Source organism: Orussus abietinus, unplaced genomic scaffold (genome assembly GCF_000612105.2).
Source record: "Orussus abietinus isolate OABI.00-Male unplaced genomic scaffold, Oabi_2.0 scaffold206, whole genome shotgun sequence".
In the NCBI taxonomy this organism is placed as follows: Eukaryota; Metazoa; Arthropoda; class Insecta; order Hymenoptera; family Orussidae; genus Orussus; species Orussus abietinus.
The window spans coordinates 1-144,179 of record NW_019394356.1 but is presented as its reverse complement, the minus strand read 5'-3'; the positions used below and the strand labels follow the sequence as shown (position 1 = coordinate 144,179).

At 45.6% G+C, this 144,179-nt stretch overlaps 6 protein-coding genes and 2 long non-coding RNA genes across 14 annotated transcripts in view; 3 read left to right on the top strand and 5 right to left on the bottom strand.

The window, feature by feature from the left end:
- The window catches only part of LOC105697665, a 70,530-nt gene extending 18,617 nt beyond the window's left edge, over positions 1-51,913 (bottom strand). For 3 of the 4 annotated variants that reach the window (XR_001103866.2, XM_012421194.2, XM_012421196.2), the window contains exon 1: positions 51,331-51,913. Coding sequence is in view for 3 of the 4 variants with exons in the window: in XM_012421194.2 (XP_012276617.1) it covers positions 51,331-51,375 (45 nt within the window). In the remaining variant the exon portion in view is untranslated. Of the gene's footprint in view, positions 1-24,232; positions 24,318-51,330 lie in introns of all 4 variants that reach the window. The other variant, XM_012421195.2, reaches the window with a different exon arrangement.
- Positions 51,914-52,393: 480 nt separating this feature from the next.
- On the bottom strand, positions 52,394-53,050 carry LOC105697487. The gene has a single exon (XM_012420844.1). The coding sequence runs from the start codon at positions 53,048-53,050 to the stop codon at positions 52,394-52,396; it is 657 nt and encodes a 218-aa protein (XP_012276267.1).
- Positions 53,051-54,408: 1,358 nt separating this feature from the next.
- LOC105697713 (ubiquitin-conjugating enzyme E2-17 kDa) lies at positions 54,409-60,534 on the top strand. The gene is made up of 6 exons (XM_012421306.2): positions 54,409-54,588; positions 56,012-56,075; positions 56,501-56,532; positions 56,800-56,877; positions 56,948-57,053; positions 57,564-60,534. The coding sequence occupies exons 1-6, from the start codon at positions 54,565-54,567 to the stop codon at positions 57,701-57,703; spliced, it is 444 nt and encodes a 147-aa protein (XP_012276729.1). The 5' UTR covers positions 54,409-54,564; the 3' UTR covers positions 57,704-60,534.
- A 1,552-nt stretch (positions 60,535-62,086) lies between these two features.
- On the top strand, positions 62,087-69,369 carry LOC105697757 (progestin and adipoQ receptor family member 3). The gene is made up of 8 exons (XM_012421380.2): positions 62,087-62,268; positions 64,685-64,856; positions 66,949-67,130; positions 67,237-67,393; positions 67,475-67,627; positions 67,863-68,142; positions 68,216-68,381; positions 68,458-69,369. The coding sequence occupies exons 2-7, from the start codon at positions 64,713-64,715 to the stop codon at positions 68,353-68,355; spliced, it is 1,056 nt and encodes a 351-aa protein (XP_012276803.1). The 5' UTR covers positions 62,087-62,268; positions 64,685-64,712; the 3' UTR covers positions 68,356-68,381; positions 68,458-69,369.
- A 4,623-nt stretch (positions 69,370-73,992) lies between these two features.
- LOC105697535 lies at positions 73,993-74,926 on the bottom strand. The gene is made up of 2 exons (XR_001103839.1): positions 74,705-74,926; positions 73,993-74,499 (listed from the first exon to the last, which is right to left on the bottom strand). It is a non-coding gene; the product is annotated as an uncharacterized LOC105697535 (long non-coding RNA).
- Positions 74,927-85,853: 10,927 nt separating this feature from the next.
- Positions 85,854-116,252, bottom strand: LOC105697729 (pituitary homeobox x). 3 transcript variants are annotated; one of them, XM_012421337.2, is made up of 4 exons: positions 115,476-116,252; positions 103,656-103,850; positions 99,935-100,194; positions 85,854-86,823 (listed from the first exon to the last, which is right to left on the bottom strand). In XM_012421337.2, the coding sequence occupies exons 1-4, from the start codon at positions 115,747-115,749 to the stop codon at positions 86,026-86,028; spliced, it is 1,527 nt and encodes a 508-aa protein (XP_012276760.1). In that variant the 5' UTR covers positions 115,750-116,252; the 3' UTR covers positions 85,854-86,025. The 3 variants fall into 3 exon arrangements, with proteins under 3 accessions (XP_012276760.1, XP_012276762.1, XP_012276761.1); XM_012421339.2 differs by having other exon boundaries at positions 99,935-100,176; XM_012421338.2 differs by having other exon boundaries at positions 115,479-116,252.
- A 7,099-nt stretch (positions 116,253-123,351) lies between these two features.
- Positions 123,352-130,525, top strand: LOC111673905. Its single transcript, XR_002762150.1, has 2 exons — positions 123,352-123,559; positions 129,988-130,525. It is a non-coding gene; the product is annotated as an uncharacterized LOC111673905 (long non-coding RNA).
- Positions 130,526-131,407: 882 nt separating this feature from the next.
- On the bottom strand, positions 131,408-143,032 carry LOC105697764 (uncharacterized protein C1orf194 homolog). 2 transcript variants are annotated; one of them, XM_012421401.1, is made up of 5 exons: positions 142,823-143,032; positions 142,451-142,498; positions 132,440-132,664; positions 132,205-132,345; positions 131,408-132,079 (listed from the first exon to the last, which is right to left on the bottom strand). In XM_012421401.1, exons 1-5 carry the CDS (start codon positions 142,904-142,906, stop codon positions 131,840-131,842), a joined length of 738 nt encoding a protein of 245 aa, XP_012276824.1. In that variant the 5' UTR covers positions 142,907-143,032; the 3' UTR covers positions 131,408-131,839. The 2 variants fall into 2 exon arrangements, with proteins under 2 accessions (XP_012276824.1, XP_012276825.1); XM_012421402.1 differs by lacking the exon at positions 142,451-142,498.
- Between the last annotated feature and the right edge of the window lie 1,147 nt (positions 143,033-144,179).

Below are 144,179 nucleotides of genomic sequence, written 5' to 3'. Positions count from 1 at the left end.
GTCTTTTCAAAAAACGGGGAGCCAGCGATTAGCAGCAATGGAGCTTCTTTTTACGGCATTACGTAATCGACGCCAACACCAGTCATTACGAGTCATTGTGGCGTTGACTCGTCGAGATTGTTTCCGCCAGGAATGCACGTAAAGTGGCAACGGTCCTTTTCCTGAATTGTTATCTCCATGCAATTGATAATTATTCTCTAAAATTGATATCAAGCGTTGGCGAGGTCTCACTCTTGGTGACCGATCGTGAAATTCGTCCGCTCATCGAAGACCCGTAGGATGTAATTCGGACAAAGTGGGCTAAGTGTTGACAACAATGGGGATTAATTCCGTGACATCGTGTCATTGACTGTCGACAATTAGCTGCAATGGAGAACAGTGAAATCTGCGTCATCCAGACCGGCCACAGACATCGAGCCTCGAGTCACGGCGAGTCATCGAGGCGTCGACTTGTCGAGGTTGTTTCCGCCTAGAATGCCACCTAAGTCCTTCGTCGTAACTCGGTTACATGACGAGGTTATGTATTTTTTTTTTTTTTCCCCACGCGCTTTTTACGTCCCAATTTCTAAAGAGCGCTTGCCAGGCCGCGGGAAATCTAAGAAAACCGGAAAATCCGAGCATCATGAAGTTACCAATGGTCGAAAGAGTTGTAACACTCGGATTCACGATTGATCATCGGCGACCAATTGCTCCACAATGGGAAGATGGTTCTCATTAAGATCTTTTAACGGAAAATAAATGTCATTCAATACGGCCCGAACATAAAAAAAAATAAAACACGACATTAGCACGGGCAGGGGCGGACACAGTACTCAGAGATCTCTGATTACCTCGAGATTTCAACTAATGACTATCAACTACCAGGTGTAAGACTGCGAAGGAACTGGTCTTCTCAAGATCGTTAGCCAAGAAATAACTGCTATCAAACGTGCAATGAGCAAGCTTCTAAAAAAAGATGAAAAAGTCATATTAGAACGGATTTTGTTCGAAAAGCGAGGTAGACAAAACACTAAGAGATCCCCGATCACCTCAAGATCCCGACGAATAAGTAGCTATCAGCAAACAGGTGTGATGCTCCGCAATGGAACAGCTGGTTCTCTTCAAGATGCCGAGGAATAAATATTATCAAACGTACAATGAGCAAACTTCCGAAAAAGGATAAAAAACGAAATTAGAACGAATCTTTCTCGAAAGACAGCACTCGGAGATACCCGATTACGTCGAAATGCCGACGAATGGGTATCAGCGACCGGTCATCCTGCTCCGCAATGGGGCGATCGGTCCAGGGCCGGCTCGTGCTTTGACGGAAGACAAATAGCTTTGAATAGTGCTTCACGAATTGATCATAACCCTTGTCAGACCCTCCTCAGACGAGCATACGGGCAACTCGGGACGGAGGAACCTTCGCTTCCAGAGTGGCCCACGAATGACGGGCCCGATGATGCCACTCCTACGCACGGTCGTACACGTGTGCCCATGTAAGTGCCCATGTACTTCCGATATAGCCCCGATCGGAGGAAGAAACTTTTCAATGGGACTTTGTGCTCAAACCTGGAGCTGCTCTTCAGGGAATCAAAGGTCCCAGGTTATAGTGGACCACAGCCCGAAGGAACGTCGCCGATAAAGGACCCGACTACGATGAAAGAACAAAGGCTGATTTGACGAGGCGGAGACTGAATCTCGTTTGAAGGAGCCGAGGAGCTTCACGGGGTTTACATAACACCCGCCCGACTCGTCCTCTTATGGAATTTATCGATGGTCGCATCGATATAAGGAGATCGGCGACGACCAGCTGTCGTCCTGTGCGCTGGTCCTCGGCGCGACACTGTCCCCGTGTCGGCCATGGACCCGTTACTCAACCGTGATCCCGATTCGCAACCCCCTTACATTTGATTAAATCCGGAGACGAAATGGACCCGACGATCGTTCTCGATTCGTCCGCCCGAATACATAATCGGTTCCCCGAATAAATCATCGATTGCTGCCTCGGTTGCGCGATCCTTCGAATTTAGGAACACCCACAAAGGCGAGTTTCCTGCCGGTTAATTGAGGTGCGTGTAGCTGGCACCCCCACCTTCACAAAATTCTAATTTCTTTATCTTACCATTTTGTGCTCTTCATGGATGTATTTGGCGCAAGTTTTTTTCACACCGATGGTGTTTTTATGGTCATTCAGTTTTACTTCGATCTCTTTATTAACATTCAAATGAAATAGCATATGAAGTATTCAAGATTAAACTTCGTACGAGAACTTCTTCCCTATTCTGTAAGTGTTGCCATTTTTGGTGAGCAGGGTATGTTCAATTAATTGACACGAAATTCGGCCGCGTTAATCGATATCAGCAGTAGCCTAATGACAGGATATCGCCTACAATGGCAACATTGACAAGTCGACGCCATTACCGACAACAATGGCGCGAGTGAATTACTTAACTCGGCGATCCCGCGAGCCGCGCTATCGGCTAACATCGGATCGAGTAATTAATGGTTCACTGCTGAATGGCCCTAATTACGGATACTTACCGGTATGCGATCTGCGACGCGATCGGGAGTTGCAAATGGAATTGTTGCAAGTAATGCGGTAGATAGGTCTCGTAATGGCGACTCTTACTCGTCGAACTCGACTCGGTAATCGCCCTTCGATTAATATCTTACATTAAGGGGACGAATACGAGTACTCGCCGTTCACGTTGCCGTTTTTCAGGGTCCTGAATTAAGTAGCTGCTTTCCGTGAGAAATTCGGAAAGTAAATTGAGTACTTGTAGTTGTGACCAAAATTGCGAGCAAAAGTTGCAGGAAAAGATCTCAAGGAGCGAAGTCATCGATCGCAACGGTCGCAAGCAGCTACCACGAGGGCCAATTTCATGAATCGTTTGCGCCACTTGCGAAAGTTGCGAAAATCGAGTCTCGAGTAGCCATTTTCGATGCAATTCTGCGATGCCTGGATCGCCATCCGTCACCGCGTTATTACTTTCCAACATTGCCGTCAGGTTTATCGAACGCGGAAATGGGAATACGAATAACGGATTGAACCTTGGGCGGCTTTCCGATGAAATCGCAAGGTAACTCCCTGGAATTGCGGTTAATTATGGAAGTGCACGGAGGTGTTCGCAGGGGATGTCGGATCGGAGGGTGGAGTCGCGAAGCCCATATCTGCCGCACCCCTGACCCGCAATCCGTCATCCACAGTAAATATATCCACTTGTCTCACTGAATCACCCCCAGGCAGCATGGAAAACATCTAAAAACGGTCTTACTAGGCTTTTCGTCCCACTTAGAGGGCGACTAAAAGGTACGGCCTCAAAATGGCGATGCTCCAAACAGGAGCGGTTCATATCGACCAAACATCCGCCAGCGAATTATGATAATCGATGGCTGTACCCATCGTGGTACCACCGACGAATGTTCCATCGTGTGTTCAAATAACACGGTGACCGCAAATTTTTAGAGATTCTAATAATCTTGCAAAACTGGGACGCATGCCCGTTTCATTTCTTCGCACATGTGGAGATGAGGCATCAATGGAAATGAGGTTTCTTTATGACAAAGGAATGAGGGCGCATTTTTAAATGTCCCTTTCCATTTCTAGGTTCTAATACCGCAGGTTGATGTCCCATTCTCTGTGAAAGATATGGCGAAAGCGTTCTTATACAATCGCGGAGTACCACCGTGGAGATGGGAGACTTTAACGCCCGCACGAGTGACAATGAGTCGCACGCTCCACGTACGCCTGGACCCTCCAATGCAGTGGATTGCTCAAAAATACGTATTTTATATTTAAGGAGTTGAAAAAACAAATTATCATTAGTCATTAACTTAACCACATAATTTGTCCTTTTTATCAAATTCTTAAAATTCGCATTTTCAGCCATCTACTTCATTGAAGGATTTCAGGGCATTCCGACACCACAGTTGCCGGTGTCCCGCTGTAATAGGTAACAAATTCATACAGTTTTTGCGCAGATCAATTTATTTAATTATCTCCGGTGTATGATTCATACGCGCTCACCTGCGCCTGCAGCTAAAGCGGTCAAAGTCATATAAACCATCACGTATCCCCTTTCACGTCGAACAGCGCAACTATTTTTAGCTATACCGGGGAATACCATAATTTTGCAGCTTCCTGGCTTAAATAATAAATATCGGCAGTTGTCCCGTTTGTCATGAAGGGGAAAAAGGGTAATGGCGGTAAGTGGGCATGCATGCCGCAGCTTCGCCTAGGGAGATCTATATTAACCGCGCATGATATATCCTCGAAAATTCAAAGGGAAGCCATTAGCCTAGAGCCTGCCGATGAGTCCGCGAGGATAATCGATACGTTTCACCGGAGCTTATCGAAGATAGTTCTGAAGCGAGCCTGGAGAAAATCGGTCCAGAGGATGTCGCGTTGATTGCGAACCGGCTTTATGGCCCGTTGCGTCGTCCGCGGGCATAAATCCAAGAGACTTTATGCATAACGATTTCATTTCGAAAACAGGGGCAAAAGATTACCCGGGGACCACTCGCGTGCCATATTACACGTAATACTTCTAATAAAAAAAAATTAACGAATGGGACACTTTCAGGTGAAAAAACTGGCAGGCCGCACCGTTGGCAAAGTCGCTGAAAGATGCTGGCTCGGTTTTCAGGCGAAGCGATTAAGGCGTTATTATTCCATTAGGGTAATTAAAAATGTAATTAACATTAATATTTATATCCAACGGTCTTGTCAGGACCTACGTGTAGCTCATACTCATTAACGCATTCTCGCGTTAAGGAAGTGCATGACAGGCGAGAATGCAAAAAATGTACGAGATGCAATTTCCGGCGCAAAGCAATATAAGATTCCGATGAAATCTCGATTCTGGTCTGGCCGAGTGATCGACCTAATTTCGCAACAACCCACCTCCGCTGGAAGGAAAGTGGAAGAAATGAAGGTGGATATCGGAGCCCGCGAGAAAATAAAAAGAATGACCAAAAAGGACTCCCGGCGATGCATTGGATGATCGAACGTCACGCCTAAACAGGACCGGGGAGAAAACGAGGCCGCAGGATGTCGCTGATTGCTGATTCCTGCGGTGTACAAGCTACGGTTTAAGTATCACGTACAAGCACGGGTGCGCACGTAGGTATGGGTGCACAGATAACGACAATAAAGGCGGTGCACTCGTGCGCATTTAAAAGGAGAAATTGGCGAAACTGGAAAGAGCGCTCGTAAAGCTCGCGACAAATCCTGCGATTTCCATCGGAACGTAAAGTGCATCCTGATATCGGAAACTTTACGATTAAACGCTGGAAATGGGCGAAAGGACGAATTTTGAATGAGACAGGAGTCCCGGCTTATCAGCGACGAACATACGAGAAGAGTCATGGGCTCACGAGGTGAATAAAATCTAGTTGAGGACAATCTAATAAGGTTATCTCGTAATTGTAGGTACAGGTGTCGATATCGATGCCATCGAATGTCGGATTTCATTAAATTTGAGGACGTTCCGCGTCCCGTAACGCGAAAACCTTATCTCGCGAATTGACGTAACGCGGCACAGGGTTAACGCGAAGCGAAATAACGGGAGCATCGATTTCTCGTTACGACATCGAAACCGGATACGGTCACCGTGCCGCGATTGTTCCTTCTGCTTAGATTGGCGGCCCATCGATCGAATCGATCGAATCGAAACGAAACCACGAATGCGAGGTGAAGCCTCTACGAGTGGCACCTTTCATTTAGGCCAAGAGAGGCAAAAAGTAAAGATCGAGCTCGAAGCGCATTAAACCGAAGATTCGACACGGTTTTAATGATTCCAGTTGACTACCTGTGTTTGGTTAATTGGAGATGACTTAATAAATTATTTCGAAAGCCTTTTCTACTCAAACCATAAGAGAATATCATCGAATCTCGAAATTTGACAGCAAACGAATGATAAAGATTGTATCAGATGAATTTTCCTGTTGAGGAATTAGATCGTGTTGGTTAGCAAAAAATAATTCCAAGCTAACTTATGGAACGTTAAATCGAGGTATTGGCATAATTCTAACCGATTATAATCAACTGGGTTGGACAATCGATGTTTCCCACTAAAAATTGCAAATATATCCTCGGATTTCGAGATTTGCCAGCGGACGAATTAAATAAATTGCATTATACCAGCTTCCTTATTAAGAGACTCGATCGAGTTGCGCAATGTATTTGGCGCGAGCTATACTGAACGAGGAAACTTTATTTTTCCTTTCGTTTTACTACGATGAGCATTTAATAAAGTGGTCGTTTTTTTTTTTAGTAATATCGACTGATAACATAGTGTTCCAACTAAAAGATGTAACAAAGATTAGATTGGAAGTGATTTGCGCGGCCATTAATGCGAAGTTACCTCGTAAGCTGAATCGAGTCTATGAAACGCACAAAACAGCTTCTACTGCAGGGTGTAGAATACCCCACGGCCCAACGCCATATTAATACGGCTGTAATCTTGGAATATCTTTGCAGCTCGTGTCGTAAATAATAACTAATAGGCCATAATCCGTAAGGTTATGGCTGGGCTGTCACGTGCGTCCAGCAACACCTTCGATTATCCTGCTTATGATGGTTGCGTGGCCACCTATGGACCGAAACCTCGTGAACACGGCGCAAGGAACATTTCGTCGAATACATTAGAATCTTGGCCTTCGAGCACTGATCTATATACTAACTGGATAGCTGATGTCCTCCAAAATGGCGTGCCATTTTGAAGCCACCTAGTTATGTGCATATTAACTAATATTCTAGTATTTACGCATGAGTCGAAACTTTTGCACATGCGCACACGTTACTTCCTTAGTATCGCTGCCCATCTGTACTTGGCGCTGGTGTGCCTCGAATTCGATGAAGTCTTTTCCGTATAGAAGAAATAGGTATCAGCTAACCAGTTAATATATAGATCAGTGCCTTCGAGTAATGTCTAACGCCAAATGTCGCTCATCCTCTGCCAGCAACAATGCGCATAGACTTCTATTGGTTTTATATATTCTTGAGAGGGCTCGAATTTTTAATAAAATAATCCGCCCATGAAACTTGCACATGACTTTATAAAAACATTATTGTCTTTCATTCTTATTTAGTACTTACAAAAATAATGATAGGATATGTCACGGGAAGCACGTTTTAATTATCGAATTTCGAATTTGTGACATTTTCATTTCATATCTTTACTTGAGAGTACCTCTCAAGCTATCGTATTCCTCTTGCATGATCGATCGACGTAAATATGCTTCGGAAGTTACGCGAAACTATGCAAAGTATGCTCCGGAATAACAAAACGTTCGAATGTCCGCATTGACACGAGACGAGTGACCGTGAACTTGATATTGAGGAGGAAAACAAGATCTTCCGTGACGATGAGCTCGACGTAAGCATAACTCGAGCCATTTAAGAGATTCCGCGTAAATCTGTTTGTATTCCCCGGCGCACTGAGTAAGAGCATCATTGCACCCACAGACGGCTCGTTGCGACATGCCGCATTTCATCCGGAATTCCGTGAACGATATTTATCCCCGACGTGTTCAATGATAAGTACAATGGGAAGCAACGGGAAGCGACTGGAAGCCTCTTCTTATCCACTTCGCGGTGGTACTCGTTTCTCGAACGTCAATGACCTGCAAAACTTAACTCGGAAACGTGACCTTCCAAAATTCAGGATTTTTTAAAATAAATTCGGAAGTTCTCCCAGAAATGACTGATATCGAAACGAAGTCTATTCGCGAATTTCCTGTGAAAATTTAAAATCTGGCGAAAATCGTACAGCTTCATTTTTCCGCATGCCTCCACATTTACTAATCTTCTAAGGGCTTTGTAAATATGTCTTAACGTTTCGTAGCGTCATGCGGTAAAACTAATGAAAGACATTTTAGGAATACTTGAAACGGTAATCGTATGATGGACGAGAGAAGAGAAAAAAATGAAATTCCCAGATCGGAAGTGCGCGCTTCCGTGATTCATTTTCTCGTTACCTCCAAGGTCGGCTCGCTAGCGAACCGTGCTACCTGTGTACCGAGTGCAATTGTTTCTCTCACGAGCGTTTCAGATGCAACTCCTGGAACGTACTTAGAAAATAGTGGCTTATACGTAATTCCGCATTGAAAGGCGCGGCTGAAAAGGAGGCGCAATCTTCGTGAGCTCTTCAGCAATCTAATTGAATAGCCGCCGCCGATGCGACGTGTCGGGGAATAACTCGTGCATACTTTAGAGTACATGTTTACTCGGCCCGAAGACGTAACTCACGAATGATAGTTGCGAACGGCTATTCAATTCGCGCACTCCTACAGGTACGAAATGTACCGTATTCCTGACATTGCGCCGTAAAATGTCGCGCCAGGCTTTCCTTGAAGCATCAATTGTTCCACTGAATTCCTCTGAAGCCGGCTCCCGATTGGAAAGAATTTCAACCTTAATGAAACCATTATAAAGAAAGGGACTACAATGACAAAAATCGGCTATTATAACTCAAGAAATTTATTGACATTCCCGCCCCGATTTATCGTAATAATATTATTATGCTAGTTATAATGGTACATCGATTATTATTGCGATACAAGAATGATTAAAAAGTAAAGGAGAGATTACAATAAAAAATGGAATTATTATAGAATACGTGAGATTAATTGAAACAAAAGCTGACGCACGGTGTTCGGGAAAATGAATTTCTGTTTCATTTCAACCGTTTTAACTAGACAAATCGGCCAATTGGCGAATTTAATTTAATTCGCGTATTCCGGGATTAATGTAGCAGGACATTAACGATATACCGACAGGAGGTATCACGGCTTAGCTTCGCACCAGTGCGATTTCCGATGCGATGAAAATTGCAGAGGCCCGAGCAACAATGAGGATAACTGCACGATTGTATACCGATGGAATGCGTACGTAACATCGATAGAAACGATGCCTGTTAAATAGTCGATCGTTACTGTCATTGGCGATTCAATTGGCGGGCATTCGGAAATTAAATTCCGTCGATGCATCGTGATTTTTATGTAATTTCGCGAAATTAAAACAAAGAAAAGTATCGATGCAATAATGCACGATTGCCCGACAATATTAATATAACGCAATATTGTTATTTCAGACATACAGATAATATACTAAAAAAAATCAATTTCTTCATTGAACTAGACATCTTCGTTAGTGAGGATTTATGGGAAGCGGGGGGCAATTAGTGAAACATTTACTGAGAAAACCCAGTCCGCTTGCATGTTAATAAATCAACGTGCCCGTTTCGGAAAACGGCTAAGTTTTTCCAGAGTCATGCGTTACGGGACTCCGGATGTCGTAAGACGAGCATGCACCATAGATCCAACACTTGGCTCATTCTTCGAGTAGTCACGTATGTGCCATAAAAAGCGGTGATACCCCGTTATGATAAAAGGGGAAGCACCGTTTCCTCGTTTCCCAAGGATGGAAATGGACACCTGGTAAACCGAGACACGTTAATTACTCCAACTTTGTACATAAGAAACATCCCTTTTTTCCTGCTTCCACGCAGTGCACATCGGCAAAAGAAATAAAATATTTATATAAGAATGTTTTTCTTTTTAATTAATCCCTGCTGGGGAAAATAATTATTCATCTTCTCCCGTCGACGGTGACGAAATAGCAGGGTCGATGCAGTTCTGTACCATTCTATGACGCATAGTAAGACCTCGCAGGTAATACTCGAGTACTCGTCATGTACGCAGGGATTCTCCGTTACGTCGCGTGTTGAAAATGCTTTTTTCAGTATATTAATAATTCGTCACGCACGCGGAGCAGAGGTTCTCCGTGCACTTGTAGTGGCCCGTGGTCGACGGCGCACTTGGGTACGTAAACGGGAACGTAATTCCCGGGAAATTAAACGCAACTGCGTAACGCACCGCAACCTGCGCCGTAACAGCACGTCGGATGCACCGGGACATTAGGTACCCCCTACCATTTATTTCTCCCCCCTTCGAGTGCGAACTGCAATTCTGAATGATGATTGCCTCCACAAGCATTGCGTTCCGTGGTCATCCGAACGCAGCATGAGTCAATATTTCCGCACCTGTGTTGACCGAGCACTTTCGAAGTTTCATTTTCCAGATTTACCGTCATTTTTCTGCAGTGCATTTATAGATAATCGCTGATTTTCAGCATATGTAAGAAAATCTTTGGATTTCAACGCTATGAGGAAAAGCAATCTCACAAGTAACGGTGAGAAAATTTCGATGTAAGAAATCAATACTCCGTACGTCGTCAAATATTTTCTTGGATAACTCAGTTTTCAAAGATATATAAGGTATGGAAAGTAGGAAACTTAAAAGACTAGATAATTTAAAAATGCCGAGCTCTAAGAAGTGTCGCGTCTGAATTTCTGCGCAGTGATCGAAACGTCATCGTTCAATGTCCACCGATGCATTTTCTATTGATTTATTCTGCATTTTCAGACACGCTCGAGGACGACCTGCAGGAGCAGGAAGCGACCAGGAGCAGACCTCCCACCTGGGGAAGACTCTCGGCGAACAGGTGTTCGCTCCAGGTGACAGATGGCAGGTGATGGGAAGGTTCTCTGCATCGGCAGTGAAATCACGCGCATGCAAATCCAGTACGGGCTCTCCGATTTCGCAGGGGTGCATCCTGGCTGCCCTCACTTTAGCACTCGAACGAGTACGAGTAAAAACGGTACGAGGTGCGCCAATTTCTAATTACCTGCTGGTTGCGCCTAATAAACGCGCCGGTACACGCGTGTCCGCGATTGCGCGTTACGCCGTGCCGTTACGTACCCCAATTACTATACCGCGAAGGAATCGCACCGCTATGCGAGATCCGCAATTCGCGGACCGTAAAAAATCGCCAGACCTCCGTATTCAGGGTAAATAATTCATAAGCTCGAGTTAAAACAATGCAGGATGGAGGAAAAATTGTATAAAATGTAACCTCCCTCTTGAACAGTTTTAATTAGCCCTTCATTAAAAAGGACATGCATTAGCAATAACTTCGTGGACAACGCTTTCCTTTTACAAAAATTCTAACTTCGTGCGTTAATATTAAATTAAATTAGATGCATATCATTTCTATGCAACGAAACAAGCGATCTCGTTATACAAAATATAGCCTCTCTTAAACAATTTAATTTAAAATAGGAAAATCTGGGCAAAGACTTTTGAAGTCCGAAATAATAGATTTTTTAAAAATTTTTTGGTAAAAAAATGATGATGACAGTCATGTCGGATTTTAAGGGTTAAGAGGCTATGGAACAGGGGAGGGAACTGACCCATAATTTAACAATTTTTATAGGAATTGCGCAAGCTCCGTTGTTAGTTAAATGACTCTTTATTAATCGGCCATTAAGCGCTTCCACGCAGCCGTCGATTCGCGATTTCTCCTCTCTTAGCGATCAACTACGCCGGGGGCGAGAGATGCAATTGAAATCGCTCCCCGTCGAGGAGATAAAAATCGAGAAGGGATGGCCGGAGGATCGAGAATCCTTGTTCTCAGACCTTCGGGCGATGCGTCGATCCCTGATAGCCCCCATTGATTATCGATCTCGGGTCCGAATAAAGATCGCAGAATCCCCGACATACGATGCAGCTCCGATCGCTCTCCCACGTGTCTTAAACGCATAAATTACACCTTACAGATGATTTTACATAATTTCAATTACCCTTTTTTAAAAGATAATTCACTTCTTTCGCATAATTCATGAAATCAACTCTTTACGGGTTGGTATATTCACCATATGAACTACTGCTCGATAAGACGAATTTTATATTAACTTTAGTATAATAGTAGGTCTCTGCGCCTAAGAAAATCTTGGAAAACACTGCACAAAGAAAAGAATTCACAATCATAATAAGAAATATTACTTGCTGCAACAATCGTGAACACTTAAAAATGGGCCTCCAAAAATCTTGTTGTGATTATTCCTATAATAAGAATAAAACCTTATCAGCAATGCTGTCCTTTATTAATAGTGCAAATCTCTTTCTTACCGAGTGATTTTAGACAAAAGTTTCTGCCGTATTAAGGGTTAACAGCCGTTTCAAATAAAAATGTCATTTATTCGATGAGCCACCCCAAGCTGAATCCCAAACCTAAGCTAACTCGTAAAGCTAACCCAACCCTTCCCAGAAATGCCCTGATTCGAGCGCCTGATTCCGGCGCACGTACCGTAATATCAGAAATTTCGGTGAATCAATTATTTCACATTTACGAGAGAATAAATCTGAGGATTTAAATTTACCGTAAGCCTACTCTTGACCATAGGCCATTCCCGTTTCCTAGGTGCCCCTGCGCCAGTAAACGGCATAGTCGTCTGCGCTCTGCCGTGAGGTATGCGCGGAGGATTTTCTCCGAGGCTTTGTAGAGCGTGTCGAAGTGCGTTGTTTTGTGCAACAGTTAACCGGGCGAGTGGAGCAACTTGGGCCCATTTGTCCGGTAATAGCGAAGCCTAGCACCTGAGGTTTATTTAACCAATAACAGGAGCACGGACAGCAGTCGCCTCGGCATCGGCGCGCCCTCGGCTAATCAGTGGCCCCAGAGGGAGGAAAGAGAGGCGCCGCCGTAAAACCCCCCATTAGGGCCGCCATTATGCTTCTTTATTCTTTATTAACCGATCGGACGTGACTTTCGAGACCGTCGACTCTCGGTAAATTATGTTGTACGTCTCGTACATGACGTACGTCTCGCGCATGTAGGTCGAACGCCACTCTGGATTTTTGTGCCGCGTCGAACGCCTCGACGAAAAACCAATCAGCTGACGTTAATGAGCAACGAACACTTTCCAGGTGCCGCGGTTCATGCCGAACTTTCTAAACGGAGCTGCCCCTCTGGAAAGGCGTGGTCAAAAGGTCCCACATAAAATGAGGAAAAAGAAATCGGCAGGGTCGAATCATCGACCGAACCGCACACTCTGTGTAAAGTACGTCGCTGGAACGCTTTCATATGTTTAAGTACTTTTTAGAGCAATTGCGGAGCATATAGAGAGCATTTTTCTAATTTCCTTTTAAAAAAGAGATACTTTTCTTAATGGTTACATGATAACTTTTAACGATATAAATCACTTTTGAAATGACGACCTGGAAAATCGTGCTAAATATCAAAGTGGCGCCCCTTTGTTGGTTTTTAGAATTTCAAGCAATAATTAGCGAAAATGTAGGTGACATGTTTTCGATGTGCCAGTGATTGCAGACTGAGATTCATTTGATTTTTCTAGTGTAATTAGGTGAGCGATAGTCAGTGAGTATGTAGGTGAAAGATTTTCGTCGTGTACTTTCGACCCCCCCTATGTACCTTCGTGAAAAAAGAGTTTCGTGTAAAAAAGAAATAAACAGAACTGGAAGAGACTTTTGAATGTAGCCCGTGCGGCTCGAGTGGGCAAAGCATGGCTTTCGATGGCGCAGAAAGAATAAAAGTGCCTAGAGTAATGAAAAGTGCTTTCCACGCATATAATAAAAATTTCGAAACATCCTTTACGGAAGATTAATCTCGCCTCAGGAACTAAAAGGAGGAGTTACGATGTGGAATCTGGGTTACGAGTAAAAGTGGAAAACCACCTTCGAGCTCAAGTGCGCGTGAAATTTGGGATAAAAAATTAATAAAATAGTGTAAATATATGTATGGCGAGATTAGTCGGGAGGCTCGTCGGCGATGGCTCGTTTCGTATCTGGCACAGCTGATATATCAACTGGGGAGATGATTGGCCCCGAGGAGTGTGGATAATTGCGCGAGACAAACCTCTGGTTAACGGGAGGCAAATTGACGGGGTACGGAGACTCTACATACAGAATCGCCAGATCTTGTTTGATAAAGTCCCTAGACTTTCTACAGTTTGTATTTAATTTGTACCCAGACCCGGCTGAAGCCTGTACAGGTGCGAGTAGCGCGCACTCGCGATGCACTTGTTGCATTGCACTTATAGCTCGATAGAGCGCAATCTCTGCCAGTATGACAATACTTGGCGTGTCCATTTCGGTGCCTTGCATATTACGAAACGTTTTCCTTTGAGAAGTTTCGCTGCTCTCCTGGAAACATCCTTCGATCTTTCATCCTTTCTGCGGGGGCTTCGATAATGGCAAAACGCGTAATTTCTCGTTTTCCGCAATAGCTGTCCGTAGCTCTCCTCTGCATTTGCCTTGAGTTTGCGGAGAGCTGTTATCTGAACTGGCTTAAAAAAGAAATTAGAAAATTTAAGCGTCTCGGACTATTTTCCACTAACCTCCTCTATAATGGCGCAATTAAGAAAATCAAGGTAATTGCCTACTGAGGTTGTTTTAAAATTCGGTTAAGGCGATACCTCTAAGCAGGAAGTCGTATAAGGCGAGTAAAGAGGAGGAGTGCATAGTAATAAATGTTTTTAAAAAGCTTTTACTATTTTTTAATTATTTTTTTACAGCACACGAGCTTTCCGGGGAATCCCAAATTATCCAAAGAATTTCCCTCCCTTGCAGCCAAACTCATTACCAGTTTTTTAAAATTAATTAACCTGCACTTCATGCTCCAAAAATCAGGATCGTCCGGAGGCACTTCCCGTGGAAGTCTGTGTAAAAACCGCAGATGAGTCAATTAACCTGGACAACATCGGTCGAAACTTCCGCCGTTGTCAGGAAGCTCATAACCGCGTTCTGGGTGCAATTCTGTCTAGGTCTCTCATAAATCCCGAGGAATTACGAAACAATCCGACGAAGAGATCCCACGGTTGCGCGTCGAGAGAGAGAGAGAGAGAGAGAGAGAGAGAGAAGAGTGACTTTTCCAGCGGCGCGATCGGTACATCCTTGAACTGCATCGCGAAATTAATTAAGCAGGAAATAAAAAGATCGGAGTCACTTCCGCCAAGCAAACACCTTCGAGTTAATCCCAATGATTGCTGTATTCGCACTCGAGGAAACTCCGAGTTGAAAAGAGGGGGGAAAAAATGTGAAAACCAGGAACGAGTTTTCGCGATGCACTCTCGTTCCGCACATTGCAGGGGACTCCCAAAAGCGGAAATGACGAGTCGCGTAATACCCATTCGTGACATACGCCGACACTTACATAACTACCGAAGGAAAACGCAGATCATTTTGTTTCCGAACGATAAAATTTATCTCGGTTTAAGAACAGTCATTTTTCAATCTATCCTCGACGTTTTAACCTCCAAAGAAGCGCGTTAAAAAAGATTAAAGGAAAATAATTCTTTAAACGCAATTGGGAATAAAACCGGGTCGTAGAGGGTAATAAAAAATGAGATCCAAAGCCCAAAGGCCGTCGCGGCTAAAAACAAAAGTAATCAACAATTCACCGCGGACAGAAGGACACACTTCCTAGGAAAAAAGTCAAGTCCTATGACACGCTCCGCCAGGTCGGCAAATAATTATTCTCTCGTTACCTGCAACTCCACCTGCAGCTTCCTCATTCCCAAACGCAAGTGCACCGTTTCCTCCTAGATTCCATATATTTTTACCGCAGCCTCCCTTAACCGATTCCGGACAATAAAATTAAATTGAACGTAACTCGTTCATTACTTGGAATCAAATTCAATTAGACCCGCGGTATGTCTTTTTATCTCAAATGTAAAAAAGAACAACAAGAAAAAGTAAGCCGCACCCCAAGCGGAACTCGAAGATGCGAGCGGAACGGAAGCGGATTCGAAACCGATTCGACTAGCGGTTCCGTTCCGTCCGTTGCTTCGCACCGCATTGCGTTGCGTCGTACCGCGTCGCGCTGCGGTGTGCCGCATCGCTCCGCATCATCTTCCGCATACTACAGCGTTCCCCACAAATTGCATTACGCTGTATTTCCCCCCATCGCTCTGCGTTGTACGGCACCGCATCGCCTTACGTAATACCGCATCGCTCTGTGTCGTGTGGCACTGCATCGCGTTACGTTGTACCGCTTCGCGCTACGTTGTACCGCATCGCGTTACGTTGTACCGCATCGCTCTGCGTTGTGTGGCACCGCATCGCGATACGTTGTACCGCATCGCTCTGCATCGTGTGGCGCTTCATCGCGTTACGTTGTACCGCATCGCTCTATATTGTATCGCAACGTCCTCGTGTACCGCGCTGCACCGTGCTGCTGCGTTCATTCGACGCGACACGCACCACCGTTTCTCCAAGTGGCTTCCTAATCCAGTTAAATGATAGCAAAGCGCAGCTCTGAGGCTGCTTCGAGGCGTTGAATCGGTCCGCGAATTCGGCCGGGAGGACGTTCAACCTTCCGCGCGAATTTTGCGGTGCGCCACACTCGCAACGCACCAGGAGACGCGATAGTAGCGCGGAATGTGCGAATTGACGATGAGTAGCTGACCCGTATCGGGCGTACCCATTCATGATTAGGGCTCATCAATGAATCGAGCGCCAAGAGCGGATGGCATCTTTTGATGAGCCCGGAGCAATCCGCGAGCATGCCGAGGAGACCGGGGCTAGTTGTACAATTTATAATTTTCTCATTTTACAGAAATATTTCACACATATTGGAGCTTGTAGTATGTATTCCAATTATAGGCGAACATTTGTACCTCGTACAAACCTTGTTAACGCACGTGAGGAAATGGAAAATAATACGAGAATTTAAGATAGAAAGGTGTTAAGAGAATCGGTCCTGTTTCAATCTCGAATATTAGGTCCATTTTTGTAAGGTCGAGGTCGAAACGAATGTTATAAATATTTTTAACACGCCAATGAGTGAATTTTTGGTGAGTTTCTTCCCCAAATCTTTGAAATTTTCCCTTTTTGGCGAGACTTCTTGAAGGATGATTTCCAAATTTATCTGGATCTTTGGCAGTCTGCCGAGTGTACCAAATCCTCTCTACGCATCGACGGGAGTACATGCGTTGAACGCGGAACGGCACTCGACGCACATGATGTCTGTCTGCCCTCCGCTGGTCATACGGCGCACACGTGAACATCGTATATACATCACGTACGTATATACACGCACTTCCGGAAGCGGCGCTGCACGTGCGCGCGCATACGCGATATACCGCATACGTTCCTTGTATTTATGTGGGAGAGAAAACACCAAGGGGCATGCAACATATACAATGGCGCCGATACTATTTTTACGCTGCAAAGACTGGGAAAAAAACTAAAGATTTCACCACGCGACGTCGCGTTCATCTTAAACTTGCGTGGTTGAGGCAAAACTAATTATAGCATGACCTGCAGGAAAGCACTCTAATTGTTTTACCGATCACAGTCCGGCGACTTGTGAAATAATAACATGTATCGTGAAAATATTTTCTCTTCTTTTCGTCTCCGTTTTTCCTTTTAATTAGATAATTATTCAAGTAAGCACTCCAGAAGGCATTCCGAAGCGAAACGTGTTAGCAGTTTCAATGGGCTTGTTATTACTGCAAATCACTGCCAATAGAAAATTATTCACCGCGGAAGTTGATTTCGACAGCTCGAGAATCGACGGACTTTCTAGGAAGCGCCGGCCTCGGTCTCAAGGCACGAAGGTGAAATTAAATTATTATTAGAGTGAAAATCGTTCGCTCGATAAACATTTCACTCTCGACCCTCGATAGCAGATCGGAAACTTCGCTGGGTCGATACATCAACCGCGGTCAATTAAATTGCGGAAAATGATGAAATTGCTTACACTCGTGTACACGGTTGAAAATATCGTATTTTAAAGAAAAATTGCGTTTTAGTACCTTTATTAACATTTGTACTGATTTCTTATCCTCTTACCGTTTTATTTAAAATGTTTAATACTTTCCTTCCAATTCTCACGAAGAAATGGGAAAATACGTTTGTCCAGTTTTCATTTTAAGTACCACGGTTTTTTGCTTTAGTAGACATTTGTATTCGAAGGTGTTTGACATATCGAAAACATTTTTAACCGTGTAGACTTACATGAGCTCCACGATTTACCTAGCTTCCGGGGATCTTTTACCTTGCACTTTTATTATTTGTAGACTAGTTAGGAAGTTTTCTGGGGAAATTAAACATTTTTAGACACGTTTAAGGTATATTGTTCTGCGGGTCTCGACGCCACTGTACAAATAGTCGGCTTACAAAGCAGAAGGGAAGGCTTAGCCGAGCGTGGACCTGTACATCCGTTTCCGCAGGATGTTCATTCGTTATTTCGCTTCGAGACTCGACACGAGACCCTTCGCATCGCCGAGGTACTCCATATGATTTCGACGATCGATCGTACATGATTCTTAATCAATATTGGAACCGCAATTATTTGTCCATCTCTCCAAGAACACTAAAATAAAAATATTAATTTCAGGAAAAGAATGAACGTAATTAAAATATTAAGAGACATTCCGTACTGTATGTAATACATTTATTGAATAAAAGTGGGGGTCGAGAAGCGAGGGATTATTTAATTTGATTGTTTAATTACTAAGCCATATTGCTAAAATTTGGTCGGTCCAGTTACGCCATCCATCGTGATCCGGGAAATGTCGAACGCGTCCATGCCAAGATTCCGAATCATTGCTATATTTTTTCTTTTCCACAGGTAGAAGCGATACAGGCGCGCAATAGAACACGAGCAAAATCGAGGCAAGAAATGAACGATCGGACTCGTAAAAAGCCTCCGGCTTCGCGGAACGAAACTCGAGATCGCTACAGGCTTCTTTTTCAGCCCGGCCATCGCGAATTTCTTATTAATCCAGATCGAGAAGTGAAGCACTTGCGCAACAACCTCAAAGTCTCGGGATTTTTTCGGCACCCTCCGTGGTAAAGGCTCTTCCGTGGTCGTCGATAAAAATCGAGCCTCAATGGGGAATCGATTACACCAATCGCCATATTAGTTCCCACTCCACGAAAAAAGTAAAAACACTCTACCAATTGTCGTATAAAATTGAAAGAAATAATGAAGAAATCGCGAGGATTCAGGAAATTTTGTTTTAAAAAAACAAATTCATTTCTTGTTAACTTGAAACTATCTGGGTATATTTCACTATATTTTAGGGATATATAGTTTCCTCTTTTCAAGTGTGAATATTGAATCGTTCCTGAGTTATACGTCTCTAGGATGCCTCAAAATTAGTTTTTCTAGAAATCTCAAGTAGAAAGAAAGAATTTTAATCCAAACGAGTACGGCTTTCGTTGGAATTATGATTATCTATAAATATCGAGAAAAAAAGACTAAAACGACAATATTTATATGAAAGATTCAATTTTGTGAAAAAACGATACCAAACGGTACTTCGGCCGCAGCCGAACGTGTAATTTATTTGATCGAGCTCGATGCGACTCTCTTAGGGAGCTGATTAAACGAATGCAATCTGACATGAGATACATCGCGTTGCTTCGCCGATGCGTAACACACGGGCCAGGTAACGCGACTCCATATATGCAAAAGTAATCGGAGCCACCGAACCTTGTGTGTCGACCCGAGCCGATTACTCGGCCACTCGAAAGGACGAGAGTCCTGACGAGTGATACGGACTGTGAACAGGTTGGCTCGAGTAAAAAGAGTCGCTCGATTTGTCCAAGAGCCATTTCGTAACCCTATCGAGCCTCGACTATTCGCGTACTAACAAAAATATCTGCTGGAAATATTGTATGCATGAAATCATTTTCAAGATGCAATACTTCGAAATTGTGTATACAATTCTGTTGTGATTTTAGTGTACAGGTGTAGGAATTTTAGAGGGCACGTATACTAAATTACGAAATCTCGTATGTTAATTTTCGATCAGATGCATTAATGCATCTATTTCGAAAACAACAATAAATTTCCATTCTAGTGGGTTTCCACTCTACGGGATCGAGATGTTCTGCGCAGAAGTCATATCCAATAATCGCGGAAAAGAAAAAGTACAAGTACACGGGTAGAACCATGAAATAATCAACTGCATTTATTGTACATTTACCCTGGGCGGAAATTGATCAAAACACCCGGTTTATTCTTTGTAACGTTATCGAACCGCGCGTTTTCCTGCTTTCCGCGTCGTGCCAGATTTAATACTCGCCCGAGAATTCACACGTGTAGATTTAACGTTCACGCAAGAATTCACACGTGTAGAATCGCGCGGTATCGAATTATAAAATTCTCTCGCGTATCCGCATTGAATGTAATTGTAGATAGGCGCGCGTCAATGGAAACCGCGAGTAGGCACTGAATCAGGGAAAAATGCAAGGAAATCGCGCGAAGCTCTACCCCTGGAGGGAGTTAATTACACGGAGGCAATCCGACATGGGATATTTCGTTATTTCAGCGACGCGTAACACGCGCTCTCGGTAATGGGACACCGAGCTACTTGATCCGAACTAAAGCAGCCGGGGCCATTGCACCGACTCGATGTACTTCCGGTGGCACACGAAACGTCGAGTGCAGGTATTTCTGACCGCGGTTATTAAAGATTTTCCGACCAAAAAGGTATATTATTTTAGAATAGAAATTTCGAAACTCATTAACCGTTTGAGTCCCAGGCAGCGCGATTGCGCTGTTCAGATTTTATATCGAAAAAACCCAGCACATTTCGAGCGTTGTGGACAACTGACGGTGCGTCACCGATTGTCGAAGTCGCTCAGATTCACTGACCCAAATACATTACACAGCTCCTTCTTTTAACCTCGTAANATCGTAACGCAAGGGTGTAAATAATACATCTTACAATTCAAGAAACGCTATCGCGCCGAGTGGGATTCATCGACATAAAATAAACAAAGCGCTATCGCGCTGTTTGGGTCTTCTCGTACTCATTTAGAGAAAGCGCGGTTGCGCTGTTCGGGATTCTTCAACAGTGTTTTTTCAATACCCCCTAGGACTCAAACGGTTAAATAACACTTGAAGTGGGCTTCTAGGAGACGTCGGAATTCATCGGCGGAAGCCACCATAGTGGCACTCCGTCACGAAAGAACTAACACTCGTAATTTAGAATTATGAAGAGTGGATCCGATGTGCAAGCGACTTCTTGGGAGATTGTTTATTACACCGTCACACGCATATGAGCGATGCTGCCAGCTTTTCGTATAAACATTTAATTTACTCATTCCCGATGTTACTATTGTACCGCGTTATACAATTGTATCCGATTTCCCTTAGGTGAGAGAGAAGACATCGCGTCTCGGACGTTGAAGAGGCGAATGCCAACACCGAGCCCGAGGCTCAGGAATGCCCGGTCGCCGGTTGACTTTATTAGGAGTTCCACCAGTGGCTGGCTAACCGAGTACCATGCAAACGAGACTCTTAGCTTCGTTCGCCTTGTGGAGGTCGTCTAGTTGCAAAACTCGTTCCTCGGGATGCGGCCGTCGAAGCGGCTTGAAAGGACTTTCGAAGCCTCGCTAATTGCACGGACCGAAAATCCTGCTCCGAATTTCGGAGCCCTCATTTGCATCGCACCCTCGCTTCCCATCAAACGGACCAGATTGGAGTCAAAGTTATTGATTTCAGTTGAATCTCAGATTTATCAAGCTCCCGAAGGTGAAATAAAACGTATAAATATCATTAATTCATCTTGCAAGGGAAGTCTCATTATCCTTGCACCGGCGAGAGAAAGTGTTCAATTTATCAATTACCACCGCGTCTGCTGACCGTTTTACTTTTTCACCTGCAGCCCTCTAACCTAGGTATCACTAATTCCATGTACTCCCGTGGAGTAAACATTTCGTAATAACGGTCAAGGGTTAATCGATAAACCGTTTACCATTCTCCGTCTCGCGTTCGCCAGGTGAAGAAGATGGAAGCGAAATAGTAAGTGCACGTTTGCTCACCTCGAGTGTCACTCGACGCGGAATTCCCGGTTACCGGAGTAGGTACGTGGCTACCATTGGTTACCGTCTAATTACCGTATCCCGGTCTATGTACACGTAATGATACTCCCGATCGAAAAGTACACACCGTACAGACAATGGGCGCTGGTCGAACTTCACATTGAACCGCGATTATGCGATCACGCGATTACGCGATTGCGCAAGATCCCGGTTTTCCTGCTGCCGAGCGATTCGCCTGGGCACCTGCAGCCTCGCACCTGCAGCTGCCGAAGTAGAAGACACCTCGTACCGAACAAAAAGAAAATCAAATATGAAAAAGAAAACGCGAGATCGAGTGCGCTAACGCCTTGAAAAGTCAACTTTCATGCTTGTAAAAATTCACTTAACTTTCCACACGATGCACTTATCACTCGATTATCAATTCCTCTCGGTCTGATGGAGATATTTGCATGTACATCATTTTTTCAATTTAACCTGTTGTAACTGCGGAATTGACTGTAACGTTACGGTTTACCGACGTGTAGGTAACGTGATAGGATATATTAGATGGGTTTCCAATGTACTGTAAAATTGATCAAGGATTGTTCTTTGCAATGGTTGGTCGAATATGCAGCAAAGAGATTAAAAGGTGTTAGATGACTTTCGGAGAAATTGTGAAATTTATGAAGGATTGCTTTCTGCGATTGGTGGCATATACGGCAAGGAGAATAGGAGCCATCAGATGATTTTCCGATATGGAGGAATTAGGCCGATTCGCGGTTGTCTTATCGATCGCAATCGGCACCGATCTGTCCTGTGGGACTTTCACGGCAATTTGTAGTCCCTGTCCATATCGTGGAATCGTGGGCGTTAAACGCGAGGAATCGCCGATAAAGCGCGCTAACGAACGTCGATCCTTCACGAGATCGAGGACTTCCTAGATCCTGCCTAGATCGATCGATCGCGGTCGGATATGCGGCGGACCAGACGCGGAACTAATCGCCGAGCCGGTTCTCCGAGTTATCGGCACAATGACAATGGCAATGGCAATGCCAGTGGCAATGGTAACGGGCGAGGGTGTTTCCGGCCCCGGGATGGAGTCGCCAGGTTGCCGGAAGACCGATTTATGAACCGCCTCTCGAGGCGCCTCGATTGGCGGTCGATCGATTACTCGCCCTGACCTATCTCGCGTCGATCTGATCACGGGTTATTAATTGCTCGGCCGCGAGAGTCCTCCAGGGAGAAGGCTCGTCCGGTCCAGGAGATCGTTATCCTCGTCGCGATATCGCGCCGAGGGACGTCTCCGTAGCTTAATCGGACTTTGTGATCTTCCGCCAGAAGATGTTCCCCTTTGGCGAGACTTATTACGTACAAAAACCGAATGATGATAGATCGAGTCATCGTAAAAATTGAGAAACGAATAATTCTCCCGTTGTATGGAATTCTAAAATCGGTGCGCGGTATCACGCTTGTTGGACGTGAAACTTCTAACGATAAGTTAAGCGGAATTCAGTTCTGGTTATCTGGGCGTGATCTACCGCAATATTTGATATTATTAACCAAAAGTTACGAAGAATTTTCTCGTACAAACCAAATATTTGGTTATCCATATAATAACCATATTCTATGCTTTTACAAACAAAAGTGGTGCAGGAGTAAAAGATACCAATTTGCAAATATATTTTTAAAAAACTGGGAACAATGACAACTTTACCCCCTCGTTATTTCACGGTCAATTGAGTCGGAGTTCCGTCGTTAGTTCCGTCGCAAATGAAAGAAGAAAAAGTGAAAAAGGACTTAAGGCAATACCTGTCATTTACAGTCCAAGTGCCGCAATGCCCGATGAAAATCGTTCACGGTTACGGGGTACTCACGGAAAGGAAAGTTTGTCCCCGGAATTCCGCTGATGGGGTAAAAGTAAATTACTCCAATTTCGTCGTTCTCGACGGCCAAACAATGACGAAATGCCCTGATGATTGCAGTGCTTAACGAGACGATTAATTCAAAAATAAAGAAAAATAGGGTATCGAAATCAAAACGGTATCGAAATAATGGCATACGCATTATGATGCACGCGATGTCCGGAAATGTAAAAATCTCGAAAATTGTTATTTGCCGAAAAGTCAATGTCTCTAGCTGGAGATAAATTACAGGCTGACGGGATCGATTTTACCTAAATTAATGAATATCAACTGATCGCGCGGTACTCACCCAGTTGTAGGCTACTATTTTATCCATGCTCAATTTATCCATTCACGTTGACAACGCTTAGGTTAATAAGATTATTGTTCCGCAAATTAAGACAAGGCTTGAGAGGATAATTAATTTTCTTCTTGTTCGCTTTTGACAGTGGGAATAGATTTTCCATCCTCGGCACTCTCGCATGCGTACCTCCGGCAGTACGTTACGCGTCTTGACACGCTAAATAAAACCACTTACACGAGTACAGGTGCAAATAATGCGAGCGCAAACGAGCCCGCCGTCTTTTAAGTGAGCCAGTGTGCCGCTACGTGTCATGTATTATTTGGAGCACCGAGCAAAGCACGGCTTAGGGTAAAGTACGGATAGATGCCCCGGCCGGAAAATGCCACGTTTTCCAGATTTTTAAAACAAATTAATTTTTAGTGACCTGAGGTCCTGCTTGCATAGCCCCTTCCCCCTCGGCACTTCATTTACGATGCAACACCCACGAAGTTGGTGGAACAGATGCCCAACTGCGGAAGAAAAAAAAAACAAACTTCAACGATGTCTATACCAAAAAAAAAATGTGTATTATACAATACTACATTTTAGAGAAAGGAAAATATTATCATGATCAAAAAAATTGAGTTTACAAATCCCTGATTACGTGACTATTTTTAATTTCTATGGAAAAGAGGATTTCTATGAAAAGTGCACTTATAATACGAGCTTCGTATCTAATGGGTAGGTACGTATTTGAGGTGCACCCTGGGTAGCAATTTGTACCCAGGGTCCTCCTCCTTATTCCGTTTTCCTGTGATTTTTCTTCCTTCTGCAAAGTAGGCTATGCCAATTTTCTCTTTTTAATTGACTCTTCCACATCCTGGCATGATCTTACCTTGCATCGCGCATCGTGCCGAATCGGCCCTGCCCTGTGCACACTTATCAACTCGAGCGTGCACCGACTCGTACTTACCCGACGTACATACTCATTAAACCGAGCTAAACGGGTTTCGTGCGGAACATTAAGGCGAATCCTGCGAGCAGGGAGTCGTCCTCGTTTCGGCCATGAGCCATTTTTCGGTGCACTTTACGTAACCGATCGAGTCACCCACTGCGAAATTCGATCAAACGAAAAAAAGAAGAAATTAATAAATGATGTCAATCTCAGCCAAATTGCAGAATTGTATTCAATCTCCTTAAACGAACGTTCACTTTCATTCCCGGAGAGACTTTAGCGATCTTGAAAATTATATAATTTCAGGCGCCCCTCGGGGGAAATTATTCATCGACTGTACACGAATGTCGAGAAAATTATTTAATAAATTATTCTTAATCGTTGTGTCAATTATATCGCCGTCTATCGGCTTTAACCGTTTGAGTCCCAGGCAGCGCGATCGCGCTGTTCAGATTTTATGTCGAGAAAACCTAGCACATTTCGAGCGTTGTGGACAACTGACGGTGCGTCACCGATTGTCAAAGTCGCTCAGATTCACTGACCCAAGTACATTACACAGCTCCTTCTTTTAACCTCTTAACTTACAATATCGTGTGAGAGACGTGGTAAATCAATCGGCCCAAACGTGAACAAAACGTGGGAGAGACGTGGTATGTCAAACGGGCCAAATGTAAACAAAACGTATAAGAAGTTACGTTCAGCCAAACCGTGAAATGGGCCGATGTATGACCGACACTTTTGTTGTTTATGACACGCGCTATTGGAATGTAACGCAAGGGCTTAATGTAAATAATACATCTTACATTTCGAGAAACGCTATCGCGCCGAGTGGGATTTATTGACATAAAATAAACAAAGCGCTATCGCGCTGCTTGGATCTTCTCGTACTCATTTAGAGAAAGCGCGGTTGCGCTGTTCGGGATTCTTCGACAGTATTTTTTCAATACCCCCTAGAACTCAAACGGTTAATTAAATTCGAGGATCGATTATGATCCGATAATGAATTTAGTAGACCACCGATCTGCAGTAGATGCGGCGAAGATGCAGCCAGAGCATCCCTTTGTGCTCACGGCCGAGGAGTACCGATAATCAGAACAACGTCGAGGGTAATGTTACCTCGGCAAATGCTCATCCCTTGGGACGTCAATATTCTATTAACCTGGAAAGGGATGTATCGGTGAAACGAGCAAACGATCGGAACCTTCGGCTCGGTTTACAGCCAGGGCTGCCAACAAAGTCGGCTCGTCTCCGGGTAACTTAAGCGCCGCGAGTAGCGATAAGAACTTTAGTACTTGACTGACTCGGCTGGTAATTGTCGGAGCGAAGGGGGATAACGATTGCACTCGGGGATTCGGATACCTTTGCAAACTCGACCCGTCCGGGCTGATTACGCGGACGTAATCAGGAATTGATAGAGATCCGTGCCAGATCGGCGGACAGATAATTAAAATCCATCACGAAACTTGGAGGGAGCTGCGCGATAAATTCTTTGAAAAATTTCCCATCCCTCGTGACATCAGAGATTTTCTGTAATTACTCCAACTTCCTTGATGTCTCCGATTTTTCTATACAAGCGCAGCCCAGTTCACCCCCTGATCATCCAACACCAGAGACTAAAGAAATGTCAAAAAATTGTTTTTCCGAGAACTGGCAATCCCCGAAATAGATGGATGGAGATAACATACAAAATCGACACTTTTTTCCTCAATTTTTTCTCGATCCAAATCGAATCTAAATTTTGAAAGTGCCAAGATGATTCTTAGGTGTCCACGAGTCGTATATTAAAGTTTCAGACAGTTCGGTCGAATATTGTTAAAAAGAAAAAAGTGTCTTATTCGAATCGACTGTTTCGAGGGAGGTTCGACATCACGTTAACAACTTGATGAATAACCACTCGAGGAAGAAATTAAAAGAGGGAATTTCAACTTCTACCAGTATGAGGAATTCCCAGGAGTTCTGGGACACCCTGTACGTCGCGGATTTCTACATTGAATGGAATAAAAACTAAATAAATCCGCCGCAGATAGTTTGACTTGGAACCGCCGTTACAGCCACGTGCGAGGCTGATGCATGGTCGCGCATAGGGGGCGTCGGCAGGAACCGCAGTACCTGAGTCGCATACATTAGCATCATTACGGGCCTATCGTCGTCTGTAATCTTTCACCGTTTACCGACCGAGCGTAGCGTTAAATACAAGTAACGATGACCCGGGGTTCCGCTTTAGGCTCGATCTTTCGCCCTCCCCGCGGATTTGCATAACGCGTGTAAATCACTTGACCGCGCTTTCGATCGACACTCGCGAGCGAATCGCAGAAACACGAGGATCGAACTTACGGAGACATTTGCGACCGGAGGTAATACCTGGGGTACCTAGCGAAAAGATACACCTATGGTGCCACCTTTCTAATTACCATTACCGTGTTCCTCGCCCATTCTATGTGATGTAGTGTAACCTATATAAATGCACATGTAAATGTATGTGTGTGTGTGTGTAGAATAGGTCCCAGAGTACACGGTGTGTGACATTAGACTCGAAAGGAAAGTAGTATGCCGGCCCCCGTGCGAAACGGACCACGAGGTCCTAATTTTGTGTAAAAGGTTTACTGCAAACCATAAACATGTGGCCATACGTTGTTGCTTCTCCATTGCGACTAAAATAAGTGTCCGACGTCATTGTGTATCTCTTACAATAGCAATGTCTACTCCATCCTCTCCATTTATACGAGATTTATATTTTCAATCAAAGATTTCAACCGAGATCTGGGAACCAAGATGGCGGCGCGCGACGTCACCAGAGGAGGAGCACACCGAGCCGAGGTGTTGATGTTTCGGGCTTAAAGGCGCTGGTAGGCTCGCGTTATGACTAAAGTTAAGTGCCTCATAAAAACGTCAAAGTTAACTCGAAAACGACTCGAGTGCGGTACGTGACTAACGATCGGTCGCGCCGGCTACAGTCAATTTGTTACGTTATAGGTTTTAGACTAACGACGGGTGGTCATAATTTTTCGAGGCCCGCGATGTCCCTATGGTTGGTCCCTGGCCCTGCACACCTGCCAGGACGATTCGAAGGATCCGCAGCTGCGGCGATTCGCGATGGGGGATCCTCGAGAGATCTGCACCTGCGGGGAACTATAAAATTGTAATTGCGCGCTACAGGGGCCCGAGTCGCGGGGATAATTATTGCAAATATGCGTTCGGGGTCCGGGATACCGCTGCAATCAGAATTACCCGGTGATAACCGAACGGGCCGATTACGATCGGGATTTAAGGTGATATGAAAGGGTCAGTCTATATATTTATATATGAAACATTAAAATATTTATAAAACCTTTCTCCAAACTGGATGCATCGAATTATTTGAATCATTAACACGTGATTATGGAGGCCCTAAGGAAGAACGCGATGCTTGTGAAATTTCATTCTTCACAAAAAAAAAAATGTGATTTGGTCTAGTCTAGGGTAAATACAAAAAAAACACTTTTTAAAAAAATGAAAATTCAATTTAAATCATATTCGCTACGTAATTTCCGACCATTGCAGCAGATCAGTTTTCCTATTTTTTATACAATCGAGGAGACCCCAGTTATCCGTCTGCGGACTTTAACGACTCCGTTCATCTTTTGTTCCGTCCTCTTTTTTTCTTGGACCACCAGCGGCGCAAGAACCTCAGGTGAAAAGTGCAAGGGAGGAAGAAGCGAGTATCCGCGACCGCGGTTTCCAGGCCGCGGGTCCTCTCGAGCTTGCTCTTATTAAACCGCCATTTTATTCCCCGATTTCCGGGTTGGAATCGCAAATTGCCCGGTGCATCCGGTTGCACCGGTTTCCGGGTTGAACGGTACGATCAAAGCTGCCACTCCGAAGATTCACGAGCGTCACGCCTGCACGAAATCCTACGTGAGTTAGCCTCTCTTCTTCCGACGACCCTCGGGACATTTATCGGCCCATTACCGTTTTTCTCTAATTTGACGACAAATTCTTACCTCATGAATTCGCGAGACGAGAGTTAGTCGAACGAGGCCACGGAAATTAAAAAATACAGGAAAGAAAGTAAGATACGACATCCGGGGCATTTCGTGGTCTCGCGTTTCCTTGAAATCCATACATTTTCTGCCGCCAAATGATTCCGGAGATTGGCCGAGAAATTCGAAATCGGTCGCTAACGAAGACAGAAAGAAAGCCTCGGAATCGCGAGAAAGTGCCGTCCCGCGAAACGTCGTTTCAGTCATTCCTCCGGTGCATTAACCCACATCCAGGGGAACGTTACATCCTAGATGATCAACCACGTTAATTTTCCTGTCTGCGGAGAGGCACAAAGTGAGCAATCATGGGTAAAATTGCATAACAGAGACAGTTGCGGGCGAGATTCCTGATCTGAACTTCTGTCAGCGATAACGTCAGATCCTGTACCGAATGGTGCATTGTTTTTTTTCCTTTTTTTCCTTCGGGATGCTTATCTCAGAAATCTAAACACAACTCCTAGCAGTTTTTCCATTCACTTTTCCCTTTGTCGGTTCATAGATTTTTCCAACTTACACGTATCGAGCGGTCCCATAATAAGTTCGTGACATTTTGCTGCACTTAAATGGTGTATTTTAAGAAATATCATTGAACAACATCGATCAATGATACATTCTCGTTCGTTATTTGCAATTCCTTCCCAATTCTCGGACAACATCTCGTACTCCCGCTTGAAACAATTAGTCTGGTAAAATTTGGATTGTTTAAACGCCACGAGCTTATGAACGAACTCAATACTACCGAGCCACAATAAGACTCACTTAAAAAGTAAATTCTCCATATGAACTTTTTTATTTTTACCTTTACCGGGGTTCGAACCCTCGACACCTATGTTACGCCGATTCGACGTGCCAACGCAAAAATCGATAACAAAGGGTCCCGATATCGATGCAAATTGGCTGAAAGGAAACGACCCGAGCAGACAATGGATCGATACCTCGAGACTATCTCGAGGAAATAAAATATCGCGGTCGACCCGTTCGTCATGTCGAAGTTTCATGACGTATGCGTCGGAGTTAAGTGCGATTAACATTTAACTACCATTCCCTTCCTAGCCGCGAGATCGTATCGATTTTAATCGATTGCATTCGCGCGTAGGCCGTTACTGCAACGCTCGCGAAGAATTCTCCAACTTTCATTTTTGAACCGATAAACCGACGATAACCATAACGACCGGCGGTAGTAACGATTGCCGGTTGCCTTTATGCGTGTTAATATCGCTTAACTTTGCGACGCGAGTGCGAGTGGTGTAAAATAAGTCGAGAGCAATGACAACGCACGAGTACCACTGCACGTCGGATATAATGTACAATTAATTTCGATTAATCAAAATTTAATTCGTCTTTCTCGTACAAGTAGAAACATTGGAATAAGCGATTTATTCAGACATTTAAGGAGAGATGGAGGCCTACAAAGAATTGGATTTATATACAATTTATTTTGAAATATTTGTGGATACTAATTATTGTAGATGTCAGTAATCATGTTATTTGGAAGATTACATTTTTATACATACGCGTATCTAGCAATCGCTGTAAGTGGAGCCAAAAGCACTGAGTTGGATATTTGTCATCTATGCGAAACTAAAGGGGAAAAAATGTTGAAAATATGCCTTTTAAATAAAGTGACAAAGGGGGTCTACACTAAAAGAACTGGAGATAGAGCTTACTGCACTAACGCAATTAGTTTTCGTCGTTGAATCATGTACATTGTCGGAAAATGTTGTATTACCTTAAACCTCGGTTGTCCAATACAAAAGTGAACATTTTTGAGTTAAAAAAAAAAGAATAACTTCGCTGTCGAGTTTACATAACCATAAATAATCTATCTGACCCAGATAATGAAAATAGAATACCGTCTAAGATATCCTAAGAGTTCATAAAATCAAGTGTCACTTTTCAAATAAATAATGGCAACGTGGAAATGAAACTTCCGGCCCTAATGACACCGGCAACTGTTTTCTCCGTCTCCTTTATTAATACCCATGCCGAGATATTTTTTACCCTCGTCCAAATTAGATTAGGTCAACGTAAAAGCGACTCGAGAAACTGTCAGAAAAAGGGGAGCCCGGAGAAACCGCCGAGAGTTAGAATTTGCGTCTTCGACGGGTGTTTTTTCGAGCGCCATTAGAAATCTGGCGGTTGGGAGATTTTTTCCTTCCTCCTCCTCCTCCGCCCCTTTTTTGCCCTTAAATCGTCTCCCGCGACCGACGACGTGACTCAGTAAGGCATTAAGTGGAGCATGGTTGTTCGTGACGGAAAAGAAAAATACATACCGGTTTTTTCGGCTCTCGTAATTTTTCTGGAGAACGGAATCAAGGACAGCCGGCAAGGCGTGAACGTTGCCGAGGACCACGAGGCCCTTTCCCCCTCGAGGCGTTTTTTAAAACAATCGGTCGCAGAAATTGCATCCAAACCACTGATATCTATGTACTAACTGGATAGCTGATATCCTACAAAATGCAATAACTAATTATGCACTCGTTCGTCGTAGAAAGTACGTCTGGCAATTACTCAATTCCGTGTCACTAAACATGATGTCAAGGTTTAACCGAGGTGAAATTAAATAAAAAGAAAATATTTAAAAAATCCCTATCAGACTGAAGATGCTTTCACCCCGTTCGTGTCAAGGCAGTCGTTGGTACGCGGACTCCCATGGACCACTCAAGGAAAAAGAGGATCGAGGATGCGACACCGGAGCAGGAGAGACCGAGAAGGAGAGAGTGCTTTGCAAAGAGACGAAGAAACCGCAAACGAGCGCGGTTTCCGCGGCTTTCCCGAGACCCACCGCGGGTTAGTCGGAAAAATCCTCAGCCGAGATTCTCAAGAAAGTGTGTCGACGCAGATCGAGAGAGAGAGAGAAAGAGAAAGAGACCGTGGGGAAGACCTCTCTTTCTTTGCGCATCGATCGGGGAAACGGAATGAAAATGAAATTGAAGGTGCGGCCTTGTAAAACCATTAATGTATAAGTGCCAGTTATCCCAGTATCCAAGGTGGGACGCTCGAATCGCGACTAACATTATCTACCCACGATCTGTCGGGTGTATCACAGATAAGTGACTAAAATCTGATTAATGAGACTTTTTGTTAAAAAGAAATGTTTATATATTCACCTTAAACACGTGATGCGGCGATTGGAGAGATGAAAAAATTAAATTGAAGGTGCGGCCTTGCAAAACCGTTAATATATACATGTGCCAGTTATTCGAGGTGGGGCCCTCAAATACGGATAACACTATCAGGTTATACTTGGATGCTTGATTAAAATTTGGCCCATGAGACAAGTTTGTATCACGAAAAAGCTCTCCTGCGTTCGATACGGATTGTTTTTAGTACAATTACTCTCACTTTTCATTTAACTCATTACTTTTAATTAATTTACAACGACTGACTGAGAAAATAACGCTATTAACACTAACGAAAAAAATGTCTACCCAAATTTTCGCAGTACTAATACCCAAAGATGAATGTAATATCGTAATTAACTGTAAAGGAAAATGGAGAAAAAAAAGCGTTTCACATAAATCATTTTTGATGTTAAATACGTGTATCACATGAATGCATATATTCGTGATAGAAATATATGTATAGTCTGTTGCGAACTTGACTTAGACTATAAAGGCGAGGCGTGGCGAAAGAGTGGCTCGAAGGTCGACAGAGTTGCCTCGGCCGAACAATAGCCGCACAACGTGCGCGCACACGGACGATTCTCTCATTTCCACCAGGCAATATAGCCAGGGCACCTACAAGGTAATTCGCGGCCGGGAGTAGTTTCGAAGCCAACGAACGGAAGAGGTCCCTGGAAGAGCGCCTTCGAAGGGTGGAGATTGCCATCTGAAATTCAAGTTTCTCGGGGCCCGTCACGCCGGCCGAGCCGACTCCGAGTTTCTATGCGTGTCATACAATAATTCGCTTTTGATCGGGGAGGAGCCACCCAGGGAATGGAGACGCGCGTTGACGCTATTGTTTAAGTTGAAATTAATTAACTGAAATAATTCCCTTGGGTAAATCTATAGATTACACTCCAGTTGACGACACCCCGTCGCCATTTCCCATTAAAAAAAAAAAACTGGCTTCAAAAAAGACTACAAAGTAAACAATATTTATGTACAAACTGCTTATCTACTAACTACTATAGATTTCTAAGTATTTCTCGCTTGGGATGTTTGAAGTCGGCGCAGAAAAGAAACGAAGTTTGTCTGTGACTTCAATTTTATATTCGGTTATGTTTCGCTTCTTTTTTTTTCCGTTTTTGCGCCAAAGGTACACCGTCTCTGAAGTAGGCACACATAATTTTAAGATCGAAATATCAGTGCATGTTAAAGTACAGCCAAGTTATTGCGACGTGTCAGGTTATTATTCACGACGGACGTAGCCGTTCTCTTCGCGAATGTGAAATTACCCAAAGCTGTAAAGATAGGAGAAAATTAGGGCATCAAATTTTATTATTTGACCAGTAATTCCGGTGGCAAGAATTTAAGTAATTCGACGTATAATATTTACATCTGAGGAGTATCCATGGGAGTAATGGTCATCCAGACTTACTAGATGAGCCCTAATTGCAAGGAGACGCGCTTTATTGCGTCCGATTACGCACGCGTTCGCACGCGACCGGGTCTCTAGCTAATTACAAAATGCACGTCTAATTGCACGTTCGTGAGACAGACAAGATGCGACACCGTGTCAGGTCGGAATGCACCGGTAATCATCTGCTAAAACTATCGCTGCATAAACCGTACAAGGTCGCACCGATTACAATAGCCCATTGATCAGCCTGCAGAAAATTACAATTCCAGCTCGGCTGGAAACTCGTTACTTCCATTACATTTCGTAAAATCGATCCAGCTTTCTTCTGAAAAACTGGCGCTTTCCACAAAAACTGACGCGCATAAATGATCGAGGCGTCAGGCCTTTTGCGCCATTATATCAACTAATTGTAAGAGACAGATCCGAAAAGGGGATAATTGACGGTGCATTACACGCACAATTACCTGCCCCTGGACTCCGCTCCCTTCTACGAGAGTGAAATTTCCTTTAACGCTTCTCACACATCAACCTAACGATTCGAATCTTCCCTAGGATGGTTTCCCTTTCTACGGAATCTCTCTCCCTCTTGATTATCCCAAGGTTATCTTGGGGGATAATCGCGTTATCCAGCTCCCTTTTCCGAACTGCATCAAAGAGAGAGGAGATCTAACGTATGAGAAAATCTCGTTCCTGACATTTTCCAAAATGACATTAATTAAATGTCCAATTCCACGGGGTTATAATCTCCTTTCAGTGATGCTAAACGATATGTGTCGTTGTTAGACATAAACAACGTTAATTTTTAGGTGTCCCAGTTATTTTTCCGAGCAAGTAAATCTTGGCCACACGTGGGGTTTTCAAATTCTTTCTATTGTATTAGCAGAGGAGAATGAGGCAATGAGAAAGGATATTAACAATTGAGAATCATGTCCTGGTTATGAGTCACCCATGACTCGTTCCTATATCCTGATATAGAGAGACCTCGATGCTGGGAAAACGATTCTTTTCGCGACCCAACGAGCGGCTTAATTAATGTAAAGTTGCCCGCCGGGGCTAATTGTTCGATCTCCCAGACTCTACTAATGAGACGGGCGGAAAAACGGGAATTGCGAGGGTTTTGCGAAACCGCCTCCGATGCACGTGGATTCTAAAATGATTGTGAAGCTCGCATAAATTAGAAAATCGGCCACGAGTGTTGCAATTGCGCCAAGCGAGGTAATCAGGCCGAGGGCACGTAAGAGGCATATTCGGCGATCTGTAGAACGAAAAATCGAGCGACACGTAATTCCAGGTTAACTCTTTCCTCGCTGCCCGATGAACCTGGAAGAGAACACGTCCAGGTTAATTTCCCCTTAAGAGGCGCTTTACGTAACGTCACTTTCACGTGTGCAATTAACGGCTAACGAGACGCGTAATTGTTCATCCCCAATTTCACCTACCCGAAGAATTCAAAGTGTCAGGCCTAAAAATAAAAAAGAAATCGGTGCGGTGTCGACACACGCGTTGGAAGTGAAACTACTAAGTTAAAGAGAGCCATTAGATATTATTAATTGTTCTTAATCATTCTTCGGTAAAACAATATGTATTGTTAATTTCTATTATTTTTATTTCCCTTCAAATGTCAATGCTACCGCGCAAACATGATTATGAATAGCAATGAACTGTAGAAATCAAATTTAGAGAAATTGTGTCCGTGCCAAAAACACAAAGACGAATGTAAATAGTAATTAACGGAAGAAAAATGCATTTTACCTTCCAAAGTGGATCCATTTCATGACGTGCAAACTTATGCGTCCTATCGCGCAATAAGAAGTTTCATTTAATGAACATTACACCCGACATTATAAGCCTGAATTAAAAGAATTAAATGATAAGTTCTCATGTGGCTGGCGATGGTGTAGAATTAATTAGTATACAGATGGAGTATACTTGGTGTTATATATTTTGTATTAAAAGTGCTCGCCAGGTACATTAAAAATGGCGTCAGACTTCGAATACGCGCTTCTTGGAACGATCCTATTGAATCGGTAGCACGATACAGCGCGAAGAGGAAATTACATGGCAGGGTGGGTCTCGGTGTCGCAATTGATTCAAAGGCCAGCTCTTCAGCGGTCGGGAGTAACGATCAGTATATGGGTGGCTCGTCGTCAAGGTGATGAAATTGCTTTCGCACTACCGATCGCAATGCCATGTCGTAGTAGTTGAGCGATTCCTCTCTGCCGGATGGCCAGGGATCCGTCTCCAGGACCTCGGACTCATTACTGCCGCTCTCGCTCCTAAGGCCAATCGAAACAATTCGATAATTCACCGATCGATCGCCGGATCAATTTCAAAAAGGCTCCTTAAGATGCTACGAAAGGATCATTTTATACATCGAAACGTCAAAATATTTATCTAACTTTTGTCCAAACTGGGTGCACCTAATCATTTGAAACTTCGACACGTGATTATGAAGGCCCTAAGGAAGAACGCGATGTCCGTGAAATTTCAATTTCGAAATAAAAAAGATAAAAGTGCTTTCTTTTCGTTCTTCTCTGAGATAAATACATTTTTCGCGAATAATGAAATTCCACGAGCATCGCGTTCCTCCTTAGGGCCTCCGTAATCTCGCGATGAAGTCTCAAATGATTCGGTGCACTCAATTAGGAGAACAGTTTTATCAATATTTTATCGATAACTCGCCGATCGTTTGTCAGAAATATTTATTTACAAAAAGGTTCGCCACACCATTTTCGTTCCAGCCTACTCTATGTGTCGCTAAGCCGGTTTCGCCATTCTTATAATCGAATATCCGAGATATTGCTACTTTTTGTCAGGCTTTCTATTGTTGCAACAGGGCGAGAAAGTGCGATACATGGATGATCTACGATCCGCGAGCCGGCTTAAATAGTCTGAACTTATAACCTATTCCTTATGCTTGATCGTAGGAACGATGGAGTCGGCTCCGGAAATTCGACGGTGGCATATCGATCGAGCGATCGAACAATTGGATGATCGATCGACTCGCCGTCCAGGATGTTACATCCGAAGAATCTGGATCAAGGCCAGAAAAGTCAGTCGCCGATCGTTGCATCGATCATTACACAGAGGGAGGCAACAGGTAGGAGACAAATGGATAAATTGATTGGCAATTGACGTTAATCGTCAATCCTCTTTTTCTTTTCGAAATTCATAGCAGTTTAGATAAACGTAATGGCCGTTTAACTCAGTGTACTCGGTGACAGAAAATGACTTGAAAAAGTCCCGGAAGGAATAACAAAAATGTTGGATCGACCTTTTCCCTCTTTTTTCATTAACAAGAAACCAACGCCGCCGTATCAAAGAGTCGGCCCGGCTTTGCTTAAAGTCACGGAGACTCTTACTTTCTAAAGTAAGTAATGAAGAAACCGCGACGCGTACTTCGCGTGCTCGGCGAGAAGACGGTGCGTGCGAGATTCGTGTGCGCGTGCTCGCACCCACCGTGGAACTCGAAGAAATTGAATAGCTTCGCACGGCACACTAACGCGTTTGTCCATTTCCACGCGACAACCGGCTACGCCGGAAACTCGAGGCGGAAACGTTTCCGCTTGCACCTGAGACTGCGCCAGCTCTACTTTTGCGACATTTCAACGACGTTTTCATGCCCAAGTGATCTCCGCCATTAGAGAAAAGATGAGTGCATGGCAGCCATTGAAAGCGAAACATCTGAATGAAACGGAATGATTAGATATCATTAGTTATTGTTAATCATCCCTTCACAGAATGCCCTTCTTTCGGTTATTTTGAGCAGTTGTTTTTTTTTGCAATTTATTTCAACTTAAATGTCAATAATTAAGTGAGCGAATAACGTACGAAGACGTTTGTCTCAATACTAGCACACAAAGGTGAATACAAATGGTGGTGAACTACCTGGCCATCGTCAAACCTGAACCCCAAAGCACCCGGTCTATAATGGGTGAATCCGTCATTAGGAATACAATGAAGGAGCAAATTACACGGGGACACCCCGCAGACATTCGACTCGAGGTGCTAATCGAGACCGGCTGCAACGACCGACCGTCGAGGTGGATAACCCTCGACCGGGCCAGGTGAATCGGGTGAGCCAGGTGAGCCAGGTACGGTGCCGGGTAATCAGCATCTGCCGACATTCGCGTAGGTCTATATTGGGCACCGAGTCATCGCCGAGGATTAGCGAGGTCGGGACGGTCCCCGGCTAATTCCTCTCTTTATTGGATCCGAATTTCCCCAGGCCTTATCGGCACGCCACAGTCCTTGGTACCCACAGGGCGGCCAGCACCGTACCTCCGAGGCGAAAGGTAAACCCAAAGGCAAGTCCGAAGACGAACCCGAAGGGAAGCTCGAAAGTAAACTCGAAGGAAATCCCCCGAGCTCTGATGACGAAGCCGAAGAGGACCGCGAAGACGAACCTCAAGACGAGCTCCACCCGTCTTCCGGGTCAAGAGGCGACCCGATGCACCCGAGCGGCGAGAACGATGACGAAAAAGCTGGTCAAAACTGTTGATCAGCTTAATAGTTAAATTTTTGTCTTCCGATATTACATTTCATCAGTTTCAACTTGAATTTTGTGATAAGATGTTCAGTAGGGAAAATTAAATGAATGAAAAAAATGAAGGAGAACACGACAGCGAAGGCGTATGCGATGCCAGTTTGCGACCGAGACCAGAAACTCGCGATCCGACACGGGCCTGGATACGAGGAGAAAAGGAGAAATCAACCTTTCGGACACGCTGCGAAACGACAGCCTAGAAATCCCAAAAGCTGCCATCTTTGCGCGGTGACAATTTTCCCCCGCGGTTTTCACCACAGTCAGAAAAGTCCGAACATAAAGCCAGGAAGTCTTAAAAGGCTCCTGTCAAATAAAAATGTTTCTAATTAACTTAACAAATTATTGAAATTTACTCCTATTGACCCGACGGAATCCATAAGCGCAGACATGGATATTTCGGAATCCCTTACTTTCCTCTAGATTGTAAAGAATATACAATTCGGACGCTTTCAGCACGAAATTTTGTGAGAAAAATTATAAGCTCAATGTCTTAAACGTGAATTAGAAAACATTTATCGTGTCTTTCTAGATGAATCTATATTTTTGTAGACATCACGTTATTAATTCCTGAAATCGTGCAGGCAATGCAATACACTTACAAACGTACGCACGTACATTGTATACGACGTTTATGAAATATATAACGCTTACGAAATATACGTATAAAATATTATAAAATAACAATAAAATTGATCAAGAATCAAATCCAACCTGATCTTTACAGAAGGCGACCTCAAAGGCGATAGGAACCCCGGATGCGTAATTCCTTATCCAACCGGAAACGATTCAAGGAACTGAAATCCTCGCAACTAGAGATTAGTTCCCCCATTAACGCGATCCTATACCCCGTGAACTCGAACGCCGAGTAGGACGTCGAATAAAAACATTCCAAACCATCTCGGAGATTATTGCGCGCTAAATTACCGGCAGTCGCTGTTCTCTTTCCTTCCTCGTCGGGTTCTCGTAAAACGAGCAAACGGATTTCTCGTCCGAGAGCGAGCGCGAATCCCGGTAGATCGAGATCTACGGATTTACAGGGAGGGACGATCGCACCCGAGTGTTTACCCGGTGCTATCGGAGGAGAGAGAACCGATTGTGAGTCACCTGCCTGGCGCAACGCGAGAAATGGCTTTAGAATAAACCGGAGCCGATCGGGACCGCAATTAAATCCCGGAATGTCTGCGGAAAACGCGTATACAGTCGTGAAAGCCAACGTTTCTAGCTGGGCGAGGGCTCCGAAGCGGACGCGGTTGCACCTGATAGGTCGGATCGCCGATCAGATTTTTGCGTCCGCGTATCCTGCAGCCAGTGCATACCTAGAAGGTTGCTCACGACCGTTCCGTAATACACAGAGGGTCGTTAAAAGTTCCCAGCTTGGCTTGCGTCATTCAAATAGTCTCGGTGTAACCAACGATATCGGTCCTCGGTCGCGCCGTCGACATTTTCGCCGCTAAAATCTCCCACCCAAGGCGAAGGCACCGGACAAACGTCATGAGCACTTTTCCTTACGGTTGATACGAAACACCGTTATCGTACTTACGAATTACCAGAATATAATTTCATTACGCGCTCGGTACCGGTTGTTACGGGCATCGTTAAGGTTTCGAGGTTTCACGAAGTTTCACTTGAAAAGTGAGCTTGAAACCCGCTTACTCGAAATTCTAACGAAACCTCCTATTTCTTGCTTCCTATTGAATTTTCGAATCCAACTTTTCCTTTCCTCGTTGATTCGTTCTCACCGGAACGTCGCCAAAGTCGAAAGAACATTCATTTGAAATTCCCTTTAGCGAAATTCCAGCGAAGCCCCCTATTTTCAATTTCCTTTGATTGCTCCATACAATTCTTTTTTTTTTTTCATTCTTCCCTAAAAGTTCATGAATATGGAATTAAGCCCGTTAATGGGAATTATTGATCGAGAATTTAATTTTCCCCAGGAAGCGATCGAAGCTCATGATCGATCGTATCTTATCAAATCAAGTTTAGAAGAGAAGAATTTTCAAAGGACCCGCGCGATGGAGGATTCCCGATTTTTCCACCGTGGAAAATCCTGCCTTATCGAGCAGTCCCTGGGGAGTCCTCGGGGGTAAAAGGGACGCGGGCGTTATCGCGCGTATCGGCGATGTCGCCGGAACCGGAACAATCGGACGCAGGAGAATCCGGCTCGGAACAATCGGGCTCGGTCGAAAGTGTCCCCGGACTTGTTTAAAGGCTCGGGGATTATCGTGTGTCACTCCGTCCAGCGAATGTAAACCGACCGCACGGATATACCGTTACCGATTTTTCGCGCGGTCGCGACATGCGAGCAGCCTTACCGAACGAAACCACACGGGCGAGATAGCAGTACCAACTGCTATCTGTGGCCGTGTTCCTTTAGAATTCGATACCCGGCTTGTGCAAAATTACGTAGCGGGAACATCGACACACTCCCGGAAGAGGGGGGGCTGCGAGCAAAAGATGCTTCCATCAATGAAAACCCGGAAGTCGCGAGCCAGAATTCGGGAGCGAAAAGGAATTTCATGCAAAACCTACAGACTCGCAAGTATGCAAAGCAATATTGCGAAAAAAAAACAGTAAAGTGTCGCCAAATACTTTTCAATTGCTTTCCACAGGGTGTCGATAACCCTCTCAGATGATTGATCTTGTCACTCCATTAAGGTGAAATGAAACACCTCGTGGAACACGATCGACGTCGGTAAAACAGGTTTTTCTAAATACCTAAGTAACGCTTTTTCAAGTAACGGGTAAGTACAAACGGTAAAACGATCTGCCGATGAAACATATCGCACGGGTCCTTGGTAATATGCGAGTCTGCACTTTTGCGACATTGTTTATTTCTTTGTTTCTCGTTTTTAATTCGCCCGAGTTTCCTAATGTCGACGTGTGCTTGGAACGTTGCAACGCCCCACGGCTCGGCAATTCGATGTACTATCTCGTAGCAATGTTACAGGAACAGTAATGCTTTCGCCGATATTATTCCGCCTCGAAATAACCGCGGTACCCCCGTGAATCATAGGAGATACTAAACCCGCTCGTAATCTGTAACTCCTTGTTTAACTATGTGACTCCGGTGAAAGCAGCCCTCTGGTTCAGCGAATTGCCACCACCGAGTCGACCGACAATGGCATTACGAGTGCTTTTTCAACACCGAGGTACCAATCTCCGATGAAACCTCCTTTGGGGTTCCGCGAATATCTTAACAGCTATTTGGAGCAATGCTGGGACATAATAAGTGAAAAATCAAACGAATTTTCCGAGCCGTCATGCCAATAGTCAAGTTGACGTCAGGGCAAGTCCAAAATGTATTGATAGCGTTCGACTTGTTATCGGCTACGTATACAGGGTAATGTTCCAGAGGACGAAGCAAAAGTCCGGAATATTCCTTTCTGTGATTTCTTCAATTTTCTTCGAATCATTACATTTAATCGTTACCGTTGACGACCATAGGCGCTTTGAACATTTGTTTGTAATATACTGTTGACGCTTATCGGCGCTCAGTAATTGTCATTGTTATTGACGTAGCAGTTGCATTAGCAAGGGATACCAAATACGTGCTGAAAAAAAGTTGCCATCCACGGCATAAGTCGCGATTGAACGGTTATCATCTATTACACGTGCCATGTGTCGAAACGCAGAGTGCCCCAAACGACTCGTCGGATTTTTTAGGAGATAACAGAGGGGAACATTTCTAGCCGAAAGGTTCCTCTTCCATTTTTTCTCCGATCAGTACGTATCAAATTATAACGCAATGAAACTGATGAATCACAAACACGCGGAGCATTTAAAAAATTAGAGCAGGCCCGTGCAAAATAACGTCGACCTTAAAGCGCGTTAAATTCGCCATGCATCTCTAGACTTTCTCCTTCGTTGGAGTGAAATTTTTCCTCGTTAAAATTGTCATACACGTAGATCTAATTTTGTCTTTTAATCGACGGGTAGGAATATGCAAAACTTTTGTCGCGTTTAATAATTGCCTTCTGAATTTCTCACCCGGTCGCTTCGGAAACATTTCCACCGGTTACCGAGCCGTCCACCAGAGTTTCCCGTAGCCGAGTTTCCCCGTCGAGATAATGCAATGGTACGGTTCGTGGTTCCGTTTCTCTCGCCACTTGGGTTTCCGTGTGTGCTCTACTACAAAAGGGTAATAAATGACAGTCATTCGGTCAGCGGAGGCCATCGGGCCGTTCGGATTAACGAAACCGTAAAGGCTATTCATCGAAGTGCGGCAAAGGAAATCCATAATTCAGCCGTACGACTAATCGGCGATAAATTAAGTCAACGTTGGAGCCACCGTCCCAGCAAGTAGCTGGAACAACGTAGGGGAAATAAATGTCACTCCGCTAAGGCAACTAGGATATCAAACCGGCTGAATAACGATCCGCTTCCGCGGAAAACTCCGGATGGGTAAAAAGGTGTCGGCGCGAATATGACCGACGCTAATCGCAATTAATTTTCAGCTCTACTTTCTCCTAGTTCCTCGTGCCCCCGGATCTCACGGGAGGAAAACTTTCTATCTGACTGCAGCGGGTGCGGTAATAATACGCTTATTAAAAAGAAATAATAACAATCAGAGGACAAAAGAGCCAAGGGAAAAAATACGAAGAAAACGGGGCTTCGGCGGGTAGGATCTTATTAAATTAATTTTAGGGTTAAGGTGATGTGAAAGGTGGGTCTGAACGGTCCATTGCGCGAATAAACTTTTTTAAAAAATAGATACAGCAAACGGATCGAACATTTTATTGAACGATTGAAAAACATCTTTGAATTCTCTCAGTTTTGTGAATACATTTCTTTTCAAAAGAACTGCTATTAGTTTTTAAGAATCCGTCTGGTCTTTTTTAGGTAAAACGATGTTCAACTTAATGCTGACTCTCTAATCTCGTAATTATCCAACCTCCACGATGAATAAAAATAATTTCTCTCGCCGACGTGATAACAGCATGCTGTACATTCGGCAGTTTACTTTTGATAAACGCGGATCACTTTAATATACTACATCGAAAGAGTAAAAAAATAAATTATAAAACTGTATAATTGTTCGATGGTGGCAAATTGCCGACTCAACGTATTGACCAATCAATTCCCTGGTCGTAGCTGATAGGCTACTTCCGCTTCGATGACACGACGCGTTACGTCAAAAGCGACGAATCACTCGCATTTCAGGGGTTTCGGAAAAGCCGATAACTACCACTAAACTACGACATGACTGCGAGCGTCCAGAGGACTGACATATCTTGTACCAAAGGTCAGTTATCTGTTCCTGACTAATGGCCTGCAGCGGGGTGACACGAAGTCAACTCTCCAGATATGTCGTGCCAAGAGGGTTTCGGAATATTGTTTCCGGAAGTGCTCCACCTGCTCGACATTCACTGCCAATCTCGTAACGCTTGACATAGATAAGTATAAATATGTACGAATAAAATAACGTAGAGGAGCTAAATGTTCCCCATTTAGAGCTTACAACGAAAGTATCTCAGGTGTCCCTAACCTATTTTCTTACCTCTGACACAGTGCACGTAATAATGAAAGTAATACAAGTAATTCCTTTTGACAGTACATTAGTGTAATTTAATTGCGTTAAATACCAAATATGAGATAAATTAACGTTATTTTTTTTTTCTTCATATTTTTCACTCGGACCACTTTCATAATTGCTGCACATACGTTGCAATGTATGTGGTAGAAGCGATAATTCGTACGCATGATTTATTTAGATCTGCCAATAAGACAAATAATGTTGCACCGCAACGTCTAACCCCTTGTAACAACTAGCCCCGGCCTGTCCTGAGAGATATAAAATTGAAAATGCCCAATTTTTCCCGTTATATCGCAATCGATGGCGTTATCAGATATCGTAATCGGCGCGCGAAGGCGTCGCCCAAGGAAACGCGTTGGAAAGTGCAACTCGAGGAATCCGCGCGGCCTCTTATCGGAACAGATAATGCCGACACATCCGGCCTACCGTCGGGTCTCTTCGCCACGAGAAGTTGGACACGGAGGATGACCCGGATAGGTACAGGAAATGAAGTGACCCCCAACCCACCTGGTCCAGGATGTGGCAGCGTGCACCCGGCTGAAATCCAGCTGGGCGTTCACCGCCGCGGCCCAATCGACGATATCTCCCGTGATTATAGCCACTTCGCTCGTGACCTCGGACGTCGAGTTGGGGTTCCTGACCGTGGCAGAAGGGCCGACGGTGCGCGAGACTGCAGGGGTCACGGGGTTCGCCGAGGGAGTACCAGAAGGCGTATCAGACTGTAAACCGGCGATCGGTAGATCGTCTCGAACTCCGAAGTCGCCTGAAAATGTCTGGTCTTCAGGAACGCGAGGCCCTCTCGACGTACCCTGGCGGACACGAATGCCCTCCTTATGGATATTGTGCGACCAGGGTATCACGGGACGGCGTTCGCGTCGGCCAGAATACAAGGTATCCCAGAACTCGTAGGAACCCTCTAATCCTGGGAGAAGTCGGCAGACCTTCGAGTCAAAACTTCCTTTCTGACCTTCCCCTCGGGTGATTATTTACCGAGTTATTAACAATTAGAGTTGGCCAATCTCGAGTGCGGAATTCTAACGATTCAGGGCCGAACGCGTCCCGGCGTGCGTATACCCCGCGTTACCCCGACACTCATGCTTCAATTTATTTTATTCTCATTTCATTCTCAGTGCATTATGAGATCAATTATTCACAAGCAATGCCAACAATCTAGATAATAATATTTGCAGGATTAAAAAAATAATATCGAAGCACATTAACAAAATTATTTAAATCAATGAAATGAATTGCCTCACTTTCATTTGCTCGAAAATTATTAGTTCGAATAATTAGTTCGAATTTACGCGCGCCGGTGCTTGTGCGGTTAAATCCCGCACCCTAGCCAACTTTAAACATTAATAATTCGATAAATCATTATCCGAGAGAGAAGTTAAACGTGAAGTTTCGCCTTTACACATCGTCAATATCCCTCAGTTTTAGAGATTACTGTGAGTTCTGCAACACTGTATACAGGGTACGTCGATTGGAGACGAATGTTAAAAGCTGCCTTATCTTTCGAAACGCCAGGATCTAAGGTACCGACTTGTCTACTCCAGTAGTCTAATTGCAAATGTAATTTCATCATATTCCGTCTTCTGGTTTAGAATGACCGCGTTATCCTGGATCCCGTAGCTGCGAAGAGGTAGCTTGCACCCACTACTCCGATCCACCCTGTACACTGGGAGACATCAATGCCCTTTCATCCTGCACAGGCGATGCCGTATCTGCAGGGGAGGCATTCATGTCTGCCATTGTACATCTCCGGACTCGAGAAGGAAGGGATCCACCGAGGATCGAGTACACGGTACGTACTGGTCCGTCTAAGAGCGACGCCTCGAGCCGAGGTCGAGGGCATCGACGAATCGTCGAGATCCCAGGAATCCGAAGGACGACCCTGAAGACGGTAGTAGCTGCCGGACCAGGCGCCTCGACTTTCAGCTTCTTGCGCGTAATCTTCGTCTTCAAGGACGTTCGACTTGCTGCCCGTCGAGTACTCTGGGGACAACGAGAGAAGGGCCCGAAGACGTCCCTGAGCTAACTCCAAGTTAGGGACCTCGCGACGTCATCAGAGACGACACCGAGCGCTGTTTTTTCTTTTTTCTTTTTTTACGCCAGAAACGCGTCGATCCGTCGAAAAAAGATATTCCGAAAATCACGACAAACCGTCTAGGAAATTAAAATGAAAAAACTCACTCACCTGAACGGGAGAATTTACTCAAAGGAGCGGCAAGTTAATCTATTATTGAATCGAAGCTCCGTAAACTACGTCAAATTGCTGACATCTTTTAAAGGCGACGTGAAAGGCGCCGAGAAAGTCAATAGTTATCGGTCAAAATCATCTCTTCTACCTGGTATATCATTTGAAACAGCGCACCACGTTACCTACGATTATATCCATTCATATTGACAGCTGAGCAGGACTGCATCGAGAATTGTACGGCATGGCATACTCCATGTGTCGTTTCAGTTAAATGGTTTATAGAGAGGTAGAAGTAGAACTCGAGAAATCTTCAGGACGCGGGATTTTTGGTACTCTAATCGACTGCACTGTTGCATTAGGTGGGAATTAAATCTTTGCTCCAAGAACACCTACAGGGCCTGAGTCACCCACGCCATATACCTCAGATTCTCGGATACACTTTTATCGGGCCTGACCGTATGATTTCCGATTTCAATCAAGTTTCAAATGATACGCAGGGATTCCTGGCCGCTCTTAATTGTTACTTTTAAGTCTTCCAAATAATGGCAAAGTATTTGGCCAGGATGCAACGTTGGTTCCGAAGCTAAATAAAATGCCATTTCTATCAAAATGCAATTTTTTTGTGGCAAGAATAGTTCGAGCGCCCATATAATTACGTGGTAAAATTTCCGAGAAATCAGTTAACGTATCTGTAAAAAAAAGTGCATCCAAGGAATTTGGTCGTCGCCGATCCGTCAAAGCCACCTTTCACGTCGGCTTAATCATTCAGTCCCTCTATACAAAGAACCCCCGCCTTCTTTGGAGCGAGTTTCAGAGAGGTCGATTTGCAACCGAAAAAAAAAAATAATAAGGAAAATATAAAGACGAGCTCAGGATGAGGCCCGACAAGATGCACCCGAGGAATGAATCGATCCAAAATAGACCCTAGAAATCGGGATGCCCACGCGTTGTAAGACTTTCTATTAAGCTTGTCAGTGATCCCGCCCAGTTTGAAAACGAAGTCTGTCCGTGCCCACGTTCGGAGAACGAATCAGGGGTACCGTTGGTAGCGCGACCATTTCCTCCGTCCATTGTCGTTATATCGGTGTTTCCTTTACCAAGGGACCTTTCGGGCACGACCGACGTCGGGAGATGATCCGTGGCCTTGGACGCGGGGGCCGCGGAGCTCTTGGATGCTGCGGCGCCGACCGCATCATCTTCCGCGAAGCTCATCCCTCCGGGGCTCTTCGGCTTCATCAGCCGCCTGAGGTGGTTGCCAATGGCCGGTATCGTCGACCTGATCTGTACGTTGTTTTTCAATGGCGATTCGTTACACACCGCGGTAGTACCGGACCCCGAGAAACGGTATCTCGTGCTGCTCTCGGTATCAGCGCGAATTAACTCCGAAATTAAAGCTCGGCAAGCATCGGTGACAAATTTCTTAATAATTCTCTCAGATTGAGGTAGGGAAAATTATCGATGGAATTTAAATTGAAGGAAACTAGCACGCGAGATCGTCTCGAACCTCTAGCGGGTTTCACGGGCGAAGAGGTGAGGAGAAAAATTGAAGCCTGAAGATAACGGATAATTCGAGAAATTGGAAAGATTCCTTGAAAGAGAGATCGGATACCCGACATGTGAATGCTAATTGTTTAGCTATCGTGGAGTGGAATTTCGAGACGCTACTTAATGCATTTCCCGTTCTCGTAAATCCGAGTCCATCTCATAAATCCAATCAGTGGGAAGGGAATTAATTTGACGGTATTAATTGGTTATTAATCTTACGGCCAGTCGTATCCTTTCTAATATAACCTAACTTCTCGCGGATGAGCATAAGAAGAAGGTAAACTCGAATTTTCGTGATCGTTTAAAATAAACTGTACACATAATTTAATGGAATTCATTCTGTTCTTAAGACGCGCGTTTGTTCGGAACATCCCCTGAGACTTATCGGACGAGTTTTGTCCTATACCCTTATGATTAATTAAATAGCTTAAATCAGACCAAACCTTCGATCATCATCGTACATACTTTCTCGCCGATATGCAAAGTCAAGCTAGAAGATCCTGCCTTATCCATTAAGGGATCATTCTTCGACGGAACCGCAATTTCCAAAGGCGAACCAGGAGTCACCAATGAGACTTCCGTGTCTTGCGACTCGCTTTCCGAAGAAGATGGATCTCTTTCGTTCATCTTCGAGAAAACTGGAAGATGCTCATCGAGTCTACGTTCCTGAGACTATTCTAGGTTTCATGGTTCCGCAGTTAACTCGCGATAATTTGGACGATTTGGACTACCCGAAAAAGCTATATTTTATATGAGTTTTCATTTTTCTTTTAATGGAGGGCAATCAAGACTGTCAAAAACCCGTACGGGTTAACTTCAAGACGGTGCCACGTATTCGGACACTAACAGCGATCACTGAACCCCCTCAAAATAATGCGACGATTTAATCCTCTATAACGCCACGAGACCTTGTATTTTTCATTGTATTTATCCGAAGATACGATAAAACGTTCCTAATGAAGCTCATAAGTCTCTTATTAAGACTCGCAGTCGAGTGAAAACATAAATTACAGAATTAACTATTACTTAGAGAACACAATCCGCTCAATATTCGGCGAATATTCGATACTCGTGGAATACCGAATGTGTGGCTCCGTCTTAGCGCAAACGGTAGAAGAAGGAAATCTATTGGCAAACAGAACGTTCGTCTATATCCCGTATTTCGAGGTATCGTAATTTCCTTTGAACTTTCCCGAAATCCACTCGACACCTGAATGGTAAGCGTATTGAAGAGGTCTCGAGAAATAGCCATTCTATTTGTAGGCCAACAAGGCCGCGATCATTGCCACGGCAATATCTGAACTGGTTCCAAGAGAAACATTGAAAAAAAAAAAACAAAAAAAAAGGAAAGGAGGAAAAATAGCGACAGACTCTACGGAGTGACACTTCCGAGAGAAAATTCCATCTCATCCGATGGTGCGTCGCGACTTATCACAAAAGTGCCTCATCCAAGCTATAGGTATAGAATAGCCCGAGAAAGCGAGTGCCTTCGTCTCTTTCCGCTCTGCCCGGAGGAAATTTCATCCCATCGCACCGGAGCACTTTCAACGGCTCGAAATTTACAATGTACGGTTAACGTCCCGACGACGATCAAATTGACCCAAATATTGTCCGCAAAAATGCAAGGCATGCCCCTCTTCGGTCTGTCTTCTGACGGAGACTCCGTCTTTGTTCTCGTTCCGTACGAGACGCCATCTCCAACCAAGCGATGCTCCGAAAAAGCCTTATCCATAAACTCGTAAATTTTTGCTCGCCCAAGCGAAGTGCAAAAAGAATAAACGACATATTAATTTAAAGAGAACGAGTCCACGATCAGGAAACTCTATAGAGTTTCGCGCCAAATACATATAAGTAGCGTGCGCGATAAAAAAAAAAAAAAAGAATTGAAAACCCTTTTTAAATCGACGAAATGGCGCCGATTTGAAGTTTAGTGAAATTTCGGTGCACCGGGTTTCAAAAGTATTTCACATCTTGCAGACCTACTATCTGGCAATCAAATAGGGACGTTCGTTTAAAAATTAACATCATTCCAAGTAATATTCGAGATGAAAAATATTAAGACCTATTTCGGGGAACAAAAATTCCAATGAATATCCGTGACTTTTTAAAACGCCTAGGTCAACTGTTTCAGAACGGTGACGAAGTTATCGAAAACGCGAAAAAAAAAAGAAAAGAAAAAGAGTGAAGGCTAATAGCCCGATTCGGGAAAAGGTACAAGGTAAAGGACACAACTCTCCCGTGTCTTTTCCCTTCCTTTATAAAGCGAAGAACAAGACAAACGCGAGAAACTCGATGGCTCTAATTGTGGATATCCTTCGCGTTAATGACGAAGTGTGCGGAAAGCAATTTTCCAGCACGCGTTCGAGTTCTCTTTTTCCCTCACAATGGCTCGCTAATTTCGATTTCTAGTCATCGGAAGACGCCAGGAAGCGGCCGGAAATCCGGCTTCCGCGGTCGCCGCGATTTAAGGCGGTAAAAAAATCATAGACAACTTGCTTCCCTGTATTCATGAGTGGGAGTCAATGAACACCGTTCCGCGACTGCACATTACCCTTACCTCGGTAAAATGGCCGTTCTGATCAGTTCTGAGATCTCCCTGTTAGCGGTCTCACGTGCAGTGCATAAATCCGCGATGCATCATACTAATTGACACGAGCCTTCATTCTGATATCACGCGAAATCGTATGATTACAATGTGTGCTTTAACTTTCAACGGAACTCGAACCTTGGCACGAGACACCGATCAGTCTCCATTAGACCTGCCGATTCCGCTTAAACATTCATATACCAATACTTCACGATAAAAAGAATCTGGAATAAAAATAATAATTTTAATATAACGTTTTCCCTAATTCAATCGTCGCTTTTTATTACATTGAAAATATTTTCAACTGAAACAGTAAAATTTTGTTGGTTCAACCACAGATTATGGTTACTGCGGGCATAACCAAATATTTCGTGGACACGACGAATTTTTTAATTAACACGTTCCATACCACGCGGGACGCAAACGCACGTGTATACGATTATCGCTAATTTTAGCATTGACCCCAAGGGTCGAGCTTTCGTTGAAAGATAATAATGTTTCTTGTCGCAGGTTATCGAGTGTACGGTAAAAGGCAAGACAGGCAGTTTAGGCGAAACCAGAGCGGAACTACTTCTTGTTTTTTTTCCCCTTTTTTCTTTTCGGAGCAGCTCCAATTACTATTCGGCAAGACATAATTACTATTCCAAGAGCCGCGTTCGGTACCGATTAGTCGACTCGCACGAAGGAATTCGACGATTAGCGAAACCTCTGTTCGCGAGAACAATTACTGACACTGTAGAGACCTTCCAGGTCCATTCGACCCGAGGCCCATTTTGCTCGAATTGTCATAATGCCTCCTGGGTCACTGGATCGGTGAAAGGTAACTGGAGTACCGCGGAAAATACCCAGTCATTCGTCATCGGTCGCCATTAAAGGGAACGCTTTCGAGTGCAATCGCAATAAACGGTCAGGCCTAGATGCCAGCAAATTCTCCGTGCAGTCGCGAGAATAATGCCCGGCGTCTCTCCGCGTATACTGGGTGTCTTTAAAACAGGTCGACAAATATTAGGATCGTGCTCGAGTCGTCTTGTTACGCTGTACAAAGTGTTCCGACATCGGGAACGCTTTTCGAGTAGAAGCGTTTACCGAAACCAGAAACAGCGAAACTCGGAATGAAAATAACTGACAAATACATGCTACATTTAGAAGAGTACCATTTCTACGGAAGAATTCGTTAAAAAGCATTCAATATTTCTCAACAATACGGTAAGGTAAAAAATGAAACTGCAACGCGCTATTCTCAAAATACATCTAGTCGGGTACGCGATCAGCAGTCAGGACGTAGCAGTATACGAGTTTACGTGCACGAGTCTTATGATAGTAGTACGATAGACGCATGTAATTGAAAATTAGAATACATAACATTCCAAGTGTCGAAGCATTTTCAACGGCGCGATTCCCGTGGTCGTGTTGAGGTTAGGTTCTCGAAGCGACGTTGGGTCAGGTCAGGGCGGACAAGATCGAGTCGCCGGTCGTCCCCTCGCGAATCGGGGATTCCCTCGAGAGCCGTCATCTCCCAGGTCCTCTCCCCGCTTCCCCGGGCGCCGAGGCGGGGGGGCCTTGGAAGATGTCGGCGTCCTCGCCGCGGCAATCGATAGGGCGGCCGGGCCGCTCCTCGGGTCGGAGGTACTTACCGGGTATGCGTAGGGCGTGCAGGGAACGTAGAATTCTCTGCTCATAATAAAGGTCCACCCCCGTTGCGCCGTCCGCGAAAAATCCAGCTGACGCGGTCACCAGGCCGCGGGCGGTCGGGGATCGGTCAGAGCGCGACCGGCGCCGCCGCCGTCGCCGCCGGTGGCGCCATCTCGCGGTCGAGCGAAGGTCGCCAAGCTGTCACGAGGCGAATCTCTGGGTCCCCGTGCACCTCGGCATTACGCCCGGGCCGGACCGCGCGACAAACCTCCTCCGGATGGCAGAGCCACTTGTCACGCGTGGCAGCAGAGCGCCACGAGGATCGAGGAGGAGCTCGGCTTCCGAAGATCCGCGCACTCCGAAGCCTGGCCGAGCCGACGGCTTCGGTTACTCACCGACGATCTGCGCCGCGTCGCGACCCTCCGACTGCGGATTCACCCGGGCTGATGCAAATCCTCGCGCGCGCTTACCGAACCGAGTCGCGGTCGCTACGCCATTTTAATCCGCACGCTCGTTCCTTGGCCGAGTCACGTCCGCGCACGACGTCGAGATGCCACCACGCTAATCCACTGGCCACTGCCGACTGTCGCCGACCGTGTGCTCCGACTGCCGTCCTTGCTGACGGCACGGCCTGTGCTCGCCGCCGTGCCATCTATCGGCGCAAAGACGAACCACCTTTACGAGGCGCCGATATCGGTCTACGGTATTCTACTGATACTCTAATCCAGGAGAAGAACGCGATTCGATTGGCAGTTGATAATTGGGCTAGAAAGCGTTGAATTTGTCGAGATGAAAATTAAATTATGCACCCCCGTTAGAAAATGACTAGTTAGAATCTTAAATTGAATATTAAGTAAAATTCGAAAATTCTTGACAAAATTAAATACATTAAATAGGCGAGCGCAATACGGAAAATTATCGCATTGTACCGATAGTCCGAGAAGTCATTGAGGTTTTGTGAATATTGGTAATCGACATTTATTACGAAAGTTTCACTAATGCGCTCACTAATGCCTATCTATGAAGGTTTTAATGCATAATTGGTGTAAACGAGGGCGTCTTTTGTTAACGCCTCATTCTTAGACAGCAAGGCTGTTGGCAACCCATCCCGTCTGCCGATCGCGGGGGGAGTTGATTTGAGGGATGTTTCTTTTTCTTCGTCGTCGCTATCACTATGCCCGATGGTATCAGAATATCGTTCCATGGGATCTCTATATCGTCCGGCTCGCACGGCTCCTCTTTAGGAGGTGGCTGTATGATGATCGGCTCGTCCAAAGAAAGATCCTTCCAAGGAATTTCCAAAGTAGAGTCACACTTTTCGGTATCCACCTTATCCACTCGGGCGGTGTCAGGGATCAGCAGAAAATTCCACGGCAACTGCATCTTGCCTAGAGACTCTTTTTGTTCCGGCGCATCGCCGTCGTCCTGCATAGCGGCTTCCTGAATCTGTTCTTCCGATGTGGTCTCGGGTCGAATTTTCATCGCTACAGCCGGCAGGGCGATGTCCTTCCAAGGCAGCTCGATCTTTGAGTCACACGGAATTGATATCTGCGAAAATTCTTTTCGCAAACAGTGCATATAGGGTTCATGCCACATTTCTTCTTCCGGGTTAAAAACGAACGTCTGCCTCTTCCTTTTATACTTATCCTTCGTTGCCTTCTTTTCTATGCGATCTCGGTTTTTCAAGCATTGACATATGTTGCGCTTCCTCTTGTCACCCATTTCGCTTGTACGTTTTGGTACTTGTAAATTTTTTTATATTATGACAGCCCGAAGGTTACCATATAAGGGTTATCCTCCTGGTATGCTGATCGATTTTGTTCTGCAATATTCGAATGCCACCTCGATAATCATTGGTGGCTTTGCCTGATATGTTTGTGATCGAGGAGAATTTGGTAATATAACAGTTCCCATATAGAGTTCTAAACGCGGTCAATGCGAGACCTATATATTTATATAATAGTAAAAACTTTTAATCTGCTCCTGCGGTAATGCGGTTGCTTTGCAACTATCTCGTATTCATATTATTCATATCAATGCGGAACCCTCATGGAAGTAAGAATATAAGGAGCCCAAAGTCCCATCTTAGACGTTTGGGTTCCGTCCATATATTCTTAAGTCAATGGTTATACTCACAGAAATATTTATCTACACAGAAATGAGGAGAATCTCTGAATTGGGCCGCCATTGGGGGGTATCAAGTGGCAAGTGCGTTAGCTGTCCACATTCTTCACATGAAGGCAGCACAGGACGCGAACGTGCGGCGGGCCCGGGACGAAGTCCGGCCATCGACCACCAGGGGCGTCGCGTGCGTCGAGCGCGATGCGTTCAGGACGGGGCACTCTGCGTTACCCCGCGTGCACAATACTTTACTTACCTCGAACCAAAAGACGACTACGTCATAAAATGTTTTAAAACGATTGAAAATCAAGAAGAAGACTTTGTGACCAATTCTAGAGCATACGTGGAAATCCGCTCCTTTTTCTGTGATAATAAAGCAATAACTATAAATAAAGTGGTAAAATATATTTGACAATCCCCACAATCGCGCGACCCTGCCCGTGAGCAATCTCCCAACTCATCTCTGCTCCCAATTGATTACCGATGTTCTGACAAAACTATATCTCACAGTTAGTAGCGCCAGGAAATGAGAACTATTCTCATGTGCATGTATTCTATTCGCATCTTCATGTCCTTTAGTGCATTTTTGGGGACTGCAGGGATGGTAATTCATTAGTAATAATATTTTATTATTTTACTTCGCAATTCTGACGTATTGTATAAAGTATGAGTAGCGGTACAGAAAAAGACATATATGGTGTAAAATCACCGGTTATTTGTTCCACTTGCGTGTCGATTTCCTTCCGCCATCTGGACGGAGAAGCTTGAACCAAAATTCCACCATACGGTGGAATCGTCGATAAAAGGAAATCCGTAGTGACTTCCAACCTGAATTCAAGCTCAAGGCTTGGATGATATAATACGCTAAACGAAGTTCTAAGAAACCGTTATCACGATAAATCTTTTTCTGAAGCCGAGATATTAATTTCTAGTCAGTTGATATTCTACAGTCGGAGAAGGTTTACTTCGAGGAAGGCCATTGGGCTCCGGGCTGAATCACGTAGTGGAACGACGTTTAGAAAGCAGCCATCTTGCAATCCCTAATCAAAGATCTTTGGCTAGCGAGTTTCGTTGCCTGGTTTTCGGGTAGTTAATATCAACACACAGTCCATCAAATGGCTTTAAAACGAATTAACAAGGTACGTGAAGGACAGTTAGCGTCGAAACTTGTCGGGGTCCGTCGGGTGTCGATGTGGCGTGTGTCCAGTTCGGTTGAACGCCCTTAACGATTTTGCAGTGTAGCAATGTGAGACCTGCATTGAAAATCATGTTGGCTTTTAGCCCCTTTTTTTGCATACCGCCGAGTTTTGTACGCTCCTCCTAAAATCGCTTATCTTTCGGGAAAACAGGACTCGCGTCCTCGAAGCGCCTACCTCCTGTCACTCGTCATGCCCAAGGTGACAGTGAAATCACGAAAAATTCACTGAGGTTGTCCGATAAATAGCCGGAAGTAACGTAAAACCGTGGGTTACATATATCTATATATATACACGATCGGGTCTATAGATAACTTGAAAATCACTGAAATTTCCTTGGAGCATTCTCTTCTGTACAAATTCTTGCTAGGAGCTGATTTCTTATCGATCTATCGGGGAAAGTTTTGTCGATGAGCTTTGCAGCATTTAGTCTTCGTAGTTGTCGACTAATTGAAACGAGTCGATTGTGACTCCATTTTCATGCCTAATGCTTCTGAACAGCTATTTGTACAATTTGTTAAAAGTTTATCCTGTTCTTTGTGTATATTTATATAGTAGTTATTAAAGGTTGAGCGAGCATTTTGAAGTTTGATAAACCGAAGAATGACTTTATAGAAATGAGTAATGTCACGTTTTACCATTTGCTGGTAACATAAGTGGAAGGACAAGGTATTTTAATTTGTTTAATTAGTATTTCCATAAATTTTATGCAATCTGGGCCTATATCGCTTCATAGCATTGTGATAAAGATCATCTACTATATGCTGTATGTTAATGACTGCTCAATTGATCAACTTTGAGCAATCACATGACAGTTTTCTACTTTAGACGAGTCATAGTTTGGTAGTGACTAACGACATGTATTCACGGCGTACACTTGTAGAAAGTGTTAAAATCGTAAGATATTTGATTTCAAAATATTGATTTCATCTAATATAAAGTACATCCCTTTTTTACCTGAATGATTATTGATTTTTTGTCCAATACTTTCAAAACTACAATTAGTAGTGACTATAAACCATGTTATATGCTTGACGTATATTTTCAAATCATCACTCTGTACAGTTTTTTTTTTATCTGTGTAATGATACATTAAACTTAATAAATTTTGTTAATTCATTCTTGATAGAAGATGTTATACTTGTAAATATTATTTAGTAATCAACGTAAATGATGTAACACACCAATAGCTTATAGAGAAGTAAAATTGAACGGTATGAAATATAAATTTCTAGTGAAATTCTGTTCATTAACAATGTTTTCAGCAACGTAAAGTTTATTTAATTAAATCTTTATTCTTTTTGTATTTGTCTTGTGATAATTATTTATTTTGCATATAATAACGTAAACCCTTGTGTTCTTAAAGGAACTTCAGGATCTTGGAAGGGATCCCCCCGCACAGTGTTCGGCTGGTCCTGTAGGAGATGATTGTAAGTTTTGTGATATATTTCTATTTTTTACCGTTCCGTTGATCATTATTTTCATGATATCCATTCTCACACCGAAAAAATGTTATTTCCCACTCCCTATTATACTCCTTTATTAAGTGTATAAAGCCGCTAGTATATACAAATGATGTTGACCTTAAGCCAAAATAAATTTTTCAGTTAACTTATCACACCTCAGGTAGCATTTTGTAAACTTGCTATACGATACAAGAAAAATATCTTTATACGTCATAAATTATTATTGCCTTAATTAATACATAATGATATGGAATGATAAGTCATCCTGTCGTTCATACTATCACAATAATTTGTCAAGTGGAAGTCGATATTATGAATCCTCTGTATTCTGTTTATAAATGATAAGTGATTATCGTATGCTTCATACTCATGACCGTATTTTCTTTTAGTATTCCATTGGCAGGCCACTATTATGGGACCAGTGAGTATATTGCTTAATAAAACATTTAGTAGCCATGAGAATGTATTATGTATCCACTGTTAGAAGTCTAATAACGAAAATTGTAAAAATAGAATTGACGCGTGTAGAATAAACCCACATTGTTTTGTATCTGGTCTAGAAAATGTAAAAATTTCTTGACTGAATGACAATGAGAATATTTATTGCTACAGCTAGTTGTATCGTTATCAATACAATGTTGAAATTTCTAGAATGTACGTAATATAACTCTCTTTTTTGCATTTTTAGCCTGACAGTCCATACCAAGGAGGAGTATTTTTCCTAACTATTCACTTCCCAACAGACTATCCCTTTAAACCCCCGAAGGTACGTTTAATTTATACTGTCTTATAAAATTTGTACACATAATGATGTTCATCTAATATTTTCTGTCCAGGTTGCTTTCACAACCAGAATTTATCACCCTAATATTAATAGTAACGGAAGTATTTGTTTGGACATACTAAGATCGCAATGGTCTCCAGCTCTTACTATTTCAAAAGGTATGTACATTTTTTTTGCTACAATATGTTCTTAAAGTCATTTCTAGTGAAGTTATCTTGCTTCGTATCAGCATGCATTTTCTTAAAAGTTATTTTATAAATCGCTTCTGCTCGGTGCTTGGAAGATGTGTTGACATATAAATGTCTATACGATCATTAATTGTCGAAAATTAATTGAAATCAGGATACTCCCAGTCTTTCATAAAATAATAACCATTTGTGTCATTCAAACTTGCACGATAGAAAGGCATTCACAATACGAGTGAATAAATTAAATTGTTCATCCGTCGTTAGCGCGATTCATCAACGTACTACATTGTCTCTTATTCTTTCTACCGTGCAATAAGTCTTAAACACTCTTCTGCTTATACATCGTACGATAACGGAAGGTCAAGGGTGATCGTGTCCAAAGAGAATTGTACAAAGCCAGAGGACCGCTCGTCTGTTGGACACGATCTATGTTGTAAAGAACCGGTCATGGAACGGGGAACACTTTTGACATGTTTCCAGTGTTACTGTCAATATGCTCTCTACTGTGCGACCCAAACCCAGATGACCCTCTGGTGCCCGAAATAGCAAGGATATACAAAACTGACAGGGAGAAATACAACGAATTGGCACGCGAGTGGACGCGTAAATATGCCATGTGATGCGCCAATCTCTGTTGACTTCAAGATCCGAACACCACCTCTATCAGCAAGCAGCCCCAGCCTAATGCCACTTATCGATCAGCACCGATTCAATCTAGCTATGGCTCGTCTGTTTTTAAAGTTACGCCGCAACTCGGGCCCGTAGAGCACTCGGGCAAGTCGCGATCAAACGGAAGTTCCCTCCGGCCTGGGTAGCCCGGGTAGCCCTGCGAGTGTTAAGACGGCGCCAGGTTGGCAATCGAGGCAATTTTAACGGTGGTCACACGACATTATATATAAATATATATATAAATATATAAATATATACGAATCAAGAGAAAAAAAAAAAAGAACAACCAGAAACAGACATGTCCGCTTTGATTTTCATAAATAAACTGAAATTAAGGTATTCCTAGGTGAGTGAAGGTAGGATTTGTATTCCGACTTAATAACCGTTCGTTTCTATCGATTGTGCTTACGACACTAATAGAGAGTACCTACTTTCCCGGCGAAGAGAGGTCGAAAGAAAAGGAGGGGAAATATGTTAAAAGGAAACCCCGAGAACCGGCAACGTAACGACTTGTTAGTTTTAAACGTAACCGAGCGATCTTTGCCCGTCCCTTGATACGATGCGGTCACTCTTTTGTAAGACTGGGCTCGATATAAATACTACTGAAACTGTACCTATACGATTTGTTTGATTATTGAAAATCCTCACCCGTCTGACGGAATTAACGCGTAACACCCCTTTGGGAAAGGCTCGCGGTGTTAGAGATTTAATTGTTATCGTTTTTAAGGCGGCGGCTGCGCGATTATGATTTAACTTGTGTACGATCTGGCGGAGGTGTTACGTATTTTTCTTGTTTTACCGGGAAGATCGCGATGACGTTACTCGGTGTTTTGTCATAAGGGAAACCTAGCTCAGTTAGGATTACATTTATAACATAATTGAGTCGTGGCCGTTAAAGCGGGGCTGGACATCTCGATGTTTGCCCCATACGTTTGCCATCCAAGACTGATCAGTGAAAAGCGCAAGCGTTTTGCGAAATTCCACTTTAGGGTGTCCAGGTGGATCGGTGGTTTGTTGAGTCGCAGTAACGGGTCCGATTTGTTCGCATATATGTCCCTGACGAGTACTTTTTATGAACAGGAGCAAGTCGCGTTCATGTCAGCCTGGTGTCTCGCTGCTAGCTCGTTTCATGAGCAATTGTAACAATTGCTGCCGATGAAGCGCGCTGGTGGTCAGATATGCGAATTATTGAAATCGACGTTTCAACCTAGCCCCACCTATGAAACTACCTGTTAGGAAAATGTTTAAAACTATGTCCACATTGGAGTAACATTTATCGTTAATCGTATGGAAACGGAACGTGCAGAAACATCGGTATTATTTCTTGTAGGGGTTGCGAGCGAATACTATCTCGCGAAAGAGTAACCAACAGGAGTATTATCGGGAATACACCTTGGAAGGAAAATTATGAACGGAATTAAAATTAAGATATCTTTACAACCAATGATCGTTTAAGTCTCGAGTCGTTTCGTGGCCAGGCGTTTAAATATTATATCAATAAAAATGTAAGACCGTGAAGGAAAATTAATGTCGAATAAAGTAAATGGTTCTCCGATGTGGATATAGCATTAGCGGTAGGAACTTTTATGGAAACTATTGCGAAAACGTGCCGCGGTGGCAGATTAGTGAAAAACGTCACTTTTTGCGGTTACGAGGAGGGAGTCGAATTGGACTCCGCATTGAAGACAATTCGAGGAACTAGAAGTCGAAAAGTGCTTCTTCGGGCTCCGTATCCGCGAGGACCTCTCCCTGGGGATAATTTGCATCAACAGCGAACATGTTAGTGTATCTTATACGTCGTTCAGGGACAGATGAGTTCCCATTTGGCAGAGGAACCCCGCGGATACGACCGCTGAGTCCAAATAGTGGATTGCTAGTTGCGCTAATACATGTAAATTAGCGTCGAGTCCAGCGAGTCAGGAACTCGCCGGTTGCAAACGATCATCTTTCAATTGCTTTCTCTACGTTAAGCGTGCGAAACCTCTATACTTTCAATGGGCCCCTTAACAGTTTGTAGTCCCACTCCTCGATTAAGCCCTTTCATCCACAATATTAGGTGAAGGAGCACTCGCGGCGTGCAAGAAAAAAAACGGCGGCACGGTCGACGGTACACAGGCCTCTCGTCATTTTAATTGTCAGATCTTCTCAACCTTTGTATTTCGCAATATATTGTGGTTGTAAAGGATCATTCCTGTACTCTCGATTAATTCCCGAACACCTGAGGTAGAGTTGTAAGAAGCGATTGTAAGGACGAAGGGACGACCCTTTGGAAGAGATTTTCGGCAAGATCTCGGTCTTTGCGAATCCTGATTTCGGATTTCCGATTGCACTTTTCGCGGATCCGACTCGCCGTGGCGGATGGTCACTTCATTAAGATTATAAGTCGTGGATTTTGATGTCGGAGGTTTTTACGGAAGTTGCCTCGACAGCGAGCGTACCTTCGGTCGGTGCTTTACGATTGGCAAGCTGGTGGACGAGATGCGGATCTAGAAAGGACTAAAATTGTCTAAAGTGTAAAGCGGGTGGTTCGGCGGTGCCGACTTTGCCTCACACGTACGAGCGTTGTATTACTGTAATTTAATTGCGAGCAAACGCGGCGGCATGGGTATTTAAACCTTTTTTTTTTCTCTCCCCCCGATTACTCGTCGTTCACCATTTATTAGAGAATGAATTATTCATGTGTAATTATTATTAATATCGCAATAATGAACATTTTTCATAACTTATCTTGTGTACATTTTAGTGTTAGTCCTTTATACAATAAAGTCCACGTAACGGCCAAGACGTTTCACTCCCTATCCGCAGGAATATCAGAATCTCGCGTCAAGTGATGTTTATAAAACGCAATCCGATTTCATAATTATTTACTAATTACCTATGTGATGTCTTTCTTGATCTGCGAATACGCACTCAATAAAAAAAGAACAGTTCGCTAGTAATTACATAAACATTCGGCGTAAAGACGAGTGAGTATTACTTTACCCTTATAGGCAAAGGAACGATGGACTCTTTGGAAACATAAAATACGAATAAACGTTTATAGCATCATAATGCGGTAACAAGTCTTCAAAACATCCTTAAACTGATCGCAAAACCGCGCATTAACTGCTTCTATGCCGTAACGTGGAAACCATTCCGATGGACGTAGGCCTTTTCGAAAAATGATAACGCTATCAACGTTTAAAGAACACATTTATAACCAACTATTGCACTTTTCCATTTCAGTCAAACTATTGCGTATGCATATTTATATACTTTCCAACTCTGTCTAGAACAAGCGTGTAATTGTAAGTTATGTAAATCGGCTCGAAACTTTGTCTCTAGTTTGCCGCGCAAACGTTTCTTCAGTCACTGACGCCAATGTTAATGGACAGGTTAAGCGAGATTTTTTGTCGAGCGTCGCGCATTCGACGTTTCTTGGGAAAAAGGTATTTGCGCATATTATTGCTGCCGGGTGAGAGCGAAAGAATGGACGCGCGATGGCCGCAAGTGGAAGCGGCCAGCAGCGAGGAGAAGCGAGTATACGCAAAAGTATACGCGGTGAGAGTGATGACGAGGTCGATCTCCTTCCCCTCCCTCCCCCCTGCAGTCTTCGCGGAATCGCAACCTGGGGATAGTCTCGACTGTCAGGTGGGACCATCCTCCAGGTGCGCGTAGGTACCAAACGCGACCAGGTACAGAGCCGGTCATTAATGCTCTATCGTACCCCTGGGCACACCTTCCTCCACCAGGAGTGCACCTGCCGCTGGGCCCTTCTCTAATCCTTAACCATTTGGGGTATCGCCCTGTAATGCCATAATGTACTTTGACTTCCATCCCGGGGTAATTAATGATCGGAAGCAGAGAATTCGTTAAAGAAGACGATGTTTCTTTATAATGAATTTTCTTTTTCTACGAGTAAAAGTTGTAATTTCTGAATATCATTGTACCTCTACAGGCATTCGTAGGTTTATCTAGAGCATGGGTTTAAGGTAACATGAAAGGGTCATTATATATGTATATATAATAACGTCAAAATATAAAACTTTTCTCCAAACCGGATGCACCGAATCGTAGGAAACTTCAACAAATGATTATGGAGGCCCTAAGGAAGAACACGGTGCTCGTGAAATTTCGTTTTCGATAAAAAAAAACTTTTTTTTGTTTAGCAAATAGTATCAGTTTTTAAATTTCTGTACCGAGTCGTATCTCCCACCCGAGCTGTTTGGAGGTATGGTATACCTTAGATGATCACCTCTGTACGTTCAGAGCATGTAGACTCGTACTGTGACTTAGGTTCCACGACTCCGCGAACTGGTCAACAGCTGGCCGGCGAAAGAGACGCTCGACGTCGTCCAGTGTCGACGCCGCCTTCGACTCGTTCGGATATGCTTACGCGGTGCCGGTGCGTTGTAACCGCGTGGTGTATGCGAGCCTTCCAGTAGACATTCAGGAAAAGTAACGAGAAATAAGGAAACAAGGACCTTCGGGATTTCATTCCACGGCAGGCCCTGCGAAGCAATTTTGCTCCTCCGAGGTAAGCTTCAAACTAATTACCCTGACAAGTAATGAGACCCGAGGTTAGTGACCGTCTCCAGCAATCACGGTTGTCAATGTAATCCATTCCTAACAATTAGCAATGGAAAGTAAAAGGAGAAAAAATATATGTTCGCTTAATTGGAAGGGCAGAAAACGCAGTTATTAAAATATTTTCATCGGCTTTTTATCAATCACTCGATGGCATGTAGGGTAAGTACTGAAACTTTGTCTTGCCTTGTTTACGAATAAATTCTTTTACATGAAATTTAACTTTCGAAGGTACACCGTTTTCATTTGGTCACAGGGCCGTCTATGAACTTTTCTATTGTTATGAAGATGTGCTTATCTTTTCAAGACGTGTCGTTAAGGTATGCGTTATTAATGGTATGAATTGCAGATGAATTCTCCTGTCAAACATGTAGATCCTGCTAAAGCGAAGCAATAAATTGATTTTCATGGTGGAATTTTAATCTCATTTTTTTTTAAACTGTGGCAGAGATTTTTCCAATTTGTAACATAATCATGTCCTGTGCACCAAAAAATTGTTCCCTTCGGCTCGGGAATTTCCGAACATTATTCGTCCGTTCCAGAAGTAATCCTATAACCGGTATAATGGAATTATTTGCTGCAAATCTAATGGCTTGGTTCCACCGAAATGGATTAAATCATTGATCATTAAATCTATTTTTACAGTAAACCCAATAGTTGTTGTAACCGAGGGTTAACTTGTTAATCAAGGTTTGCGGAATCGGGCCTAAAAATATGTTTTCTCAACTTCGTCGAGAAATTTAATGCTTTACTGGAACGAAACATTCTCGGCGACGCTCGATTTTGAACGGTCAGCATACCTTGAAGAATGACTTTGCTTCTCCAAACTTTCACGTAAATTGGACACGAGAGATCTGCTCGAGGAGGGAGAGAGTGATCTGATATCTAGCAACGAAGAAAAGGGGCGACTAGGTCATTATGAGATACATGCGTGTGTGCATAAACATGTCATTAATATAATAGAAGAAACTACTAATGTCTAAAATATCCAAAACAATACTAACGGCACGGACAGCTTTGGAAATAACATTTAATATTTGCAAGGCTTGTAATATTTCTATTTTATTTATTCAGTTCATTAGAAAGTACATTTGAAGGTTCTTTGACGAACTTTTTTTTTTCTCATGTTAAGCACCTCTTACCGACGTAATACCGCCGAGAAAGGCTCATGTATATGAAATTATTAAATACAAACGTCGTGTGCAGTGCGATTACGTGAAGTACCGGACCCGATTCTCCGGAAAGCTTCTTTGTTACGTAGTTCTCGTAATAATGGTCTGCAGAAAACAAACATAAAGAAAGGTACAATCGTCTGGTCGATGAAATATCGACTTCTGATAAGTTTGATTAGTAATTTCAATTCGAGTTTACAATTCGGAGTTACGGAACACTTAATCACCGAACGCTATTATGTTCGTTAATCCACGATGCTGGATTTTCAACATAACAATATTAACACGTATTCTCATAGATTTGTAATTAGGAAGTATTTAAAAATCTTCCTTAAACGTTGACGCGAGAGGATGTTCATAAAATTATCAACTTCTCATGAAATTATCATCTTCCCTTATTATAGCGGCACTTCTTCGCGAGTTGAAGAGTTGTCACTCGTGAGCGAATGAAGCGATTGATAAAGTTCGTGACTTCGGAAAATCTTCCCATAAATTTATAACCAGGAAGTATTTTAAAACCGTCCTTAAATATTGACACGAGATAGAATTTATAAAACTATCGGCGTCACGTTCTCTTAATCGCATTTATTCATGAGTTGAGGAGCTATCACTCGTGAACGCAGGAAGCATTTGATAAGGCTCGTGATTTCGAGCGATTATTGATGCGACAATGAAGTAATCCGTCCTGAATGGAAAGAGACGATTTAAATTATCATTCGAGAGCACCTCAGATGCGGTACGCGCCACTACGAGATAGCTTGCAGAAATAACATAAGCAGAAGTAACACAACACATCGATAACACAAGATGAACCTGAAATCGATAAAGCACGCTTTAAATCTCTCTTATAATTTCGATAACGCATAGTATCAAGGATTTTGATTAAGTATATCGCTCACTGTATTTTAAACAAAATTTAGATGCTGGATTCAACCGACATCGCGAGTTTTGTACATGCAGATCTCGCGTTATGCGATGATCCATCATATGAAATCGTTACGTAACAAGGAGTGGAAATAACGTTGCAAAATTGTAGGAGTTGGGGAGGATTTGCAATTAGTGCGTAATTATCCTGGCAATTGGGTAGAATTGGATAAAATTGGATAAAAAGAGAGATCCTTGGTGGACGTCATTAGTAGGTCGTGACATTTTCTCTGTACAGAAGTGATCTTCTGATCGTATTAAAAATCCTAGGTGCAGCACCCGGAGATTATCAGTCCCAATGATGAAATTACTGGCTGGCGTGGAGGAGGTGAGCAACGAAAGTTCCGCTGAATCCTCAAATGGCCACTCTCTCAATGGAAACTCTCACCAGAAGCAAGTCTCCCAACTGGGACAAGAAAACACCAGGCCACTTATTGTCAAGGTCAGTGAACAGAAGTAACGCTAAATATCTATCTTACAATGTAAAATGGTTTACAAGTTTATCATTATAAATTATGATAAGTATAATATCGAGTAAAGTGCAATTAATACCCTTTCCCCTGCCACTTAAAGCGAACGTAAGGATCGAATTGCGGTATTTTGCATGAGTATTTTGTCATTTACTTTTCTAATCGACAGCGGAAAGAAATACTTAACATTTTTTTTATAACCTGTAGATAGTAATCGATCGATCGATTTATGTGCGTAATGTTCGATTTTAATTCAAGGTGCGATATTTCCTGAGAAAGCGTTCAAGTATAGTCGAGGAAAAACCGAGTTCTGCTGCTTAACTCGAACATCCGGAAATTAAAGCGTTTCTAGGCGGCAGAGGAAAGTTATGTTCTCCATAAATCAGAAAGTGCGAAAACGTAAACTACATTTTTATCGCCTCAGAGCACGAAATGATGCACGTTTTTAATTGATTCCGTGATGAAGAGTTTGTGTATGTTTAGGAAGGAAGGTAAAGGTGAACTTGCTACCTGACCATTTTCCACGTTTTTTTCAACACTTCCGTGGAGACAAAACTGAAATTAATTTACACGTTAATCGTAAATAGCGAGGCAAATATATGGAAAATCCCAGCTAAAAAATATAACACCAGAGCTAGGTACTTAAGTTGCTTAACTACTAACGCAACGCAGAAATTACGGTATTTATGCTAACCAATGATCTTAAATTCCATTTATTTATTTCTTCGAGAAAATTAAGCCGTCCGCAATGGACATTATGAAAATTTATTCAAAGCAAAGTGACCCACAGGTTCGGAATACAATAGGAGCGAAGAAATAATCCGCGACGTCTTGAAATGCAGATCAACCAGGAAATCGATTTCCGTTAACAATTGCATGTTTTTAAATCAACTTGTATTGAAAGAATGTTAAGTAAATGCTCGTCAGTTGTTGGACAATTAGTATAATTCTTTTCTGTGAATCAGAAGAAAATATATTTGGTTGGCCCAGGACTTCGTGTCGTTTAAGTATTCCAAATAGTATCATATCATTCCTTTTTTAAGCGAAGGACCGAAACACTGCCCGAACGTTAGGACATTCTCCTGAAAAACAAAGAAAAATGTATTACCTATCAATATCACTGAATTTTACATCTTAAAACCCATTTGTTTAAATACAAGAAAGACCGGCACGAACTTGTGGGACAACTCGATACACATTTATCGAATAATTCTGATACTATCAAGAAGTCTTATTCGGAAGTAATTGTAAACGAAAGTTTATGCTTCTAAGAGCGGTAATAAAAGTTCTCGAAGAAAACATCTGTGCGTCGCACGTTTCACCGGATTCATGATCGAAAAGGATCTTTTAACTGGTTGAGCTCCTTTCGATGAACTTGATGACTGATCCTTGCTCACTCGCTAGCCGCGGGAGAGAAGTGAATTTCTCGCGTGAAAGACCTCAGCGATGGCGAGTCGAAAGGCAGGTTCCGTTGTGGCCGACTGACCTCCTTATTTCTATCATGAATCCAAAGAGTATCGGAAACTCTCCTCTGCGTACAGTTTCTCGATCGGATTCGATGATGTCGCTACGGGAAGTCGCACCTTGAGGAGCGCGATTCCAATTAGGCGTCGCGACGCTTTGCAGCAGATTCTTCGTTTACTCGTCTCGACGCTTCCAATTGGGAGACATGCCGGAACTGAAAGTGAGAAAACGAGTAAAACGATTTCGAAACCCGGTTCACGTACAGTCTTATGACCTTAGATAATTTGCTTGGCATAAAACCGTGAAATGGCGACTGTCATTGTGAGAATTTTAACGAAACAATGACTCTATGACGTTCCTTGCGTATGAGGATTCTAAATAACGAATAGTTTATTAATATGGGAGTGATATGCAGATCGACGGGTTTTATCATTTCTCATTTGAATGGAACCTTCTACAAATTTTAATTTTGTACCGTAGATGCACGTTTATTAAGATTTTATTCTGATGCAGAGGAATAATTGCATGGTTGTAAAATAAGTACACATGTAATGTTGAAGTCTTCCCTTGCAATTCTTGACCTTTTGCATCATTTTCTAGAAGCAGCATGAGTGCTCGAAGGAATTCCCAAGCTCGCAGGACAAGAAAGAAATTACCTTGGAAGAGGAAGAAAAAATGAGGAGATTACTTCCGTATCAAGACGCTCCTGAGTATCTTCAATTCAATCCTTATATTCGTAATGGCTACCGGGGATACCTGTCAACGAAATTATGCATAGAAAGGTTTGTCCTGACATTTATTTACTCTTTTTTTCCTCTTCATTTAGGACAATATCACTTTTGGTGATAATAAAATTAAATATATTTATCAAGCTAATGTAAATTGTAGTATTTTCTGGTGGACCAACGAAACAATTAACATCTGGAGTCATATTTTCGGATGGATGTTGTTCCTCGGATTGACATTGTACGATCTTTGCTTGTTGAACATCCACGCACCTTTTGGGGACAAAATGCTCGTTGCACTCCTGCTAATCTGCTTCCAAGTGAGGAATAATTAAAGTAAACATTATTTTACCGTGATATTAGAGTTTAATTATAAAACCTCATGTGTGATTACATTTTAGGCGTGCATGATCCTGTCTTCTTTATATCACACGTTCTCTTGCCGAAGCGAGAAGGACTATTGGTGCTACTTGTCGTTCGACTTGTTCGGCATTGCTCTCAGTCTTCTAGCGATTTACATGTCCGGAGTTTATTATGCCTTCTGGTGTCATAAAGTGAGTACCTTGCTCAACAATTACCAGCAATTGCTATTTAACTTTTCCCTGCCCCCAGCATAATGGGTCAATATTATTATACAATAAAAACTGTTGAATAAAAAATGTAGACCACGATCGGAATAGCAAAGTCTAATTGTATCAAAGATCCAAACTTACGTTAAATTTGGACTACATCATTAATACATGATAGAAACAATGGAGAATACTAAGAAAATTATCATTCTCTTTTCAGGAGCTTCAGCAGTTCTACTTGATAACCGTGCTGCTGATATTCATAATAGCAATGATACTCCAAATTCCGAAATTGAACGTCAACGGGAACGTTAAATTAATCGTTTTCGTTAGTTGGGCAGCATACGGAGTTCTGCCTACACTTCACTGGACTCTTGCCATGGGTGGGTTTGAAAACCCAATGGTTAGACTGTTACTTCCCAGAGTGTTGGGGATGTACGCCATCAGTGGCGGAGCTTTCCTCATTTACCTGAGCAAAATTCCGGAACGCTTCTTCCCAGGTAGTTCAATCACCGTGAAGTAGTCCTTACTATTATAAGACGTTTTATTAATTCAAAAAAATTCTGGTTTAAGGTTTAGTGGACTACGTTGGCTCCTCCCATCAGTGGTGGCATGCACTAGTTGTTCTAGCTCTCTATTATTGGCACAACACCGGTATGCTCTACGTGGAGTACAGGATGAACCATGGGTGTCCAAGCAATATGAGATTGTAAAAGATAAACGTCCAATGTTCTATCAGGTGATCGAGGAATCCATTTCTCCTGGACTGGCCATCTACTTTTTCTTAATTGGATATTCCGAATTTAATGTTGTAGTTCCTCGACCCAAGGTAATTTGAGCCTTGTAGGAGGAGTTTGATCATGGCACAATGGTGGCTCCTGGTAGCGTAGGGAATCACCGATATATCGACAGAATTCTCACCGGAGACAGAATTCAGTGAAACTGTCGTCAAGCAGTCGAAAACCTCCAACGTTTTTCTACGACATTATGACCGAAATGGGAAGTCGTCGAGAGTCGCTGCGAGGCCTCTTACTTTCTACCTATTTGATAGAAAGTAACAGGGTCATGTTAAGAAGAGGGGGAAAGAGGAATCCTCGATCCAGCCACTCCATCTGGAAGCTTTGCGTTCTAAAAAACAAAGCGGCCTTTGGATCTTTTCGGTCTCATTCCGTGACTTTGCCTGGGGCACGGTTCTACCTTTGCACTGCCCTAGAAAGTAGGTTTCCTGGACTAGGTGGAACAAAAAGAGATTCTGTGAGATCGTTACCTGGTGGGTAGAAAAATTCCTCAACCAGTGCCCGAGGTACGGTTGTTGCGATTTAGGTCGTTTACCGCTTCTGCGACCAGTCATCGGCATAGCTGAGGAATGGAAGGAAGTTTTAATGTAACTCGTTTCTAGGTCTCTTTTGTAACGCTTGTAAAGCTATATTAAAGTTATTCGTTCCACACCTCGTTTTCGTGTGCGCTATCCAAGCGGATGATCTGTATGTGTAGATTTCCTCGTACATAAACGGGCGATACATGAAGGATGAAAGCTGCTCCCGATAAACTTTTTCGCAGCGTTTGAAGAGGGGATTTGTTTTTGTTATTGATATGCGTAACAGTATTTTATTTTATAATAGATTCATTTTGTTTTATAGAATTTTTGTGAAATGTACGTATGCGCATGTTAAGCATCCACGTTAAGTTGCGTTTAAAAATTATACAATATTGATATTCTGTTACAATTTTATCAAATGTTCAGAACTCTTAACTTTATTCTAGAAGGATTGAAATCGTTGACTGGAAAAACTTGTAAGAACGAGGAATTACGATTAGACATTTAACAGTTTCCATCGTTACCAACAGAGGCTACGCGTTCACCACAAACTTTGCTCGAAAGCGGTAGATGGCACGGACGTGCTCGAGCCTGAAATTCAAATAAATCGAACACGCAAATTATCCCAGCCGTAACATGACCCATCTAGCGGTTGAAATCATCGTCCTCACTTTGGTGGCAAAAACCTTAATGATACGACATACAGCGTATGCCATTCCGTACAATTATCAATGGCGTACGACACCGCTCTCAATACAGATACGAACGTCAATAACGTTTCGGATGGTAAATCGGTTAATAGAATTGGACTTTACAGATAAAAATTAAGATTCACGGCGTCTTTCGCATCACCTTAAGGGTGTGCAGTATGGGCAGTACGTGGAGAAATGCAATTCTGTGAAGCTTCCGTGGTTCTCGAAACTGCTAAAAAAATCAACCTCCCGAGGCCATGAAAGAGGTTATCGCTGCCGCCCTTTGCGAGAACGCGACTCGATCGGTAAAGTTTTAGCCGCACCCGAAGTGCTAGAATTACGAGACCGGCGAGTACTCTAGCGGGATGATGGGTCGCCCCTTCGGGAGAAGAAGGCAAGACGCTGCAGAAGAACGAAAGCCGATGCGAGAGAAAGCGGAGAAGGCGAGAGGGGCGAGAGCACCTCCGCCGAGAATGTGAAGTAGGGTGATATTGCCGAGGTCTCTAAGCGGTGGGATTAAGTGCTACGTAAATTCTTCCGCCCTGCTCGCTTTCCCGGATAAAGAATCGCTGCTTGGTTAAATGCATCGCCCTTGAGCAAGAAAGCGTTGTCGAGTACCGGAAAGCAAAGAGAGGCGAAGCCCTCCTCTCTCTGGATGAACTTCGATATTTAACGGTGGGTAAACCAGGACTAATCATTAATGGAAATTCATTTTCAGGTTAGGAACGATTGTCACTGGGCAGAAGCTGACTGTTCCATGTTTCGACTTTAAATTATCAAATCATAATTATCCTAGTTATGTAGGAGTTCAATTATGTATGGATAAGAATAAATGTTTATGGACCAAGTATCTTCTTTTTCGTTTCTATTGGACACGTGAGAAGAGGACAAGAACTTTCGACGTCCGACCTCGGTGAAGATGGAGGAGCGATATTCGTTACCTATTAAAATGGCTACGAGGCGAAAACCTCTATAACCGATGTGAAATAAGCTGTAAATAATTCGATCGGCAAATGCGCTTGTCGTGCGTATAACTTCGAATGGTGGCGCGAAGAGGTAACGATACTCGTTGAGACTACGTGAAAACAATGGCGGTGCTTAAAGGGTCTACTCGCGCGACTTCACGAACGATCAATCGCGCTGTTAAGGCTTCGAATAAAATTGTTATTATCGCTCGTTCATTTCACCTGTATACCGCGTCGAGCTATCCTTCTTTACAAGGAGAAGACCTTGGCAGTTTATTTTCTACCTCTGAAATTATCCATTTCTCTTCTTCGAGTGACGTAACTTTTTCGTGTATTTTCACAAAGATTAAATACGTTTAACAAATACTCCCTTTAGTTACCCCGGGTTCAACCAGCTGTAAACCAATTAAAATCCGGTTAACTTGAATTGCGGAACCGGACCTAAGTCTCATAGGCAACGAAGTGCACGTTAAACAGACTGAATGATTCATCGATTCTTCACTCTTACCTTTACGGTGCGGAAGCACAGGCAGGGAAAGCGACATTTTCAGCTCCATTCGACGGATGTAATTGCTGCCCTAGATCAGACGAGGTCGTCGACGAAAGCCAATCCTTTAATCGCCTGACATGAAATATTATATCGCGCATAATCGCTACGATTGCTGCCAAATCCAGGCCCTAATCCCTTAACCGTAAAGGCGGTTTTATACGTACTTACTCGACTGTACGCCACTGTTCACCGCGCTTAAACCCGAAGAAGTACCCACTTCGTCGTGTTCCGAAGGGCGAACCTCGAGAACGATCCAGATAATCGTGGTAAGACTTCCGCCGATAGATTCTGATTGGTAAACTTTGCGACGATCTCGTGCTACTCCAAAGCTACAAATATTTCAGACTCAAGCACCATTATCACGATCTTCTTCATTCTAAACCCTTAACAAGAGACACGCCTATTTTAGAATAAAATTAGGACCTGATAACGAGAAATCGAAGAAACATTCGTTATGATCCGTTCCTCTGCTCGTCGTGAAAACATCGGCGCTCATTTCCATAGAAGTTTGATATAATTTTAATAATCAAAGTATGTATGTGTATATTGTGGAAACTCCCGGCGGACAAATAGGATTAGAAATATCCGAAGTCCGGTGTTCATAACGTCTTCCGGCACGTCCGGAGGTTGGATATCCTCGGGTCAAGGCTCCGATTCGGAATCGGTCAGACAGTGCATCGAGACGAACTCGAAATGGATCGAGCGGATGCGCGGGGCAGGTCGAGGGTAAGGCGCGACGAAACCCAATGAGACGAGTCAAGACGAGATGAGACGAGATGAGACGAGATGAGACGAGACGAGATGAGACCAGGTGGGATGAGGTAGCGCGTGCGCGGCCCGACTCAATAAACATCTGGAGGAGCCCCGGTAAGCCCTGGGCCGCGCTCAGGATTACCGGCGCTACTTTCCTTTATTTTCCGGATGCGACGCTCCGTCCCTGCTCCGTGGTTCTTCCCTCGGCCAGCCGAGGGTAGATGGAACTTGTCACCCTCTACGTGCATACCCTCTCTTCCTATCTCCTCCCCCTCCCTCGATTTATCCCTCGACCCTTCCGACAGAAATAGAAACAATCCGCGCCCTAAACGCGGGACCCTAACGAACCATCCTTGGTCCCAGGCCTTGATTTAATACGTTAATTGGGGACTTTACCGGATAATCATGGGATCCGGAAATGTTACCCTGGAAGTTAACCGTATCTAGGTAACGAACGGTCAAAGATGAGTCTTTTACGTCTTGGAAAACCTTCCGAGTCAAGATTTTCATCCTACTTGGAACAACTAATTGTAGATCATAAATGGGTTCTCAGATAAGAAGGGTAACTTCTATACAATCGAGGTTCTACATTGGACCTTAAATTATCAGATATCTCCATCTCTTCTACTTGTATACCTGCAGTAGGACCAAAAGAGGTGAACTCCGGATATACGCTAAGGAATAGCGAAAGAAGACAGAAGAATCGATGGTGGAATTCTGTCATATCAGGGACCTAACCACAAATGTCCCATTGTTCTTGTACGTCGGAAAGACGCTATTCGGCGCCTCGAGTCATGTTTTAGCTTTCTTAATTCTGCTCCGTGAGACCCAAAGTCCAATTATCGCGCGATTCTATTGCGAAAATCTGCATAAGAGCAGGGAGTCGAAGGCCTACTCTTTATTTCTCGCTTTGTCGCATCGTTTTGGTGGGTAGATTCTTCGGAAGTGCCGTGAGGGTCGAAACGGGGTTGATAGAGTCGACACCTTGCGACGCGCCGTGGAGGCAGAGGCGCCGAAGAAGTGCTGCGTAAACACGGGCGTCGCACTAATTGAAACCACCCTGACAAACAGAATATTACGCGGGTTTATTTCACCTCTGGATGTCGTGTCGGTTACGACTACGGTAACATACGTGCCGACCTATCGCCGACAATAATCTCGCATATCGTGTGCGAGCGTTATCGTCGTGCAAACAACCCTCTCGAGCGGCCCGTGAGCTGATTCTCGCTCGCTTCCACGCATGCGGGCTGCAGTGCCGTCTTAAGGTGATGCGAAAGTGGTCTTTCGGGCGTCAAATTATTTGTAAAACTTTTCTCCGAACTCGGTACGCCGAATTGTTTCAAACTTAACCACATGAATGTGGAGGCCCTAAGGAAGGTCCTGACTCCCAGGACATTTTTTCTTTGAATCAACCATTTTTTAATTTAACTCAGGCTGGACTCAAGATGGACGCAACACGTATTTTTAGACTGAAAATTTTGTTCAAAATTATTCAGTAGTTTAAGAATGACAAATGTACCATTTTTTAAGTAATTTGTATACGATGTCTTCCTCTAATACCCTGGTCGAACAAGGGTGGCGCTGACATGCATGCACTTTCAATTTATTAGCTGTAATGTAGCTGGTATATAGCAATCTCGTATCCACATTATACATATGGGTGGAAAAAACTTATGACTAACGGTTGTCTCACACTCTTACAAATTTCTTTTCTTTGTGTGCAAAGTACTTTGATCATTGATAAATCGAGTAAGCAGTATTCAAGTGTCATTGGACACAGTCCTTGGCAACTTTAACGTCTCATCGTAATGCTTAAAACGCGAACATTTGAACTTGTTTGAAACGTTCCTTTCCGCGTTTTACGTCTCAAGTTTTTACGGTCGGTTACGAATGCTGCCCTTGTATTTGTAACATCACGTCTTGAAGGGCCAGTTGCCGTTTATAAGTTGTCGAGATGCTCTTTTGTCCAACGAGCGTTTTCAGTTCTTAGCATAACCCTGGTTGTTAATTCAGCCAATGAAATAAGTTGACCGCTATTTTGATTAAAGAGTAAGAAATTTGAAACGACACGGTTCACTAAATATTGTTTATTCCAGAGCGATATACACCTTGCTTATATCGAGAGGTACCACGTTTAAACATCAATTATTTCGAGAACGCTAACGATCGGTCCACGGTGAGCCAGCATGCCCTAGACCTCGCCACATCAACCCCTCCGCTTAAACCTCCTGGCCCTCCGGGCGACTTCCTGGCAACGACGGACATTCATTCTTAACGTAATTGTGTAAATCCGAGCGAATCGGCAGGCGAAGTTGGCCGCTCTCGAGTCCTCTTCTCCATCAGTTCGGTTCCTTCGAGAGGCCTCCCCCGGAGACCTACCCTTCCTCGGTAACCCTTCCCGGGCGCCTCTTGGTTTCCAGAGAATTAGACGGAGGAAACGCGTAGCCGAGCTCTCTAATTCTCCGGCGCGGTGCTCCGTTCCAGCGTGCTACTCGGCGCTGGAGCCTCCATTAAATTCATTAGGCCATTAGTGGCTGCAACCCTCCAAGATGGCTCCCGTCGCCTGGCAACGGGGCTTCCTGGGCGAACGGGTGGGTCTTGGCGTGTAATTAGATTCAACGAGCGAGAAGGGAAGGCGGAAGGTGGGTGGCGGCGGGTGGCTCTCGGCCGGAGGAAACGGAGGGTGCCGCTGCCGTGCCTTCACCGACGCCACCACCACCCGATTCGCGCGAACCCTTGTACACCCCCGTGTACGCGTGTGGGGTTGCACGGACTCACCAATACCTTCACTGGACCACGAGACCCCGGTCCTGGCGCGTAGATGAGACGCGTCACCGAATGTGTTCCCTCCTCGGCGGCGGGTGCGCTTATGGGCTCCGATGTGGTTGCGATCGTATATATACGAGCTCGTATACATGCGGGCGCCTCTCGCGTACACGTGCACCAAAGGCCGCGCTCGTACGTACACGTGCACCAAAGGCCGCGCTCGTACGTACACGCTCGCCATAGGCGCGCGTACGTATGCGGGCCTGTACGATCGCGCTCGTATATATACTCGGTCGCCGGCGCGCTCGTCCACCCTCGCGTGCGCGCGCAGGTTGGCGCCACAGGGGCTGGCTTAGCGTCCTCCGTCGGGAAGGATACCTCGAAGAGTGGATCCCGCTATCTGGAGCTGCGAAGATAATTGCCGGACGGTCTCCGGGTCACCCGAGTCAGGAGAGTCGAGGGCGTCGCGACGAAAAGATCGATGCGACTTCCTGGAGCAGCCTTGGGACCTCTCTTGGCGGCGGGATCCGTAATTGCGAGGGGTCTCCTCATTGAAACCTCTAATTATCGGAATTCTTATGGAGATCGGGGCGGAGCGACCTCTCGTAGCTCACCCTCGATCGGGGATTTGGAGCGAGCACTCGATTCGTTGCGTTTCCTATTCAATGAGAATTAGTACCGTTAAACGAAAGCTTCATTCGGTTTAACTACTTTCCGTTCCGGCGGGTGATAAGCTATTTTATGGGAATGTTAATAATAGAATGAGATGGTGATTTTCTTCGATATCTTATTTTCAGAAAATTATTGACTTTGGGGCTCTAAAAGGAATTCCTTGGAACGAGAGGAATCCGCTTGATCTAAAAGTAAGCTCCTCGCCCGTCGACCTGTGCTTCCAGGAAACATAGTTCCACGTACATGTATCGGCCATCAAATAGACCTTCCTTTGGAAGACACGGTTATGTCACACGAGCTGTAAAGACACTCAACTCCTGCAGTATCCGCTAACATTTACAGCATTTATATCACTCGAACGGACAAGCATCTACGGGGCAATGTCGCATGAAGCTTTTTGAGACGCGCATGAAACTTCCGAGCACGCGTTGCTGGGAATTAAGTGCAACTGATGTCAGAATTGAAGCTTGGGACAGGGCACTCAATATTTAGGTCGGATATGTTAGACGCATCCATTCTAATAAATATTCTACTTTCGGAAGGAAATTCCGAAACGTGGACTGCAGCCGTGGTTAAGGGAGCCATCTAAAGATGGCGGATACAGCTTGGTCAATTGTGGACGCATCGCTCAATGCTTCAAGATAGGCTTTACACATTCCACAAATTCCGATATAGTTCGGCGCTAAATCCCTCCCTACATACAGGTTATGTGCAGATAGCTTCGGCATATTCCTGCTATAGATCGGCAATATCACGTCGCCCACCTGACCACCCTCGACACAAATTTCAATACCGCGTACACTAGGTCGCTTATCGTTGCATTGCAAATGTGTCAAGCAATGCGATTGCTATTTTTCTGTCCATAGTACAATGGAAAGGATGGCACTAGTAATGCAATTAATGTATCGGTGATTCTACGACAGTGGTTAACCCGTTTAGTGTCAGCCGAAGTTGTTAGCACTTGTAAAACAACGATATATCGGCAACGGAAGTATTTAGAAAAACCTGTTTTACCGACATCGATCAAGTTCCTCGACGTGTTTCACATCACCTTAAGAGGAACTCGGGCGTTGTTCGAACATCGTTGAGCTTCATAGAAAGTTAAATTTTCTACATTTCGATCCATAGTTCTGCTAGGGAACGATGTAGATAAGTATTCTGCCTGTTCTCCGTTTATTTCGAGAATATCTCGATTCGATCGTAACGGCTCCTATCGTTTGGTGCCTCCCACACATTCCGAGGTGCACGCGTGGTCGGCATTTTTCGGGGATGGTGAGTAAAAGAGGATTCTTAAAATACTCGGCGAGCTTCTAAATCATGGAGGCTTAACCACCGTCGTGCGAGCTGGGATTATCTACCTTACTTCAAAGCACTGTGCAGGTGCACTCCTTCTGTTTTGAGTTCTCCTCGGACGGAACGTTGAATCATGTGCCAGTTGCAGCTGGAAATCCCGAGCGTGTACGTCGATCGTCGCTCTGCTCTTCGTGGAAGGCATCATTTTTCCTAATGATGTGTCCCACTCGGAAAGGGCTGTCCCCGCAGTCGCACGATTACTTGATAAACCGTTTTACGTCTTTCACGCCGTGAAATGGTAGGCGTAAACTGCGGACACCGCGGATTCAAGACTGAAAAGTCGTTTCCGCTCCAGTGGGATAACTCCTTGTAATCTCTGGAAGTTTACCGCCGAGTTCTTGAATTAGTTAGAGGCCGCGGCGAATTCGCAAGACGGATCAATGAATTCTACATGTTAACGATTTTTAGGCGACCAAAGGCTGAGGACAACGTCCTTGCTTTGATATGACCGAGGTGTTCTACCCGGCTAGTTTGTCGGGCAGCTGTTGTATGAACCCGATTGTTTTTGTAAACAGAATTGCAAAATGGGATCTTGTTAACTGGCTCGACCGGCCCAAGCAGGCAATAAGTCCCTTTCTGGAATTTTGCCACAAAACACAAGGAATTGGTTAGCTTTAAACGATCACTGCAGAACCTTCTATATCCCTCAAGCATAGCTAAGGTGACCAGAATTTGTAAACGCCACAGGAGGATGAGTACTAAGGAAAAACTGCGGCAGGCGAAAGTTTTCAAGATCCCAGAGTTAATCTATTTCAATGTAAAGTAGAAAATCCTAAATCGTCAATTGCAAGATCGAAAACTAAGCTTCCGTAATTGGTGATTAATTTTTTCGTTCGATAAATTAACCATCTAAGATTTTCAATTGTACTTTTAATAGAAACAAATTTAAAGTGTCTGGAAAAATGTCAGATAAGTTGCACGTATAAAGACTCGTTCAACCGAAACAGGGAAAACGTCTTCGTCATCTTAGGAGGACACAGAAGGACGTCATTCTTAAGGACAGTGTTTGTATTAGGACCTCGGAAGACCTCTGGTTACCTCATGACAGTGTAAATTAATAGCTTGCTCTTCAACTTCACTCAATCTAAACAAAGAATTTCATTCGAACGTCAGACCATCAAGGTAGCGAAAATGGATAGCGAGTCATCGTTCGGGTTATAGTAGCTCACTATTGCAGATTGGCCTCCGCGAACCTCCTCCTGGCAAACGAAGTATAAAGGAGGAATTCGGCAGATTCTCTAAGCCGCGGCCTAAGCCCTCAATTTCACTAGAGTGAAAGCCCAAGCGAAAGCGTGATAAAATGGCTCCTTATTCTCGCGTTTATATTCAATCTCGCGCGACTTCGTAGCCACAAAGGGCTCCATCTGAAATACGTTAGTCGATGCCGTATATGCAGGATAGACACGCGGAGGGGAGAAAATCGCGGCAATGCATTATGTAGTACCTTGCTGATCCTTATATGCATCTATGCATGGGGTTGATGCATACCAACTTTACGGGTCCCTCCTGCGCCAACACGTACGGAGGACGCGCCTCGTTAACATATGCGCGTTAGAAACGGAAGACTCTTATAATGCGGACATTATCATATTTTAAAAACTCTTCGCCTGGCATTGGTCCCACCTTGTCCAAAAAATCGGTGCTTGGCCAACGCACGCGTTCGAAGTGAAACTCTTACTTAGTAAGTAAGTAAGAGAATTATTGGACATTATTCATTTTTTTAATTATTCTTTCACGAAATCCCTCTCGGTGTAATCATTTTTAGTTTTTATTTCTATTACTTTTGTTCCAGTTTAAATGTCAATAATTAACCGAGAGGTAATTGGCTGCGAAAAAAGTTTCGTTTTCTGCAACGGACCTCTTTTAAAACGAGCGAATTTTCACGTACCATCGTTCTACAAGAAGTTTCATTTTACAAAACCAGGTAAAGTTAATGATTTATATTCACCGTGATATATCAAACGATTTTTCTTACCGAAATTTTCCAAGACATCTCATAGGTCCAATGTCTTCTCGACGTCATTTAGCAGAATGTCAGAGAAAGTAAGAAATTATTTCGTGAATTGATATTTCATTTTTGGGGAAATTTTGAAGACTTCCGGAGGTAGCGTGGGGCTCTCTTTGATGCTAACGAAGAAAATGAAGAAAAAATACGTGTCAGGTAGTTTCGGCCATCCTTACCTGGATCTCATCCAGGATCGCGAGTTAATGAATTAGCACGGCCCCCGAAAAGTGTCGGCCCTCCGAGAAAGTGGCCGCGCCGGCTCCGACTTTATCCCCGGGTGCATGCGGAAGCACGACCGCGCTCTGCACTCTCGCTGATTGCCATTTGCATAGACAATCGGCCTCGCTGCATTCGAACAATCAGCAACGGGTTAGGTACGTGTCAGAGAGGAGCGAATAAAGAGCATTGCGAAACGCATATACGCGGATCTGCCATCTGCGCTCGCGCACATAGAATCCACGTAACCGTTACCGACGAGATCATAAACTATGCAGGTGCTCGCCCTGCCGAGGTAATCGTAAAGCGACGCAAGGATAACTGTCCGAGAGGTGGCGGATTACTTTAATAAACGAACTGCCTGGGCCACCCTACTATATCGAGAATTCCTCCAATTGCGCGGAAGATATATCCCTGTGTCCCTCGTAACGCGCCACGAACGCTCTGATGAAGATGGCTGCGCAGAAGACCCCAGAGAAGATGAATTATTGGAAGATAATCCGGGAAGATTCGATAATTAGAAGCGTAACGATGCAAGAGTGACACTAGGGAGACCGTGTCTATTTTCTGCAAAACGGCAAGCGAAAATAGCGAGGGCACATTCAGGGCATAAAATGATTTAAATAGGCTAATAAAAAGGAGATGAGGAAGATGACGCACTTTATGCGAGTGAACATTATTTATTAAATCCATAAATCTAAATAACTCATGCGATCCAATTATCTCTTCAATTCCTTTGTTGTTTTCAGTCGCATTTATGCACGTTTCTACACAATTTGGTAAGAATTATCCCTATTGTGAAGAAAGTTACTTTACAGAGTAACAAAAGTGGAATTTAAGTAAGTTAACGGACTGATATAAAATGAAGCAATTACAAAATGTACCCAGAGGGTTTACTCGATCGATGACATTTTCGCTCAAGTTTTCAAGTTTACCAGGAGACTCGTAAAAAATGACCAAGCTCAAAATGTATGAACTAGCCTCGATCTTCCCTGCACTCTGACGAAGGCGACGGCACAGAAGTACCCCAGAGAAACAAGGACGATGGATTCGATTATCAGGTAAAGGTGCAAGAGCGCCAGGAGTGATAACGTAGCCAGATATTCTGCCAAAATTTCTCAGCCATTTTGCTGTATTGCCGCAGTTCCGATGTAATAGGTTTTTAGGGCGGATCGTTACCGCTTAAATCACTTCTTCGAGGTGTTCCGTTTCCACGGGGGTGCAGGGGAGCACTCTGCGGCAACCTGGCTGGAAGTAAACCGAAGACGGAGTACGGTCGGCTGGTTTGGGTCGGTTCGACCTAGCCGCGTTGTAGCCGCGTACCAGCAATAAATAACGCCGGTACCCGAGATCCACTCTATACGGTTTACACGATACAGTATACTGCGGCTGTACGGGACGTAGCCAACAGCCACCGGTAGGTAATTGAGCAAACTTCCCATCCCTTACCGGGGCAGGTCTTTTCGCCGCCCCCGCTCTCTTTGGAAGCCTCGCCCTCGTCCTCCTCCTCGTCCAAGTCCAATCCTGGTTATGCCCATCCAACCACGCTTATGGGCCTCGCCTTCACCTTGGCCGCGATCACGGCGAAATACTACCGATTATGGGAGAAACTTCTCAATACGCAGTGTCGAGGAAATAGGTGACGCAGCGAGTAATGTATCCAGAGAAATTACCTTCTTTGGTCGAGGACATCATCGGGCCATGAATACGGACTCTCTTCCCCACGGCTCCAATCGAGGATATGCGACACCCTGGTGGAGGAAAATTTAACCGCGCTTATGGCTTTCTCCGTGGTCCGGATTCACCAAGTACACCACTTATGGGAGAAAGTTTTTAAATCCTCTGATTGACATCTCACTTTCTTTTACATGAAACTTTTTACGACCTGGTAGTACGCGTTAGTCTGCGTATGTCGTGTAGGAATAATTAAGAATAAGGAATAGTATGTAACGATTCTCTTTGAGGTAGGAGTTTCATTTCTAACGCGCGTGACGGCCATGCAGCAATTTTTTTATTTACGAGATGCTTCGTCGACTACTTAGATTATTAGTCATTGACATCCTCAGGGTATATTGGATAAAGTGATGAACACGATAAATCATTTTATTTAGGGAGTCGTTTAAAATGAAGCGTTTTTTTTAGAAGTTCGGAGGAATCACGAGCTTTCGTTGGTAACAGTCATTGCCGAGAAACGAAAAGTGGGAAAGCATCATAAGGAGCATTATGAAAATCTGCTTGTAGCGGCACGCGAGAAGCTCACGCCATTGCAGGAAAGATAAGACCTCGAAGATGTTGGCTGAGATACGAGTGGCGTATCTTTATTACCCCTCGCGGAGCCAGTTTGAGTTGATGTTGATTGTCACTTTATCTTCCTCAGACGTGTAATATTTTGAGTGTCTAAACCGCGCAAACTCTGCCGCAACGTCCTAGTGGAAGTAGAGGTGAACGAGCACGATTTTGCCGAAGAATAAACAGAAAACAAGGTTAAACGGACCGCCGGTTAGCCAAGGGTCGAAGTTTACCAGAATCGGATAGTAGATAAGGATTTTCTTGTATCTTCATCCGTGACCTTGGCCGAGAAAGAACGCGTAAAAGAGGACCCGCTTTTCTTGGAGATGACGAGTCCCACCGATGACGTGCAATGGTTGACTGCCCAGTTTATTGGTTGTAAATTTCATGTATGATCAGGCGTCAATTGTTGCCAACTTGGCGCCTCGTCGAAATTTCGTTCCCTCTCGAGTCGGTCTCTAAATATTATTATCTCGTACAACTTTCCACTTTGGACAATGGTCGATTTACCGTCTCGTCTCCTCGCACAGATATTCTTAGTCACTTTATTTGTAACACGTTCACGTTCGCCTCGCGAAAAATAGTACAGTGACTTCTAACTCAGTCAATTCAATGAAGGAAAAGTATATGATCCGTTTCCTTAATTCCCTTTCCCTAACTTTTCCGACCTACAAATAACCAGCGCAATACGAGTCACCGATGTCAATCCCGACTCGAAGGGTGAACGAAAATGGCGGGGCGTATTCAGAGTCTCGTAGTTTATTAGCCAGACAAATCCTCAGATATGGACGCGGATGTCTCCCCGGGTCCCCAGGACTGTACGAAGTCTAGGACGAGCGTTGGAGCGAAAGTCCCTAGGCGTTCCTGCGACTGATCCCGATCCGAGAGAAACCCATTGCCAACCTACGGTTCGGCTATGCTCGTTTCGTCAGGGAATGACGGGATGGTCCGTCGTTGCCCCGCCGATGCTTATTCAAATATCCTAGAGGCAGGAGGAGAGGACGGGGACCAAATTACTTCCTGGAAATTGCAAATCGAGGAGCTACATAAAATTGGGGCGGAGAAGACCCTAGTCTTTGGTAAGAAAATTGATCGAGAAACGGATCCGAGGTATCCTTTATATGATGAGAGATGATGAGAACAAGGTATGATATCGCATACCCTCTTGCCGGACCAATCGTAGTGCCATACTTCCAAAACGTAGCCATATCTGCTAGCCCAAACGCAAAAAAACCATTTTGGTTCGTTGAATAAAATCGTTTGAACCGAATATTTGGTGTGATCTACCACGATATTTAATGCAATCAACTGAAAGTTATTAATCGAAGAATTTTGCCACGTGAACGAAATATTCACATAATAATCATATTCTGTGAATGAACCAATTAAAATTTGACTGATTCGACGAAACATTTTTCTGCGTCTGCAAAATAGGACCTCCGCGGAAGTACACTTTGTCTCTTTTGCATTATGATCTTTCATAATGCAGATCTTATCTAATTCTACATCGTATTGCGGAATTTTAGACCATCTTTATGACTATTTATATTTTCCCGAAAAACGTTTCCGGGAGATAACTGTATTCTACCAGCTTCTACATTTCTTCATCTCGCTACCTAGAAATTCCATGAAAATTACAATTTTAAAGGAAATGGTTTTCTCGTCGCCTCGCAAAGTGATTGAATTTACCACGATCAGTACCATTACTGCTGTTCCTTTTGTTGAGACTTATGAATTTTTTAATCATTTAAAATTCTAAAGATGGAGATGTGAGTTATTCGCGATGGGTGAATGTTTAGTCAATGATTATTAAGAATGGATTAAAAAATCCTGTTCGTCTTGGGGAATCATGAAAGTGCAATGGGATTATCTTTATCGCGAGGGACTTTGTAATGGGGAGCATACGGCTCGTAATATCTCGTAATAGGTATAACATTAACGGACAACGATACCATAATATGCGTTTAGTTTGGTTTAGCGTGTGAGGGTAGTGCAACCCTCCTCGCCAGAAGCGAGGGTGCATAATTTATCGTTTTTCCACGTCCACCATAATGCAATGTGGTGTACCCGCACTTTGTATGCATGTGAATTCCGAACGTGTCGCGACGTACATTCACTTGTACCATTTTATAAATTAAACCAAACCCATATATTTAATGCTATTTGCGCATGAAAAACTAACCCAAGTGAATTCATTTTATTTTGGATTACACTTAACTTTCTCATTATCATGGAAATCATCATCACACTTTCCTATTACGTTGTCAGTCGTTCGTCAGTGACTGGATTTAAAGTACTTAATGGACGGATATTAGAAAGGAGTAAAAAATGTCCCTCTTAATTTGGGATCCTAAATTTCAGAAATATCATCGGTTTTTGATCGAACCTCTCTGGGATCTTGTACAGGCCAACGAATTTCAAAATGTTGCCAATTACGGTTATCTAGTAGGAAGAATTAAATCACCCAGCCGTGGTTACTTACCTGATAATGAGCACTGCTTTAGGTTGTTCCGCCGGCACTTAAATTAATATTTGTCTGCGATGCAGGGGGAGGAACAATAGGAATAAAAAAGGAATCTAAGGGGAGAATGAAGCTACAAACCACCGCGTAGAATAGAATTGCCTTTTATTGTGACTAGATTATAAACGGTGCCTTTCGGCGTTCGTATGCCGGTTAGGAACGTGTATACGTAGCGAGTGTCGGTCGGTGGGTGCGAAGATGGGATTTCGTAACACTCACTGCAGAACTGGGATATGTGATTCGACGAACATTTGTACGACATTGGGACTCATACAAAATAGCGGTCGTTACTTACACTTAACTTATGACTATTCAATCTATGGGGTCACGTTTGCATCGGCCCTCGAGAGGGATACTTGACTGTGCACGGAGGAAATCACTGAACCTATTAAACTCAAACCCAATATTACACACTAAACATAAGTTCCGAGATACTGCACAACTTTTAAACGTCCCAATTCGTTCGCGGAAGAAATCGAAAATGTTGCATACAGGAATAAGCTCAACTAATCGGGGACGAATAAGGGAGGAAAGATGCGTCACCTTCGGGGGTTTCCGCAGAACGTGATCATCAATGATACCGATACTGTGTCTTGTAATTATCCAAGTTATTCATATTTATAACGTATGCCTAATCGATAGAATGACCTGCGCTCATACACTGTACACGCAGCACGTCGCGATCGGCCGATCGCGCAGTGCTCGCCCGCCCGCTCTCTCTTACCATCTACGATTTGGTATTTGCTGAATGCTGTTTATTTATTATCATCTTCGTTATAATGTAACAATTTGGTATACATGTACGCACCGGTTAAGTGTCTACTATACAGTTATCTACAGGGTAGGGTGAGTATGCGATCTCCGCAGCGCTCATCATTTCGGAGGCCCGTTGCGATGCCTCCAAGGTTGAGTCAAGCCGATCACCTGATTGCGAACCTCCTTCGACCGCACCTCTTCAAACCCAAGCTCTTCGAATAGCCTTAAAGAGCAAGGAGCCCGAACGTCCAGAAACCAACGAGATATACGACAAAGAGTGCTGAAATCGAAAAAACGTTCACCAGGGCGAACTCCTACTGGCTCGCTTCGCTATTAACAGGAGATCCCGAGATATTGCACGACGCATCAAGATCTACCTGACGTCTTCATCACAGTCTTCTGGGAGTTTCTAGGAACGCCAAGAAGAGTCTCTCATAATTAGTGCCACTTGGATGGACTTTGTCCATTTTGGTTACCTTGTTTGGGGTAAGATCAAGAGCCCTGACCCAAAGACGGTCGAGAGGACCGCACGAAGACCGTCCCTGCATTGTCCGAAACCTCAGAGAGGTAACGAGCGTTTGCTTCAGGATCCAATTTCGTGAACAGATCGTGTCGAGGATTTCTCGGCCCATAACATCCCGGCCATGGGAACGAGGGGGCCCATGGCTCATTTGGGAGGGCATCGAAGTCGCGAAAGACCTACTCGGATGATGTCGACGGCTTCAATGTCAACGATAGAACTACAGCTTCGACGATTGTTAGACGATTGTAGAACTGGTGCAGACATTCGCAGTCGCGATCATTATCCCCCTGGGATGAGCAAGTGTACCGTCCGATCACCATTCCCGAATTGCAACCGTATCGTCTTCATTCCTTTAGCCCAAGCATAGCCGTCGAAAAGCCCGCTCGTGACGTCCCGCGATAGGCTTTGCATCCGAGATCCGGCACCCCGCACTCGCAATCATCGTGACGTCGTTCTCCGAAACATGGGCCTTAGTCCCTCCCGAGTACTCTACCCCGTGCTTCTCGACTTCCTAGAGGTCGCCAGGACGAGGAGGCCTACTGGGCCCGGTTGTCATCGCGAGGAAGTGACAAGGCCTGGGCGCCGGGCAAAATGGTGGTCGAGGGCCAGCAGTCGAAAAGGGTGGGCCGGCAACCCCCATCCGTGGTGGCAGCGTGTTGCCAATACCCCGCAAGCCCTGGGGCCCCGGCCCCCCCGTAGACCATGCCCCCAACGCCGACACCTCCACCGATGAGGTCCGCGCCTATACCGCCGGGCCTCAGGCTCATGCGCTCGTCCTCCAACCTGTCGTCCGTCGCGATGCCCACCTCGTCATACATGATGTAGTGCTGCGGCGACGCCACGGATGACGGAGTCGAGGACAAGGTCGGCGAGGCGGCGGACCTGGGCCTGGGTCATTCGTTCTGGTGGCCGTGGCCCTCGGGTTGGCTGGTCCCTGGTCCGCCGAGAGAGTTCCCCGCGGAGACGGCGACCTGATGGGGGCTGTGCGCAGCCCCCGCCTTGCCTCACACCTGGGCCCGCGCGGTGGCGTTGGGGTGCTCGGGTCCCGGGGAGTGGGGGTTGGCGCCCCCGGTGGTCAAGGCGTACTGGCAGGCGCTCAGGCCGCCCCCCGAGGAGGCCCGCGAGCTTCCGGGACTGATGCTGCCGCCTCCGGTGGTGCCGGTCCCGCCGGCCGCGCTGTAGCTGCTGGAGGTGCTGAAGCCGCTGCTCGAGGTGCTGAAGCCGCTGCTGTGCTGCTTGGCTTTCAATCGCAGCGCGGCGATGCTGTCCGACATGACCGTGCAGGTTTCGGAGGTCGCCGCGGTCCGGTGGTGCGGCGTATAGATCGGGGTCCCGTAGGGATGAGGCCCAGCGGGGGCGGCGTAGGGGCAGGCGGCCCCCGACGCCGCTACCGGCGACCCCGCCACGCCGAGCCCGGACCCCATGCCTGGCAGCATCGAGGTCGCGGCCTGGCCCACCGACACAGACATCCCCCCAACGTGGTTCCCCGCCACCGAGGTGGCGGCCGCGTTGAAGCAGTTGACCGGGCTCACCTGGGCGTGGTGGTGGTGGTGCGACGCCGTGGGCACCACCGAGCCCAGCGGGTTCACCGCCCAGGGGAAGCTCTTGCTGCTCAGTGGCGACGGTACTTTCGCCCAGTTGTTGTACGAGCTGTACGAACTGTACAGCGCGTCCGCGTCCGGGAAGGGCTGCCCGATGAAGCTGTTCAGGCCCGCCGCCCCAAACCCGGACTTGAAGTCCGTGGCCGCCGCGGCGTTGCGCTCCCGCTTTCGCCACTTGGCCCTCCTGTTCTTGAACCAGACCTGTACAGAACGAACATCGAGTTGAAGCAATTACGGGAGTATTTTTGTGAATAGGGGGTGTGTATGTGTATACTTTTTATGTATACTCGGTACCGGCCATACATACAGCGAATCGCAGTTCATTGTCGTCCACTCCCTGGAATATTTTCTGTGTTCCCGAGGCAATCCCGTTCGACCATACCCCATTGGTCTACTCTTAAAAGTTTCCCTGTTAATCAATATTTTGTTGCAGGTCATATTCGACCAATGGCAGAGAATAAATGTTACTTGTTTCGCCACTTGTCCTAATTCATTTTGTGGGAACGGAGTTAAAAAAAGACTTCTGCAAACCCCTCAGCAGTCTCTAGACAACGCCTCCGTTCTGCCCAGTTGTTTCGGCGTCTACTTTTGGTTGGACCTGCGGACGATGCCCCCCGCTGATATCCCGAAACCAGGTCGACGATAACCCGGATCCCCGACCACCGCCGACCGCTTAACTCCGGTCGATGATGCTTAACTTCGGAGATCGGCCAAACCGACGGAATTAACGCGAGACCGAGAGAGACCTCCCTCCGAAGGGATCACCCCACCACCCTACCTTAACACCTCAACGAGGCAGTCAATCGATCGCACTTAGTCCCGACCACTGATCGATGACGTCCGAAACCTCGAAACCTCTTAGATCGATCAACCGAGATCACTGCACCGGGAAACGTGCGATCGAAAAATTTCTCTGCGGCAGATTTATGCCCAACGTCTCGGGGATATTATTCGTTAACGCGAGACGGAGCAAGCCGAGGCGAGCTTCGCGGGACAAATGGTAAGGGAAACCCTGGGGCTCCTCCATCCTGAAATATGACGGCGTTAATTCAAGGCGGTGCTCCCGCGCTCGATACTTTACGAGGCAAACCTCGTCAGCCGTTTCCGTGCTTCGAGATCCTCCCCGACCTCCGTCCCAACCTCCAGCCCCAGCCACCCCAGCTTCCAGCTCCAGCCTCCCCGATCTTCGGCTCCAGGCTTGGCTCCAGGGCTCCAGCCTCCGATCCCGACCCGGAGAGCTCGACTTCGACCTTCGGTCGAGGTCCCACCTCCGGGGGGTCTCGGCCACCCTCGACAATTATACGGGTGGTTGCGCTCAGATACACGTCGATCTCCCGTAACTGTAAGGAGCAAGGAGCGGGAAAAGGGCACGGAGGGTCGGCCCGGGGGAGCCTAGAACCCGACGAGGGGGGAACCAGCCAGGAATGGGGGAAGGATAACGGAAGATGGTGGGCGAGGATGCCGCAAGATGGATGGTCCTGCGATCGCGCCACGGAAACGCTAAGAGGCGCGACGAGTCATTGAAAGTGGGCTGCGAAAGTGGGTGGAACCACCCTAATGAAGAGTAATGCTCCGACTTTCGCCTGCTATGGTGCACACCTTCCGGACCTACTCGCGTGTGGTATTCTCCGGGTTCTGGAGAACGTCAGGGTGGAGGGAAATGTCGTTAATCGGGAGTTGGGAATCTTCGTCGAAGAATTGTGCAGGGTGTTTAATCATTACCTACGGACCCGTGGCTCGCCCGGCTTTACTTGGCCGTACACCTCATTCTGTTTTCTCTTCGTACTTTTTGTTAATACAACCTCTCGTTACTATTTATCAATTTTAAATTACCCCGGGGCTTAGTTATCCCGAAAAGGGGAAACTTTCGTACTAATTAGCTGTTATTTGCATTTTACAGGGATAAAATTTGATTCGTTTAGCTAAATCATCCTAGGGACTGCATTTGGTTCATTTCAGAAAACGTTTTGGTTCAATGAACCGAATTTTAATTCACTAAAATATCATATATATATATGCGTGTGTGTGTTGGACACCTCTGACCTAGATGTTTCAAAATACGTGCAGTTCCCTCAATCTGGACCGTGGGTTGTCTTCCTTGGCTCTTGTCAGACCCATTCGAGTTTTCGTAAACCCCTGTACTCAAATTCACGGGCAATCCATCGCAGAGTCCTTCGACACAAAATACGAGGAAATCCCGAGGTTGTTTAAGAACGGAGCCTCAGATGGGGAGTACCTTCAGCGGGGTTGGGTCTACGCATGACGGAGAAGTGGGACGGGCTATTCCGTTTCTTCGTCCAGGGCAAGGTAAGAGGGAGTAAACTCTGCACAACGGCGAACGGAGAACGAAGATGCCTTGGCTCGAGAATCAATAAACTCGAGGCGCAGGCGAGGCCGGCTCGTACACGAGGCCGCGCCCATAAACTTTAACGGCATCGCAAAATCTGTGCAACCAGCGAGAACGACCCGACGACCCGTCCGTGGCTCGTAAACTTGATGAATGAACTTTCAAATCTCGGGCGATCGGCTTTCCTCGGCTTGGAAAATACGCGCTGCGTTCCAGAAGAGTCCCTTCGGAAACACCTAAGCTCTCGAAAAAGCAGCACTTCTCTCGTTAAGAAACAAATACTCGAACCTTGCTGAGATGCCTTCATGCCTTCAGTTGACCGGGAGGATTGTGTGTGGCAAAAGCACCCTGTTAAGGTTAAGTGAAACCCCTCTCAAATCAGTCGATTTAAATAAGACACTTTTTTCCAAGGGTACTGGATAGAACTGTCAGAAACATTGACACATATTTCGATTGATATCGAATTATTAAAGGCTCTAATATGAAAGACAAAAGGCGCAGGGGGTCCCTCTACAGTCAATTAAGGCCTCAGAAACCATGAATCTAGAGGATTTCTAGAGTTTTACTTCGATTTCTTAATAATTATTGTACGAAACGACAGGTGGAGCATGCCATTTAGGACAGTACCGAATATAATTCGACACAGCTGTCAATATAAAAACGAACGTCGGCGATATAGGTATTTAGAAAACTCTTCTTTACCTCCGTCGATCGAGTTCCTCGAAGTCGAACTTGGGTGGGTCTTGGTTGGTAACTGGAAAAGGTCTGGAAAGGACTTCTCTCGTTATCTTTACGTTAGACGAGCTGTCCGGATTTTTCTTTTGAAAATTGACCGTCTCGATCCATTTGCAACTAGGGTCCGAAGGTTGAGCAGCGTATCTCATGTATCATGGTCCTTGTTATCTAGAACGGACAGGGCTCGACGGGGACGAAAAGTCGAGAGGAGAGGTTTCGACCGGGCGATCGGTCGAACAACGGGGCTGCCCTCTCCTCTATCACGTCATGCGAGCAATAAAACCTCATCAAATCACAACCCCCCCGTTGGCGGCGTATAAGCCTCTGCACGGCTCAATCTACGGAAGCTTATATAACTGTAATGAGACCGTGGCCGGGGTCCTCATCAATCACCCCACCCCCGGGCGCTCCTTCCCTCGGTGTTCTCCCGCGCCATGATCCTGTATAGATGGCCGAGAGAACCACGGCCCCATTCACCATGGTCTCATGGTGTCTTAATGCCCGGGCCGGACATTCGGGCGGCGACGATTTGTCTCGCTTCGCTACGGGGAATGCCGAGCGCTACGGTCAAGGCTTCGTGGCCTACGGAAGAAAGATGGCCGGTCGGCGAGGTGACCAAAGCATCTTCGAGGTTTTTTTTTTCTTTTTTTTCGAAAGATCCATGGAGGACCTTACCTCTCTTCCGATTGGAGGTGTCCCAGAAAAGGGAGCGTTTCCTCCCAGAAGGGTTAATGCGTCGGTTAATGCGTCGCCGATAACGCCCAACTCATATTAGAGGCGCTACGAAACAAGTCTTGCGTGGTCCGTAAAGGCTTAAAAAAACTGAAAAATTGCTCTTCGCGCGAGTAGGCGTTCGACGAGATGTCGTAAAAGCGACAGCCCAATTAGATCGGACCGTTACAGAGCCCAGAGAAATATTCTCCCCGTCGATTTGGTCATTCCAGGATGTCTCCGCTCACGGCACCATTTCCTCCGCCCGGCCGGGAAGATCCGCGGACGCTTAGAAGCTCTACCTCCAGGTCGGCAACGCACTCCGGGCGTGCAGTAATTCCCCGCCTCCGGGAAGATCGAATCCTAACCCCCCCTAATCTCCCCTGAAGACCGAAGATTGCCCCCAATTATGTCCCGGGGCTCGTAGGTGGGTCCATCTTGAAAGATGACGAGCGGTCGTATACCCGTAGGCCGCGGTAAACCTCCCTCCCCCCCCGTGGCCGCGGCCGGAGTATCGACGCGTCCAAGACGCACACGCACGTCACCGGCCCGCGGCCGAGAGGGCTGAGTGGGCCCGAGCCGGCGGGGCGGAGAAAGAGACGGATGGATGCGCCGGGTGCGAGAAGGAGCGAGGCCGCCGCGGAGAGAGGGCGACGGAGCGAGACAGAGCGAGACGAGCGGCGAAGAAGACCGGGCGGCTCGGCAGGAGTCGGGGAGCGGCGGTGGCTGGTGGAGGAGGTGGCGCGGCGGAGGAGGGGGAGAGGAGGGAGGATAATATTGATCCCCTCGTAGCCCCGCCCCACCTTGCCCGCCGACGCCATCATTATATTATCCACCATCCCTCCGTCTATCCTAACCACCCACCCTCCCGGGGCCACCTCGGAGCCGTGCGTACCGACCCGGGCCAATCCCCGCGGCCGGTGGGCCCCCTCCCCCCACGCGCCTATGGGGTCCCCGGGGGAACGGTCCGCTGCGCCGGTCGACGCGCCGCAGACTGCGGCGGCGCTCCGAGGGGTGAGGGTCGCGCGCCGCCGGAGGCTGCCAGCGGGCTGGGGCCAGACCGCGAGGCGCCACTTCATTAAAAATAAATTCCGCCGAGGAGCCGCCGGATATCCGGGGCTTCGCGAGGATTTGACGGCGCAACCTCCCCGGCCACGCGGGCAGCCATAACTCGGCCCGTCCCTCGGCCTCCTTACCGCTGCTTTTCCGCGCGGAGGGGAACCCTCCTCGCGAAAAATGGGGCCCGGAAGGCCGATTCGCGCCACGGATCACCCGGATCGTTGAGTGCGCTTTTCGGATTTCTCTCAACGCGCCTCCGAGGATTCTCCTTAGACCCCCGTCCTGTCGGCGGAAAAGTCTCTTGACTTTGGTCGCCACGGAATTAGATTTCCTTCCTCCCGGTCTAACCGAAACGGGACATCTCGGTCGATTACGTTATCCCGGCTATGGGGTGTTTTTATTACGAGGAGGAGGGATCGTTGCCGCACCCCCTGTTACCGAGTAGTCTTGTCCTCGTCTCTGGTTTGCCATAATTTTGCCGTCACCGATAACGGTAATGGCAAAACACGGAAAAATGGAAAATCTTATGCGAGCACGATCGACGGTACTTGGGAGCACCAATACGTGAGCGACGTTGACTTCGGTGACCTCTGGGGTTTTCGTGCCGGTACTCATAAATGATATCATCGGGTGATAATGATAAGACGCGTCTAATCTTGATCGCTGCGTTGGGTAATCAGCCGGTGTTGTTTTTTCCTGGCGCACCGAAATTCCCGTATCGCTCCCATCGGGAGGTTGTCGGGCATTGGGGTCATCTTTCGCATGTGGAATAATGGGGAAAACGTGCCGGGGCGAATGCCGACGGAATTCTGGAAACGTTCCTCGGAGGGAACCCTCCGGCGAGATATAAAACCGCTGCGATTCCGCGTACACTTCCCGTTATCTACTCGCGATGAAAGGAGTGGCCTCCGAACGTAGGAAACGAGTTCGCATCTGCGGGGGGAGCAACCAAGCATTTTGTTAAGTACTGCGAACGCCTCACTCGTGACTTCTATCGCGCCCCATAGCTCGCGAAAAATGACGAACAATCATTTTTGTTAATGCAAAGACGTCGACAGTCGTAGACTGGCAGGCATCGCCTCGCCAAATGCGCGTCTCTTTTTCGGGCCGCGACAAAGTGCCAACAAAGGCGGTCGGCAACGATGCCCATTACGAGGAGGCACCGGGAGCTTTGCATAAGGCACTTCCAGGGCCACCGCGAGTGGTTTAGCGGCCATTGGAAATATGCCCCAAGCCCGGGCGATTCGCCATAAAATTTCATTCGAGAGGGTGGGAGCCTGGGCGCGTGGACGATAAGGAGCTGCGGGAGTATAGAGACGTCCGCACATCGGCGGACAGCTGCGCGGTGACGGCAAGCAGCCATCATGGCCGCTGGGATGGATGTGGGCTTCCCCCCTTGTTCTTCTTATTCTCCGGCCTTCCTTTCCCGCCTCGTCTCGGCCGCCACCCTCGCACACATACACACCCGCGCGACGCGAGCTCGCGGAAACACCCACTCGCGCAACCACGCCGTTAAACCCGCGAGCTCCTCCACGGGTTCGACCCCACCTCCCCCTCTGCGCACCCAACGGTGATGGAGCCAACCTCCCGCGCGGATGCTCGTATACCTACGCCTGTACTTATACGCGTACGGGTATACGTGCAGGAGCCATGTGTTCCACGTGCATTCCGCTCAACCGACCCCTCGCACCTCTTTCCGCCCCTCCTTCCCCTTTCTTTCCACCTGCGCCCCCCTCGCATCCCAAGTGCCACGCCGGTCACGTGCGTGCCGGGTGGAGGGGGTGTGCATATATAAGGGCGCCGCGGGTGTCGCGACCCACACTCGCTCGTCGCGCGGCGCGGGCCTTGGTTTCCTGCAGCAGCGTCTCCATAAATCTCCCTATGCCGTCGAGATGGATCAAGAAGAGCGAGCGCGTCTCTCGACGGCTCCCTGTGTGAGGCTCCCACACGAGCGTGGGCGCCGAATGTGGGTTTCGAATTCAGGACGCGCGTGGGAGGGCGGGCGATATATAGGCGGAGAGAACATCGGAAGTGGATCCGAAGGAAATTCGTCACATTTGTGGGCGATATCGGGGCTCCTCGATGATCCACCGGTATTACCGTCATTCGGACTCGAAATACTCCGTGGATCGGGACCGACCGAGAGTTAAGGTATCCGAGAGACGACCCGGAAGGGGTCGGGCCGTTCCTCCGGGGCTTTTCAGGTGCATTCGTAGAGCGTCGGACACCTCTGGGACAAAGTGGTCGGACGAGGGGGAGCTTTGTCGCTGCATTTACCGAACGAGACGGAGAGCGTCCGGCATAATGGAGACGCTCCCGGAAGAAGTTGGAGGTTGGAATATAAAGATAGCCGAGATAGGTGGTTACATCGCGAAAGGATTACAAATTAGGAATTACGCGAATTACATTGTATACGACCAAAAAATGAGCACGAATTAGAAAAGATATGAAATTGAAAAAGTCTCTACGGGACGATGAGGATACAAGAGGTGAACCTTTATAGTCGTCCACTCTTTTTGGAGGAGCATTTCCGATAGAAGAATTTCTAAAGGTTAAATAGTTTGCAAGGTGGTGCATGGAAAATTATACCCCGACGTATTCTAGAACCCCTGACAATGGGTTCTGGCAAAGACAAATGTACGTGACGCCACGTACGCGAATCGCGAGCTTGATAAGACTATAAATTACGACGCGGTGTATTTTTAAACTTCCCCGCTCCATTCGAGGACGTCAAAACTAACCGCTTCAAACTCCTTACCAAACAAACGTGACGTTTCATGCTTCTAGATTACCGCAAACTCCCCGCTTCTCAAACCTCGTCGGAGGGGAACTATCTCGTTATTGAACGAAAAATCAACGTAACTGAGAGCATTATCCATCCATCGGAAGATGGTCGACTCGTTCGAGGTCTTTCTGAAAATTCTATCAGGCATTTCCCGGGGAGCCAGCAAGTAAATTAATCCCGAATCGCGAAACCGGGATCCGGACCCAATCGGTCGGGCCAATCCGGGGCTGAACGGCAGGTCAGGTGACCGAGAGGCGGCAACCTGATCCCGATGATCCCGCAGGATTTGGCCGTACGACCCCCTTATTTGTAATTGGCCGTCGCCACGCGGTGAACCCGGATAACGCCGTTACCTGTTCCGCTTTCCTCCCTCGCCGACCAACCGGGACGGGAGCGGAGGCACGAGTCGAAAGAGAAAGGGAGCAAAACGAGGAGAACGGAGAGATTCGGAAAAAGAGGGAAAGAGGAGGCCCGAGGCAGAGGGAGAGAGAGGGCCACTTCCGGCGGCGATGGGACACGAGCCGTAATCGAGGCATATTACACGCATTAAAGCGGCGCGTCGTTCCACCTGGATACGACGTAAACGCCACGTGGAATACGTGACGGTATCCATGTGGTCCGGCGGTCCTGCCGTGGTGGCACCGGGTCCAGGGGGAGGAAAAGGGAGAAAGAGAGAGAGGGACCAGTTTTATGGATCTTTTTATCGCGGTGGTAGTGCGGACCGCGCCGGCTCCGCCAGTGGGATTCGGATATTCAATGTTGGCGCACCTGTATGGATATTAAATTAACACCCGTAAGCCGCGAGTATTAACAACTTTGCAAAAGATTATACGAGATTATGAGCTCAAGCGGAACACGTGATTTTTAATGCCGCCTCGCTCGGCTCCACGGGCTGCTCTTTGCGATTTATAAATAGGGCGGATTCGACGATCGGCGCTGCCGAGGCACAAGAGCCGATTGAAGCTCCGCGGCCGCTGGAATTCGCTTTTAAAAATTATGCCCGTCCAGCCAATGGAGCTGTAAATGCTTGATCCGACACCTGATTCCAATTATCATTCGGATGATTTTACGAGTCAGGACCGCGTCGGGGGCTTCGGCCTCGCGTTTCGACGAAAACTGAGGCATCCACGGATTGATGGTGGAATTTTATGGACTCGTTTAGAGGGCCTGGGTGAAAAGGAACGACAGTGATGGCCGATGTCGTGAATCACGCTTTCGTTTTATTGGTCCCCTGTCACAGGCGCGCGCTTCTAAAATCCCGGGGCTAAAATTCAAAATGGAACCGCGTCGCATCGACGAGCCGAGGCCGATGGAAGTGTTGATGTCCTCTTATTTAACGAGGGGCTTCGGCAAACTTTCAGGAGAATTCGCCTGCACGCAAATTGATCCTTCCCTTTACACTAAAATCCCTTTGCCATTTCTCCCAATCTAGCTCGAATCGCGTCGTAGCAAAACGTCGGGTTAGGCGGTATCTGCTTTTCAATTCTCCATATAGTTACTTTCATTCGTTTCCTTCTTCGTCGCTATATTCCGCAGCATTTTTGTGACTCCATTCCAATTTTTCTTACATTCCAGGAGAAACAGACCAGTGTTTTCTTTCGTTATTCTAGGCTCGCATTTTTCTTCCATCACGGTTCTCAGATCTTGTCACGGTAGGCCCTGGAAAATAGTGTCCCGGCACTTTTCCATCAGACAGTATCAGCAAGAACGCCTTCTTGCTTTCTGTATTTTATACAGATAACGAGCCAAAAATGTGCACGCAAATTAATCCAAAAACACCGACTCATCCGTGGACCACCAAAAATGTCCGTTGACATCCAAAATTCATCGATTTTCCAATTCTTCTAGCGTACACTTAAAGCCGAATACATATCTGATCCAGAACGCGGATGAGGCAAAGCGAACATGCGAGGATGGTCAAACAATCAAAGTGCGGCAAACTGCTTTGGATCATTCATCACCCTTTTCAAGGCCGTTCGAATGTCATTCGTCAAGAAGTCAGTTCATTTCCTCGAACGATTTTGTTCATTACCGCGTACACATCCGAGCACGAGGCATTCCGTCTGGCTCACCTTGCCTCGTACGGGTTCGTGTTCAGATGTATATCCGATTGAATGCATCATCCACTACGAATATAAGTAACAACGTCCCTCTACGCCCTTTAGATCAATAGCTAGACCTAACGAGGCCAACCAGAAGGTACACCGATCACCACCTACTCTCATCTGAGCATCACAAATCCTCGCAACGCATTTCCCACCATCCGGCGAGATCCCCCCAATGAATCAGAGATCATCGAGAGATAAATCGCGGTAGAGTCGAAAACTACCCAGTCAGTTCCAAACGCGAAAAGAACCCAGAACAATGCAGGGAACGGGGCACCCCATCGTTGGGAGGTGATGGAAGCTAGCGGAAGCCAGCAATGGCCGGCAAAGGCAACGAGCGAAGGCAACGGGCGAAACCGAAACGCTCTGCCGACAAGCCGGTAACCGTGATGGAGTGCGTGCATCCATAATGCGAATCGGTTGGGCTTGCCTAGGTGAGCGCAGATAAGCGGGCCCCACGGGTGGAGGGCAACGTAGCGCCGCGCGGCAGCGGTAATAATTGATATATACCGATGCCATTGGTCGCTGACAGCCGCTAACCCGCCGAATACGGATGACACCGGTAATCCTCACTCTCATACCGGTTAGTGTCCCACCTATATTCCATGGCGTCCCATTCCACATTCCCGGTTTCCCGTTCTCCGTTCCCCGTTCCCATTTCCATTCTCATACGGCGAGGTACAGAGGAGCAGCGATGGCCGAGCACACGTAGCGGCGCCGTCACTGACGGTGGGTGAACCGTGGCCGGTGAGGATGTGGTGGACGGTGCCGGTGCCTATGTTGGGGTCGACCCTGGTGTTGGTGCCGGTGGTGGCGGCGGCGGTATTCCACGAGCCCGCACCCCCCCCGTGTTCCCCGCGCGGTGTGCGGTGCAACCATACTAATCCGCCGATGGATTTATGGTCTTAATCACCGGCGGATTATCTCGGACAGCCGCGCTACTGCCACGAACCGAAACATACGCCTGCCTCTTTGCAGATAACTGCATCGGCCCTCTGCCGCCCCGTGGATGCTGTCCGTTTTCCGCTTCCTCAAACTTCTCGGGGCCTCGGTAAAACGGCCTCTGGGTGACACTCGTGGACACGGGTCTCCACTCGGAGTAATAGCTGGGTACTAAATGCCGGTCATTGGACAAGTAGCAGATGCATCTCCTTCGGAATTGAATAGGGGATTCATCCCTCGCACGTTGCATAATTTATCCACCTTCAGCTTAGAAAATATCTTGTCCGCGATGTCTAAACATGCGGATTACCGCTGAAATTTAAAAGCCGCTTCGTTTCGATAAATATCACCCGGAACCGCGATGAGGGTACCTATCCTGGTTCAGGTTTATGAGAAATTAAACGGCGAATCTGACGCGAGATTCCGCAATCCGTGACTACGTCATTCTCTAGTCGTGAAAGAGTCAGAAGCTCGGCTAACAAGCTGCTCGGAGCGATACACGATCTGGAACCTATTACATTATTTGGACATATGAAATGCAATATGTTAACCAAACGAGTTATCCGTGCCAAGTGCCGTTCACGACGATGAACTTTTCGTCGGTGTTCCACGAGAAAGAATCATTGCCGCTGTTGGTCATCTCTACTATCTGTCGGTAGTTTTTCAATCTAAAGTTCACGAGCATCTCTGTAGTCTATTAGTGATTCGTACCTCCTGACCATCGGACATGAAATGTCGAACCGGGACTCTCAGCCAGCGTTATCAATCCCCATCAAAAGCTGGGGCTGAGGTGTCGACCGCCAACGAAAGGGGTCTCCAGGGTTCACTCGGGTTTATAGAGAAGAACATTCTGCCCGGTATTCCATTTTGCGAAAGGACCACTGCCAGGACTCGGAACATTTTGGTACATGGCGTATGCCAGCAGCCCGTTGGAAACATAGCGTCGCGTTGCTGTGTGCGGTTCTATAAATCCATGGGGGCTTACCGGCGCAAAGCCTCCCTTGCGGGATGCGCAACCCCACGTGAACCTGGCCGAGCCATCCCTACACATCTAGCGCGTTGCCCCCTGAACATGGAATGGCGCCACAAAGAAGAGAGACCTCCGGATTCTCAAATCGAGAAGCATGTCTCGCGCGGCCGTTCCGATCCCTGCGCAAGGAAAACCCTTGACCGCGAATCGATAATGCCATCGCGAGATGATAAGAATACTAAGGTCCTAACAGTGACTAAGAACGACATGTAAGTCAAGTCAAGTGAAACCAATAACGGGAATAATTCGTTCTAATTGCGCGAAAAGTTAATCTTCTATTCTGGGACAACAATTAGATCGGTCGATGCACATGGCTTCGGGGAAAATGGCTCATCACAGGTCCCCCCACGGTATCTTTGGATTAACATTATGGCCGACTTCCGCGTAACTGGATTACTCCGGAGGGTCGAAAAGGCGTTGCACATGTAATGGATACGCGTCAAAGCGTTTATTGTACGACTGGATGAACTCTTTCTGGGCCTGGCGTCAACTTTTGGCTCCGCCCGAACGAACCGTCGGTGCCGCGTGGATTAGGCTTCTGTTGTTTCGACCTCTCGAGACGGATCTCTTCCTTTTCCGCCGACTCGTCGACGTAAACGACGCCGGGAGCACTTAGGCAGTCTGGATCTGAAAACGTATCAACGATCGAGAGGTTCGAGCTCCATGTCGGCAGCGGGCAAATCCTCGAAGTGCCCACGCCGTCGGGGGCCATGAAGAAGGGCCAACATCTTGTGAAGAGATGCGTCCAGCATCCAAAAACTCCAAGACCACCCGACGTACAATTCTACATTCGACTTGAATATATTTCGTCAAAATAAGACTGCGACGGGAAATTTGCAAGTTGACGCCGCAATCCATTTCGAAGCACCTCGTCCTGGGACAAAATTTTAGCCTCATTTTGAACCGGCATATCTTAACTAAAGCTTCTTTTGATCCTATTTCAGTCTCTATATCCACATTTCGACTTTGTACAGTCTATTTAACACAAATTAAATTCTACTTTACGCCTACCGGTGGGAAATATGGAAATGTCCGCCATTTTTAAAGTTCACAATTGGAATTGAATTGTATATGGGTTACCTTTCTTTAGATTACCACAAAACCAGGGTAACGCCTGCATTTAGAGGTTTATTTAAATTAAATAATTATTCATTGAACTAACAAAATATTTCTTTGGGTACTACGCAAAGAAATGTTTCTTTGGTTCAATGCATTTTTTTATTTCAGTTTATGAATTCTCATAGATGTGATCGAAAATTAGTGTATAACAGATTTCGATATTGAGCATAAATGTATCTCAACGTCGTAAATTTATATACTAATATCGCGAAATTTGAGCGCATCGTCCATGCACTCTATTTTCGCACAAAGCGGACCGTGCATCGCGAATCACGAATCACACATAGGGTGTAAAGGACTTTGATTTTCTCTTTGGTCCTCTGCTATCTTTCCGTACCATCTGTCTTTATTACTGAATAAAAAATAAAACATAAGCACCGATCCTAAGATTTCCTTTGCGGGGTAATGAGAATAGGTGGCTTCGCGTTCATTCGCATCGGTCGACGTTGATTGAAACCGATCGGCCCTGATCGACTTACCCTGACTCGGGGCTCGGTGAGGTTCGTCCAGAGCGCTATTTCTTCCCTGGTCGACATGTCGGGGTATCGATTCCTCGCGAACGTAGCTTCCAGCTCATGGAGCTGCTGCGACGTGAAGTGCGTCCTCTGCCGCCTCTGACGTTTATTCTTCTTCCCGTCCTTATCGTCGGCGTCGTTGACTCCGACCACTCCTCCGCCCGATGATACCACTCCACCGCCTCCTCCCAGGTCGTGTTTTACGTCTGCGGACGTTCGAACACCTAAAACGTGTCAAGACATCACGTCCATGACGTAAACGGTGCGGAGCAAGTCGATTCGACGACCCGCGCCCTGGAGGACAAATCGCAACTTTTATCTCAGCCCTTGACGTACTTTATTTCAATGGCATTTTTATTTCTTAGTATAGATTATCCCAGTATTGGTCAATTCATTTATCTCATTCCACTTATCCCAACTAAGACTTTACTTATCGAATGTATGAATGAACCAAAGGCGACAAGATATCCAGAAATTTGGAAAGATCTATTCGGGTCTTGCTTTGGGCCGCCGGAGTTAGGAGTTGAAAATCTTAAATTCATGAAATATAATAGGACTTTGAAAATCTGTTATTTTTTTAAGCGGCTTCTCTTGCGTCGGGAATCGCCAAGATCATTTTTTATGGGGGCCCATTAAGATAACAAAAGCATGGGTATTGTTCCGTAGGGTTGACATGCAATCAAATTATTCAATCTCGGCACCAATTGAATCTCCGTCCACAGAGAAGGGGTTACCGACTCTAAGAAGTGTCTTTATAACCAGAAGATTTGGAGCGAGGACTTGTGCGGATCGTTTGATCGACAATCTTTCGATCGATCTGTATAAAGAGATCATTTACGTAGTCCAGCACGCGAATCAGACAGTATCAAGTGACAGTGAGGGTGCTGTACCGATGGCCTCCCTCGGACACTCGTTCACCGTTCCCTGGGAAAGACCGACAGCCGCGTGATTGATTGACTTGGATCAAAGGGAGCCGCTATCGACACTCGCCGCCGATGACAGTGTTGACTCGATCAGTTGACAAACCTAGATCCGCGGGTTAACATAAGCGGGGCAGCGAAATACGTCGTAAGGAGCTTTTAGAAAAATTTCCCCCCTTCCGTCGTCTCCGACTTTATATGGCGACTTTATATGACGACTTTATATGGCAACTTTATATACACACTCCACGTGGCTTTGGTCTCATACGTACTTAGAGTTTTATGTACCTGGACAAAGCGATGCCATGTTAGACCCGACACAGAAACCTCTAATTCTTGTACAAAACACTTTATCATCCTGGAATGCTACAGATAACCTTAACCTCTCATTAAGGAAAGAAAAGAAGAAAATCAGAACATACAGAGCCCATGTCATCTGGTTTTTGGTTTGTCACTGACAACGAGATCTATGGAGCGATTTTTAAATACGCGAACTGATTTTAGGAATGTATATATTTAGTGAAATAAAGGATTCCACGCATCCCAATAAACGCGAAGTGATCGAATAATCGTTTTCAACGTTGATATTACTGCCGGTATAATCATGTAACATGAACGTCGTTTAAATATTTGTCGTTAAACATTTATAAGTGAGTACACACTGTGTCCATTAATAACATACATGGAATAAATTAGAGCCGCAAACGTTTTATAAATGTTACAGGCTGAACGTAAAACTTTCGTCGATTATACTTTCAACGGACGTAAAAATATTACGCAAATAGGTTGGGAAAGAAAACTACGAATACCAAATAAAATTGTTATGCGTGGGTGATTGAGATTACGCCGCGGTACCCGCGTATATCTTGTTTTACCGATTACGAAGTTTTCGCCCCTTTGAAAGTAGTTCCAATTTTTACAGAGGTGTAAAGGGCGTAAAGGGGGCCAGTGAGCCGTGCCTTCCTTTCAAACAATGGCATGAAACATCTCCCCGCTCATCACTGTTAACATAAATCTTAAAGTCTCGTCTTATACTTTGAATTTTCATACGCGTTCATGAGGTTTATATTAACCGTTTGAGTCCTAGGGGGTATTGAAAAAACATTGTCGAAGAATCCCGAACAGCGCAACCGCGCTTTCTCTAAATGAGTACGAGAAGACCCAAGCAGCGCGATAGCGCTTTGTTTATTTTATGTCGATGAATCCCACTCGGCGCGATAGCGTTTCTTGAATTGTAAGATGTATTATTTACATTAACCCCTAGCGTTACATTCCAATAGCGCGTGTCATAAACAACAAAAGTGTCGGTCATACATCGGCCCGTTTCACGGTTTGGCTGAACGTAACTTCTCATACGTTTTGTTTACATTTGGCCCGATTGACATACCACGTCTCTCACACGTTTGTTCACGTTTGGCCCGATTGATTTACCACGTCTCTCACACGATATTGTAAGTTAAGAGGTTAAAAGAAGGAGCTGTGTAATGTACTTGGGTCAGTGAATCTGAGCGCGCGACTTTGACAGTCGGTGACGCACCGTCAGTTGTCCACAACGCTCGAAATGTGCTGGATTGTCTCGACATAAAATCTGAACAGCGCGATCGCGCTGCCTGGGACTCAAACGGTTAAGTAAGAATGTTTTACTCGGGTCATTGAGAAGATTGCTCGGGGGTGATCGCGACCAGGACTTAGCGACGCGAGAGAAATTGGTCGGAAGTCGCGAAATACGATTTTGGCGAGTGAACGAGGAAATGGCAGAAATTCCATCCCAGGGGCAGAGGCCCATTGCCAAAGTCGTTCCGAGGTAACCGCGGGCTCCGAAATCCGCTGGTAAGCATTCTTGCGCCGAGCACGTGCCGGACTTGCCTAAGAAGCTCGCAGACCTCGCTCTCATCCCTGGATTACCGGACTGAAGTGAGATCTGTCCCAGTTGTTGTTAAACAAGGGCGTAAGACTCTGGGGATATTTCAATTTGCAGGGATCTTGAACGAAGGCTGAGTGCCGAACGAAGGTGCAACGTTAGCGGCCACGTTGGACTATGATCTGCAATTTCTCAGAGGACGTCGCATCGATCAGTTGGCTTACAAAATTGATTTTTGCATAAATATGCAGCTTACGTCTTCGGTATAATCTTGAACTAAATTTCGTAGGCACTATTGGGTTGTTTCGTAAGACTTCGGACACATTCGCACAATCGAATAGAACATTCGGTAGAAGTCTGCCACCTCGTCTACGGAACGACACCCATGAGTATTAACATCTACAATCAAGTTGCGTAAGTTTTTCTACGCAAGTTTATGGGAAAGGCATCAAAAACATAGCGCAGTGTAGCCAAAAAATAGTACAGGGATTTTTAATTCCATTTTCGGCAAGAATAGCCGAGGGGTTATTCACTCGGAAATCACTGAAAAGGATTTCCTTCTTTGAGAACCGATTACCTTTGATTTCATATGATATATAGCAACGTGATTCGGTTACAAGCAACGATCGGCTTTAAAACTGAAAATGTATCGGCGATTTCCAACGATTTCCAGCGATTTCTGCTTGTGATTTCGAGCTGATTTCCACGTGCTTTCCGGTATTTAAATCTATGATCTCCTAAGTGAATAACACCTCTTTCTGGGATGCTCATCCGTCGCCTAGCATTTCTGCCTTTGTTGAAAATCAAACCGATCGCCGGCCAGGGTAATACCGTACTAGTGAGAAGTAGCTATTTTGCCGGCACAGGTGCAAGCAGCCTTGCTTGGAGTAGCAACGGTTCATACCTTTCTGTATGTCCTGCCTGTGCGAGGCGTTCGTCCGATTCCTGGGCTGAGAGGTGGGGAAGCCGCTGGAGGGCGTCGAGGGGGTGGTCCCCGGGGTGCTGGGGGTGCTCCCGGGGGTGTGGGCCCCATGTCCCGAAGTGTCCAGGCCCCCAAGGCCTCCGTTGCTGCCGTCTCGGATGTCGCTCTGTGCCCAAACTGCAACACGTCGAACCCTATTGCAACGTTGTCTGAAGCTGTTACACCTCGTGATTCGGATTCAACGTCGACGGGTTCACGCCGAAGTTGAGTCCGAACCTCTCCTTATTCTACATGATCGTCCACATCCAAGAGACGCGAAATATAGAGACGAAGTAACACGGCAACATTTCCGTGGAGCTTCGCAAAGAAAAACGGAAATTAAACCACGTCGTTCCGAAGAAGAACGACGCGCGACGCTCAGAAGCAACCCAAGAGAAACGTACCGATGTAATGACGCGATATCTCATGAACAAGAAGCGCCTCGTCAAGGTGCCCAGCCACCTTAAAAATTGCCGGTGACATTAATCCAGCCCGAAAACTTCTCTTACAAGAAAAAGTCGGAACCCGCTATATACCGGTGGACGTTTAAAAAATTGCTAATCCGGCCTAAGTCGTCGCAAACCTCCCGTTCGTCCCGAAACTTTGTCAAATACTCGAATACACCACCCGCGCACCCTCCCCGCACAACTTTTTCTTCCAATAACTCAAAAAACCCGTCACAACTAAAATCGCTCGGAGCTCCTCCGCTCGGTACGGCGACTCCGACCGACGACATTAATCGGGTCCCGGCTGTAGTCGTCGTTATTTATCTACTGACGACCACGTCGGCTCCCGAAAGACGGAGACGCCGAGAGACCGAGAGGGACGGAGGGCCGGCAAAAAGGGGAAAGGAAAAAAAAAAGAAAGAAAAGAGGAGAAAAGGAAGGTGTAGGTTCATTCGCGCCTCCATGATTTAGTCCGGGGAACAGAGAGAGGGGCTGTCGAGGCATCGTGCGGTTGAGACGCGTTAATCGGGCCCGGCGTTTAGTTTCGTTTCGTTTAGTTATATTTGGTCGGGCCCGGGGACGGGGAGTGGAGGGTTGAGGTTCACAATTAGTCGGCACATAACTCCGACTGATTTAGAGCCGCGACGGCCCGCTCCAGTGTTCGGGCCTCTCGCGTCCCTCTCTTTCCGATACTGCCAAGTATCTGTGATCGAAAGTTCAGGTACGAGTCCACTCTTGACACGTGCGCAAACGCATGACGAATGCCACGCAATATGGATGGGTCCCGGCTGCTCAACCGAATTTTCCGAGGAATTTTCGGAAATTCGCAAACCGGCTAAATATATGAACGACCGTGCGTGGCCCAGATCGGCCGTAGCGCTCTTCGTGGTGTGGCTTAAATTGAGAATTTCGGAGTCATTGATTCGTTACTTGAAATCATACAAATTGAAGACGGTTACGTGTAAGATAGTTAAAAGCAGGGATATATTAAAAAGTAAGTTCTGCCAAAACTTTGAAAGTTGCTCAACAATGCCTCTATGGATTTAAGGTGAGGAATATTTTGGAAAAGATGTAGTAAAAATGCGATAAAAATAATCGCCTAGTTCGCAGTTTACATAGATGTTAGTAACCCCATTACTAATTGGATTATTAGAAACGAGAAAATTGTACGAAGTGCCGTTTTATAGTGACTTCAAGAGTCACCCGAATGGCTCCTTGGCTCTGAGATGAGAAATGATACGAGGGGAAAAATGCGGCAAAGATGTGGTGAAAATATTTGCCGAGGCCGCAGTTTACGTAGGTACCCATTTCCCGATAACGAGAAACCAGATGATAGCTTGTCTCGTTTCTTGAGACTTTTCAGAGCGACCGACGCGACGCCGGGGATGGGCCTTCTCCGAACCGTGTTTGAACACGACCCCCCGTTGCAGGGCCTCTCGTGTACCTACACGTGTTGGAAACTTATCCTACAAGGATCGATAACTGATCTGTTTGCCTTCGAAAGGTCAAGGATACCGTGAGCTGCCAGGCCGATGGCAAAGCTCGAAATCAATAAGCCGATATCACTTGTGGAGTGCCACCAACCCTTTTGGGTCTCGCTAATCGCCTTAAGGGGTTAGCCTACTGCGATAGAGCGAAAAATAAGCCCCATCACGATTTCGGCAGGCCTCGTCAGTACCTTATCCTGACGCGAAAGTCTCGGCAGAGATGCGCGTTCCCGGTAAAAATGCCCGGCGAAAAGTAGCCCGTTCCCCGCGGGGTTCCCGGAGGGTCTGAGTCGCCGGATCAATTGGCGATTACATTACTTCGCACGGCCGAGTTCCACGTTCCGGGTTCTCCAGTAGCGAGGAGGACCGAGGGGGCGGAATGTGGCCAGACTCTTCTCCCGCCTTCCTGTCAAACATTTCACACTTTGCCGAGCCCGAGAAAGACACCCGAAGCGCCCGTTTCGCCGAAGGAGAATCGTATCGATTGCCCGACACAAAGAGACCCCGGGAAGCTCTCCCGCGGTTTCTCGTTTGTCCGTCCTCCATCTTTTCTTTCCCACCCGCTCCTTCCGTTTGATTTTCAATTTGCAAGCGACTGTCTTAGTGCAGCAGCCAGGCTTCCTTGATCCAACCCTGTCGAGACTTAAGCCAGGCGATTATTTGGACTATTTAGGGAGTGGGCGAACCTCGACACCTTCGAATCCCTCAAAACAAACAGAATCACGTGGATATCGAATTCGGGGAACTTGTTGAACGGAGGGACATTCTTTGGCTCCTCTCAACCTTGGTTGCTCGATGACGTGCTGATGAATGCACTCGCGTACAAAATTTATAACATATGTTTATAAAATATATAAACTTAGTGTTAGAAATTTAGTACGTGTTGTCTGAATAAAACTTCCTGAACTTTTTTTTTTTTTTAACGACGAAGGATTTTAGGTCTTGTTAGGGCAGGCATGTGCGTTCTAATAGCGACGAGGCCGCGAAAGGGAAGCTTCCTCGCATTGCTCGTTAATTCCTCACTTTCCTCGGTTGCTAGAGTTATTCCACCGCAAGGACAAGTCGGGCAGATACTCCGCCGCCGGAGTAGGCGAAGGAATATCTCAGCTGCTCGCCGCGTTTTTACCCGGGGGATATATTAGCGCCCGCTAATCCCCATGGATTTTACGGCCGGCTGCGCACGCGGCTATACGCGTCTCGTTACACGGTGACTCTTTTAGCCCCATCGAGTATTTTCGCGATCGGCTCTCCCGTTGCCTATATGCACCGTCTAGTTTTTGACGGCGAAAAATTGTCAGCCCGGACGCGACGTGATAAAATATTCGCCGTTCGAGGCCACGCGGAAATGAGTTTTCTGCCGGCGCGCGGGGAAGGTCGTTAACGCCGTTTTCGGCTTAAATGGTTCGCGACGCGAAAAAAGGATGTCTACAAAAGTTGATCCCCGTTTGATAAACTACACATTTTTTTGGAATGATTTTTTTCCCCGATTCACCGATTACGAGATGTCGAAGAGGTAATTCGACAGTGACTTATCCCTATTAAATCGAAACGTGTTTTCGAAAGATCAATGCGTGGCCATTACGCGCGTTGGACTAAAATTTCGGAATTAACCATAGAATACACGAACGGGATGTAAAACCCACTTATTTTTATATCTTGTTTTAGTAATTTTTTATCTCTTTAGTGTCAACAATTAACTGAGAGTACAACGCACTGACGCTAGAAGAATCTTTCACAACATGTAAAGATACACGTACCATCGCACTATGAGAAATCTCACTTACCCGTGAAATGTTAATATTTAGGGATGTTATCATTACATGGCTCGCTCAACTGCCTTCTCGTATAAATATCCTGACTGCCTCCCCTTGTGCGTCTTTCGGATTTTCCGCTTTTCGCATATATTCCTCCCCCGTGGAAAATCATTACCGCTTCACAACCCCGCGAGAAGCGCTGCTCGATTTCCGGCCGCTTTTTCGCCGTCACGAGTCAATGGCCAAATGAGAACACGTCGCTTAGGTATGAATAAACTAGCACGTGGGGCAAAAATCGTGGGTGGTTAGTGGGGCGTGTCGTGGCGTAACTCAGAGGCGAGCAGGGGTCGCAAGGAGGCGCAGGGGTGCCGCTAAAACACGCGCAGCTGCAGCTGCTCCGCACCCCAAGAAATCCCACGAGTTTCCGGCAGCGCCTCTTCCGCAATTTTTCCCGACACTTGACTTCCTCCCGATTCTACGTATATTTTGCGAGCCTCCGAGCCCGCGAGGGTGGATGCCGCTTTTCGGTCTCACCCTCCAAATTTATCGGATGCAACACTCCGCCGTAATCTACGAGTTGGATCAACCGCGTCGCGCGTCACTCCGCGCGACCCGTGGATCTATTAACGAGAAGCGAGAGAAGGAAATCGAAACGAAAAAAAAAACAAAGGAATAAAGGGAAGAACAGCGGCCAAAGACATTGTTTTATGGAACGCCAGCTGGGAATTAAATTGAAAAATTCTCAAGCGGTTATGACGGCTGCGAAGGCCGTTTTCATCCCCCTTGATACACGATTTCCTTTACTGCGTCACTTCGTTCCAAACTCCGAGGAAACAAGATTGAGAAAAAATATCTCCCTCGCAAAAGGAGGTCACCGACAATGCGGACGAGTCTTGAGATCAAGATCTAAATAAAACACAAAAAGCCCAAACGTCAAGGACTGAACTACTTTTTCCGCGAAAAAAATGGCGACTCGGCGGAAATACTTCGTTCCACCCTGAAACGACACTTCTGTTGAACTAAGGAAATTGCACTCAATTATAAGGGAAAAAAAAATCAAATATGCCGAAAAATTGATCTCTCCGATGATTACTTCGAAATCTGTTATTTCAAATGTGTGCGTAACTCTAAAGGAAGAAGAGAAACAAAGCATCGCATTGGCATAAAGAAGACGTGGCCACTCATTTGTGCACCCACTATGTTGCGCCGACCTTCCGAAAACACGGAAAATGTCTCGTGGAGAGGCCTCTTCAGGATTTTCGGCACTCCCTGCCTGTCGCAGCCGTATATCCGATAATGACTAAAGCAAACAACCCTTAGAGGGAGAGGTGGGGCGCCATTTGGAGGAAGTAAGTCCGTGGTACAGGCATGGCAAGGCCATGGTACGATCATGGTACGGCCGCACCAGAAGAGCACCTGTGAGTCAGGATGGGCCCGAGCACGAGTGCTCCATAACTGGGAACCCTGACACCCTAATCTCCTAATCCCCAGCTTCCTTAGGAAGTCGTTTATTAGTCAACCCCGTAAGGAGCTAGACATCCGCGTGGCACAACGAGGGTGCACGACCTTCGATGCTCACGACTTAAGCACGCTCGACGGGTCCGAAAGCTCGACGAGTTCTACCAACTGCGCGAAAAAAAAAAATTTCTAAATGCAGCTAAAACGTGGCAGCGTTATAGGTAGGGAGAGAAAGGGAGAGGGGTGGTTAGATCATGGATAAAGAAGCCAGGGATATTTGGATGTCCTCGAATGAGAGTTACGGTCAGGGTTAGGGTCATGAGGGATCTTTTTTTTTTTATGGTTTTTCCTTTGGTGATAGTCACGGTGGGTCATAAGGGTGGGAAATTAGTCGTAGAAATTATTCTGTCTTACCGATGGACTTGGGGTCTAGATTCATTAGGCTGGGAATTTCATTCAAATTACCTTATTTAGCGAAATATGAAACAAATCTTTCGGGTTCACGTTGTGTTTTAATTGTGTATGGATACCTATAGTTTCCAATTCTTATGTATTCAATAAGTTGCATTTCCTTGGGTCGTTACCATTATCTTTACACCTAAAACAGAACGAGGATTAAGTGCTTTTGACTAATGGTCGAATTAAACCCCGCCTCATTTCCTCGGTGGGTTTCCGAGGGAAAGGGTCTTCAAGCAACCCGAAGCTCTTTTTCACCGAAGGGTGGCACGAGATAATAAAGAGCGTCGTTTCGCAACGAAACTTGTCCTCAAAAGTTCAACCCACGGAACCTGATGCATGGTGGTAAATGACATTTTTCATTCCTACTTTACAAAATAAATGCACTCAAACTGTCTCCCAAAACTAAATGAATAATTCACTGTCTAGGGTATTCTTAGGAAGCTGTCAAAAAGGTAAAAACGATCTGTCTACGAAATATACCGATGCACCAAAATTGGCGCGGACCACCACACGCGTTGGAAATAAGTCTAAGATAAGATAATTATTAGATATTATTAATTATGCTGTCACGAAATGCCCTAACGCGAATGTGACTGTTATGGGCATAATTATTCTTATTTTTTATTTTCATTCAGTTCATCATCAGTTTCATCAGTATAAAAAAAAAACAGTTTTTGAAGAAAAATTATCGCTGTCCTATTTTCAAGCGTTTGTCATTTGTTGAAGAAAAATTCCTCCTTCCTACCGAATACTTTTTCTGCGTGCACGTCCTGCCGTGCCAAAAGAAATTCCACGGAAAAAATTTGAGTCCCATACAAGAGCCCGGAATTCCGGATAGGGTTCTCCGCGCAACAGAAGCTGTCGGGCAATTTGTTTAGCTTCAACTTGACGCCAAGACCACGTGGAAGCGATGGGTAATCCGAGAGTCCAGAGTCCTGAGGGTCACCGGGTGACAAGGGTGTCCCGAAAGACGACTCGGCCAGGAGGGGTGGAAATCGGCCCAGCAGACAGCCTGGCGCTCCTGCGCACCCCGGAGTCCAGGGATTCAAGGATTCCGGGATTCAGGGAAACGAAGGGTCCTGCGACCTTCCGATCGCGTTCCTTCAGTTCCCCGAGTTCTCACACGAGAGCACGCATCGTTCGCCCCCTGCGTCCCCCTAAGGTCCGACACCCTCTCTCGCAGCTACCCACTGAATACACAAACCGAGGCCCACCGTACACACCGACGGCGACAGGGACCTGCCTTACCGCAGCGGCAGCTGAGATAATGGAAAGGAAATCAGTTCATTTCTATGTTGATCCCGCGACACCCCGCGACTACGGAGCCTGACGATGAGGCTGGTAATCGGGGAGATCGAACCGGAAAATCGCCCTCGAGAGGCGCGACTTCGTTCCTCCTCTCGCGCCAGGATCGAAAGGATGAAAGGCGGCGAAAGCCAGGGTTATTCAAGCTCTGAAGAAATTGATCTTCGATTTTTGCCCCAAACACTTTTTCAACCAAGAGCAAGAATCGCTTATACGAAGATCACTCATTGCCATCTAATTCACTACGTTATACGTTAAAATGTAATATAGAGGGAATTGGCAGAGAAAGCCTGGCGATATTCCACCCTTTAGGGTAGAATGAGCAGCCTTTGACTTCCTCTCTTCGGGGATGGGCCAGTTTAGTGTCGGAAGCTGCGGAGGCCGAATGACTATAAGTTTGCGGACCGAAGGGTAGAGCACGGCGCCTCCCCAGGGAGGAACGGCCAGCCGAGCAATTTGTCAACACCATTAGCAAAACTCACAAGGGTTGACTTCGGTCGCATCTGCCGGTCGTTTCTAAGGCTGCACGATAATAAAGGGGTAGTTAATGACTCCGCGGTGTGAGAAAGGAGAGGGAGGAAAAGGTCGGGACGGGCCGTATGCCACCCTGTTGGCAAAATATTGGCAATCGCGCATACAGGGGATTTACGAGGGTGGAAACTGGAATTCGATCTGCTACTCGAGCCCTGAAAACGATTCCTGGCTTTCACAATTCCAACCCCGTTAGCGTTTGGACGCAGCTCATCGTCTAATTCCTGGGTTCGGGAAAGGGTTGAGCCTGATCCGGAGGCTAGAGAATTACTGAACCCGTGGGGATGATTTTCAGAATACGAATTATTCACCTGCAAAGCCCGTCGGTCTAATTTTCAAAATTCCAATTATCCAAGTTAAATAACATTCGGCAAACGAATCGGCATTTATCGTATATTGAACGATTTGTCGGCTGATAGTAATTTCCCTTATGTGGGAAAACTTGAAAGGGAGAAGTTCTAAAAGAATTATGGAGATGTTACAGAAAAAAAAAGAAAAGAAATTGGACAAATATTTATAAGCAGTTCAATGAGTTTCTAATCATTTGGAGGTTACTGATCCGAGTGACGGTACACCGATGGATCCTGCAACGAGATCGTTTTATTCAAGACGCTCGTTGATAGACCTTACGGGTGAACTTTTAAGGGCGCTTCCATCATAATTCCATGACGTGGAAAATTCAATTCCCCCGGAGATTCACCGTACGACTTCATGCCGGCGAAGGCGTTCAATTACCGGGATCTTATCGTCACTTTACGACCTTATTGATCGCCGGAGAAGTATTAACCGTAATTACCATTCCTTAACCCCCTGTATACCTCTCAAAATGTCCAATCCCCAATGCAGAAATCCTTTACCTTTATCGAAGAGATTTCCGATTCAAAGTTGCTTCCCGTCCGCGGAGTCGAAAAAAAGCGGGAGGAATAGTTCTTTATATCCTTTACGATCCACCCGCCGGCCTCTTCTAAACCACCCCTTTTCGCGAAGTCGCACCTCGCGCGGTGGCTTCGATCTCTCGCGTAAATGGAGAAAAATTGGGAAAGTCATTCGCGAAGTGTCGTTCGGCTCCGATTTCGGAATCTATCCGATAAGTTTGCAAATGCTCGCATTAAAACGCCGAGTCGGGAAAAGAATTGGACTCTCGGCCGAACCGCGAACAAAGACGCTCGCACTTGGACGCCGCCACCTGTTTTGTGATTCATTAACTCACCGGCTTATCGGGATAAGGTAGACTTATCCAGGGCTCGAACCCGACACCGCGGCTAAACCCGATCTTATTCCAATGGCATCCCATTCCCGTTTCCGTTTCCAGTTCCAGTTCCAGTTCCAGCCTCCGTGCTCTCCGGGTTACGGATACCAATCCCGTATCTCGCGAACCTTTACACTCTTTTCTCCTCTGATTCAACTAAAACTCGCCGAATGCCCGAGGATCAGGAAACTCGGTAGAGTTTCGCGCCAAATGCATACAAGTAGCTTGCACGAACGGCACCTAGCACTTAACGCCGAACATCAGCACTTCGGCACTTGATAAATATTTATTTCTCAATTAAGAGAATTTGCGATAAACCCATATTTGACATAAGTAATTAAAGGGAAAACCGGCTGACATTTTCTCGCCAAATGTCGCGAAAATGTCAGATTGAGTGAACAAAATTCGTTTGAATATCAACGGCGTTAGTTTTTCTTCTCAACAAAATAAATGTTCCTTACAATTATATATGACTTAGACAACCATATATGTGTCATATATACTTGTTTCAGTAAAATAATCCTTTTTCTCAGTGCAAGGGCGTAAAACTCTTCCTTATTGAACCCTCTCTCTGTACTCTACTTTTCTAGTACAGAAGTCCGATCGAACTAACCTACAGAAGGGTATTTCGTGCGATTTCGTGTACGGTACAAATTTAAAGCAAAAAATTGAGTGAAGGTGTTTAACCGACTCCACGAATTATCAACGAGACATGTGGTTCTAAAGATTCTTTCTTTTGCATGTTTTAAACGTAACGAGACATCTAATTACCTAGTGCATCATTGTATCATTTTACTTCACGTAAATTAGCGATACCGGTATGGGCAATATCTGGCGACGAATTTGCGTTACTCCAGAATTCGGCTGAACTATACATATTTTTAAGCAGAGGTTTCCCAATGCTGGCTGACACGGGAAGCTTCCCGAAATGTTATCAAGCCTTCTCTCTACTACGAGTGTAATAAAGCGATGGGCGTGGGGCTTATCGAGCTATTCACACGAAAAACTTTATCTGTACCTGCCTAACACCTGACACGAAAAAATACGTACGGCGTCGTTACGACGCGTCATCTAGAAACGCGTTCCCGTAAACGCAAGCATACGTTATATCTCTACATTTCAGACATCTAACCGTTTTTCTGAGACAGTAAAAAATTATGTCCCCGCATCATAATAATTTTTAATCGTCAAGTTAATGATTCTAAGCCGATAATACAAGGAGGAATTCTCCCTCCGTTTGGAGCACTAGTAAAATTAACATTAATGTTAAGGTGAAGTGAAACTCCACTCAAATCAGTCCATTCTAATAAACTCACTAATAAAAACACTTCTTTTCAAGAATATTGAATAAAACTGTCCGAAACATTGACACATGACTCATGAGCACCTAGAAATCATCCTGACCGTTTAAAAATTTGTATTTTTGAAAAAAAAAAATTGTTAACCTAGCCCAGACCAGAATCAAAGTAACGTCGAGCTCTCATATTTCAAATGATATTCAATTATTGAAAGCTCTAATATGAGAAGCGAAAGGGTCAGGAGAATTGTACGACAATTAAGAACACTCTAATCGAGAAATTCGCATTTGCACGGGGTAAAGGCAAAAAAAGTCTCTTTGCGCTTCTATGCTAAAACGATGACAATATGAGGCTTTGGAATGAAAATTTAGTTGACATGGAAATCACAGATGGCGCAGGGTATCCCTCTGCAGTCAATTAGGGCCTCAGAAACCATGCATTCAGGGGATTTCTGGAGGTTTACTTCGATTTCTTTATAATTATTGTACGAAAACGACAGATGGCATATACCATTTAGTACAATACTGAATATAATTCGACACAGCTGTTAATATAAAAACGAACATGGTCAACGTAGGTATTTAGAAAAATCTTTTTCACCGACGTCGATCAAGTTCCTCGGCACGTTTCACTTCACCTTAACAGAGTCGTATCCACTCTGCGCGATTTCTCCTCGGCTTAAAGATCGATCCGGAGGATTCCGGGCAAAAGTTCGTCACCGTTTTCGTCAGAGGCAATATTATTGGAGGCGTGAACGAAGCCAGTCATCCAGTCGATAATCGGGTACGTTTTTCGGAGGGCAAAGTTCAAGACTCTCAACTCGGTCGCCAGCGATCAATGTGATCGATATGCGATAAGCCGCGGTACATCAGCACCGATTGAAACCGTATTGAGAAAAATACGCGTTCCTCGACACATACGCTTCCACGGAAATAAAATCCGTCTTTCCAATAGTGGGCTGGGGTCTGAAAGGGAATCGTAGATTGCCACCCTCTTTTGAGAACGGATTTAAATAGAAACTCGATACCCGATTTTGCTTAATCAGATCCGATTCGATCTTCGATCGGGGATCAGAAAACACGTGTTAACGAATAAAAGAGATTTGACTTTGGCATTAAGCGCGTTAAGGACTCACCAGTGCAGAATTTTCGATCGACCGATACGGGGCTCCTCTTTTGTTCGAAACCTCGTGACACCTGAATTTCGAGTAACGCAATATCGATATCTTCCCCAAAAATAGTAGACAAAGAAAAGTAACGTATTCTCTCCCGGTAAAATAATCATTGTAATAAATAAAAGGGACCCGTTGTCGTATGATATGAGCGGCGAGAAATGACGACAGGAGGAAGCGACGGGACAATCCATCGTTTGCCGGAAAATTGGAATTTTTCGGCATTAATCGCCCAACGCCGACCCTGCGCGGTACAAAAGATTCTCCTCGGCCCTGCCAGCTCCGAATCGGGTAAAACGACGGACACCGAAGTACAATCTGGAGCAACCTAATGTCGAGGGGAATTGCACGTGGAATTTTTTCCAGGGCGCACCTCGCCAACGGAATCGGGCAACGCCGGCCAGTTCGCGGCTTTATCTGGTCGACACATTAGCCATAAACTTGAGTGTCGAGATAAGGCAAGGAGGTGTCCGGGTCCCGAGCTCGATGACTTATGGTTCCCCGGAGGAGAAGCTCCGAGGAACGAGCCGCGAAGGGAGCCCCGGATCGAGGAACGAGTTCCGAAGAGAACCGCTCGGAGGGTTCCGGTACCGTGGACGACTCACCACGTTTAAGCTTCTCGAGCGGCTCGTAGAGCAGCTGGTGCGAGGCGGCGTGGTGCATGGGCGCGTCGTGATGGCCGCCGGAGTGCAGCTCGTGGTGGTGCATGGAGCCCTGCAGGTGGTCGCCGTGGAGGCCGGCCATGGAGGCGGCGTGCTGGTGGTGCTGGACGGAGAGTCCGGAGGCGGACCCGGTGACGAGGTCCTGGAGGCAGAGATCCGAGTTCCCGCCGCCTCCGCCGACGAGCTCGGGGCCGCCCCCGCCGCCGCCCCGGTCCATGCTGTGGAAAGTTAACGTCGTGCCGACGGTCCCGGACACCTGGCCGTCCCACTGCCACCGGTCGGTGCTCGTCGCGCGGCTCGACGTCGCGGCGCTCGCATCCGTCGCCGTCGGGTCGGCTCGGGCTCCGGGGCACTGGGCGTCGCGCCGCTTCGGGGTCAACGGTCGTCGCGGGGGGTCCACCCAGGGTGCGCGGCACCTCGCGGTCGCGGTCCTCCGCCTATCGATCACCGGCCGGCCGGCGCGTCCGCGACGGTCGGATTATCGCCGCGGATTTGCATGGCCGCGGGCGGCGGGCGGCGGCCCAGGGCGCTCCAGGGCGCTCCGCTGACGGAGGAAGCAGCCGGCGGAGGCGGTAGGTAGAGTGGCCGCCGGCGGTAGGTGGGTCGGCCGGGCTTAGCGGGTTGAGCCTTTCGGACTGCCTGCCGGCTTAAGTCCGTAAGTCGGGTAAGCCGAGCGGATCTAGTGGTCTTGGCTGCAGTGCACTGCCTTCCTCGCTTGCCTGCCGGGCGGCCTGCCTGACTGTCCGACTGCCGCCTCTCCTGTTCCCCGGCACCCCGGTCTTTCTCCCCCCGCCCCGAGCCCGCCCTGAGCCCCCCGACTCCCCCGACTCCCCTCTCCCCCCGAGGCGCTCCACGGGAACCGCCGATACTCCCCTCCATCGGCGCGCGCGGCGCCACCCCCGGCGCGCTCCCCCACTCCGCCGAGACGCTTCGCGCCCGTCCGAGGCACAGATTTTTGCTCACCGGACTCGCTCCGAAATCGCCTCCCGCTGACCCGGGGGCGCGGGCCCCGTCCGAGGGACGCGATCGACAGGATTCAAAAACGTTTCTTTGGTCTGAATTTTTATAAGCGAAAATTTCGGAGAGATCATTATTTTTGCTCGAAACCACCCTGAATTATTGGAAACAAAAGAGAAAGAAAAGGAAATCAGCCGGACTCCTTGCACGGGGAAGATCCATCCTTCTTTGTTTCCTCGTTTCCTCTCGTGATCTCGAAACCCGTAAAACCCAAACTCCGATCCCAAATCCACCCTCCCGAATTTTCCGAAAATCTGTCCGGCTTTGAGCGAAGTCCCCAAACCCGCCGAATATCCACTCCGCGCGGCGGGTCTCCCTGCCTCCTAATTCGCAGCCACTACTTCCGGCCACTTACTTTCTCCCGGGGAGTGGGCATAAGTGTGGCGCATCCGTCTCGCGGGGGGGTAAGCCCCCACGGACAGGGGGTTCGACGGAGGATCGTTCTCGCGTTCCTCCGAGCGCGAATGGTTCCGTGGGGGCGTGAGGGACCTGGGGGCGGAGGCGGAAGACTCGGAGAAGCAAAGCACTCCGCGCGCTCGCGGCGGGGAAGTACATACGTCAACCCTGCCGCGGCTCTCCACTCCCGGGAAGTGGAGACAAATGACGAGCGGGCCACGCCCCTGGCGGAGCGGGGGCGTAGTGGGCGCCTCCACGCGCCCCGGGTAGGGGCGCTGCCGTCGGGAGTGGGGACGCAGCCCGAGGATCGTTGATTTTTGACCGGAGGAACCGAACTCGGCACCGCTTCCTCGTCGGATCCGACGAACGCGTGCGTGTTTTGCCGCGCGACGCCGAAATTGCGGGTTGAGTTACAGGGTGGCCCGCTGACGGCTTTGGCACTTCGAACATTCAATTACTCTTTCTACGTCAATTGTTTTTATATATTTTCTTCGGGTCTCGAAAAGGTCATCGCGGGGACTCGTTATATCTACGCGATCGGTATTACCGTGCAACTGCTAAAGGAGACTTTCCAGAAGCGAATAATCTCACGAAATTCAGATTTCATTGTCCTTTTCACGATGGCTCTTAAAATGCCTTACTCCAATACTTGAATTTTCTTTACGACTGCTTTCCTTTAACTGCTACCCTAAGGAAGATCGCTGTCATTAAAACAGGTTTTTCTAAACACCTACGCTGCCGACGTTCGTTCTTATATTGACAGCTGTGTCGAATTATATTGAGTATCGCACTAAATGGCATACTAGATATTAAGGGGTTATCAAAGGGATATTCTATACATATATACGCGTGAAAACATTTATACAACTTTTCTCCAAACTGGGTCCACCGAATTATCTGAAACTTCAACACGTGATTATGAAGGCCCCAAGGAAGAACGCGATATTCCTGAAATGTCAGTTTTCGAAAAAAGTTTCTTTTTTCGGTTCTTGTCCGAGACAAATAGACATTTTTTTCTCAAAAAGTGAAATTTCCCAAGCATCACGTTCTTCCTTAAGGCCTCCATAATCTCGCGATAAAGTTTCAATTGATGCACCGAATTTTGAGAAAAGTCATCAATATTTTGACTTTTTGGTACATATATATATGACACTTTCATACCACCTTAATTGGACCTTTTTTTCTATTCTTTCGGCTTGCACGTTTTCCATGGTAAATACGTAAAAACCATAGGACTTTTCTTACGAACGTCCAATTTGGATGACAACGCAACCCGAACTGCTCGCGATGTCACCGCACGGGGTGAATTCTTTAACCGTGCAGCCGTGCGGCGCCGCAGCGGGAAAAACACGCATGTGTGCATCGGGCCTCACGCGTGCCGGCGCCCTGGCGGGGCGGCCGCAGGAGAAACGAGAGAGACGGGAGGAAGGGAGAGAGACGGCGCCCCGCCGCCGGACAGCCCCGGTGTAGTTATTGTAATTTGATAATTGAAGGATTACGGATTACCTGCCGCCGGCTTTGCGGCTCGCGCTGGATCGGCAGCGTGCGGCCACTGATTATTGGCTCTTTGATCGTCGGCTCGACGCGCGTCGACGGTAATACGATGGCTCGGAAATTCGCCGGGCTGTCGCGGCCTGTCGTCATTATATCCGCCGTCTGCTTACGCGCCGATTGACAGAACGGAACGTCCCTGCAACGCCGATTTACCCGCGGCGGGGATTTCTTTAACTTTCGGATTCGGGTTGAATGCGATCAAGATGAACGTTCCAAAAAATTTAAGATAAACGTAATAAAATTAAACGTATGAAAGTTGGACGAAAGTTCACCCCTAAAGGTCTGCACAATTGATTTGACCTCTGACGTAAAGGAGATGTAACAGTGACATACTGGGGGGTCAATCGTTCATGAAACTTTACCACGTAAATGCAATGGCTATAAGAAAGGTCCTGCCACCTATGAAATTTCACTTTTTATAAACTATTTTATGGCGGAGATGAAAGTTGTCGTGATCAAGAGCGTCCTGGACAACATGCGTCCATTGACGACGTGACAAAAAAATGGAAAGTCAGATTTACACGCTTATTTTTATTTCCTTTGTTAATACACACGCGATATAGAGGCAATCGTCATTAAACGGAAAAGTTCAGTTTCTTGTATCAGCGCATGGTAATAATATCCTATCAAGCCAGAATTAGTCATCCAGACGAAAAATACTTCCTCAAAATACAGAATACATAAATAAGGAATAATCCTCTGATAGAGACTGACGTATCTGGCTGGCATATCGGTAGACTGACCGTTTTAAGTGTCTCGACAATTTATTTTGGCACTGACCGATAATCGCTGTAAAGTCGTTACAACGTTAACGCGTTGTGAATGACTCGATTGAACGATCTCAAAGTTATACTCCGTGGCTCGAATCACGTACATTTTATTTATTCGGTAATTTCCTCGTCCCATTAAAAAAAAGCAATGAGCTAATTATCGTGCAAAAAAACCCAGGCGCTTTCCTCGGTATTCCATATAAGCGGTTTACATGTAACTTCATTTTGTAGGAGCTAAAAGATTAGGTCAAGGAGTTACAAGAACTCCACCGGCACCTATTAACCGACTCATATCGGATGTAATTGGCTTGTCGCCACGAGGGAATTATTATTTATAGTTGCCATTTGCTCGGTATCGTAGGAGCAGTGCCCATAAAACGACTTATTGCCTAGGTGCCATAAAAGGATAAGATAGACATTTATCGACACCGAATGGATACACTTTTAACGGCAAGAGCCCGATATCCTACGTTAAACATAACTCGGCCATCGTTTATGCCAATACGGAATACAACGATCGTTCGATAGGTTCGGTACGTTGAAAAACGTTTTCCGTCCAGAAAAGAAGAGAGGAAGGAAAGATACAATATGGCCGTCCTCGAAGCCTCTTGGCGAAGAAGAGGCTCGTCACGAGTTTGCATTCGCGTTCCCCTGAGTCGCCGTAACGCGATATCGTCCGGGGAGATCTCGGACCGACGTCCTTTGATTTCCGCCGACATTGCACCGCCTTTATTGGCCGGTGGTCGACGCAAACAATCGGCGTTAAAGCGGCCATTTCGATTTTTCAGATGCGTATCGAGCACGCAGATAAGCTCCGGTGTCGACGCTGCGGAAGCGAACAAAGAGTGGTCCACTTGGAACGATTTACTGGAAGGGAGTTGACAAACGACAGGGTGCAGGAATTGTAGTTAAGGTCGTACCCCCGGACCGTTCTCGGAGGGCGAATTGCCCTTGATAAGACGAATAAACACCCCAGATGAGATTTTGATCCCACTTAGAACCTGTAATTGTAGGCCTTAACCGGGCTCCGAGATAACGCAATGAAGAGTACTTTCCGGACAATCGAGGTCCTAAATGTGACAGATATTTCCATTTCTTCTCCTCGTATGCCCAAAGTAGGCCCTAGTTCCTATTAAATAGGACGCAGGATCGAAGGTAGGACACAAAAACCGAAATAGGAACAAAGGAGGATCTACTTAGGTTAGATTCAAAACGGAACTAACATTTCTGGATCGACACCTATACCGCGTTAGAAAAAGGTCGCGACGTCTAATAATTCAAATCTCGAAATTTCCTGCCCCCGCTCGAGGTCCCGAAGGAGGTCAGCAATAAACCGTAACACAGGACCCATTCGGCGAGGCGGGCTAGACGCGGAGAGCGCGACAAAACCCATACGTTTTACACCTCCATTTTCGAGGAATTCCGACGGGGAACCGTCCGCGCTTTATCTCCGTGCGCGCGACGCCGAGCGTCGACTGTCCCCGCGAATGGGACGCCGGGGTGACGCTCCCTTCGATTTCGTTTGCCGACTCGCTCGTTCACCCCGCGATCTCCTTCCTCGAGGTCCACCCCCGTCCCCCGCGAGCCGTTCGGTCGTTACGGCGCCCCCGTCTTTACAAATTTTATATCATTTTTATGAGGCATAAAGTCGTCGAGAAGCCGCCCGAAGAGGCAGAGACTCGCGCCGGGCGGGAGGGTGGAAGCTACATTCCAAGGGTTGGGCCAGGCGAGGATGAGAGACTCGAGGAGAATCTCGAGACCCCGTAGCGGCGGTCACGTGGCTGGGCGGAGCGCTGCCCCCATCTCCCCAGGTTCCCCTCGGCGCCCCACGTTGCGTCCCCGTCTCCCCCGGGACTCCCCCATTTGTCCCGCGAATCCCCCACCGGTAGGGTGGGCGCCGTGGTGGGGCAGCTGCTCTCGCGAGGGGCGAATCGCAACCCGATGGAGCCTCGTCGAAAAGTGCTCGAAATTTAATTAAAAGATTTTTCGGAGGACCGGGCCTCTCGTCCCCGTGATTCATGCGTGCACGGAGAAGACGCGACGATCGGCCGAGGATTCGCGAAGGGCCTACCGACTTTCTAACAAATTGGATCGTTTGGTTACCGAGTTACGGGGCTTTCTTTCGGGGGAAACAAACGAGCCCCGTTTGTCTCCCCGTGGTCGCCCGCTAAGGATGATAATTCCAGTTTCAAGTTAATTCCGTTTAGGGCTAATCCGGTTTAAGACGCATGGAAAGTGGGTGAAAAGTTGTCCTAGCTCTTTTGGGCTCCCTCGGTCGTTTCCCTTCCGTTGCGATGCCTCTTTTCTCTCCCCTTTTAAAAATCCCTATTTTATTTCGCTTCTCTTATTCAGGGCCGTTAATGAAATATTGTATTTGTTTTGACGGGCTGACGGGATTAAGGGCGGTTTGCTTTAATTGAACGTCGTGATAGAATCTGTACCCTCGTGGTTCTTTCTTTTGCTTGGTTTTGACCGAATTATGTGGTGAAGGAATTTCTTTTATAGCGGCGGAACATTTTTTTCCCAGTACACGTTCTGTCTTGGAGTCTCGAGAGGATATATCCCCCTTTCCCTCATTTTTATAAATGAGTAATGAGTCCCATCATCTTTGGAGTTCCACTCCATCAATTTTCAATTACAAAGTCTCCGAACCCTAGCGGTGCCCTTCTTGTAAATGGGGTATGTTTCTTTTTCCTCCCTATCTTCCCTCACATATCCCATCATCCAATATGCGTGCCCCCCAGCACACGCGTAAGTATGTATATATGTATATTCTCCGTATAAAAATGTCTCTAGAGATGAAACGACCAATGGCGAGGAAGTACTTTTCATGGATATCGACTTAAAAAATGAATATGGTATTTTTGAAGGGAATAAAACGTACCGCTTTCAAGTTCTTGAAAGTTGTTCATTTTTTTTTTTACTGATAACGATTTAGTTTCCCAGCGCCTTTTACGTCACCTTAAAAACAACGCATATCGAGGGGAGTGGCATGGACCAAAGCCTAAACGGAAGATAAAAATATTTTTGTCAACCGAATCCCGACGAGTCATCTGCGTTCTTTGTCGCGTGTTAAGCTCGCGAAATTCCTAAAATACCGCAGGACGTCGGATACGAAATGGCGACTTTTTTTTTTCTCCCCGCCGTCCCGTTAAGTAACTGGATTATAGAAATAAAGATTTCCGACCCGCGATAAGCGCCTTTATTGTTTCCCGCTCGATTCGCGCCTCGCTAATCCCGGCTGAACTGTATCTATGTACTTCTTCCCGAGTCGCAGAACTTGTCAGAACAGCCGATCAAAAGATTTGATATTTCCCGTTTCCTCGGATGCAAGATACCGCCTCGCTTATCCTAATAAACCCTGCCTATTAAAATAATTTAAGGTACGAAAATATATTTCAAACCTATGTACATTAATTTCCCTCGATTACACCAATCTCCAAACACAGACTTTAAACTCGGCCCCAAAAATATGATTATGCCAACCGCACAACTGTTCCCTTACTTAATTTAATCCTTACCATTTTCATTAATTGCAATAGAAGCAGCCGAATATACTTCAGAATTTAACCTCGTCTAAAAGTAAACGCCCACGGTAAGGCGTTACAACGTGAGAACATCTTATTTCCCGAGGCAAATAAACCAAAAGAAAATGAAATAGAACCCCTCGGTTATCACCACGCGAATTACATCCGATTTCCCCTTTTTCGCGGAGTGTCCATAATAGAAGATTTGAAAGCTCTCCTTCCCCCTCCGCGCCCCTTTGCCAGTCCCATTCCGTCCCTCCTCCCCCCGAGGCCGCTCACCGTCTCGAGAAGTCGCTCCTCGTCCCCCCCTGCTGCCTGGGGCAAAACACCCTCCGACTCCTTTCCGCGAAATTGCTCGCCGCGAGCGTCTCGCCACTCTCGTCGGTGTGCCCGCGGCCGCGATACATGCCTCCGCCTTCGAAAGTAGGTGCGCGCGCACGCGCGCGTGACGTCACGGCCAATGGGTGCGCGGCTGCGGGGCGGCGCCTCGGTCGCGGCCAACATGGCAGCCAGGTCGCTTCGACCCGCGAGGCAGTTCGGAGCGGAGCACTTGGCACAGACCTGCCGTCGGACGGCTCGCACCTGTCGACCTGCGACCCCGTGCCTCTCAAGGTCGCGATTCAAGGTCCCGAAGGTTGTCTCTTCAGGTTACGACTTGTCCGCTCATAGACCCTGGTGGACCGGTCTCCTTGTTACGCCGCCAGCCTCGCGCGAGCAGTTTGCGACTCCCTGTACCTAACCTGGCGGATGACGGAGGGACACGGTGCGTCGAGAAGGGATGCTTCCATGCTTCTGTGCCGCGAGAGCCTCGATTGTGATGCCACACGGTTGTTTTCATTGACCTTACCTTGGTTATTGGGTATTATGTAACCTCTGAGGTGTGGGTACGCGAGCCTGGTCGCTTGGATGGGATGTATGTAGTACTTGGGTTTCGAGGTGGTAATGCTTGGAGGATGAATGGGACGTTAGGAACGAGGCGCAGAGGACTGATCAGGGGTAATAGACTTTAAGAGGTGGATTGATTCGGTGAGAATCATTTTAGTCCTTAGGTCCAAAGCGTTCGTTGGGAGATCAAGATGGCGGGCTTCACTCGCGGGAGGTTTACGCGTGACCGAGCCAACGAGGTTCCGTCGGAGACTGAACACCCGGGGTACGGCTCTACGGACTTCTTCTTTATCGGATTGAGGTAAAAACCATTCCCCGAGAATGGAGTCACGTAAAGGTACCGGTGAATCCTTAAATTATTAAAAGAACCGAGGGCGTACCGATGATGAAAATTTTGAAAAGAATCACACGACCAAAACGCCGACGTCGCGCGGACACCCACTCAAGTACTGACCTTACCTGCCTATAACTGGGTCAATTAGGGCAATGAATGCTAGTAACATTTATTCTTACTTCGATGGATACAATCACTGATTGCAATAACTTAATGAGCGAGAAAAATGATGTTCGATCTTTCGTTTCTTTTGAGGCTTATCGGTTACCTAGCTGAGTACCGACTTTAAACGCCGTTGCTTTATTTCCGCCCGATCAACTTCTTCCACGGGGTCTACTGTACGCTAAAAGAGCTCGTAACGTTTCACGTTACTTTTGATGAATTGGGGGTCGACTGGGACCGAGGGTAAACGATTTAATAGTTTAAGAAACCGATGTTCGAGTTCGCATGCCTTATGAGAGCAACCGAGCCATGAGACGCTTCTTTCCCTGTCGAGGGAACGGGGCATGGGGTGTACGGTCTCGTTCATCATTCCCTTCGGGGGCGAGCGAGAATATTCATAGACTACCCTTCTCTGCCCGCCACCGTCGTGCACCAACCCTCGTCAAAAAGAAGGAAGGGGTCGTGATATATGATGCCCAAGCACGTGGCTCGCTTCACACCTTCTTACGGGCTTGGTGCATAACGATTAGGTCGCTCAAGATATTCGCGACCTTCCTTTTGGCGGGCAAACCCGCCTTTCCGAATTTCCAGTGTCTGTTTTCATTTCAGCAGTCGATTTATTCTCGCGAGAAAATCTCCGTCTGATTTACAAATGTATTGCTGGATAATTTAAATAATACCGCGGGATGTTCTCGGGTCTCTGTTAAATAGTTTTGTCAATGACTTTTCGATTCCGAAGTTCCGTTACAACGATATAATCGTTACAGAATTTCTTTATGACATTTAATGTAACATGAATGTTACATGTACGTAAAATGTATATTACATGTATATTACATGTTATATTACAGGGAGGTCGCGGAGGGAAGGTTAAGGATTCATTTACGAATCGCTGTACTTGCTAAGTGCCGACGCGACGTAAGTAAAGCTTTCGGGAAACAAAAGAAGGACGGGTACGCAAAAATACTCGGTGCTCAACAACGAGTCCGCATTAATCGTTTCTCGTATTTGCCTAGCCGTTAGAGAGAAGAGATATCATCCGTAGAGGTCGCTCGTTCGTGTTTGAGGAACACGATAAGGCTTTATGACCCGTCCATCATTCGTGTAGCTAGCTGTATTCGCAGCAACCTACTATCACGCGATGAGTTGGTACATTGTTAAAGAAAGTTATAAAGTTCATAAGGTTAGTTCGGTACACAAGGTTGTAGAAAAATGATAAATAATTCCGTATTTCGATAGCGAACTTGTACAAATTTATTATAAAATTCTAAGGAAAGCTTAGTATTTTATAACATCATATTATAATTTTTCGAAATTGGGTAGACAAAGTTATAAACTTCATATTAGGAAGTCACTTCGTGTATATTGTTTATAATCTTTTGGATGAGCTATTAAATTTATGACTAGTCGCATAAAGTATACAGTTCCTCTGAAAACTTTCGAATTGCTTTTAAATACTTAAATTTGCAATCTTGGCCGATATATCGATCTCAAACTTATCGAATAATTTCCCGAGCTCGGGTAATCGTAATTAGCCGTCCTACTGTAACGTTTGCCCGTCTGCTCCATAAATTCGTTCCGTTAGAAGCATGGGCATAACTTACAACGGCTTACGTTATGCCGCAAGTTATTTTACCGCGGTATTGCGGATTAAGCTGCTTTCTCTTGAAATAATTATCCTCGCCACATCTGCCTCCCATTGATATTTAACGTCGGTGGAAATACGAGCCTCACTTCTATGACCACCTTTAACCCATTTACTCTCGTTTCCGATGTAACTGACGAACTTCTCCGTATTTGTTTACACTGTGGACTTGCAGACAAGGATTGGATTCATCTGATTGTTATGGAAACATTCCGATCTTTCATACATACGTCTTATTGACATCGGGAGAAAGAGCCATTGGCTTGAATAAAGTTGCGGTAAATTTCTTTTCCGGCCTTCCAGGTACGATTGACAAATATAAACTGGCACGCAATCTGCGTATTCCTGCTTCTTCATTTTACCCCGGGTTATTTCCCACGTTTCTCCGATGTAAGGACAAAACGGAACATTTACAAGTTCCTAAAACTACTATTTTCCCGGACATCCATTACGGAATTATTATTACGTTTTGAAATCCAGTAAATAATAGTACGAAGGATAGTTCCTCCCGAAAATATCGGGGAATACACGTTATGATTTATTTTTTGACTTTCTTAGAGATACAATTTTGTCGCATCCTTCCCTACTATCGCGTTATAGGAAGCTTCATTAAATAATTCTAAAGTATTCCTTTCTTGATAAAACTAGAATGTATGTGCGCGTTAAATATGAAACTATGTACGTACACCCAAAAGTCAGCCAACCCTCTTTGGCCCCGCACGAAACTCGCGATATCAATGAGCGCAGCGCACGGGGCGCGTCGATGTGCGCGGCTGAGCGCAAAATCGTCAGATAACGAAGTGGCGGAATACGCCGAGGGACGTCACTCACGAGGATGTTCGTAATTGTTGCGTATGGCCCGGATATGATATCCGTCAGATTTTCCGGGTGCATGGCTCGCAGAGTGTCGGTCCGACGGGCTCGCCCTCGAGGGCCGCAGGAGGTCTCGGGGGTCGTAGGGGGTCGCAGGGCGTCGCAGGGGTGGCAGGGGGGCAGGGGGTCGCAGGGCGCGCGGGGACTGGCAGGGATGCCAATGGACGAAGGCGTCGTTCTTGCTCGACGTGGAACGCAGAAGGAGAGAGCCGCGTAGGGGCTTTGGGGCGCGTGCCCGGGTTCCCACGTGCGGGGGCTAGGGGCTGTAACGTTGTATCGCGACCCGTCACGTTCCTCCCCCGGCGGGATCCCAAAACCGATATTTGCACTCCTGCAGGAATAGCCGGGCACTCGACGGCGCGGCGTTGAGAGGAATCTCGGAATTTTCTGCAAACACCGCCCGGGCGGCATCTCGGGCAGAATGCCCCGTTAATGGTCTTAAGCTTTCGGAATTCCTGCCCTGTGTTTGCCCCGGAAATCGACTGCAAGATATAACGATACGAGCGGGCCCGTTTTATGTTGGAACGGGACGGGAAGTGCACATCCGGCTTCGGCATTTCTGCGCGAGGGTAATGACGGGGCTCGGCCATTTTGCGAGACACTTCGGGGACCCGATGGGAGAGGATACACTGTTAAAGAAAATATGATAATTTCATAAGATTTTTGTTGGATGTTTTATTCGGACGTGGTATACACATTTTATAACATATCTGCAAATAAAATGTATAACGTGTATTACAAATTTAGTACATACGTGTAATAAATTTATAATGTATGTTATAAATTTATGTTGATCGGTACTTGATGTTAAACGGTTTTTCGGCAGACAAAAAAATTTCACATAGGCATGTTCCGGGCATGTTCGAAAATTATTTTAGAGACTGCCTTGCTCTAAATGCTGAAAGAAATCTTTCTGCAATTCTTGGGGTATCGAACATCCGGAACTCACGGGAAAGTAGCAGGTACGTTGTCAGTGACGCTATCGGAGTCTTCTTTTGATTGCAAGAATTTTTTCCAAAGGGAATGACTTTCGAATATCAAATTTGTAATGTTTTCACAATTGCACAAATTACAACACGATGTTATTAAATTATAAATTTACTTAGGATTTTATAGTAAATGTGTATTAATTCACTATTGAGAGATCAAATTTATAATTTTACGTCGTGCACTTACCCACAATGACCCTACTGGAGTATGTATCTATTTTGATTCTGATAACGCTGTTCAGGTTTGGGATTCGGTTTGGGATTTGGGGCTCTGTTATTTTTGTCGGGGATTTTGAGGCGACGATGAGCGAGCTACGTTCAGGGTGGATGGCCCACGCGCTTAGGTTATGTCGACTCGCAGGGGTCGGTAAGGGCCCTCGAGGTAATTTTGGTTCGTTCGCAGAGGGTTGCACTTTGATCCTCGAGGTTACTGTCGCGGCACGCTCTCTTCTACGTTTATCGGTCCTCGCATTCCCTATTATTAGAACCGCTTTATTAACGAATGTCAGGGACAACTGCTGCGAGCCAGGAGATTTCTGCTCTACAGCTGATCCTGTGCGAGTCGTGTCTTCCTTTATCAATTCATGTGTTTTACAGCCATGCGAGTCATGTCTTCTATTATCAATTCATTTGTGTTTCGTTACATCTGTACGAATCATATCTACCGTTATCAATTTATGTTCTTTTTTTTTTCAATCTGGGAATCTAATTTGAAATTATCTTACTCTCGTAATTTAGGTTTAACTTAACCCTTCAGTTTCGGCCAATCCTATGTAGAAATGTTCAAACAAAAAATTGCGTAGATGAACAAGTTTCATTTGAAATAACACTTTGGTCCCCTTTTCATATGGTCGCTGTCAAAGATTTGAAACTATTGTCGCAGACAAACAGCGACACGCTTCGGCTCTGTTCCCACACCGCGTGTGCTCTCACTTCTCATCCGCACCCTACTTAACAATGAAATACCCACTGCCATTCTCTCGAGTTGTTTTAAAATTATTTTAAAACGCTGTATCAACATTCGCCGTGCGAACGCATCGGAGAGAAATTAAAAAGTAAGCTTTCTCGAGCCCCAAAGCTCGGAGTTCAATCAGACTCAAGTGATTCATCAGGAGTCCTCGTCATCCATTTTTCATTTCCTTAAAACAGACGGATGAATACCGAATTCGATTATTATTTTATTTTAGCATCGGTTGGTGACACTCGGGTTCATCCTGGGCGATCACTAGTCGTAAGTATTTGTTAAATTTATAAGTTTTTTTGTATAGGGATTGTTATTTATCGCGTGTCGCGTACGATGTAACATTTCGGGCCATTGCTATTAGAGGTTCTAATTAGGATGAAAATTTCGACTCAGGCAATCGATGGCTGCCAGAATCCTTGTAATAATCTAATTACACGATTTTTTAACTACGTACCCTTCAAACTTGAGACAGATATACAGACTGGTGGCTCTTCTTCGTTCCCCTTTATTACTTTTTTTATTCTTAATAAAACAATAATGGAATAGCTGTCGCGTCAGCAAAAACTAAAGGAACTTGTCAACTGGCACGAAAATAAATAACCGAACCCAGTGTTCCGGAAATACGGTTTCCGAAGGTGAACCGGTGCGTCCCGCTGATAAATATAACGTAACAAGTTGGATGGAATGGCGGCTTCATCCCGAAGGGATCAACGCGTCTTTGGCGGTGGGACCCAAGGACTTCCTTCCGGGATGGAACGCGTTACGAGCCGAACAATTCCGATCCTCGGAGGAGTCGGTGTCGTTGCCGAAGGGGAATGCACGTAACCGTGAGCACTGCACCAGATTCCACCTGGAATCTATTTATTCTCGGGATACCCACGGAAGGACGCCTCTTCGAATCTCTTTCAAAACAGAGGGAAACTAACATAAGCTAGGTGCTCGTCGAACAAGAGTCGAGAACCGAAGGTGTTGCGAGGTGATAAATGGCTGCCAAGTTTTCGGCTCGTGGTGTTTCGACTTCAGGACCTGGGATTGCACATGAAGAGATGGTGCAGGGCTAGGATAAATAGCCAGAGTCGAGATAAAATCCTTATAACCATATAACGTCCGCGCACATTATAACCGGGGAGGGCCGCAATGTATCCGTATATATGCCGATTTTTTACAAATGCGATGCGCTGCAACGCACCTCGGCATAATGTATGCGAGCCTGTAGATGGATCTTCTCATATTTGTAATGTCAATGGACTCGAGAAACTTGAGTTTATTTTCTTTGGTCGCGAAGAGTTATGCGGACTACGGGGGCGTACTAATGGGAATGACTCGTGTTGTATTACAGGATTTTGGACTTTTTCCGTGGGTCATTGGGAGTCATGAACAGCTGTTAGCCACGAGGATGAAATGGCTGCGACGATGTGTTTCGAACCTCGGCACTTCCTCCTCGGAGTCGGAAGGGACCTCGCTTCCATTCCGCCAACAGTGCTCAGCGGAGCACGGGGCCGTAAAAAGTAAATTAAATAAGAGTTAAATAGAAATAAAAGCATTCGGCCAAGTAATTGGTTGGCTTGCTGATGGGCATCTGGGCCTCTTCGCTGCGGCAACCCTCGCGGTGATCCGCGAACCACTCTACCGACACCCCTTAAATCCGAGGGGCGAATCAATCCACTCCGACGGTTTCCGCCGTCTGCCGAAGTAATTCCTAGAGATATGCTATTTTCTCGGGATATGGTTCAGAAACGTGTACCCTGTTAACGGTAAGAAAAACTGACATAATATATAACTTTGAATATTGTTATAAATTTACAATGTATAAACAAAACCCATTGTTATTAAGGAGCGGCACAATAATAAAATCGCATCGAGTATCACCGGAAAAATGAAATGAGACAAAGGTATATCGATCATGTATCGATAAGGGTATGCTACTCCAAAATCACCCGGCATTATCGACGGTTAGGTACAGGTTGCCGATTATCTCGATCTGCAGCGATCGGGGAATTTCTTGGCCCCGGTCGTCGTCCAGGTGTCGAAGACGAGAAGAAGTCTGGCAGGGTGCAGACTTCGGGGTGCGGAGCGGATGATGGCAGGGCCCCGTGCAATCATGGTCGGATTAGGCGTATGTATAAGGATGGGCTGCCGAGTAGAGGGTGCGTCGGGGTTAAACCGAGCAAGGACGGGCACGGGGTGAGACATAAATGATATTCCATGAGGAGCATATGCGGGTAAGATAGGTCCGGAGGGGCGGCTCGCAGGCAGCGGGGTGCTGGTTTATTACAAACAAGGATTACCGGGTAATGGGACATTCTGCCCCTTCGCTGAGCAGTGAACGCTCCGCACTGACTCACGCATACCGGGGGTCGAGACGCGAAGACTGCAAGATTGCTCCTAGGATAACTACCGGGATAGGACGAGTACGACTATCCCCCCCATTGGCCCCAACCCATACCGATCACCAATCACCCCGCTTCGTGTCCGATAACATTCACTGCGTCAATTTGTCAACGCGATCTAGATAGTGCCGTCAGGATTGGCAGCAGTGATGCCGGAACAAGGCCGATGACACCGTCGTGTCAATTATAACTGCACGCCCTCGTTGCTGGAGTCAAGGCACCGGTTTCACACCTTAAACGTGAGTTACTGATAACAGTTCAATGGATACTTCGGATATTAACGTGCTCTTTAATGCGATCACGAGAATTACGTTGATTATAATTGTAAGAATTGAGATTAAACAAATTTTATAAGGGTATTGATGCATCTAACGTTAAATTCACTCTGAGTGCTGTGGAGTAGGGTGCAAGGTGTTTGCGGGTGTTTTCTTAACTTTTGTTTACAAGGTCTTTGACGGATTGCTGGCAAATGACCGGTATAGACGGACAAAATGGGTGCTCGGTTGCTCGCTCTTTGGCGATGCGAGGCTTAACCAAAGCCTATGGTCTTAACCTTCACCCTCTTTAGGCTCTTTAAATACGAGAAAGCTTCGCTCTTCGGCAACCGGCACGATCGCGATGCAATGTGTGCTCCTATGAAATTGAGTGGAATGGATGGAAATTAATTTTTTTTTTTCCTAAGACTTGTCCAGGTAAATGGGACTATTTCTAGAATCACTTTTGTTGACTTTTTCTGTCTAAGTCTCTTATTAGGTTCCTCAGAACGAGTTTATCGTGCGGTTGGGTCAGTGTTGTGTACAATTAGATGCAGTAGAAAGTTCCGTCAATTTTCCTGCTAAATCCTGGATTGGTTTGGTCCGTGTGTGGTCCTTCTATGGCGAGCTTTATGCTACTCGGGTGGATTCTTTCCGAGCTGTACTTTCTTCTCCAGTCGGATGGATCCTCGGCCCACCTTTTGTCATCTTTCTTGTCACCTTCGAAACGCCGGGGACCTCCGTACCTAATTGAGTGTCCTAATGGTGGCGGTGGCTTCGTGAAAGTCTGAAAATGAATTAGAAATAGCCGCTGTTTAATTTTCAGTAGAGATCTAACAGATTTAGTTCTTAGTTTGTGATTATCCATAGAAAGGTTTCGTGATACATTATCCAAGTATAAAACGGTCGAACCTTAATTTGGTTGCGAAGAACGCGCCATGTCTCTTTTCCCATTGTCTCCGGTTGTATGTGAACGTACATTTTGGGCACAAAGGTGTCATCATTGTGGACGTACGTAGATGACAAAGCCAGATCTAGAGCGTCGTGGGGAGCCTTAAAAATTATTTCGTCAAAGTATTAATTTCATTTATTGTTAAATTTTTGTTTCACAGCTGAACGTCTAATTAATCTTTCGTTTAGTATTTACCTTTGGTCTATAAAATCGATAATCCTTGCGGGCGCTGTTCAATGTATGGTGGGCAAAAAGACGTTCATGTGCACTCAATCTGGAGTACCACCTCCTGTCGGTTGGAGAAACGTTCTTCCCAAGTACAGGACCCTTTGCCAGCCAGACTCCTTCGCGTGATAAATCCGGAACGGGGTACGGATTGCGAATTAGATTCACCGTTACGGACATTTCGAGGGAATTTATCTGCAACAGGAGAATTAGTATTCACAAAAATTCGCGCACTGTCAATAGAAGAAGAAACTCCTAACTGGCTGGAAACGTGTAACATGTGTAAATCGATCGATCCAATTGTCGAAAAAGAACCTCATTCGACCAATCGAACAGAGTAGAGAGAAGTCAACTGCATGATCTGCACACGTGATCACGCGATTGTCACAATATATTTAACATTTCATTCAACATTTTTAAAGCACACAATTTTGTTGAAGATGGAATAAAGAAACTGTTTCACGTGTTCGCTCGAAAATGGAAAATAATCGTGGTGTGCAGGGTCTTAATGTTTCCTTCCAAGATTAAGTCCTGACAGATATCCGTGGCACAGATTCCAGCGGATGTATTTCTAGGTTTGAGCTTCTGCATCGGTTCATTCATAAAGTAGTACTTTCCATTCATGAAAAGGTCTGCCACGCGTCACATATCTCCAGAGCTGTCCACTTATGGAAGCTTCGTTTCTTCCAGGACCTCCTTCCATCCCTTTTTTCTTTTCCGGCCACCCACTCCTCGGTCGTAAAGACCTAACCTAAAGTCGTGGCAAGAATTTCCCATCCGATCTTATTGAAAGGGCTTATTGTTAGGTGCTCAATATTTTAATTTATCTCAGATCTAATTTACATCCTTACTTCGAATTTTTCTCGAGATAACTTTTCTATTTTACCCTAATTTATTTCTCATGGTCCTTAAGCATCGTCCTGATAAAATATAATATAGCCAACAAAGCGTCACTTGGATCTTCTCAACGAGTACCGACATTCTGAGATTTTGGATATCCCCAACAAACAAGTAAAAGTTAAAAAGAATTATTAGACGAGAGAATAATTTTAATAAATATTTATCTTTTCTTGAAGTTTTTCCTGCAGTTCTCTCGGTTTAACGGATTCCTCGTCCTTGGCGTGTTTTTGGAAGGTGGGACCTACTGGACCTTAAAATAACGAGGGCAAAATCGCATTAAGAGCCGTTTAGGCTAATCCGTCGTGTAAGCGAGTTAGGTGAATGTCTCCGGGGTGTAGGCCAATAAAGATCTCCCACGCGTGGTGCGAGGAGGGCGTGCAGAATCGCGCACACGTCCTCCGCTCCGAGTCGGGGATTTCGGATGTCGCTCGGCCGAGAGCGACGAGCAATGAGAGGAGCGGCTGGAATTAAGGGCTGCAGTTCGCCGGTGCCACGAGCCGGCACGTGACCTCGCCGCCTTTATGCAAACAGCATTATGCATGCTCGTGCTAACATAAATTACTGTGGGTTTAATATTGGACGTTGCCACTGGCCGTGGACGACCACCTCCCGGGGAAAACACGGCACGTGGGAGGTCCTGGTGCGGACCGCGATGGGCCCACTTTGGGCCAGTTGATCAGTGATTAATGGCGTTCGTTAAATCGCCCGAAGGAAGAAGGACCCACTGAAACAATGTTGCAACGTTACCCACCAAAGTACTTCGGTAAATGAGTTATATAATGGGATTTTTAAGGTGATATGAAAGAGTCAGCCTATATATATCTGAGTGGTCAAATCGGCGAGGAAAGTATTCTCCGAATCGAGTGTACCGATTAGTTTGAAATTTTACCACGGGAATATGGATGTACCCCTGCAACAGGTGTACCCAAGGTCCAGGACAAAGGAAGGCCCTAGAAGGGCCCTGAGATGCAATGAAAAATATTTAAATGAGAATTGACACCTGGCACAGGACCCTTGGTTATCTAGTTATGGCCTTGCTAAGAACTAATGACATTTCTGAAATCTACGATTTTCAATTAGAGGGACGTCTTTAATCGTTTTCTGATATTAGGTGCTTCAAATCATGCGACGAATATTTCGTCAGACGGACAGCGTCGTTATAGAGAATGTAAAACATCAATATATATATAAATATGTCCCAGGTATATTTCCGCTGTTTAAATGGAGTAAACGTGTACTAGGACTTGATCGATAATCATTGTATGTAACTCTGATAAATATCTGAAGTTTCGGATATGGTACACAGAGATGTAAGTAGATGTGGACTTTAGTTTGAAGGTGCGACGTCCATTCCACCAACAGATGGGGGCATTTCCGAAGGTAAGGTGCTCCGGTGGTGTGCCGAGGGGAGGAGAGCAAATCTTCCACGTCATTGCTCGCGTTACAGCATCCTCCACGGTTCTCTCCTGCATTGCGCACCCCAGTCCCGGGAAGAGATGACACGCGTAATCGCGTAATCGCGTAATCGCGGCGCGTGCTGGAGTTCGGATCAGGGGAGACTTGCGTTCGTCTACGTTGGGCACGTGGTGATGCTCTGAATCAACATCGCGAATCGACGATCTTTATCCGCGTCGGGATGAAGGCTCCTTCTCGACGAAACGTTATTAAATAATATTTCAAAGCTTGTACGAAAATTATACAAGCTCAATTAACTTATTGAGACGGCCGTGTGGGTTCGAGTCGTGGAAGACTATTACGTATCTTTGGTGCACCGAGAATAAAGATTAGTTAACTGAAACAAATATATAATGTCGACATATATGTATAGGTGCCCGAATCATATATAATCGCAAGAAACAATTATTTCGTTGAGAAGAAAAATGATATCGTTGATTTAAATTAATTTTTTTTCACTCTTCCTGACATTATTTTGAAGGTGTGTGATCGCAGGATTATTAGCTATATTGTCAGTATAAATAGCGCATTCCTAGGGACATATAAACGCGCTCTTGTTGTTGAATCTCTGTTGCTCTTCCTCTATCTATCGTTCCTCTCACATCTCGTAATTCGTCGCGGAATTTCTTGCCGAGTATTCCTACGTGAATAATCCCAAACTGTCACAACGAAAAAAAGTTCCATAATACCGTGAACTCGTCACTTTACATGTTTTCGCTGGCCCACCTCATATCTCTTTTTACTATTTTTATAAACCTAGTATTTTTCCCGCGTCTCTTATGATTCCATATTAAATTTTGCAGTACTTGTGAATATACAGTTTTACAGGGTTTATCACAAAGTCACCGTGACTGCATCTCCTTGGCGTCGATATAACATCCTGCACGGGTAAACCGAATATAGTGGACCAACGGAGGATCTGATCCTGGAGGCGTTTCTAGCGTCGACCTCCCTTAATATTTTTCCCTCCCACTCAGGCCTTTTTCCTCAGCTACCCCACCTAATCCCATAATATCCTTGGGCCGGTATCGGGATTGGCATTCAAATGGACATCGTTCCCACCGGCGGGCGGGGGTAGGTCGGGACAATGCCGGGGATGATATTGCCAATATTTGGTTTGATTCTCGTAGGGACGTGCGGACCCGGCGTCGGGGGTGTACGCACCCCTGTCGACCGGCTCGGTGTCACTGTATATTAGACGCCGGCGAATTACCATTTGAATGTCTTTGCCGCTGGTCAGCTTTTGTCAGCCCCTCCTGACACCGACCGCGTGTATCTTCCGAGCATCCCCACCGTATGTTCGATGCAACCCCCCCGAGTAGAAAGGAACCGACGATGTCCGCCTCCGAAGTCGAGGGGTGCCGGGAAATTTAACGCCGATCTTCGCCGAGGTCGCCAGAATGGAACCGCCGGTCGTGTCAGGGTGTCGCTCGTCGGCATTCAGGGGATGCGACCAGGGGGCGCAGCCTGGGGAGGGTGCGGTTGCCTGCAGCCGTTAAGCCGCAATCGTAAACCCATATCGAGGAATATTTTCGAAATCTAGGGTGAAGATACCGGTCAACGACCATCATCTTCTATTCTAGCTGGTACCAGGGGGTGTTTTTCCGGACCAGGGGGAGATCGCGATTTAATGTTTCCCGGGACATGTTTCACTGCGTTATGCACCTGCGATGTGGGATTAATTACAGGGGCCCCGTGGGAACGCGGATATTTCCGGAATTTCGAGCTAGGACCCCTAGGACGGTAACAGTGGTTTCGTGTGCCGAGGAATAATTTTCTAAATTAATTAAGGAAATTTTGGTTTCGTGTCTCCGTATTTCTGAGAATCTTGAGTGTTATTATTGAAAAGTGTTATTATTGAGGCAGGCGTTTGACAGGGTGAAATGTTTCCACGTTGAGATTTATTTTGTTTCTTCATTTTAATGCACGAAACGCAGTCTTATGTTTCATTATTGTCGGCTCAGTGCATCTACATTGTATTTGTTTATCTCGATATAAAACGTACCGACGATGCGTTCTATCGTATAGAGAGCAAACTGGCGCATTTAAGGGAAGTGGCAATAATTGGTTCACCTAGGTACCTTAAATTACGATGCACTCTGGGTATGCTAGAGTTTCGTGAGAAAAAGGGGGAAGGTGAGAAGGTCTTTCGAAATGTTTTCGTCAGATCGTTACGACTCGCAATGGTCCATGAAAAGTGACGTTTTTACCCTCTGCGTGTCCAATGTGTGAGCCACCGAGAGGGTAGGTCTCACAGTGCGACAGGTGGTCCGTGAAATCCGTGCACGAGTGCTGCACATCGGCACCCCGGGTCGATGCGGTTCATTAGGAAATTAAGTGCATACTAATGGGATCTCGTCCCGGAGGGTGAGACAGGTTATTCGCGCGTTCCTTTCCCTCGGTGAAAAACGGTAAATTCCAACATAGTCCTTCTAAAACACCAACGCCCATTCCACGTATCAACCCCTCGCCAAACCCATTTCCTGCATTAACGACCTAGCACCAACACTTTGACCGTTTCTCCGAGAATTTTCCAAACGACTCACCGACATCCACCGCGAACTTAAATATCACTTCGGTGATCAAGGAAATCTCGTTAATCGAAAAACCGCAACCCACGCGCCGAATGGTTCCCTTAATCGAAAAAACACCCCCAAGTGAACGTCGCCACGTGCGAACCTCATTCCGGCGATTTATTTAATCGGCAGGGCCTGCTTTCTCCTTTTTCCATATTCAACAGCGCCGCGTTTCGCGTTCGATCCTCTTATATTCCCCGAAATAATGGAGGCGGCATTGTTTGAATACCGATGATCGAGGAGCGAGGAGCGAACGCGACATTTCGCGTTTCCTGGACCGGGTGGTCAGGACGGACCGGGGCGGAGGGAGCGGTTAGAGTATTTTAGCATTTCACGTTTGTTTCCATTTAAATGGTAATCGAGTTCATAATGTAATTGTATTCGCGCGTAAGCTCGGGCTCACCGCCGCCGCCCACCGGCCATTGTTCGCATTGTTCACCTCGCGCGAACAATCCGGCAGCCTTTCAACTCTGCCGAAATCTAAGCCCTCTCCCTCCGCTAGTCCTCTTTTTCATCTCGCCCTCCTTCCCGACATTTTGTTTGGCCGTAGACCACACGAGGGGATCGCTTCGCGCAGAAACAATGCGGTCGTTCCACCCTTTTCGTGAATTTCCCGCATAATTACGCCCCGCGAACGATTCGTGACCAATCAGTAAATACGGATAATAAATTAGGTAGACGATGAAATCGATATGTTTAGCGTTGCTGAAATAAGATGCAATGGCCATACATTTCATTTTATGGATAAAAGGAGGTGAATGCCATAAGTTCTAGGGTTAACCCTTGCGCGTGAATAGAAAAATGGTAAAATTCATCGAGAATTTCCGATCGAATCAATTTAGGCATTTCTTTGAAATTCGGGCATTGATAGGGGAGGTGACAGAATGGGAATGAATTTTTAATGTTTTAAACGGGGTCACGGTATGACGGCTCTTTTTCGAAAACCGTTGGAATCGATACAGTTTTACTTGAAAAACATTGTTAAACATTACACGACGAGGACTGAAAGTGCGGAGAGTTGGATGGAGTGGGCCAGGATGTTCGGACCCAGAGGACGAAGGGAGGAGTTTCATTATACCAAGTATATTTATACGGAATACAGATACCGGAGGCGGCTGCCTCCCCCTCTTTCTCTCTGCCTCAGTTTCCGCCCCGTGCTCTCATACATATTCATCAAACGCTAATTAATCATCGCTCGGGAAACCCTCCCAGAGCCACCCTCTCTGCAACGGGAACGCCGCAAAACGGTAACTTTTCCGGCGACATTTCTAAAGAATATTTCAAACCTAACAATATTTCGTACCACCGTTCCCAGATTGAACATTTTAGATTTACCGGGCCTATATTTAACGTATTTTAGATAACAAAAATAACCTATATTATACGTATATCCGTAACCTTAGGGTTAACAGGTATATTCTTTCTTTTGTCATTTTTAATATAGTTCGAAGTGATAAACAATACATTGACGGACAGTGATGGTATAACTTCGTTTTTAATCCAAAACTGATCGAAAATACTTATTTGGTAAATCTAGCGTTTAAAACGTTCATAGGGAGTTTCCCAAAAATTCTGCACGCAGTCCGCCAGGGTGCATCGCGAGTTTTTGTTTTCTTTTTTAATTTTGTTTTTTCGGTGCATTCGTGGAGGTATAAAAAATCTGACTAAATTTTCGCAAAAATTCTGGCCGACGATTTTCTATCGACTTTCAGGACGATAATGCGCGCGATCAATCTAAAGAGCAATTTCGTAATCCCATTTAGCGGGAGGCGCCTTTGCACGCACTTGCTCGCCCTTTTGGGTTCACGCAGACGGGACGCGTATAATTAGGTATCGTTTATTTTACACCCAAGCTGCGAGGGGTGGCCGATCACCCCCTAATGTGCTATGGGGTCCCGAGCCCACGGATACCCCTGGTGTACCCCTGATGTACCCCTGGCGACCCCTCGGTGGGTAGCATTCGCTCATAGGACGGTAATGTGACGCGATCATCGCCATCCCGTCGACCGTCCATTGAGGCCGCACAATACGGCCGACTTTATACCGCCCCAAGTAAGGGTATTGATAAAAAACCCAGTTAGCAGGCATTGACAGAAAATTTACCGGTTGTAAGACAAAAAAGGTTTCTCTGCTATCCGGCGCTCCTTCACGAGTCTTTATAGAGAAAAATTCTTAACAAATTGTGCACTGAACTTGGGCTACGCTATTTAGCATGTGATGTATTCATTAATATATTTCTATTAATCTTTGGAAGATTATCGCAAAGTCTGTTGACTAGCCTATCAGGTTGTTTAGAAGATCATTGCGGTTTAAGGTTTCACGTTTTGTTCTCAAATAAAGTTGGGTTTCCTTTGTGCTCACTTTGTATACCATTTTAATGCGCAGACTTCGCTGTAAACTTCGACAGCAATAATTGGACGACATTTTTTTTTTTCTTCGTGGCGTCAACGGCCGTAAGTCGTCCAAAACGATTTTGATATTCAAGACTCTCGTTTGCGCAACGAAAAAGGGCAATAGAATTTCACACCGATGAGATTTGCAAATAAAGTTCATGGTGCGAAGACTCATATAAGACAGATGCGGAGGGTGACTTCTATCATGCACCCTCCGTCGACACAGTGGGCGACGACGGATCATTTAAATGACCCCAGAGGGGCCCTTTAGCCTTTTTTGCAGCCCCCCGTAATATCCAAGCATCGGACGACTTTGATTTCACAACCGAAATCTCGATTTGGATACACTTCTACGACTTGATTTGTTCCACAACAATTTAAAGCAAAATCACTCACCCCCGCCAGGGTGCACATTGTCCAATTTGTCGGAGTTTAAAAGGAAAAAGGGAAATGCCGAAGGAATAAAAAAGCAGCCGAACGCCATTCGCGTGTTTTGACCGCGTCCATCAAATCGCAACAGTGGCAGATTGCGGGCTGACAAATGAGCGAGCCAGCTCGGGGACACGGAGCGCAGAAGACATATGGCCCCATAAAAAAGAGATACAAGAGGTCCGCTCTGCAGTAACCATCCAGTCGATCCGATATTAATGGAGACCAAACACCACACGTCCTGTGTCCTGCTGTCCCCGAAGTATGTACACACCGGGCAGTCGTAATGCACCGGGTACAATGCGCCGATGCGCACACACTCCTCCCTGTGTGGCACAATAGGGATGATCTATGACTGCGGAGTCCATGGATCGCCAAGTCGATCCCGCCTCTGTATCTACACCCTTCCCGGGGCTCGATTTTGCGATCCGACTGTCGATTTGCCACCTTTTTTTTTCTTTAGGGTGAAAAGGCGGAGATCAAGCAGAGGCAATATCGAATGCGTTTACCGGCAGGCATCTGTAGCGAAAGCTGGGGCAACACTCCGAAAAGAGAGTCGAGTCATTGAAAAGGGATCATCCGAGGCCTTAGCTTAGGTAGTTTGGACTAGACGCTGGACAATGTGGTGAGCTTTTTAATACTTGGAAGATTTGAAGGGCTAGAAAATTCATTTCACGATAACTCCCGTGAATTCGTGGAAATTCTACAGAAATTTGCCATTTTAACCCTTACGCGTGTGCCTACTACTGCACACTTGTGCGACCGTATTTTGTTTTTAAGAATGGCATATTTAATGTAATATTAATATTTTTAGATTTCTTTACCTTTTTAACATATACCGTGTGAAATTAATCGTTCACGACAACGCGCTCTCGGATGCGTTAAATGTCTCCCTGTTTTCCTCTCATAAAAGAAAAACTCGTTCATGCTATTCTCTTCTTGCTAACAATATATCCTTTCAATACAGAACTAGTAAACAATACATATATAGCCCTTCACGGCCCTTGAGTCTCTTTTCCACTCTCAATATGATTCTAATTTGAGCACTCATTTCATACAATATTGTAGTTTTATCTTCTTGATGTCAGAATATAATACGGTCATTATCTGATTAGAGACTTATCTTTTCGATTTAGAAGGGAGAGCCGACCAGCTCGATGATACATCTACAAGCCAGATAATATGGAGCGGTTCGTTGATTGTCTTTAGCGAGGAGGAAAACCAAATCGGGTCCCATAGGTAAACTGATGAAGTTTGCAAGGTGCAGAATTGCTCGTGGGACGTCGCAGTCAATCCCTGTCTAATATGTCACGAGAAGGGGCGTCTTTGATCCCATACGAGCTGCCGGCAGCGTTGCCTTACCTTCTGAAAATTCACCCTCCCCAGCACGCGCCTCGGTCGTGCGAAAGTCTACGGAAATCCAATTTCATTATTCCGTTGGCGGAAAATCATCGAAATTGCATTCCCCGCGTTTCGGGGAGAGCATTCGACTATTCTGATTTGGTCCGCGGGGATTCCTCGCGTCACCTTTTTTACCCCTACAATTTTACAGGATCTCTATGATCAATCTTCGTTCTTATTCCGTAATTACAATGGTTAGAAAATATAGAAATGGGACTTCGATTCGAACGATCTTGGACTTCTAATGAGAGGTCGATTTCGATTCACGGTGTTATCTCCTTATAAGGAGATAACTATATACTAACTATAAATTATAATCACACTTCGAATTAAATATCTTGTTAAATTAATGCCTCATGCTTAATATTTCGACGTTGTCTGAAATCTAATATTATACGCACCTTCTAATAATTTAACTGGACCTCAATTGTTGTACGAGCTCTACAAGGCGAATATAAGAATACAGAAAGTTGTTTTGTTACCATGGAAACTATCGATACAGAAAATATACACTGATGCCAATGCATTTGTGTATAGTTGTGTATAAAACCATGTTATATCGATATTATATTCGTATGAATGAGAGATTTGTGCCTGCCATCTAGACTTCGTTGTATAAACTACAACGCTTTTTCTTTCTCTGATGATACTTGGCTCTACCTGTTAGCGAATGGTATTAAACGATAATAATTTCATCTACAATAAAGCCTTGAATGTTTACATTTTTTTTTCGCTCAATTTATCTGTCGAGTTAGTAGTAAAAATTTCTGCTTGCTTTTTTGTTTTTATCGATAGTCTTTAGTGTAGTATTGATAAGTTTTACTCACTCCATACTTAGCGTGGATTATCGTGATGTGGCAGTATCTATCATATGGCTATAAATTGAAACCCACAATTAAGGAGAAGCAAAATACGAAAACGATTCTTCTAAATACCTAGATTATCGACGTTCATATTTATATTGACAGCTTGGTCGAATTACATTGAGGACTGCACGAAATGCCATACTCTATTAGTCGTTTCAGTAGAATACTTATACAGAGGTCACTACCGTTTCTCTTTCGTTTCTTGGTTAGGTGAAGGAGAAATCACTGATTCGCGCATTAACTGCGAAATTGTATGTTCACTTGTTAGTCTCGTTTTTTAATGTTATCGTTCAACTAAAAACGGAAAATAATTAATCTAAATCTAAATTTTACTTTAACATAGATCTGCGATGTCGAATCATTGAGACCCAGTCTTTGTCGGTTTTGCACTAGATGACTGAATATTTGTAAGGGCATCTTTTATAGCTGGTTGAGATAACAATGCATCGATGCCATTTGATACGTGCATTGGCAACTGTGAAATAAATTTCATGGTATTTATCACACCCCTATTCCACAAAGATTTAATGGAACTTGTGATATCTGACGTGCTCGGTAATTGAGGTAGCTGAGGATAAAAGAAACAAGTTAATATTGAATGAAACAATTACATGATCTTGAAAATTTTTATATTATATTAATACAAAACATCTACCACTGCATGGTATAAAGAAGGAACCCATCAAACACAGAATGTAACATTTATATAATTTTTGGGTTGTAAAAAATATAACGTTAGTGTATAACAATGACATAAAAGTAATATTTCATTTCAGTAACAATAATATCCAGATGACACAAAATTGTGCTTAAACAAAATATAAATGTTACACAACATTTTTGTAAGAAGATATGCATCACATTTGTTACCAAGACTGTATTAGAATGCGAATTATGTGTTACATATGTAATATGTAATATGGGGCAAGAATTTCTGTACTATAAGTGACAGAACCATTCTGTAACAAGAAACTCAATTATTACGTAAATGTTAGGTCACGTTAAATAATTTTCACTCTAATTCGATTGCACCCTAGGACCTTCTGAAAGGGGAAACATATCACTGATGCATCACTAGTGATGGTATTTTTACATAACAGATTATTTTGTGTTGTCATTACTATATCAATATTATCAATCTGTGTTAGCTGGGAATATTCATCTTTACAGATTAAATAAAGTTGTTACAATTCATACCTCTCTGACAACTTCCTTCGGGATATTCTTTTCTACATAAGGTGCAACTGTATTATATAACTTTCCATATAACTTCACGCTATGTTCAGACTCTGACCAAAGGCTTTGTTGGACAGTATAATATGTAATACCACCGGCAACTACACTTTTAACAGCAAATCTAAAAATATAATCTCAATTAAGGAAGGTTACTGTTGGTACAATAATTTTACGTCAATGTAATACAGAAAAAAGTATTATTCATATGTTCTGAAAACACTGACCTAATAATAACCATATTTAATAATACTACAAATTGCCTTAATTTCCGAAATCTGTCAATTAGTCCAATATCAATCAGAGATGAGTTGGGAGATTGCTCACGGAAGGGATCGTGCGATCGCATCCTGTGCTGCCCTCTGGTTTCGTACGTTAGCTTTCACTGTTTTTTGCCCCCAAGGGCGGCGCAACGAATTTCTGATATTGAGCTCGCGCACTCGCGATAACGGTACCA

Bases quoted from the DNA above. Each gene is read 5' to 3' on its own strand.
- LOC105697487 (XM_012420844.1), bottom strand. From the start codon at position 53,050: ATGGGTGACAAGAGGAAGCGCAACATATGTCAATGCTTGAAAAACCGA.
- LOC105697713 (XM_012421306.2), top strand. From the start codon at position 54,565: ATGGCTTTAAAACGAATTAACAAG. The intron at 56,076-56,500 runs GTAAGTTTTGTG...ATTTTCTTTTAG, and splicing joins TGGTCCTGTAGGAGATGATT to TATTCCATTGGCAGGCCACT. The intron at 56,533-56,799 runs GTGAGTATATTG...TTGCATTTTTAG, and splicing joins AGGCCACTATTATGGGACCA to CCTGACAGTCCATACCAAGG.
- LOC105697757 (XM_012421380.2), top strand. From the start codon at position 64,713: ATGATGAAATTACTGGCTGGCGTGGAGGAGGTGAGCAACGAAAGTTCC. The intron at 67,131-67,236 runs GTTTGTCCTGAC...TGTAAATTGTAG, and splicing joins ACGAAATTATGCATAGAAAG to TATTTTCTGGTGGACCAACG. The intron at 68,143-68,215 runs GTAGTTCAATCA...TTCTGGTTTAAG, and splicing joins TCCGGAACGCTTCTTCCCAG to GTTTAGTGGACTACGTTGGC.
- LOC105697729 (XM_012421337.2), bottom strand. From the start codon at position 115,749: ATGGACCGGGGCGGCGGCGGGGGCGGCCCCGAGCTCGTCGGCGGAGGC. The intron at 103,851-115,475 runs GTGAGTCGTCCA...GACGTGTTGCAG, and splicing joins GCTCGAGAAGCTTAAACGTG to TTTGGGCACAGAGCGACATC. The intron at 100,195-103,655 runs GTATGAACCGTT...GACACGTTTTAG, and splicing joins CAGGCAGGACATACAGAAAG to GTGTTCGAACGTCCGCAGAC.
- LOC105697764 (XM_012421401.1), bottom strand. From the start codon at position 142,906: ATGCCCTTACAAATATTCAGTCATCTAGTGCAAAACCGACAAAGACTG. The intron at 142,499-142,822 runs GTAAAATTTAGA...TTCAATTTATAG, and splicing joins CATCGCAGATCTATGTTAAA to CCATATGATAGATACTGCCA. The intron at 132,080-132,204 runs GTTCGACCGTTT...ATTCATTTTCAG, and splicing joins TTCTTCGCAACCAAATTAAG to ACTTTCACGAAGCCACCGCC.